Below are 121,896 nucleotides of genomic sequence, written 5' to 3'. Positions count from 1 at the left end.
ACCAATGTTTTTTAAGGAACAATGGCAAACAATTTATTTCAATTATTTTATTATTACGTTATTAAATTACATAAAATTCACATATCATACTGATTATATTTATATAATATTTGATTTGTTTAATATACATATTATTAATTTCCCTCTGCGATGACCTTTTGATAAATAGATGTACAGCAAAACAAACACTTCAGATTATTTTGTGTTGTTGTCTCCGTTAGTGTTCTCTCACAGTGCTTTAGAGTGTGTGTGGGTCTGTGGTGTCGCTTTGCTGCCCCCTTTTGTTAACTGTATGTTAGTACAGGTTTAATATTGAGCGGGTTAATCATATCAGTGGAATGTCCTGGTCCTTAAACCCGACGAACAACGTTGTTTTCTTTAAACATGGCAGGATATTTCATAGTAAATTTTGTAATCATTTCACTGTACCATCTTGTACTTACTATTTATCCTCTTTGTTTCTTTTTTCCTGATAGCTTCCTGTGTACTAGCATTAATTAAACGACAGGGGGCGTTGTTCCTTTGCCTTACAGAGACGGCTGGTTTAATAGCAGGCCTTTCTCAGTCAGATTCATTTTGTTAGGATGGAAGAAGACCTGGAGTCCAGAGCTGTGAACAGGAGCAGCAATAGTCCCACACTGGAGGATTTGGGCCTCTCACACTCTGCTTTGGCTTATGACAACAAGTTTGTGTGCTCTCCTCCTGGAATGCTTATGTTTGGAGAAATAGTAAGTAGATTTTCTTGTACTATTTTTGTGTATTATAATGAGCGTTATCAAAAGTTTGATTAGGCTGTGTAAGAACGGAGATGATATGTGTGGCTACTGTAACAGCTCCATGATGTAGGCAATACAATAATTGGCATTAATCAGTTCAGCCAAAACACACATCAAGTTCATGAATAAAATTGTTCATTAAATATTGCATTGCTGAAATCCAAGTAGCATTTCAACAGATATACATACATTCTGTATGTTCTGTTTACAAACTGTTGTGAAATACTAAGTCTGTATCTCAATAAATAAGCACTTTGCAACAAACTTTACAACAAACACTTTTTAACTCCATACATACCATACCATGAAGAATTTCAACACAAATAAAAACGAGTCACACATGCAGATTCCTCAGAGGAGAGGAAGTGGACAAACCAAAACAGTTTAGTCAACCGACTCTTCCTTTCGCCCTTATTGTTCGTTTTCCTTCCACAATCCATCCTGAATCACATCCAAGCATTCAGGCAGTGTTTAATTTTCACTTAGGCCTATCTGCTGAAAGCAAAACCACTTTTCCTGTGACACCAAGCCTTCAGTGAAAAATTCTTTGTTACTTCTAACAGGAAGGGTTGATGGGAGTGCACAGGGAAATACACAGACTCAATACACTATTGCTTACAGCAGTAAAAACTCCATATGTATGATTTTCATATCATGACCAACCCTATGTTGTGCCGTTATGGCATTGACAATTTTATAGACTCTAAGTTTGTTTTCATTTGTTGTCAGGTTTGTGGACTGCTTGTGTGGACTCTTCTAGGTGGAACTGAGTATTTGCGGGTGCCAGCGCTGGGATGGGTGATGTTTGTGTCAGTGGTTTGCTGGGTGCTGACTGTCAGCCTTCTTTTACTCTACATAACCAGTGCTCACTCAAAGATACCCCATATCCCATGGTCAACTCTGGTGAGTGGAATAAACTAAAAAAAAACAAACTATGATACATGTTACTATAGTCCAGCAAAATCGTCTTATACAAACATATACTAACTTTCTTATAGAATATGAAAGCTTTAAACCCGAATACTTTTCACAGGGACTCTGCTTCAATAGCAGTGCCACTGTTTTGTACATGACAGCTGCAGTGATTAATGCTACATCTGTACCACAAGCCATTAAGGGGCGCTATTACTACATCTGCTGGATTACTTCCACGGTAAGAGGAAGAGAAGTATAATTTCCTCTTGAGAGCTTGATTAGTTTGGATTGAGTTCCATTACCACACTTCCAGACAATGCCACATGTGCTGTAAACACTTAGGAACAATGAGCATATAATAGACATGGATTCTGTGTCCTCAAATCCATAGTAAAACGTGAGACCACTGATCTCCTGGGGAAAATTTACCTGTTCCCACAAATACTGTAATCAGCAAGACAATAGTTTTGTTTAATAGTTGCTTAAACAATTTCCTTCTAATACATACTGTATGACCCATACTGATTTTAAAACAACCTTCTGCTCTTTTCAGGTATTTGCCTTCTTAGTTGTGCTTTGTTATGCAGCAAATTCCTATGTGAGCTACAAATCCTGGAGATCGAAAAGTGATGATGCCTAAACAAAATGACTGGAATCTCATGTTTTACCAAATGATCTTTAACCAGATGGCTTTTTATGGGCTTTTTAATAAACATACACTTACCCAGCAATTTTAAATGGTTTGATGGGTATAAAGAATCTTACAGTATTTTTACCTGTATTGTCTTTAAAATAAGATGTTTCTGTGCTGTGTACATTTGAATTGTTCTTTGAGTATTTTTTTATTATTATTATTATTATTATTTTAATAGTGCACTATTTTTGTACTAATTAGGGGTATTTGCTTATATATTAATTAGAATGTGGGAAAATGATAAATTGATAAAATCATTTTTATGTATATTTGTTGAATAGGTACAATGTGTTTCTGTAAATTCCTGTTTCAAATAATACTGCAGATGTAATAATGTACTGCAATCAATACAGCCTTTAATCCATACAACAATTAATGCATAGAAAGTCTGAGTCTTCTGATCTCTAAATTCTGCTTATTTCTGCTTGAAATATTTTAAACAACTGTTTACCTTTTTTCTAACCATTTGCACATTATTCCTTTATTTTGTTTGTTGATAAGTCAAACAAGTACTCAAAATGGGTACTCAAAATGGGAACATTTTGAGTACTTGTTTGTAAAGGGTTGCAAGTCATGTCAACAGGCTATTTGAAGAAGAAGAAGAAGAAGAAGAAGAAGAAGAAGAAGAAGAAGAAGAAGAAGAAGAAGAAGAAGAAGAAGAAGAAGAAGAAGAAGAAATGCATCAATTCTCCACAGGAAATTTTAATGGCTTTATACTTAATGTATTCATTTGGCAGATATTTTTATCTAAAAACTAGTTAAATGTAAATCAGAACACAATACAGACATTAAACTGAGCATCTGATGATAAGGACCTTTTGCACAAGGGCCCTGCAGTGACCATCTTGAAATCCTGGGATTTGAACTTAATGTTGTCAAGCCGCGACTAGCCAGGATTTTTAGTCCTACTCTTTTTATACATATGGCAAGAGTCTAACACACAAGACTGAGGAGGAATAAAGATATGGTTTGTCAGTGTAAACAGTGTGCATGTCTGGCTGATAAAGTTCTTTTGTTCTGTAGTAATAATGCAATACCTAGTGCGCTTCTGCAAAATTAGAAGGAATCACATTTAAATACGTAACTGTTCTATTAAATACCTATTACATCATTCATTCAGATGGTGGTTCCTTTTCAATTCAATCAGCATGTAGCACACTTCTAAGCAGGTTCTTTGAATCTATAATTAAGTCAGCAATTGTTGGTATCAGCTGTCCTCACTTTGCAAAGTATTTCTGCAAAAACAGTAATGAGTACCAGTACCGTAATCGTGAGTTCCTCATAATATATAATGTAACATAAGAAATAATGTAAGTGAGTAAGGGTGTGAAGTCCACTGGTTGATCTGTAGCCACACCGTGTCTCAGCAGGGTACAGGTAGGCTAATCATGATCATGACATGCACAGAGTAACCACCATTGAAGGGGAAATAATTGCTGATTCAGTGGACCAAAAATCATCAACATCACAAACAACATAACTATATACTACACATATATTTGGAATATTTGAAATTGGAGACAAACACACAGACAGATTTCATCATATAAACAAAAATATTAAACAGGCATAGTTTAAGTGACATTTCAAAAGGTCACCAATGACTTTGAATTTCATTTAGATGACACAGCCAGGCAGTAAAATGAACTGAATACAAACACTAATAAAGCAATGAAAGATGTGGTCATTTAGGATATATCCTGTTGCTGCTTCTTTTTAAATAGATGATACCTAACCCTCTGCCCCGAACTTCATTATACAGTAGGTGCATTATTGCAGTAAACAAACAGTTAAAAGGGCTGTGGTTTTAAAATGTTAACAACATTATATACTAGTACAGGGCTGTGGAATAGCTTTGCGCATCCTCGGGTTCTAGAAAATGATTCAAGCTTAAATAACTATTGGCCAAGTCTAAGAACAGTGACACAGTGTGTTTAATTATTACATTTTCTGCATCCCACGCACAAACACATGGAGAAAATAAATCACTGTCGGTCCTGAAAGCACACTGACTGATAGTAATGTGGTAAGAACTGTATTATTTAGATGACTTAATGAAGATACAGGTTCTTGTACTTGTCATCTTTTACAGTTTAGTATTGAGGTTTAGATACTTGACCAGAACTTTACTTTTACTACCCATTTTTTCACACAACTGTGTATTTCCCTGTGCACACCCATCAAGTCATGCCTTCTATATCCAACACACAAACTCACATGGGAGGAAAGAGGGAAAAGTAGTGAATAAAAGGACCAGCTGCAAAAGTTTAAGCCGCTTGAATGTATAGATAGAAAGTAAATACCATTGCTATAGTATTACATTAGCTATGTCCATGCATTTAAGTGACAGTTATGTGGTAAGGAGGAATCCATCTCTTATTGACCTCTCCTGTATTCCTGTCCTGAGAGTATATTTTATTTTTAATCAGCAGTTTCTTCAAATTATAGGCAATAAACTAAAAGATAATTAACTGTCAGTTAAAAGTAATGGTCATGTAATGGAAAAAAGTAAATTTGCCTTGAATTTTTTATGTAGTTTGTACCCAATTCACATCAGTTTTGGTACATACACTCACACTGGTTCATACCTGCAGTATGTTCTATAAGACTTCATTTCAGCAGCGCTCATCACACTGTAAATCTCATCAATAAAGGTGTAGCTGCATGGTGAGTAGATCATCTGGCTTAGCCAATGTCAACCTGTCATCATCATAAACATTCTCGAGGTTCTTGTCAGAACATCCTACATGTAGTTATTAACAAAGCAACACATTCCTAATAACAGCTAATGCTCTACTTTCCGAAGGGATAATAGCACTGGGAAATTAGCTAAATGCATGGTTAGATTCCCTCCACCAGATGTCGGTGCTGTATGCATAAATGCACATTAAGCCCTTATATTCAATAGTGAGGAAATTAAGGAAAACCACATATAAGTGTGTCTAAGATTAAGAGCTCAAACTCAGGTGTTTGTGGAGTCCTAAGTATTGATACCCAATAATTTGCACAACATATAATTAAAAATAACGTCAATCTATAAAAAAAATGAAAATTTGTCATCATTGACAAATTGACATAATTGACAAACAGTTTTTGCTATATAGGATCACTACATCTTTGTTTATTTTCCTATAACAGACCACTCTTTTTTTCCCCATGTTTTATCCTTAGGCTACAGAAATCTTGTTTTAATTACGGATAGTAATGTAAACTGTGTGCATTGCACATATATAGTTTTTTTCTTTAGACTGTTGTTCATAAAACATGTTTGCAGATTGTGGTACAGTTCAGCAACTTTAGGGTGAAAAAATATCCATTAAATTAAGAACAAAATGAAACACATTTCATAAAGTTTCACTAAAGCTGTCCCAGTTTTACCTGGAGCCAAAGGCAGCTATAAATTTCTATAATTTTGGCACTGATTCTGTGCTAAAGCTCTGCTTTTAATGAGGTCTAGTTTGTATATGTTCTACAGAGTGGTATGGACTTTCAGACTACTTGTGGTTTGAGCACTGGAATCCTGCCTCGGGTAAATAAATGTAATCTTCATTGAGAACATTCCATCTACACCACCAACCTTCTTGCTGGATCTGTTACAACACCAAAAATAATTTAAATGCCTTTATTATAATCAATTATGTGACCACACATGATAGTAATGCCTGTGAACTTAGCCTTGGCTTGGTGGAGTATCAATGGAAATGAAGTAGCCACTGTATTATTTGGATATAATGGATATAGTAGGTATATAATAAAGTGGTAAAATAATAACTAAGCCTCTGGTGTATATGAACAAAGACTGCTTGTGTTTAACAATATTTATGTCAAAAAAAAAGACGTGTGGGTAAACTTTCATCAATAACACTGAGCAAATGGAAAAATAAATAGTATACTGGTCAAGTAGTGATCAAGGAAGATTTTCTTTCATTATACACTTTTTCCCTAGATGTTAGACAATTCCTAATTTTACTCCAAAGACAATACTATCCAATTCTTGCTTTGAGACTTTCAAAAAATTGTATGCAAGGTCAGTGTTAAGTCCAGGAACATATATATAAATGTATATTAATAATGTGCCAAATCTAATTGAATAAAAGAGTATAAAATATATAAAGTCCTGACTAATAAAAGCTTTTTAATCATTTGCTGTTGTGTAAGACTGACAATAGGATTTGAGTCAGATAAGCTGGGTTTTCACAGAGACTTAACTGCTGGTGCCTACTGATTCTTGCCATTGAAGTCGAAACGGAGGATTTGATCTCTATTCATTCTGCCTTTTCAACCTTGAAAGCCTCTTTCATGTGCATTTGCTCTGACTGGAGCTCTGATGCAGCGCCGCATCCACTGTTTAAACTTATTAGTATTAGGTGGTTCTTTTGATCCCCAGCATTAAAACATTTTATCTGGACAGCCTAACTGCAGTGTACAATTTTATTTCTTCTCTCCAGACCACCATGTCAAAACACTGAAGCTGAGATATTTCATCTGTGGGCCAGAACCTGCACAGTGTGCAGCACATTCACAACACACAAAGTGGAACCCTAATCCAATCGATGCTCTCTTTAATAGCCATTCTGAATGGTTCAATTCCTGTTTGCTCCCTCAAAACACTTCAGATTTTGTCAATAAAATATCTAAAAGTGTCTGGCTCTCAAGGCGAGTTTAAATCTTGACCTTTTGGGCTGCATTTCCCACAAACTGTTCTAATAAATATATTTCACAAGGTATCAACTGTAAATCAGAAACAGAAATAACATTATGACCAGAGACCAATCTCTAAATAGGAGAAATATTTCATCTACATATGTCAGCTTTTTCATTTAAGAAAGCTCAGATGTGTGCATAAGAGAGAAGTTTCTAATTGAGTGGGGCATTTGTGGGGCATGTGGGGCATTTCCCAAGCCCCACATAACAGGTGTGTAAAATCAGAACTCTTCAAACCCAGTGAATCATTCTTGTTCTTTGAGAAAAATCTAATTACAGTGCTACTGCTAGATTTCAAAGCAATGCATCACATGCTTTAAGGCCCTTTCAAAAAATCGAAGGCCCTTTCATGCTTTCTGTCACTTGGATTGGCCGGGAATGTCAACAAAACAGCTCTGTTGGAAACAAGTTTGATCCAGTAGACTAAATCTGGGCAAACTGGAGGCTTAAAAAGAAATTCAAACATCTGGGTTGTTTCCACATTAACCTATCTAATGCCCTCAGAAGTCCTGGACTCATACAGTACATGTTTCACATGCAAAATGGCAGTTAAAAGCCTCTATGCAGCTTTCCTTTCGTTTATGTTTTAAGTTTGATACCATGGATGGAGCTGCATTTTTACTGTTGACAACACATCAACAAGTCAGTAATGCAAATAAAGTGTTATAAGTCAGAGGAGAAACAATAAGAGTAGAATTTTCTAATCTAGAAAAATTAGGAATTTCCAGTAAGAGCAGATGAGGTCCCATAACATCCATTGTGAATATCAGTTTGGTTTTCACCAAATGTGTTAGCATTGTTTCTAAATTAAACAGCAGATTCAGCATTAAAACTAGATTTGTAAAGTTCGTCGCGACAAACTTTGATGTTGGTTTTGACGGTGCAAGTATTCGCAAAGGCCGGTGCTTTTTGGAGGCAAGTGGACAGAAAGATTGTGAAAGCTACTGGACCACTAGGGTGCAAAAACTTTTGGAGGCAAGCGGACATGAGCACGTGACGTGACCAAAATACCCGTGGGTCAGTTCCCCTCACTGTGCTGAGTGTTTCGATATATGACACGTCCATGTTGTGCAAATTCTTAATTTTCACGTGACGTCACGTGACTGCCCCACATGACATGACCCCACATAAACTTCACCACATGACGTGACCAGAATGCAGTTCCCCTCATTGTGCTGAGTGCTTCTGGCAAAAAGTGGCTACTGAGGGTTTCAACATTTCATGTCAATACTGCAGTCATTATGGGATTCTACTTATTATACTGCATAGAACAGTACATGCAATTCTTAATGTTGAATGCATTGCGTGAGTGAGAGCTTAGAGGACTTTTCAGAATTCCCCATTCAAGTCTATGGGATGTTCGATTGTCAAAACTAAAATTCTGTCGGAACTCCGGAATAAAAATTTTGTCCAGAGTAAGGTCCTAAAGAACCTATCCGAGTTTGGTGTAAATCGCTCGAAAACTTGCCGAGTTATAAACCTCAAAAGTTTATAATGGACGTCTATGGGAAAAAAGGCCACTTTGAGCTTCTGTACCGGGAATGCCGGAATTCCAATCGCTTAGCAAAATAGAAGCAACAAACTTCAGACCAGGGTCTACGACATATCCGAATTTGGTGCATGTGGCTCAAAAGCCCTAGGCCGTATTTTTTAAATAATTTTTTTTATAATAATAATAATAATAATAATAATAATAATAATAATAATAATAATAATAATAATAATAATAATTATACGCTTATATCGGAAATCAGAATGTTGGCTTCTACAAAGCCAACATAATTAGTTCCTGCTACTTCCCTTTCATATAGTAGAAGTATGCAAGTATGATATTGCAATTACACAGCTCTTTATAACAAGATATGAATATAGGAGTAACTGACATTTAAGACACAAAATGGCTAAATATCTTGTTTATTTTTTGCTCCATCAACAAAAATGGTTTACAAAGAATCCACAGCTGTATACAGGTTACGCCAACACAAAGACCTACTGACAGCCTTTAGTAAGTGTAGTAAACATTTCAGTGAAATTAACTATTACAATAAATGGAATTTTATGTAGCAAAGAAACAAGCGGAGTGATAAACAGTGAAATGTGAAACAGTGAACAAACCATGCCACATGGAGAATGCCTGAAAATAACAAGCATAACCCAAAGTCATCAAACTGACACCTTGTGCTACAGGCCAGGAAAAAGCAGGGGAAAGATTTGATAAATAATTTAAGAAACCCTAGCAAAACAGAATATGGTCAGCATGGTGACACAGTAAAAACAACTGCCATCTTACAGCCACAGGGTTCAATACTGACCTAAGGTAAACCACCCTAGGTGTGAATGAGTGTATGAATGATACCTTGCAATGGACCGGCTTAAAATATGAAGTGAGTTCTCCCAGCTTTTGTCAAGTGTTACTGAAATGTTGTGGACTCACCGTGACCCTGATCAAGAGAAAGCAGTTACTGAATGTGATTTAGTGAAATGGGGAAAAAAAACATAATCTGAATTTTATATCATTAACATATTGGGGAAAAAACAAACATGCTATGAAGGATAAATCTAAATGTAGTTCTATTCACATTATATATACATGAGTAAAGGCAGTTTGTTCTCTTCCGTATTAGCTTTACTTGTTTTGAAAGGTGGTTTCCTGTAACCAAAAATAATAAGGAACAGCAGCAGTAACTTAATCCAAGAAATCACATATTTCACTGCAAACCAGCTCTGATGACGACCAACATAATTATAGGCCTAAATAAAGAATTTTGTATTTTAGAATTGTTGTCATATTTTTCACAGCAGAAAAGTGAAGCACAGTTTGTAAAAATAGTCTATGCCTGTGGTCAGCAAACTAAATTCTACATACAGTCATATAAAATTCAATAAACTAATGGAAAACTTGTCTCTTACTGAATCTGAAATGCTAACTTTTTTCATTCCACATGAGAAATGACTACACTTTATCACACATAGCGATAGACAGGCTGCATTTATGTCATTTTTATTATAACAAACATTTACAGTAATTAACAAACCCACTGAAATACTGACAAATAATTGGTCAAACATGCTGATTAGGTCACGTGATGTGGGTTTATGGGTGAGAGACATAGAGGTACATAGTGGTTTTATTATACATTAGGTTTTCAACAAAGGAGTACCTGAAGATAAAATCTGTTTTATGAAAATTAAATGCAAATATCAAAAGCCTAAATAAACTCATTCCTTTTGTTCAAATTTTTTTAAAAATTTTGAAAAGCTCTCAATTATAAAAATGAGAAACTGTTATCTGGGAAGCATTTCGTCAAGGTCTGCCACGACATACGACACCACGGCCCATACAGCTGAACACAGGTTCATCTCTGCTGGGTTCTGTACGGTCATCGTGTCTCCGTCAGTGTGGTGGAACCAGAAGTATTTGCTATCGGCCGTATGGAGGCTGGCACCTATGCAAGACAAACAGGGACCAAAAATGCAATTAAACTAATTGTTTTCAAGTTGCAGTGCTGAGACAGCAAACTAGAGTATGGTTTATAATAATACCAATAGAAAATAATGCACACAAACATCTACATTACGGCTTATATCACTTTATCTCTTTACAGTGACATACGCCATCTCGTCAGACCAAAAGTATTGGAAGAGCATATTATTTTTAGCTTCCATTATTTACATCTGCAGTGTTAAACAACGTGTGTGTGTGTGTGTGTGTGTGTGTGTGTGTGTGTGTGTGTGTGTGTGTGTGTGTGTGTGTGTGTGTGTGTGTGTGTGTGTGTACATTCTTGATATATGGTCGCATTACACAAACATTTTCCCAGGCTTGCACAGAAACTTCTTCTAGTTGTTTGATATGGGGGGCTTCTCCCTTCAGCCTTGTCTTCAGGAGGTGAAATGCATGCATAATTAGGTTAAGGTCTGGTGACTTGGCCAGGTTTTCCACCCTGATGGAGTGTTTTGTTGATTTAGTTGTGTAGTGTGGTTTCGATCATTGTCTTGTTGCATGATGAAGCTCTTCCTAATTAGACTGGCTAACATAATGTTTCCGCAGAACTTGTATATTTTGGATCAAGAGTAGATCCACCTTTTTTATCCACACTTTGGTCTTTCAATCAATTGGTGGAGGTGTTTTTTTTTTTTTACTTTTGCAGCTAATCTCTAAATTTCTTTGTGAATTTCAATCTGGTCTAATTCTTACTACCGATGAGAGGTTTGAATCATGTGGTACGTACTCTATATTTCTATGCTTGAAGTTTTCTTCAAACAGTGGCTTGTGAGACTTTCGCCCCTGACCTATCAAGGTTGTTGGTGGTCACAGACTGTTTTTAGACTGTATTTGGGTTTTTCTTCACAGCTCTCAATGTTTTTGTCAACTGCCTTTGTTTTCCTTGGCAGAGCTGCTTAATATGTTGTTACTATACCAGCAGTTTCTGTCTTTTTCAGGACATTCAAAATTGTTGTATAGGCTCTGACTGATTTTCCCCTTGTCTCTAATTCAATATGGCTTGATTTTCACCTACAGACAGCTCTCTGGTCTTATTGATGTTTTATCCTTTTTTAACAACAAATGCAATATTTACAGGCAAAACACAGAGCTCAAACTAGAGCACATGCTAGAAGAAATGCTTGGCAGTCACATATTCCAATATTCGTGTATTATGTATGTTATTTATTGTATTCCAATATCGCTTGAAAATGGGTTCTCAAAAATGTTTTTTCAAACAAAAGGTCACTTTTTCTAACACACCTATAGGTATCAGGAAATGAGAGCTGAAATTATGATCTGTTGACTTATAGTCATCTTTTGATCTCATGCCCAAATGTCTTTGGTGTATAATAAAAACTATGTAATTGGCTTTGGCTGTTCCAAAACAAACAAACCTGTTACAAACTCACAGAGAGGATTGTATCTGCTCGTTTCAGTACTCTGACTCAGAGTCACTCAGCTGCATGTCATGTGCCTAAAGTTCTCACTTAAAGGATTTGATGACTGAAAGGTCAACGACCGTCCAAATATCCTCTTAATGCTTGTTATGGAACCAAACCTTAAGCATACATTCTCTCTCTCTCTCTCTCTCTCTCTCTCTCTCTCTCTCTCTCTCTCTCTCTCTCACACACTCTCTCTCTCTCTCTCTCTCACACACACACACACACACACACACACACACACACACACACACACACACACACACACACACACACACACACACACACACACACACACACACACACACACACACACATGCACACCATAGGTCCTGATATAAATTGTTTGAGGAACATTTTCCATTCTATACTCAATAGTTTCCATTTGAAAAATGACTGGGAAAATGGAAGAACCGCCATCAAATGCACATGTGTTAATAGTTAAAGAGTTCTCCAGTTTCTGTACTGTTTCCAGATGGGAATCTCTTCATCCAGAACCCTCAGCTATTCTTGAGGAAATGCAGCAAACAGTCATAGGCTTTAAAAACACCACTTAGAAGAGGATGTTGAGCCACTGGTTTTAGCTGTATTCTGCACAGTGTAAAAGTCTTACACACAATCTCTATTTAGTAAGGTGGTGGAATAAAGGGTTGTGTTCATTAGGAAGGGAGATTAAGGACTTGTCATAACATTCAGGTGTTGGTAGAACAAAGCTAACTTCATTGGGCATTGAATAAACTCCAAAACTGCTTATCATGTTATAATGAGAGAGACAAAACAGATACAACAGTCCCTATTCACTACAGAAAGCAGGAGAAGCTTTTTCCCACTGAAGAAACAGCAAGTATACTTGAAATACTGCAAAATATATTCACATATTCACATATATTCACAGAAAATGAGCAAAAAACCATCTCATCTCAGTCACTCTACAGAGCTGTGCATGTTTGGACAGCTGGAGGTTGGTGTGACTCATTTGTTTAAACATTTTGGTTTGAAACCACTGCAGAGAAGTCGCTATACATTTCCTCTTTGACCTTGTATGCGTCACATTTTCCAAAGACACTGACTGATGTCATCTATCCACTATCATTTGAATGACATTTTGTCATTTGCAGAGAAAAAGTTGTGCCTTTTGTAACAGTTCATTAGCCCCCAGCCTTCAGAATACTTGTACTGTACTTCACAGACAGGACTTCAGTCAAGTAGCACAAAGCAAATCCAACAACCAAACACAAGTTAATTTGCAGTCATGGCAACACGACTGATAAGAACAGAAAAAAGGAAACAATTTCCCTTCACATGGGGAATGCTAAATAGAAACACAACAGAGAAACAAAAAGGAAGCAAATATTTATTTTCAAATATCCTATTCAATACTATAAAATATTTTACAAAGCTTTACCCAGGATGTCTCATTTTATTAATAAATAATAAAATGTAATATTAATTTAAAAAATCTGCAGAATACAAATCATATGAAATGGGGTGAAACATCTGTGTTATTTTACTTTTCCAGGAACAATACGGAATCGTTCCCTTTTCAATATCATGTTCACTAAATATACTTCAATTTTAAATCTGATTCCTCAGTGTCACAGTGGAAGAACATCCACACAATCTTTGTAGGATCGCAATTTCAATACCAGATGATGGCACAACAGCCATATGTGACCAGGAGTGAGGTTTCAGGCTTTGCTCCCTGTCAATCACAGTGACAATATCAAATCACAAACATTTATGAGCCTGTACAGTATATGCAGAAGGGGACAGTTTTCTTCCAAGTGGGTTCTTCTGTCTTGTGACATAGCATGAGCAGCAGTTTGAAAAGAACCTCACATGCCATCACCATCCCTCTACATCCTCCCCATTTGGCAGCTCTTGTGTGATAGGGGAGTGCTGACTGGTGAGAGGGAACTGGCAAGTGACCAAATTGGCAAGCAAATGGGGAAAATCCCATTTTCATAGTACATATGCTGAAGGTAATTCGGCTAGAATAGCATGTACATGGTGATATGAGGAAAAGAGTGGAACCACACCACATTAGCAAAGTAGAACCAAATGGCTGGTAACCACTATCCAAATATGTAACAATAAATAAAACCCAGGAAAAGTTCTAATCTAACTTGAAAAGCAAATTTTGTTTTCCATGGGTGCCTCAAATTCCTACGCTAATCTTATTAATAACAGAAATAAAGAACATTGGTGCAGCTCTGAAAAGTGCTTTTATTGTTTCTGTTGGATAAAAAAATACTTGGACTTCTAATAAAGGTTCTTTAATGTGTCAGTCCAACAGTACCCGTGTGAATGCGCTCCCCCATGAACTCAGACTTCCCCCAAGTATTTAAAGGATTTTATGAAAGTAATTTTATGGTTCCTTGCCTAAACTCAATTAATTTCAGTTCTCCCTGAAGTTGAAGCACAATATCTTCTTCAAACAGATAAAATAAAATGCCAAGCATATGTAGACCAAAAAACATGCAAGATTGTCTGTGACATTTAAAAGATCATTACTTGTGCTATCTTGCACAGGAGTATGCAGAAGAAATTCATATTCCTCTTGAATCAGTATTGTTATAGATAAAAATACATGGTTTAGGGAATTGGATTTTGAATTAAGCAGCAAGATTAATTATAAACTTAGAGGCCAAATGCTGATGTTTGACTAACAAAAATGAAAATATTTGAACAGACAGTGTAATACACCAGACAAGCAATAAATTATGTTGAGTAATCTGTTGAGTAATTAAAATTAATTTAATTAATTTTTAAAAACTTTCAAAAACTTTTTAAATTTAGAATATACTAAGACCCAGGTTGAACAATTACATTACATAATTACTGATCATGTTAAAATTGTTCACAAACTGACCTGGAACTCCAGCCTGCATCCACATGTTTATATCAGTTCCTTCTCCATGTTTCTCCAGGGATGTTACATTGATGGGTGCCAGCAGTTTCATGACTTCCGTCATGATCGATCTGGCTTTGTCACTGCCAGTGAACTGCAGTCCAACAGGGGAAAATGTGCCCATATCTGACTCCATCACCAGGTCAAAATTTGAAATGTTTGCCTGTAAAGGAATAAAATTTGTTTAGACTGTAAAATATATGGGAAAGATGACATTTTTGGTTTAGGACAAGTCATTCAATCAAACCTTTATACGGACTTTAATGCACAGTGTGATAATGAGTTATACTCATGAGAGCAGGCTACTCTTTTAGACCAAAGGACAGCAACAGAGAGGCCACATGCTGTCCTCATGAACATTTTCGCAAGATTCAAATATGTGAATTCTTTCAAGTTACTGCTGTGCAATAGGCAGCTCAAACTCTCACACTCCAGCAAGAACTTTTAAATGTCGACCTTCATAATATACCACTGACCGAGCATTGGTTTGCAGGTAATTGGAGACATTTAGACAAACTAGGATTTGATTGGCTTCCCAGGTTTACACATGAAAAATTCATTCTTCAAAAACATCTAAAAAAAGGTGAATGTAGAGAGCTATCACAAGTATAACATTTGCATGCAGTTAAGGATTAAAAAAGGAGGGTGTGGAAAATGACCAAGCAGAAGATGGATCAAAAGAGGCAATCTCACAGCCGTCTGGGTGTCAAAAGAGAGCAAAACTGAAGGGGAATTAAGACATTAAAGGCAAGCAATAACAAAGTGACCATAGATAATTCATTTTAAATGACAGCTGGCAACCTCTGACAACATGGACGACAGCAACTGTTGGTGACTATATGTGTGCATGTCCAGTGACACAACTGAGTTGATTAAAGTTTAACGTTATGCAAATATGGAGCTACATGGGGAAGCAACTACCGATGGGAGTGAAGACAGTAGAGAGCATTTGATTTATTTCAAAGAGCAAACACTGCATCATATGTTATGATGCATATATACAGTACACTGGTAAATTTTATATAAAAACACTTTCCCTCCAGAATTTTTAATTTTAGTGGATACAATTAGTAAAATTAATTGCACCACACACTGATAAATGTTAAACAACCTGCTGTTATGTGTCATGTCTCATAGAAAGCGCTTGCTTGCTTTCAACCGCCCTGGATTGGAAGCTGTCACATGATGGGGAGAGTTAATAAGTGGGTTGGAATTAGTAAGACCAAATCTTAAAAAAAAAAAGAAAAGAAAAAAGGTATGGATCAACAAATGAGTATGAGTATGAGGTATGGATCAACAGATGAGTATGAGCATTATGCACATCATATAAGTAATGCTACAAGTGAAACATGAATACTTTGTGCTGTTGGTAGTATTGCATAGCTCCAACTCCCCCTGCTTCCTCAGCAGACCACAGCACAGCCCTCATTGTCCTCTTAGGACGCAGCCCTATAGACCAAGAAAAAGACAGCATGAGGCAACTACAGTTCATTTTATTCTTCTTTTATGACCAAACAAAGTCAAGTCCAAGAATGCCTCTATATCAGAAAAACAGGCTACAACAGAACAGAAGGTCTCGATCAAAATTAGGCAAAATTTCAGTCTTTAAGAATGATATTGGCCTTATTGTTCAAACAAGGTCTGTTCGCTGGTTACTAATCGTTAAGATTATAATATCTAAAATCATCTTTAAGGATGCTATATGTAGTAAGATATATCTTAAAATGCAGTTTTCTAGTGTAAAGTGTGGACTAAAGTACTAGTCCTAATAGCTCTGGAAAAGTTATCAAAATATAGTTTTTTCTAAAATCTTTCATCTTAGAATAAAATTACACACTGGAATCTTAATTCTTTTTGAATATTCTGAACTGAATCCTTAGAAATGTAGAAGATAATGAAAACATGTTAAGGGCTACATCCAAAACTGTCCTAATATTACATTAAAATCTTAATAATTCTCCATCCAGAAAATAAGCTTACAAAAAGAAGGTAGCATATGTAGATTTAACATTGTAGGTGACTTTCATTAAACCAATTATGCAAAATTTTAGATGGGTAGGTTTTGTATAAGAAGGCTTTCATTTGAATACAATTCCTGTAACACATAAGTACATATTGCTTTGAAGCATGTATAACTTCAAAAATCAGAAATATGATTATAGTATAATTATACATTTTAGTCTATTAAAGCTCTTTGGAAATATTTAGTTTATTTGATTTCTATTTCATTTCTATTCCTCTTTTAGCACTATTATAATTGAATGCAAACTCTGTTGTTGCACTTAAAATAAAATCCATATACAGAGAACATAAACCCTTCTGTAGACTACATGCAACACAGTTCCTCCATCAGTTCATGGTAAAATATTCTATTGCATTTCTTTAATGACTTAAAAAGACTGACATGCAAGCTGGCACTAAGTGTAAATTTACAATTCAATAGAAGTGTGCATAAGATAATGAGATAATAAGATAATATCCTGTCTGGAGTCCCAGGATTGCAGTAGTTTTCTAGCAGATACATACCCAGGTCTTTGATGAGAGACAAGGCTTCCCAAGAAATTGCCACTCCACCTCCATCATCCATAGCCCCCTGTCCTACATCCCAACTGTCCAGATGACCACTTAGCAAAACAACCTGAAGAATAAATAAGCATATAGACATATTACTAAAATCCTTTCTAATAGGAATTACTTTGGAAATTACTTTACATTTCCAGCCTTTAGCAGACGCACTTATCCATTACATTTGTATCTCTTTTTTATACAACTGAAGGCTAAGAGCCTTGCTCAGGGGCCCAGCAGTGGTAGCTTGGTGGTCCTTGGACTGAACTCACAACCTTCCAATTGATAGACCAACTTTTTAAGCACTAGGCTACTTTGTGTTTTAAATGATTATTTACTGAAAAGTGGTTAGCTGATCCACCCACAATCACCTTAAATCACCCTACTGATTAAGTCTGTAGTATACACATGATTTTTTTTAACTCCATAAATAACACCCTGGTTAGTATTGCTAGGCTTTCATTCATGTTTTGGTTAGACCAAAGGTTTTGTCAGCTTTTACTGCTATTGAATGATTCACCACCATTCTTTCACTCCTCGTGTAAAATGACCTTTGAAAAGCTCTGTGCTCTCTACAAACATATTCTATAAAACTCTCTGCATTAGGGCAAAGTATGTAGTAAAATAAAGCACGATTAAGGAAGTGCAGTATTGTCAAAGGTCATCTGAGGGGTCTAAATACTGAAAGGAGAAGATGCTAAAACCACAATACATTGTCTATGCTAGAGTCTCTATACTGGATGTTGTCAAAACAAAGGGACAATGTCTGGTCTTATATTTAATTTGTGTGGTTATGAAAACTAAATACTCTATATTCGCAATGGCACTTTCATATTCAAGAATGATTACTTCAGTCTAAACGTGAACTAAGAAACTGCAGTCATAGATGATTTGAAGTCTAGGGAAAAGGACAGTAGCAGAGTAAAGTAAACAGGACAGCCATACACTAACAATTTCCAGAACGACTGGATATAAAAGTACAGTTGTGAAAAACTGTAGGCTTCCCTTAAGGTACTCGTGCATCAGAGCTTTTAGCAAGAAATAAAACATAAAGGGGCATGCTGTTAAAGAGAATAATCAACAAGAGGGTATTGGGATCTTTTCACATCCCAAAAGGTTTTATTACTCCTACACATCAATTTGTGAACACTAAACATTTTTTATTCATTAAGAACTAGCCCATCATACCTTTCATCCTTTTAGTTACAATAAGTGCTGTTGAACAGTTACAAGACAAGTTAGTCACTTAGTTTCTGTCATGAGAGCTATAATCATTTTCTCTGTCACCCACATCTCCCTCTCAGTTTGTCTCTCTCTAGAAGTTATGACAAAAAGCAGTAAGTCATCAAAACTAAATGCAGAAATTCCTCTACTGATGACTCTCCCATAACAGAACACTTAAAGAACTTAACTTCAACTTACAGTTACAAAACACTGACACTGGGTCTTTAGGAAAATATGGTAAATAAACTCCCCCTCAGATAAAAGTCACCAAATCAATAATTACACACATCTTTTAATCTACTTATCATTCGGTTTAGATTATGTGGCACATATGTCATACAACCCCTTTTGTTAATTGTTCTAGAAACATATTACAACACGTGCATTACTATAAACCCGTGTTTATAATAACAATATTCATTACTCCCTGAATTTTATGCAACTCGATGCATCACTTTCTTGCTGTGTGTCTCAAAGTATAGTTTTCTAAATTATGAGCCTCTAATCCCAAAAATACACTTGTTGTACACCTACGGACAAGTTATTTTTCTGAAGCATTCACCTTATTTTGAGGTAGAGTTTCTAAGAGCAATCACAAATAAAGATTTCTTGATTCCAGTGCCTGTGGGGCATTCTAGTTTCATGATTTTTTTTAATCAAAAATGCAAGACAGTCATTGTAAGGAATATTTTTATTAAAGCAAAACTACTCTGGGGGTTTTAAAGCCAAGAAACAGCAACTGCATAAATCAGACACTTCAGGGACTAACATTACTGAGGCAGATTAATAAGACACAGCAAGCTGAACTGCCTGACAAATGATTTTATTATCAATTATATCAGTTCTGCAACTGTGTCATGCAACTCAGGGGCATGCCTGTAAAGAAGAACACTACTTTAAAGCTCCTAAGCTTGAATAACCTCTAACAAAATTGGAAAATGGAATGTCAACAACTCGCTAATGCTCTCAACTTTTTTTATCAGGGGGAAAACACTTCAAAGTAAACACTGAATATTTTTTCCATTTTTAAAGCCAAACATTGACACATGTAAACCAGAATTCGTCCCAGACGTATATTTGCCAAACATACTGTACATCACTTCACTCGCCAGAAAGACCACCCTGCTTCCACATGCTTTCTAAATGTGTAACTGGAGCATGAAGTTAAACACACTTTGATGTATGAAAGAAAACAAACAAATTTAACTGCAATTCTGGTTTTGTTACAAAAATTCAGAAACCATATTACTTAATTGCACTCAGGGTATAAATGTTAAGGACATCAGACAAAATAAACAAGAACTCAGACAGAATGGAGCATCATTGTGCTGCAGTAAACAAAAACACATTCTGTAGTGAAGACATCTTCATCTCTCCCACATAACCTGCTTGAAATGGTAAGAGAACAGGCAGAAGATTTTTGAATATTTCCCAACATTCATCTGTATGTTATTAATAGTAATTTGCAACACAGAATGAAAATGTTCTTTAATTTCAATTTCTTAATTTCTAGAAAATAATTAAATGCTTAGAATAAATGTCACATAATAAAAACAAATAAGTGTAATAGTAAGTATAGAGTCCCATTGTGTGGTCAATGTCACAAAGGTGCATACAAATGTCAAACCTATCAATAAATTTATTACTGACTCATTTCCCAGAACCAGTGCATTATACTAACTGAATGAAAATTGTATCCCACCACCCACTTCAACATGCAAGTTTTTATAAAAAATGAATGCTATAAGATACATATTAATCCACTACATTGAAATAAACCTTTCATACAAGATGCTTAGATGCACAACTCATAGATAGATGAGAAGTAATACAATGTAAATTAGTTGGATAAGACAATTGTTTATTATGAAATGCAGTGTTGAATGGCTTTATGAATGCACCAAATTAAGCTGAAATAAAATTTTAAACTTATCGTGCTTATCAAGTTATCCACAGTACACAGACAAAAACATCCACCGATTTGTCCATTGTAGTTTACATTTCACACATAACCACTATGTGGGAGGGAATTCTGGTCTGTCAAAAAGCAAATAAACATAAAAAGACCAAAAAAGCTTTTGGTGGAAATATGTAAACATGCAGCAGACAGTCCATTTCCTCACATATTGACTGTGTGTGTTTACAGGAGTCTAAAATTATGGAAAAAGCCATCAAAAATATGCCTGTGGACAGAAACTTTAAAAACATTCTTACATTCTCCCTTTAGTGTGCAAGCTGTCTTAATCTGACTAAAGATAAACCCAACCATCTCGCTTAAAAAATAATCTCTGCTTCTTGCAACCTATTAACCTGCAAATCTAAACATATAAATCTGGATCAGGGGCCCCTGACCCCCTTATTTAAGAGCTGTCCATTGTGTGCTATAACTCCAAACAAAAATCAGAACAGAGACCATCTGGGCCATCTGGATGTATAAAACAGGTCCTTGCAAAAGAGGAATTCTGCTTTTGTTGTGATAGGACATAAGATTATCCACTAGTGGTTCAGTTTCCTTATAAAAAAACAAAACAAAACAAAAAAAAACAGTGTTAAACACTTAAGCAGAACTTTATTAAGTACACCTACACTTTCATGCAATTACACAATCAGCTAATCATGTGGCAGAAGAGCATTACACAAAATCATCCAGATGCAGGCCAGCAGTTTCAGTTAATGTTCACGTCAACCGTCAGGATGGGGGAAAAATGTGAGCTCAGTGAAACGTGGGTTTTGACCATGGCATAATTGTTGGTGCCAGGTGGACTGGTATGACTATTTCCATAACGGCTGATCTCTTAATATTTTGGTCATAATAGTCTTTCATTTCTCTAAGCCAAAAACAGAAAGCTGAGGCCACAGTGGGCACAGACTCACCAACACTGGACAGCTGCAAAACTGTATTTAAAAAAAAAAATGACAGTCTGGTCTGATGACTCTCAATTTATGCTGAAGCACATATATGGAGGCATCAGAATGAGACGTACAGCACATATCCATGGACAGTCAAGGCTGGATACTTCCAGCTTCATAATGCAACATGACACAAAGCAAAAGATGTTTCAAACTGGTTGTATGAATAGGGCAATGAGTTTAAGGTTCTTTAATGTGGTAATATCTGAGCATGAATTAGACTGTTTTAAAAGCAAAGGGACAGAGTATTAGTATAGTGTTCCTAATAAAGTGCTCGGTGAGAGCAAAAGACTGTACCACTTGGGTACCACAAGTTTCTAAATTTATTATGTAGAACAATTATCCCTGTGAAACACTTCTCCAAAATTTGTCAAGTTGTCTAGGTTACCAGGTCTAGCTACAAAAGCAGAGAACAGTGCAAAAAGCCAAGCAGGAGCTAAGAATCATGCTGTTGAGTTAGTCAGTGAGGTGTTGAGTTAGTCAGTGAGGAAATAGCAAGTCTGACGTTTTTGTTTGTTCTTAGGATATCGGTCTTACACAAGTAGTGTCACATTAACAAGGGCAAAGGACTGTAATGAGTCAAGTATTATTGTTAAAATGAAATTCTTCTGCTCCTTACTAATGAGGTAAAGACATCAACATCTAATAAATAAGTGCCTTTAGTTTGGTGTACTGTAGAAACTAATACAATGTGGCTATCCTTTCATAAATCTCCAGCATGTATCAGAAAACACAAGGCGGTTAAAAACATGACACTATATTTCTATTAGATTATCCAAATCATTCAACCTCATTTTATGGGGACAACACTAGAAAAAGAGAGTCTAGAAAAAGAAGAGTATGGAACATGTTGAAAAATATATATGTAGATAAAAGCAAATTATTCACAGCAAAACAGTGATTCATCTATGTTTGATCCAGATGAGCTTGAGCAAAAGGAGATACGTGTCTGGGTACTTGCTTTAATGCATTTTTCAGCTTAACAAGCAGCTATATAGGCCAAGACAAGTCAAGAATCAAGAAGCTTTTATTGTCATATATATATTGTCACTATATATAGCTGAGGCAGTACATAGTGAAATGAGACAAAGTTTCTCCAGGACAGTGGTGCTACATAGAACAAAAACAGAGTGACATAACAGGACTTAAATTAAGTTAGTCCTATCCACATAAAGTGCAACTAGTTAAAACAGTTCAAGACAAAATAAAATGCAAACAATCAATACAAAACAAGGCAATACACAACTCAGCACCGACCAGTGTATATACAGTATATTCTACAGTACATGTGAAAAAATACAGGAATGAACACAGCATAATAGCAACAGCTATTGCTCATAAGAAATACCTGAACAAAGCTTTCCCATTATTTATACTGTAACTTCCCAACATTCAAATCTTTTAAACAGTCTTGCACTTACATACATTGACATCTTAAATCTCTCATTAAATCAGGCACACAAAACAAAATACGAACTTCCACACATACACCAATGTCGGTGCAAATCTAAATGGCTACAAAATGTTGGGTACCAGAAGGCTTGGGATTTTTATTTTAAATGTTCTTGAAGCTACCTTTCTTCCCTAGTGGTCATGAAGATGTTATTCTTGGTGTGACAATGCTTTATTATCGGTCTATGAATTATTTATATATAAGACATAGGCCTGCCTGAAGAAATAAACAGAAATGACATGGCAAACCCCACAAGACAACAGCAGTGCAAGATTGCAGTCAAATTCTCCAAACTCAATAATAACAATGATATCAAAGAGAACTGTCATTCCAGACAAAGAGGCCTAACATTATCATTGTCTTCTCATTAATAAATCAACACATTAATTGGCCAGTAATCTGTCTTCTGACTTTTAGCTTTTGTCCCCAAGACCTGTAATTAATACTGTAATTAATAATCATTTAAATCCAGGTAATATGAGCTTCAGTTAATGTTGACATCAAACATCATAATGAGGAAAATGTTATTATGATAGTTGCCAGATAGGCTGGTTTAACCATTTCAGCAACCGCTGATCTGTTGGGATCTTTGTTCAGAGGTATCTAGAGTTTATACAGAACAATGAAGGGTATCCAGCTGATATTAAAAACTCTTTACAGCCATGGTAAAGCATCTCGGAACGCACAACCCCATGACATGGATAGGCTACAACACTACAACAGCAGAAGACCACATCAGGTTCCACTCCTGTCAGCCAAGATCAAGAATCTGAGAATTCAAGTCTAATCTACTGCCAAAATACAACCACTGCTTCCCTGCTGTAGGGGAAGGCCATCTGTGGGATGTTAATGATAGCTATTTAGACAGGTTCAATGAGAATGATACTAAAAAATGCAAAAGCAGTGTAAATAATATAAAAAATAACATTTTAAACATTTCTTAACATATGTATTCTTTGGCCATAAACTGCAAAAAGGGAAAAGAAAACATTTGGATTCAGCAATATCCAGCAAAACTCGTGTGCTCAGACATGAACCTTCATCGGTCTAAATTCCTGATGATTCAGTCTGTGCGTGTGCGTGTGCGTGTGCGTGCGTGTGCGTGTGTGTGTGTGTGTGTGTGTGTGCGTGCGTGCGTGCGTGTGTGCATGTTGAACTTTCCAGACCATGCCTATGTTTAATCAACTAGCTGTGTCCTCTTCGGCAGGGCTTCACTTCCATCACTGTGGGGGAGGAACACTGTCTGTGGATCTGTAATTACTGCAGACTAGGCCAGCATGTCTGTCACACATCTCCAACTACAACCCAACTGGCTTCACACTGGATAATGTAGGATAGCACAGCACCACCAAGTATAGGGGTCACACTCCATGTCAAATCACCTGAAATGTAGAAGTTCTCTTCCCTAAATTAAGTCAAAACTTAGAGCCACTTAATAAGTTTCCAGAAGTTAAAAAAAAAAACGTCTGCAATGTTTTGAAATAATAAAAACTCTCAGATAGAAAGATACAGCTAAGGTTTTTTTTTTTTATAATTTTTAATAAATTATTTAAATATGTGTTTTATGTTGTATCTTTGATTTGAGAAAAATGACCAGTTATTAGATTAAACTCCTAAGTGGCACAAAAAAAGGGTATTTCTTGACAATGCCGTAAACATCAGTGGCTGGAAGTGGTAGCAAAACTGCTGGTGTCCTCTATATATCTCTTTCTTGTCAATCACAGCAACACTTTCCTCTGGGTGTGTTGCACCACCCTGTTACACAGAATGAGTAGCAGTTCAAAAGGTGTTTTTGGCTAGCTTCACATGCATCATGTCTCAAAGGAAGCCCATGCTAGGTTCCACTTACCACCCAGCAGGTAACATTCATGTGACTGGGGAGACCAGACTATTGGCATAATCTGCTCAAACATCACTTACCTCCTCATACAGCAAAGTCAATGCGTAAAAAATGTAAAATAGACTGAGCTTCAACACATGACTACTGGAAACTAGTCACAGAGAGTAAAGAGCTTCCGCAAGACATATGAATCATTGCTTTTCCCTTAATCTGTGTGACAGCAACCATTAAATTTACAGCATTTAGCAGACACTCATCCAGAGTGACTTACATCGTCTTATTTCAGTTTATACACCTGAGCAATTGAGGGTTTGAGCATTACCCATCCAGCATTCCAGTGAACTTCCTTTGAATAATCAGCAAAATGAAGATTTTTTATTAAGCAGAGGAAGAAAATCAAGAAATGAAATTCAGAATGAAACATTTTGCTATCTTGCCACTATACATTAATTATTTAGGATATATACAATACCAAATAAAAATAATCCTTCCAAACTATAAGTAAAAAATCTACTTGAATAATCAGATGGGAGGGATCATGAAAGAAAAGCTTCTTCAATCATCAAGGCAAACTGACATCAGGTCTGTGACAGAGAGCTGAAGCTTTCCATGCAATAAAAGCACTGCAAACAGCCACCGTGGTTATAAAAAGAACAGCAAACACCACACTGGGGCTCCACAAACAGGCACCTTTCTTATTTACATCCAGGAGTAAAAGGAAGAGGATGCTGTACCGCACGCTCTCGCATACGTATGCACGCACACACACGAAATCTGATGGCAATAAAATTATTCTTAGTGGATTTGCATCTTTGTATACTCATTGAACATTCACAATAGAAACATTCAGGTTTCAGTAAGCTATAGATGTTTTTTGGGGGGTACCAGGGTTCTGACACTTTTGACACCTAATCACAATAAATGGCTAACTCACAATTCCTCATTCAAGACTTTTTTAAATAATAGCTTTGATGGTGGCTGAGACCTTAACCTATAGTATTCAACTGGTTGCTTCTAGTTGCTATATGATTCCATAATCACAGTTCACGCTGTCTGCAGGGTGGAAAAGCAAAACCTTAAATACTGTGACAATATGAATGCAGAGCAAGTCACTGGTTTTGTAAAACATACAGCATTCTGTTTTGTGGAAGACTCGGTAAACTAGATCATCTTGTGCTGACACACCATGACTATGTTATAGTAAAGGTGGTCACACAAATTGTCACTTCCTATAACAGAGTGACCAGTGACAGCTATAATACTGGTTTTGTGAGACCATCTGTTGCTCTGGTCAATTTGTCAGCCTGCTTCTGTCTATTCATTCACTGGAAAGGGACCACAAAAACCTTCGCCCACAGGGCAGGTACTATTGGGGTGGTGGACACACAAAATTGCATGTTATTTTTTGGGGGCTGAAACAATTACATATACAAGTATTTTGGTAGCGTTTTTTCACTTTGATGTCCTTATTTACTCTTTAATTTCTTACATGCTCTCGCTCTCACTCAGTTTCTCCACCTTTTTTCAGATAACCGGCACACATATGTGCAGTGTGCTTATAAAAATGTTGGGATTCACCATTGTGTAAATCTTTAGATTCCTCACTGCATTAGATGGCATATTTCAAGCTGTCTTGCTTCAGGTTTAGTGTCTAATGTGGAATACAATATTAACATACATTTCCACCACAAAGGGATAAAGTTTTAACGATTGTCCTGTTTGATTCTTCTTTGTTTGGTCAATCTGACAAAATCCCAATTTGAATGACCACAAATCTCAGATGTTTGCACTCCTTGTCCTGGGTTTCATATGGTCAGCAGATTTTCAGCCACATTTTTATGAAACCAGGAGACAAATAGCAAAGGTCAAATGAGGTCAAATGTAAGGTCAAATGTACACAAGTTTTGGACAACACTGATGTGCCTCATATGACAAAAACACTCAAAATAACAGGTTGGCAAGTCAGTACATGTCACTCTGGACTACAGTCAGTCCCCAGGATGACATCTGTGAGATGATTTATTGTTATTGAGTTTTCCAAGAATACACATTTAGAGGAAAAAGCCAGTCAGAATAGCAGTCTCATGAGTTCTGTTTTTATGCACACATGTATATTACATTCATGCAGTGACTTCTAGCATTTAATCTCATGACTCAGAGGCAAAAGCAGCAAAACAAGCACAAACCATGTTGTTTTTTCGGCTGCTCCCTGCTTGGGGTCACCACAGAGGATTATCTGGTCCGCGTATTTGATTTGATGCAAGCTTGACATAAAATTTTAATAGTTTAGAAAATTAGACAAACAGTAATGTTTGTTTAAGTGTGTGCAGAAAACAGCTTAATGGCTTTGGATTTAACATAATTTAATCTCACTATTCAACACCTTGTATTCTGACCTGGAAACAACCATCATGCTAGAACCTTTACTAACAAGTTACTGTACTCAGTGGAAGCTAAAGAACAGTGGGAGATAGACTCATGGGGAGTTCTGACATGTTCAATGTCAAAAATGTCTGTGCATAGTGGCCACATTGAAGCTATACTACACAGTTAATTAGTTGTTAGCTGAAGGCATCCTGTTGTGCTCATCCAGGCTCAGACATTTTTCTCTATAATATTAATCACCATAACCACAAAACTGACCTCAGATGAGAAGTCAAATGGCAACTTCTGTCAGCATTCTATAATTGGCTCCTAGAGGATGCTGGTGAGTCATGCAGAAGCACACATCATACACATGTGAGTATGGTCAGTAATAGTTATGGAACACAACCGTGTCTAAGTATGTGTTTGAAGTCTTTAAGGGCTTACTTGCTCTGGGTGCTCACTGCCTGTAATCTCAGCCACTGTGTTGAAGGAGACCACATCTTCCAGGGTCTGTGCCCCCATAGTTAAGTGCACCACAATTTTTATGCCTCGGTTTGCCATCCTGGCCATCATCTGGGCATCTTCCACTGTGATACAGGCTGTGGGGATCTGAGGCACACCAGGCTGGTACCACTGCCATCCGGTATGGGGGCTGTAACAGGTACATACAATAAGTTTAATATTGATTTATAAAGTGATTGTATTTCTTGGAAAGACACTGATGATATCTGACTGAAACAGACCTGTTGATGGAAAACGGTGTGATGGAGCGAATGAGTGAAGCCACTGCTCCCACTTTAGCTGCCTCTGAAGCTCCTGAAGCACGGTATGCCACCGTCTCCCCATAGCTAACAAAGGGCTGATTATACACCACAATCTTCCCCTTAGCGTCATTTGCTCTTCTTTTCAGGTCATCAAAAGACTCCACCACTAACACTTCAGCTTCAATACCTGCCAGAACAAACACGTAAAAGAAATGTATACCACATGTGACACAATAAGTCTTGTTGTGAAGAGGCATGTTTACTTCATTAAAAGTTTCAACACTTTTCAACACGTCTCAAACTACAAACCTCCTTTGGGAGTCCCAACACTACTCCCCAACCCAAGGATTGACAAGGTGTGGTTTCGTGGAAGAACCATCACTGCCCTCTCTTGTCCCCTCACCCAGTGAGGGATCGTCACAGGTTCTAGATGTACATTCTCCAGTCCATCCAAGCTTAATGCATTGTACATGTACTTGATAGCCAAGTCCAGGTTCGAAGACCCACTCACTCTGTTTCCGACTGTATCTGTGAAGACTGCAAGTCGCTCATATGAGCGGTTTTGAGCCTTCCCATAGACTGCCAGGTCTATGATTTTCTGGGCGATGCCAGAATAACGTGATAACTCCTTAGATATTTCTTCCAGTGATTTATTCCTGTAGTCAAGAGGCTTACATGAGTACTGTAATACGCTACCAGTCACAATGAGAAAAGTCAGAAGGCCACTGCTGGTACCCCTTTCTGTCATCTGAGGGCAGGAAAAGGACAGAAATTTAAACATATATATATATATATATATATGTATGTATATACATATATATATATATATATATATATATATATATATATATACGTATATATATATACGTATATATATATATATACGTATATATATATATATATATATATATATATATATATATATATATATATATATATATACATACATATATATATAATATTTCAGATGAAATCCGTTAATAGCTGCATGATGTTTTCTTAAGAGAAACTTGCACATAAATATAATATAAAGGAATCTTTGTTACATAAAACCCAATCTTAAGTATTGAATTGTTTTTATTTACGTTTCATATAAATGAGCTCAGTTCTATTTCACATATATGCGCGTTTCCATAACAACAAACCATCAGGATACAGTTTTATAAGCTAAAGTAAACATATTTATACTAAACAGAGGTGCCAGGAACTCTGGCCATACTTAATGAAGTCAGCTATATATATAAATGTTAGAAAAAAAGAGTGTTTCTTTATGTTCCCTAACAACCGAGCGGTATGTTTAATTCTACGAACCTCGTTAACGTCGAACAGGAAGATCAGCATACAGTTTCACTTCCTCATTGCTACGGCAAGCCGGTGGGGTGTGTGTGTGTGTTTCTGCTGTAGGGGAAGTTTTGTTTTGTGTGGGGTTTTTTGTTTTTAAACCAAGTTATAAAATGTAATTAATAGCAACAGACATTCAGTGGTAGGAAATGGTAACATATGAGATATGTGATAAGTAAAATGGTCAAATCGTGTATGTTGAGATTTTATAATTGGAGAGAATGAGATATTAAAAATTAGGTATACAGCAACCGCTGTGGTTTGGACTATGATAAATTATTATTAAATTTCATGACAAATATTTCTTCCCCTCCCATCTCATAAAGCCATGCAGGTTGGTGAACAGTATATATTTCACAGGAATTTTAACATTTAATTATAGTACTTGATCTGACAGTTAATCAAAACTACTCCTCTGCTTTGGTCATTGCTTTTATTTATTTATTTATTTATTTATTGCCAACCAAAGAACATCCAAAGACAATATCTGGAAGTCTTACATTTTCTTTGCAAGATTGGGTAAATATCTTGGAGGGAAACTCTACAAATTGTAAGCTTGTATGCTGTGATTAAACCTAACTGGTGACAAGTTATTTTGCCCTATGGCTTTATATAGGAAGGCCGATATTCATTAAGAGCGTAGCAAGCATTTTAAAATCGCTAATAACCACAGCCTTAGAAAATGTTTCTTCAATAGATTTTATTACAACACTGATTTTATAACTCCATAGCCATTCCATTATCAGCCATGCTGATGAAACTCCATCTTTTATTCTGTTGTACAAATGTCTTCAAATGCCCTAAAATGTTTCTTAAAATCTTTCAAAACAGTAGGCACTTTAAGGGCATTTAAATGTGAATATACATTTAGCTAGATTGTTGTTTTTTATATAACATTTTACATTTAATATGTTGTATATAAATAGTTATATTCTATAAATTATTATTTATTAACATATACAAATAAATCATTGACTCTAACGGCCACATCCTTAAAGGAAATTAAGCAAACAGGAAACAGAAAAGGTAAAAAGAATTTGAATATGTAATAGTGTCATCATGACAATAATCAGGACAGGCTTTGGACAATTATTAATACTTAACAAGAATCATGAATTTAACACTTGGAAATGTATAAAATATCATCAGTAAACGCAGTATGTGTAAAAATCCAATACATGTCAATGAAGTGCACTTGTGCTTGGAATCTCCATATGTCATGAATGAATCAGCATCCTTTTTTTGGTCATCACTCAATAATTTTGGATAACACATTGATGCTATCCGCTTAATCAATCTAATACAATGGAATTTTTATCATTAAACAATCTTGAGTTTCCACAGATGCATCAATATTTAATGCATTTCATAGGAAGCAATATCAACATTCATGACCAGATCTGACCAAAGCAAACAACCAACTCTTAAACAAATACAGACATCAGACTGGAGAATAATCTGTGGTTAGCTCTGCAGACATATTTTAAGAAGTGAAATGTTTCCAGGCTCGTAAACATATAGCTTTGATGACCATTGAAATGGAAAGTTTTGGACTCATTAATGAACATTTATGCACTTGTTGACTGCTGGTTCTGCCTCAGTTTATCGACTGAAACTAGTGTTTCATAACTATGTAGACAGTATTAAATTTGCTTGATGCAATCAGTTTAATATAAGTTGTTTAGTGCAAATAACTCAAATTTCTTTAAGCTAATCGTGGTAATGCCATTATTTTTACCTTTTTTTAAGTTGCAGTACTGAATTTGTTTAAAGAGGACAATTCAATTGCTTTCTTTATGTGTCATGGATTAATTATAATAATAAAAACATTTTGGGCTTGAAAAACAGAAGGAATAAAGGACAAAATAGTAATGACATTTACAGTGAGGTTACTTTACCTGCCATAATGAGAGCGAGAGAGAGAGAGAGAGAGAGAGAGAGATAAAGACTGTGTGTGTGTGTGTGTGTGTGTGCACGTGCGTGCGTGTGCGTGCATGCGTGTGTGTGTGTGTGTGTGTGTGTGTGTGAGATTTGTTCTTGGCTGGATTTTATAAAATAATTCGAAGCAAATAAGACAATTTCAAAATTGATACTTTGATACTGAATTGACAAAATATACAAATTTGTGTTAACAGCACTTAAACATTTACAAGCCCAGAGGAGAACCGTTTAAAAGAGAGAATGTTTTATAAAAAATCAACACTTTCTGTAGTACCTAAATTAAGAATGAGATACTGACATCAATAGAGAGATGCTGCAATATGATCAGGGTAATCATTATAGTATAAAGGATTAAGTACATTTACAATCCAGAATTCACACCTTTTGTATATTTAAAAAAAGACACACATGTATCTCTAGTCACAAAGTAATCTGTGGCTGAAAACAAATCATGACATAGTATTGTTTTAAATTACAATATTTTCTCCAACAATTTTTAAAAACCACACGAGAAATAAGTCAGTATCCATAATAAAAACATAATATCTGATTGGCTTTATGAAGCAAAATACTGCATCTTTGTTATTAAATAGGTTCCCAATAAAAACCTCCTTGGTCTTTTAAAATTCCAGCTTTTGCTTTTAATGACTGAGGAAATGTTTGTCATATGGTAGTTAATTTTGAGTGTAATCGCTCATTTAGGCATAGTACTCCTTGGTTGGGGCTTTCTGATAAGCTGTACTCTGTAGTTTGCGCTCTTGTAGATCATAGCTGCCCTCATCCTTCTTCCTCATGCGGTACACCAACAAGAGAATGAGGAAGATTGCAAAAAGGAAACCAATCACGCCACCAGCTATAACAGCTACAGACAAAAGGAGAAATTCTGTCAGAACACACAGTTTTGATCACACAGAACAATAGAAAAATCAGCACAGTGAGATTAGGCTGTTAAATGACTGGAATAAATAGTCATTTGTGACTTGCAGACAACTAATGACAATTAGTTCAGCATCAAGCCAAACACTGTTTATGTTAAATAAAAAGCAGAATATAACTCTAAAACTACTTCTGAATAAAATGCTAGACACGGCTGACAATTTTGCATTTCTTCTTAGAAAAAAAGCAAAATGATTCACCACCAATGCAAGACAAGTTCGACATGTCTTGAAATAGGCTTATCTGAGTTCTACAGTGCAAGTGTTTTCTTATAAACATCTATCAATCAATTTAGTCAACTAAGAAGGATGCTGGATAATAACAGCCACCAGGCTTGATTCAGCCACAGAAAAGGCAAAGGAATGACTCATATTTTTATGTATTATAATGTTATCTGACAAAGCTGTCAGCTCTAGCATTTTCTGGTAACACTAAGAAGATTTTTAGTTTGTCTTCTAAATGTTTTCCAATTAAAGTTTAATGACACTTGCACAAAATCATTACATTTTTAAACATAATATAATACATAATTATAAGTTAGTTTAGATTAGAACAGCCCAGTGATAGAATCACCACATGATATGTGAGAATAATTTAGCTAAGCGGAGAAGTAATAATCACATAAAAAATACATCTTAAGAAATATTAAAAAACTTTGTCTATGTTCTAGTTGTCATTACATGATTTCATTTTGCATTGTATGTTTCAGGCTGGTAGCGTTAATTCATGCTTCACCTTAAAACATGCTGTATTTGTGATATGAAAAGACTGCAAGAACATAAACAAAGAAAATGTATAGCCAACTTTTTTAGTTAAAGTAACTGATCATGGAAGAAAAATCAAATCTGAACGTACCTGCCAGCACTTCAGTCCTCTGGAACAGGTTTTCGGATTGCACAACAGTTTCCTTCTCAGACCCCCGTCTCACATCTTGAAAGCTGCTTATGGTGGTGGCTAAGCCATTACCCTGGGATTTCTCCGTCTGACAGGAAAACGTGTGGAGGACCCAGGGATTGACAGAGAAATGAAAAAAGTGTGAGTAAAACGTACCAACAACAGCTCATAACATCAGTAAAAAATGATTTAGTTTGATATGTAGTACAGTAGTCCAGGAAGTGTGTTGATTCACACTGGATTTTAAATGAAACATGTGGTTTGATTATGTGGTTCAAGTGATCTTTACATCAACTGGGTGTACATCAACTGGGTGTACAATTAAACAAGCGACTACAGAGCTATAGAAAAGTAGGTGTTAATAATAATTAAAACTGTTGTTCAAATTTTAACTTTGCTTAAATACCAATATGGTGGACGTATAAAGCTAAAATTAAACAAAATTGCTCATGTAATTCCATATGCACAAACTTTACACAAGTACACTTACATTTACCTTGGCTTAAAATGTTGTCTTACTTTGACATGCAGTATCAAACAATGATAAGCCAAAGTACATAAATCTGTCTTCAAAAATCTAATGGAAAAGCACCTATTTTACCTCTGTGACCTGCTGTCCTGCATCTGTGGAGGCCAGTCGTGTGGCTGGCACATTAAATGAGGTGATCTCCGGACCTAGGCTCGTTGTCTGGATGAAATACTGTGTAGGCTTTATGTTCTGTGTTTTTTCCATTGTCTGCACATCCTCATCATCACTTTCAACAAAACCTGGTGAAAAACAAGGCACATGACCTCCATCACAACTTTTATTGTTGCATATATGAGTACGGTACAATAAAATACTTTTTTTTTTTGGTCCCAAGCTGTCAAGAAGCTGGGGTCAGTCATGATAGGAGCCCCTTGGAGCAGTTCACAAATAAGGATCTTGCACATGGACTAACAAGGGCAGGTTGTTGGTGTTAGGATTCAGAAACATTGTCTTCTGATGGGTAATCCAAAACCAATCCAAAGTAATAAAACACCACTGGCATAAATACCTTTATCATTCATTTTGCACTTCTGTACATTTTCTAATAGTCTGTACAGTAATTTTTAAGTCAGTATTTTACACAGTCAACACATTCTTATGAACAATTCAGAGTGCTCGTGTTAGTCTAAGGTGTAGTTTGACGATGGTGTAAGGTAGGAGGGCTGATATATTAATAATCAGGGATCATGTTTGAAGCAGATGTCTTCTGAAAGATCGTGGTGGTCTTGGCAGACCATCTTTTACCGCAGGTGAAACATCTGTGCTCTTGTTGATTTGCTGCCATGTTCTAGGAGCCAACAGGTTTCCCTTCTGTTTAGAGCAGACTTGCAAAGTCACACCAGTACCTTCAGACTCACTGGTATAGGCTTAATGAGCTTCATCAAAGTAACCACATTCTGAAGCCTGTGTTGGCAATTACCGCCAAAACTGAAATAAATTAACCCTTTGCCTACAATACAATACATATAAATTCACTACATAATGCTTTATATGGTAGACACAAAGATTAGGAAAACACTTACACAGACTTGTATAATCACCTACATAAAAGGGTGAATGCATACAATAAACAGAAATCTCTTCTGTTCCCTCTCCTGGGGCCTTATGGAGTTCTGACTGTTGGCTCTAAATACTTACTATGTATTATAGATTGGTTAGGTCAGATTAGGTTAGGTTCAACTTTATTGTCATTGTACGAGTACAAGTACAGAGTAAATAAAATGCACTTAATATCAGACCAGTAATACAAATAACAGATAAGTTAAATGGAGTACATACATAATCGTATAACATTTACCATTCAAATCTTTTAGAATCTTTGAAATATTGCTCACAAAGATTACTCACACAAAATTCCCATTTATTACTTTTAAAAACTCATAACTAATCATACTGAAGTTTCAGATAATCCAAACAAATTATGATCTTCATTTTCAAGGATATTTAGAGTAACTTGAGTTTGGCCTACCTGATCCTGAGCCAGAGGTGATTTCATCATCACCAGACTGTTCATCCAGGTAGAGGACATTGACTGACATCTGTTGACCTGTCACAAAGACCTGCAGGAGTAAAGGCACACAAAATAATTCAGTTAAAGTTGAATACAAAGTGCCTTCACAGCTGTTATGAAGCTCTGACAGAAAGGTAATAAAACCCTTGTAAATGAAATAAGCAGAGGTGAAAATTTACCAAGCTGGTTCTAGTGTGAGCTTCTATACCTGTTTTCTCTATTGAACTCTAATGTATTTAAATATGCAGTCTGTTTCTGTATGATTTATTTATTTATTTTTTATTGTAATTTTTGTCCATGTGACACTCTTTGTGCTACAGACTAGTCTTTCACAATCATCTCACCTAATATCTTGCTTTTAACAATATAATACCTCAGGATATCTGAGGGCAAAAAAGCCAATCAAACCCTACCGACTAGTGACAAAAGTATATAAATGTGTGTGTGCGCGTGTGTGTGCGTGTGTGTGTGTGTGTGTGTGTGTGTGTGTGTGTGTGTGTGTGTGTGTGTGTGAGTGTGAGTGTGAGTGAGAGTGTGAGTGAGCGTGTGTGAGAGAGAGAGAATCTTGGTAAGTAAAATGAGTTCAGCACAATCTAAACTAAAACTAAAACCACCAAATGACTAATTGCTGCTGTTCACACTATTTGAATGCGCTAGATATTAGACTTAAAGCTTAGGTTTTAGTAGGTGTGAATGAAGAGCAGTCCTATTTGCAGAGAGTCATTTGGAAAGAGGAGGGTAAGAATGTGCTGCTTGGAGTGTGTTGAATAATATGTCTGATTCCAAAACAAACTCCTGTCAGCCATATGAAAGTGAGAGTGGCATTCCTGAGTTCCTGGCTGCAGCACAAGTAAGGTATTGTGTGATAGTCTGAGTCACTTTCTTTTAGCATGTGCCAGCGCTACAGCTGGACAGGAAACTCTAAATCTCACCAGCCACTCACCATCTTCTCTGCTCCAAACAGCCTGGCCAAACAAGGTCAAACACCTCCCCCTTCTCTCTCTTTTCTCTCTCCATTTCTTGCTCTAACTCTTTAGCACACAGATTCACAACTTTTTCACTACCCCAGTATGCGCACACACACACAGACAAAACTTTTAGTCTGCAGCATGTACCACAGCAGCCAAGTCCAACAGCAAATGCAGAATACCCAATCAGACACAGAAGTTGGATTCGTCCAAATACAAAAAGTAAAAGTGGTGCCACCACAAGGTAAATAAAAATAATAGAAATAAAATAAGTCAACTTTGAAATCCGTTATGCAATTTTTAGAAGTTCTTTTTCACCCTGCCAAAGCTGTACCTGCATAACGAATAGTGTTAAATGTATGCATCATGCTAAATGGCAGCGCTAATAAACCAGAGGGCCAGTTTGAAATCATGTGGTGAATCCCGACATCTTTAAAAACAAATCCTTCAACAGCACATCCATGGAACAGGGAGAAAGTGCCATGCTTGATTATAATTCTCTAATAAAAATCTGAAGAATATACAGGACATAATCTCTCACTGGGACCATGACTAGGATGCTAATAAGTAGTATTAAAGATGAGTAAATGCATTTGGTAGTGTCATTATTCCACACAGTTCATAAATTGTTGCTTTAATATCATAAAATACTCTTTGTCCTTGTACTAGTTATAGTCACAGCTTTTACTGTCAGATATAACAGCTCATATCTAAGTCTGATTGGGGAAAAGCATATAATTACTTCTCTGTGGCACAACACACATTGTGTCTGACAAAAACTGAAGTAGAAACAATGCACTGTTTTTTAGCTGCAGGTTGCTACACAGGCTCCTGTAATATGATTATTGCAATTCGGACATTCCCTTCATACATTCCAGACTGCTTGCACTGCTCTTATTATAAAAGGGAACTGATTCTTCTTAAAACTTAAAAGCATTATTGTTTCACGGCCATGGACTAATGCGGTGGATCTTTCCCCAGATTTTTATTATACACATATTATACAATGAAGTGTTAAAGTTTCCAACTGTTACCAAACCAGAGCCAAAGTCCATAAAACTGCTGGAAAAAAGGCACCAATCTGGGAAAGAAACACAAAGCCTAGATTCATGGAAATTCACTATAAAATCAATTCACATTTCACCATTATAAAATCAATTTTTGGTCCGTTCTGAAAGAGAAGGCTGATATTCTCAGAATTACAAAGACTTCAGTCTTGTTCAGTATCTATATTTGAGAGAGAAAAAGAGGGACATGGTTTAAATGTCTGCTGGGCTCACAATCAAAGGCTGAGCTTGTATCCTGGAATTTTAAAATCAATTTCTTTGAAGCATTTTAATCAATCACTCAGAGAAGCTATTTCATACCCTGTCCATAAATGAAATAAATTCGATAATCGCCACAAAAGCACACTACCTAAAGGAGAATATAATGGCAGTTGATTCTTAGTTGTGATCTCAGCCCAATATTCAAGCTGAGTATAAAACATTTGATAAGCAAAGAAAAAATTCTTGCTTAGGTTCTTTATTACTAGGTATGCTGTGTTGAGTCTCCCACCCTGTACACTGGGTTTTTGTAATAAATAAAGCATTTCTGGGTCTGATTTCTATACTCAAGTTTTGATCTTGATAACAAAAAAAAAGTTAGAAATCAAAAGAGAGTGTGATGCCTATGAAAATTGACGTGAAAACTGACTAAGAAACACACACACACATTATGCCTAGTAAATGTGCAATAATTAACTTAGAATCCCATCTGTACTACAGCAGAGCCAAGCCTCTCCTTCCTGTCCATGCAGTAGTTATAATGTATGAAGAACAGGCCAAGCGTGAGAACACAGATGTGCCTATGATATGAAGTTGGCTGAGCTTTTAATATAGAGAATATAAAGAGCCAGACCAGTCACTGATGTTCATCCATGCACACTCACACATATACATGCCTCCATGTGTTTAAGCTGAATGGCGCACACACACACACACACACACACACACACACACACACACACACACACACACACACCAGAAACGACAGCAGTGATAAATACAGCCCATTCAAACCACAGGCATGCAAGGTATTCTTAATATGTCTGCTTACACTCAGGTGCTGTGGTGAGTAGAGAGGTGGGGAAAGGAAAATAAAAGAGACAGGCGAGGCTGTAATAGAAAGGGAAAGGGTTTGTAGGTACAGGCAGCTAGACTAATACTTTATATGGTCATGAGCCATCATTGTTAAATGGAAGACTGGATTTTTCTTAAACAGAAAGGTGAAGTCTCAGACTTGTGGAGCAGGTGAATATACATACATGCACATCTTGACAACAAATAGCAAGACAAATGTATTCCAGATTTATGACACTAATTGACTGAGTGCATGGACTGGCCATGATGGTTCCTAACCCAGCATTTACAAGGATCTGCCTAAACTATTTCATATGTTTTTAAAAGCCTCCCAGATTGCATAGTCCATGTTTCCCCACAGTCATTGTGGCATTTAAAAAAAGCCACCAGAAATAAAAAAGACTCCATCCCTAGAAACAGAAAAACATTTTCAATCTGCTGATCTATGCTAAGTACATCACGTACTAAAGGTCCTACTTCATGTGTGCTATTGTTCTTTTTGTTCGTATCTCGGGCAAGTATAAGGAGCCTGGGTGCCACAAAGGATCATACAAAGCACACCTGGCTATGTCAAAACACTGAGCCCGCTTGAGGTCATCACACACACCTGTGCACAAACATTAATCAAACATCTGAAAAGAAGAACTGCTGGAACAAAAAGGCAGACATTTACACCGAGGCAGCATGACACAATGTCGGTAAAGCACTACAAAATAAATATAACAACCTTGAGAAGAAGTCATTGCGTCAGTGATAATAAGACAGACAACAGTAATACACAACTGTAATTTTAACAGTAATACACAACTGCCTCACTCTATTGTGTGTCATATTATCATGAGGTACAATTTGTCAACTTTGTATTACTATAATGATTTAGTCACCAAATCATCATAAATCATTTACATCACTACATTACAGAGGGTCGACTTTGTTCCTGTTCCTCTGTCGTCAAGGCTGAATTGGTGTAAAGGTGTTTTTTTCTGAAATATCAAGGAACATACAGTACTGCATACTAACATACTATAATAAAATGGCCTGTTGATAGAAGAACTAATAATGATAGTCTGGACATTGATAACACACATAGACCAAATAATAGCATTTGCTATCTTAGGGTAGTATGTCCTGTACTTAAAGAGTACTGTTATACGTGACTTTTAATTATCAAAATTAAATGAGTAATGAGAAATACAGGCAAAGCAATTCAAAATCAAAGAGCTCACATTTACTGTGTACCAGCTAAGTGCCATCTCTTTAGTTGACACAATACAATTTTTCATTACGATGTGAATTTTGGGGGTTAAAAACATTCCAGAGGAACAAGCAACAAACAGGTTAAAAGGTTTTCTTTATCAATGCACAATTTTATGTCATTTGCTGAGCACATAAATGACATGTACTTTGACGAAACAGATGGAGCTTTTGTACATATTCTCAGCTTACTATCAAGCTGGATATCTAGGAACACATGCTACTGGGACAGTGGAAGGATGAACATCTGCACTGTATGAAAAACATCTGGTGTGGTGGTGTCTGTTGTCTGGGGGAAAAGTATGTCCATATAAGGGCTTGGAGGAGGCATGGTGAGTCACATGTCAGCATTCCCCCAACCATATCTACAGCAGTTCCACTACGTAAACATGCTTGCATAATGTTTCCTGTTAAACTTATGGAACTGTAAATCACTACCAGGAAGAAATATAACAAATAGGTCCAAACACGTTAGGCAACACTTTGGCAAGTGTCCACTAGAAATAACAAGCTGCAAAACTTACTTAGGTGTCAAATACCACACATTAAATCTTTACAAATAAGATTACAAAGAAATTACAGGTGTGAATAAACTCTTGTTATAGATTTCTTGCCTGTTTCAAATGTTCATATAATATTGTAAAAATTATTGAGCCTTCACACAAGTTAAAGCCTGGTTATTGAATGTGTCACAATTATCTCAAATATAGGAATATAAACAAAGGCCTTCTTGGGTTGAAGCCACTGCTGAAATTCATTGAGAGCTCAGTAATGCTGTAATTTCATCACCAACATAATGCTAACCACATTCTGCTCAAAAATGAGTAAACCTCACCAGGATACTGCCTCGCTCTTTTTCTCACTCTCTCCATCAAATACAGCACTAATAAAAAGCTTTATGAAATGAACCCACACAGAACATTTACTTCTCAGGTTTTCTTGCTCACCACTGCAAGCATAGACGTCCAGACCCCAAAACATCCCTAACGAACTTTCCATTTTCTCATCTAACCAAGTGGCTAGACGAGCAATAGCCTGGGAGCTAAAGAATCTGCTATGTAACACTCTTTTTACCATAAAAAATCCCTCCATTTCCCAACATTCCCATTTCACAGTACTCTCCATTCTGCTTTGTTGTCACTTTTTTCCAGATGCTTGCTTCAGTGGAATATGTTTAAAGCTAACAAGGCTCATTTCTGTATGAAAGATGCTGCATTAAAGTAGATGGGAGTTTCTTAGAATCCACTCAGTATAAATGTGAACTGAATGACTCTGATAGCACATTAACAATCACAATTTTGTGTGTTGTTCTTGGAAGAATTTCCCAATGTTTCCCAGAAGAAAGTGAGACATCAGAACATGAAATGTAGTGAGGCAAAAAAAAAAAAAAAACTATTTTTCCTACACTGTTCATGTCAAACTGTCTAGAAAACTGTTTGATAAAGGGTATGTGTCTTCAAATGTACTGATAACTGTAGTACCACAGTGCCGTTCAAATTTCAACCAGTCAGAAGGTGATGATTCATTTTCTATAACAGAATAGCTGCTATGTGGCAAATCACAGGTTTATATTAATGCTTTATTCTTTTTAATACTATAGCTTTTCTATAGTAATAATCTACACCTGTATAGCTGAGGCTCCAGGAGACTGTATGTCTGACACAGGAAAGTCTTTAGGATGTGGGACTTTACAATTTCTCAGTAATATAAGATGTTTTTTTCTAAGATGTTAAATGTAAATATAACTGAATAATATACATAATATAGCATTCTTTAAAACTAACTATGTTTTATATTTTTTAAGAGGTTTTAAAAAAAATTGAGGGTTTGAGGTTATAGGACAATAATCAAATTTAGAGTGCAAATTACAACTAAACTACAAAAAAAAAACAATAATAATTTAAGTAAACATTTGCTAAGTAAACATAGAAAAGATCTAGAGAGGTTAAAGTCCTAAGCCAGGGGTAAAATGTGTCACATATCCAAACATGTCAATATGGTTCAAATTCCAAATCAAGCAAACATTATACCAATATTTGTGAAAAGGAGCAAATTTGGTCTTTCCCGCGTATTGATTATGCAATGTTCTGCTGTGGGGTTGAATGATTAATCTGTGTGATGCTGCTGTCCTCAGATGCTCCTGAAAGTTTAGATTCATTAGTTTGTTTGTATTAGGTTTATATAACTAGTTGCTTTAGGTTATAGGTCATACTCATTTGAACAACTTATTTATAATAAAAGAAAGTGGAATGAGAAATAAAAACATAAATAATATCTAAGCAAAAAATAAATAAGCAAAAAAGGAACAAAAATAAACAAATTTATGCTTTCTTACAATTATGCTTTTCTGTTTATTGCACAACTATCAAAAAAATTATGGATAAGACAGAACCAGAAAAAGCTGAAGGGGTGAACCCAAAAATTCTTTATTAATGCCACTCAAAACTGATAAAGGATGCTCAGAGCTAAAGACTAGGTATAGTGATATTTGATAAGTGATGTGATATATGGGGACATATTCTTGTACCTCTGAACTCTAAAGTAGAGCATATTTATTCACCATAAATGATTAGCAAACTGATAATGTCACAGAGGTGACGTAACTTGCTTATGTTCAGGGACAAACAGAAACACATCAAAACGCATACCAATTATTTGACCACGATAAAAGATTTTCTATTTCTGGCTTGATTTATGCTCAGGATAAATCAATAAAATAGTCTTTATATGAAGTTGTCTGATGATAAATCTAGATGCATCTAGGTATTAGCTCCTAAAGATCCATTGGTAAATGAACTAATGTTAAATTAAGACAAAAAAAGTTTAATATACCAGTAATACTTTTTTAATTGATTTTTGTTATCAATTTTGTTTTGAATTCTATACTTCTGTATGACAAGTCATTTCATTTTGTCTACAAGTTTCATAGTGCTGACAGTCAAGGAGATGAAGTTATTGCTGTTTTTCTGATAATGAATCACTATGTGTTCAAGGAAGAAACCTCAAAAATAACTGATTATAAAAACAACAACAATACCAACTAGATTTATAAAGTTTGTTGCAACAAACTTTGATGTTGGCTTAGACGAGGCAAGTATTCGCAAAGGCCGGTGCTTTTTGGAGGCAAGTGGACATAAGGGTCTGTATTACATTTTGAGGCAAGTGGACATAAAACTTGTGAAATCTAGTGGAGGGCTAGGGTGGCAAATCATTTGGAGGTAAGTGGAGGCGAGCATGTGACGTCATCTGAAAACCTGTTCCTCTCATTGTTCTGAGTGTTTTGATATGTCAAATGTCCATGTTGTAAAAAGTTTTTTGAGTTTGCAATAATTGCATATATTAAAACTTTGTTCAGAGTATCAACCTAAAGGAGCTGGCCGAGTTTGGTGTAGATAGTTCTAAAGCTTGCTGAGTTATAAACCTCCAAAGTTTATAATGGGAGTCTATGGGAGAAAAGGCCATTTTGAGACCCGGTACCGGAAGTACCGGTACTCGGATCACTTAGAAAAGTAATAGCAACAAACTTCAGACCAGGATCGATAACATATCCGAATTTGGGTCATGTGGCTCGAAAGCCCTAGGAGGAGTTACTCTTGATACATTTTTGTCTAAGCTTAAATAGGAAAACAGAATGTTGGCTTCTACAAAGCCAACATAATAATAATCGTCCCGATCCTTATTTACACCACTCGGAGTGTGAACAGTGCGGCTGCGTAAATCAGCATCACAGATAAACTCGAGCACTGATGAAGTTTTAGCAGTGCGAACAGTGTGTCCACAGACTTTTAAACATTTCCCCAACTGATTTTTAGAGAAATTAGACAAAAATAGAAGTGCGGACATTATTTTATTCTCAGCAGGAGTTGTGAGTGACGTTAAGTTTTAGAGATAACATCAAACTTACCCCTTTTCCCAGAAGACATAGTGCCGAAAGAACGAGCGACATCCAGCTGTTCCTCATTATTCCTGCTCAGAAGCCTGCTGTGCGTTTTGTAAAGAAATCTCGGGTCGCACTCGTTTTCGGTCGTTTTAAATGTTAATCTCACTGATTTTTAATACTCTTTAGATGTTGAGTGCTGAATGACGTCTTCGAGAATCTCCTCCGGTTTCGTCACTTTCCTTAGTCGATTACTGGGATGCTAGAAGAAGGCCATGTCATAGGAACTAGAGTGAGTGTGTGTGTGTGTTTATGTGTATGCGTCTCGGCAGTGGATGTGGCTCAGCGGGATGAGGCTGAAGTGAACCGGAGGCGGTGTGTGTGTGTGTGCGTGTGCGCGCCTGGGGATGGGTGACGTCAATACAGAGCAAGGGAGCGCGTGCGGAGGCTGAGGCGCGCATTTATTTATTTATTTATTTATTCATGCATGTGTTCATAAGTGAGCCACAGAGTAAGATTTAGTAACATTAATCTGTCTGTAAGTCTTTCCCGAGGACGTTCAGGATAAATGCGCTTGTGTGGAACTGAATGCTAGTATTAAACAAAAATATAAATGTTGTCTGTAAGTATCTATAAGCTTTTATAATTTACTTGTAATTAACCGACTACTCACGAAAATATGCAGAGCTTCGACTGTCCCGATTTCTATTCCAAACCTTATCTAAAAGAGTGACTGCTGAATGAAAACCCTGTTGTATTTGTGCTACATGGCACCTTTAAGGTTTCCCACAGAGAGACATATAGCAAACCTTTATGGAGGTCCATCATGTCGAATGATGCTTCATGACACTGACAGTAATCCGACCCTTTTAACATTATTATAACACAGTTGAAGCCACAATGGTATACTCTAAAACCTTATTGGGTTTGCAGTCCCACACTGATACTATCAACATGTTTTATAGAACTTTACGCACGGAAATAAAACTCGTGGAATGAGTTGTGTCTCCCTCTGCTGGACTACCTGCATCACAATATGTGCAACATAAAAACAATCAGGAGGCAATATACTGTACAGTACTCACCTACTACTTTATTAGGAACCCCTGCACCTTCATGACGTCATCTAATCAGCCAGTCATGTAGCTTTACCACAATGCATAAAATCTTGCAGGTACAGGTCAAGACATTCAGGTAATATTCTCATCAGAGAGAATGGGGAAAAGTCTAATCCTTCTGACTTTAATTGTGGCATGTTTGTCGGTGTCAGATTACTATAAGTATTTCAGATCCTTCTGATCTCATACACATAATTGTCTACAAAACGCGAATCATCCTGTGAGGTGAGGGTCTGCGGTTTGTTTATTAGAGTGTGGCCTTGTGCTGTTGTAGGTCATTTGATGTGCATTCTGAGATGCTATTCTGCTAACCACAGCTGTAAAGAGTAATTATTTCAGTTACTATATCCTTTCTCACATCACTAACAAATCGGACCGTTCTCCTCTGACATTTATTTAACAATTCATTTCCACACACAGGACTGTATTGTTTTTCACAGCCTTCTGTGCAAACTTTAGCAACTGCTGTGCGTGATCAGCAGTTTTTGAAATGTGCATGTTCCTAATAAAGTGGACAGCAAGTTCATATTCACAAGCAGTTAAAACCCCACTGTAGGAACGTATATTGAATCTTTTTATTTTATGTACCCATCAACATTATTTTAAGCATATGGAACCAGTAACATAGATATTTTTGGGCTAACCTAATAATGATCAACACAACTTAAAACCACTAGGAGATAAAGACAATACGTTCATAACATCACATTAATCAGTGACCTACTGGCAAAATTAAACTCAATATGTTAAAATTCCTGGTTACAAATATAGTGAGTAAAAATCAGACTGCTTTCTGTCTTTAGTGCAAAAGACACTTTTATAATAGGAACATGTGTAAATTCTGTGGCTTGTTGCTTTCTTAAGTGAAAACTATTCACTGCAATTAAAAGCACAATATAATCTCAGTTTACAATAGATTTACTGAACACAGAAATACAGAGAGAACACACAGAGAGATGTCACACTATCATCTAACTCCAGGCTTTAGATCTGTCCCTTTTAAGGTGCTGAGTTGGCTTTTCCTCCAAACAGGTGGGATCTGTGCAAGGAAGAAAAGAGATGATCAGAACAGAATCTAAAGCTCTGTTTTACAACATAAAATATATTTAACCCTTTCCTAATATATTGTGAACTAAAAAACTGAACTATAAAAGATTTACTAACATTTGTTACAATTACAGGTAAAGTGTTTTTTTCCCCTGACCTAACCCTAAACTCATTCAGAAAATTCATATAACTTGATATTGATCTACAGAGGTGCTGATTTTATTGTCTGATCATTTTTGTAACAAGTACCACTTCCTGGCATAGATGACATACACAATTATGAAAATAACTGAATTACATAGGCATGTTGATCTGCACAGTAATCCACTAAATCAGATCAACACTGTTAATACAATCAAGTGAGGAAAATTTGAAGTACACCATAGCTAAAGACTGTGTGTTAATAATAATTAAGAGGAATGAATAGCAAGTGGGAAGTCGGTAGAGTGCTGTAAATGATTACTCAAATTTACAGTCGATAATATGGGTGTTTTGTAATTGAGTAATTACTGGAGGAGGAGAGCTGGGCTCCAAATGTCGTCCCAGGAAAGAAAGCAGTCGTCTCCATATGAGTCCACTGCCTAAGAACATGACTCCTGTCACTAACCAGAATGCTCGTGGATCCTACACACACACAAACAAAATGAGTTCATGATCATCCTAAAACCATAACTGTAAAAAATATATGAATTAGGAACATGTGCTTCTAGTTTTACAGTTTTATAAATAAACTAGTTTCACATGGCTGCCATTCCAAGAACATGAAACTGCTACCAAAACGATATACCTCTTCAAATGAAGACATCAGATTCATGCCAAAGGCCACTCCCATCAGACCAAATAAGGAAAGAGAGAAGGTTCCCATGGTGAGCTGGAGATTCAGGCGCATCATCACGTTTCGATGACTAGTGCAAATATAGTACCAGAAACACAATAAGTGACACAATCTTTTCTGAAAAAGTTTCAAGATTGAAAGAAACAGTCACCACCGAGCAGCCATCTGAATTGCTCAGTAGTAGAAAGGAAATAAACACTAACTTGCTCTGGATAAGGATGTCTGCCAAATGCCATAAATGAAATATAAAGGAATGCTCCAGCATCAAGTACTGTTTGTCATTAGTATTTCTATTTCATGGTGGGTGTCAATTATAGATTCCTCTACCTGTCCAAGTTAATGAAGATGACACTCTCAGAGTCGTCGATGAGCCCCTTCAGCTCTCGAGCTTTGTTTCCTAGCTCTTCTGCCTGCATGAAATAGTTTTCCAGGAGTAACTCCATCTCATGCGCATGATCTAGGCCTAAACTGCTCTCCTCACTGCCTCCACACACAAACACCACATGCACACACAAACACACAAAAGCAAATGGAAATGAGCTGAAAATGATTTATGGAAAATATTGATTCAAGGTATTTAATTCAGTCTATTACCATAATTACAAGAACAGACAAGCATTTCACCTACAACACACGGGGATCAGTCCATTTATTGAGACACAGTTCCTCAATCAGCTCATCCTCATCCAGAATTTTAAGCAGGCTATCCTTAAATACTTTAATGTCAGTCTCGAGTTCAGAGAGACTGCAGAAAAATATAATTGGTGTTATATGACTTTGAAAGTAAAAAGATCATTCCATTTGCATTATAAATGTAATATAACCAACCCAATTTGATTTTAAAAAAAAACACCACCACCACACTTTTCTGATATATAAAGTGTAAAATTGCTGGCTTTTTCAATCTCTTACCTCTTACTGTTGAGGAGAAGCATGTGTAGTTTACTGCGGTCTGCAGAGAGAAGCTTGGGATCCACTAATGACTCCAGGCAATCTAAAATCTGGGGCTGAACCTCATTTAGCCTTGCCTGGAGGGTGTTTATCTGCATGTAAACACACAGGCACAAAACAACTTCTTGAACCTTATGCTGACGTTACACAGGTGAAACAATAATATAGTGTCTATAACAAAATGTAATTTCCTTTAGAAATGTTTCACTTGAACAACTTGCTTGCTTGTTAGCACCCAAATGAAGTGTAATGTGAATGTTGCTACAAGTCCAGCATGTACCCTGTGCTGTAGAATGGCCTCCAAGGCTCGAAACTCGAAAGGTAGCGAATAAGTGGCCAGAGCACCATCTCCTGCTATTTGTGGCCCGAGCTCCAAAACCAGCCACTTCTCCAGACCAAGCCCCCGGAAATCCAACACCAAGAGGCACTCTGGAGTTACTACTGCTTTTAGGGACTAAGGACAGATTAGTTAAGTATACAATTCTATATATTCTTTTCCCATAGACCACAATGTAAAGGCAAGAAATGATCATAAAAATATGGTACCAATCAGTTACTTGTAGTCTTGATTCCTAATCTGTAAATTAATCTGTATAGATCCGCATCAATATTGTAAAGCGGGTAGTTTCTTCAGCAAATAATTAACACACAACAGTCTGTGCTATTACATAAAATATTACACATTATATATAAAATGTGACATGGCACGCAGAGAGACCAGGTAAGTGAGAAACAGATAAGGTGAGACTGAGCATGCTTATGACCGAGATTTGTGCCGTAAATGTTAAACTAAATGTCTCCTAAACAAAAAAACTTCACATCAATGACCTAAAGACTCATTTTGTTAAAAGCAGATTCAAGCTTTTAAGTACCTCCATGCGAATGATGATTGTGTTATTTCTTGATGTGATACTTGTGAGATGTTGGAATCTCAGGTCTCTTGCCTGCAACCCAAGTTCCTGATAAAGCTCTGTTTTTTTTTTCTCTGGGAAAAAAAACCCCAAAGAGATATAACATTGTTGCTCATTTCAACAATATACATAATGTTACATATTCTTGGTCATAAGTGAATCATGACACTTACCAAATGAAGTGACATTCCCCTCAGGATCAAATTTCATCTGTTGAGCAAAACACAGCTGAGATAAGATGATGGAGATAAAATTTTACAGAGACGTGTTGCTCTAAAACATGCCCTTTAGGAGTAACATGGTGTGCGCTGGTCCTGTTCTCACTCACTGTAACTGATGTAACTGATACAACAACACAGATAACACAGTTATGTGTTTACTGAAAACAACAAGGATTAGGTCTGCTTACCCTGACCAACCTGCAAAACAATGTTTATAGTCCACAAAATTTTCAATTGTGAAGAAGACTTTTTATATGATTAACTTACGTATAGCATAAAATGTAATCAACACGGCGATCTGCTTTTAACCAGCGGAGCTTTGGTACCTTTACTTTGTACATCTCTTTCACCTCCTAATTTGTATACTTTGATCAAATACCAAAGGCTACACAGCTTCAACTTCCACAGTAATGTTGCCATCAATGTCATTGTGCCATCTCTGAGCCGTACTTACCGAGTGCAACATCTGCTGTCTACACTATGGTGGATTTATTGTTAACATAATTTAAACATCATGAATAAGAAAAGAAGCTCTTGATATTTTGTTTTTAGGGGACAACAGCAAACTCTGGCTGATCCGTTAATCAGAGTTTTGATTCCTTTCGTAAGTTGTGTGATTACTGATTTCTTTTCTTCTATTAGACACAATTGTAACTGCACCAGCAACGACTTCTCATGAAATCTACAGCACCAGCTCCAAAGTATTTCAATATAAATGTATTTAATTTTTCTAGGGTTGAGTTTGTAACATGTTTGTAAACTTACCACTATAAATACAGGGGCTACACTTGTCAAAGCTGTATGTGAAGAGTCTGTAACATTTCCACGACACAGAAGAGCTGATGAGGGAAAAGTGCATCAGTTAAAGTGCATCTGCTTTCACAGACATGTTGTTATTATTATTCTGTAACAGGTCACCAGCCGGTGATCACGTGACAAGGGACGTGGTGACATGTTTTGCGTTTGCAATTAGACTTTTATCAGAATAACTGACAGCATAAGTCACAAAGTCATTTAAAAAGTTTAGTAACTAGAGATGTCCTTGATATGTGTTACAGTCTGAAAGGTTTCTCACACTTACTGCTGTGGCTGAATGTGTGTGTTAGACGTGTTGTGTCTACAGGAGCATGTCTGCATGTCCACACAGCACACAGAGGACGACACAGAGGTGATCTCGAACCCTTCAGTACTCCAGGGGTCCAACATTTCCTAAAGACAATCCGAGGACCTTCACGATATAAAAACCTCACACATGCCTCCATTTTAACCCGACAAGGCCAAGACCCTGTTAATAAATGTGCATTTTCTGTGACAGATTCAGCAGAGATGAGTCTTCCACTCTTATGTAAGTCCAAGTGGCTTTAATAATAAATAAAACCAGTAAGCTAAACTATTAGCTCTGATGCTAAGCTACATATCAACACAGCACTACGAATGAAGGAAACGGCTTTTCATAAACTCCTGTTATCGCCTCACTCCGTCATTTATGAACTTTTGATCATTTTAAATCAGTATTTCCGAAACGTGAGAGTTTTGTAGAGCTAGAAAGCTGCAATGTTTTCAGAAGAAGGTTATGACGAAATACCCAGCATGCACTGGGCAATCACCGGTCTATTCAGCACGTGTTACCAGCGAAACTTTAGTTGCGGAGATTCTCCACTGTTCATCTCTTCCGAGTTTGTTGTGTGCTAGAGTGCGCATGCGCGGATGGGACATGCGCTGTAACGTCACTGTGCCAAACAGATTCGCTTGTTTTAAATACGAAATGTCACAATAAATAATTAACATATTTTATATTCATCCGTTTCACAACACTTCATTGAGAAATTAAACGTTGTATCCGTGTTCTTATTGGATGGAGAGCCAGAGGAATGTTAAAAAACCCTTTCATGGATATTACCATCAACTCTCATGAACATTCAAATTAAACCTTTTTTATTATTATTACTATTATATTAGGAAGATTTAATATGTAAATCACCCTCAGATCACTCGAGAACATCTGTTGTTTTTAATCTCATTAAAATTGACATAAACCCCCCCTAAATAACAACAACAATAGACATAGTTCTGGTGTCAGATTAAAAGTTTTTTGTCAGACTTAAAGTTGTTTTTTTTTTTTTGGAGAGGATTTATTTCTTCCTTGCTCTGTTTCTTTTTAATAAGTAATATTTACATGTCAAAATAATTTATGCATGAAAGGGTTAATTACAGAGTATTTTTTTTGACAGAGCACTCAATGGCAAATTGGAGAAATTATTTTAAAAGATAGTTTAGTTTATACCCATAGACTTGTGAGCCCTACACTTTATAGAATACATGAATATCGGCAGAGTATATAATATATAAAGTCTGTATAATATTGACACCTAAATACATCATGGTGACTAGGAGGTGGGCGGAGTCTCGGTGCACGGAACCTTATTGGCTCAGATTTACCAGAGTGGCCAAATCCTGCACAGTGCACAATGGCGCTCTCAGGTCAGGTTCTGCTAGTATCTGTAAAATAATAAAATAAATATACATATAAATATATAACGGAGCTAGTGATGTTCAAAAGACATAGAACATTATCATAGCACCACCTAGTGCGCTTTTTATTTCTGCTGGGCGCATTGATGGCGCAGCCTCCTGTCACTCAATGAAGATTTAATTACACACTGAGCTCGGAACACTGAACATGAGGAATAACGCCAAAAGCACCGGGGATTAGACGGATCCAGGAGCATCAGTTATCTGAGCATCTTTGTGTGTGTGTGTGAGAGAGACAGAGAGAGAGAAAGAGAGAGTGTGTGTGAGAGAGTGAGTGAGAGTGTGTGTGTGTGTGTGTGTGTGTGTGAGAGAGAGAGAGAGAGAGAGACAGACAGACAGAGACAGAGAGATATCCTGCATTTGCATTTGCCTTCATCCGATCTTCATTGTTTGATTGATTGATTGATTTGGCGGAAAATGTTCCCTTCGTGTTATTCTAAGCCCAAAAATGGCTCTCAGTTTAAGATGTCATACACGAAGGTGTTTTTTGGGGTATTGGTGGTCTATGTGCTTCATACGTGTTGGGCCTTATATGGCTTCGTGCACACAAAAGCCTGTGACAGCGCTAAAGGTGACGACTGCGTTACATCTTATCTACATGCCAAACCGCGTCTCCAGGTAAGGACACGTTCAGTCCACTGGCAGAAACCTGATGTTTTTCAGCTGCTCATTGTACCGCATTGTAATCTGAACGCTGTTTTGAATGTAAAAGCTGAGCGTGTATTCGACGCTGGATCCTAGTGATGAGTCTGCGTATACACTCCTTCTCAAAGTGGATCAATTTGAAGTCCATTCCAAGCTTGAAAGGCAAGTGATTTCATCTATAAGGGATGTATTCATGCGTCTTGGAGTTCTCTAGTTTGGACGTCTCTAGTTTGGACTTTAAAGTGCATAAAGTGCATTATGAATATATGTGTTAAGGTGCATGTATGAAATCATTTTAAATAAGTCGTCATTCTATTTATTATGTTTTAGAAAAAAAATACAATGTATGTCACGTGTATGTGAGAGGCAAAAATATCACTGAATTTTGAGAGAATCACCAGATAGTCCAGGACTTGATTTTACATGATTGTTTCACTTCTCTTGGAGACAGGAAGGTGAATGTGCTATTGTTTGCATTGAATCCAAAGAATGAGACGCTGCATGCTGTGGTGTTTGTACATAAGAATGGAGTTTTACCATGGAAAGACAGCAAATACGTGCGAATTGTGACTCGCCTGACCTCTCACCTGTTGCCAGTTCCTCCTGTGGCCGTTGCCGGCTCTGCCAAACCGACTCAGAAGGTAATAGTTTAGAATTGTGATGTTACCTTGTGCCTATGGTTCCTTTGATTGAGGTTTAATACGTGAGGAATTTTTCACTATGCAGGTGAAATGGATCAGAAAATTCCTAGTCACTGCAGACACTAAAAAAACACTATTTGGAGTGAAAACTAAAGTTCCTGCTGCCATTATTGTGTGAAGAACATTAAGCAATCTTCTGTTCTTTTTGGACTTCAGGGAACAGAAGTGCAAAAGGTCATGTCCTACTGGAAATCCTGCATCACTCTAAACATGATGACAGAAGACTTCACGTTTAATAATGCAGCCGTGCCCAGCGACATGCGCAGATACATGAAAATGTGAGTCTCACTGTATAGCCAATAAAATAGCACATATACTGCAGGTGAATTACAGGAGATAAGGGTAAGTTATGAAATCTGTTTCTGAATCCAGTGATCTGTGATTATTTAATTGGGTAACAATCCAGGGTGTTTTTCCTTAGAGTTGAAGATGGAAAGAAGGACAAAAAGAAAATATATCTTCCCCTTTTACTTGTGGATGAAATGAGGAGCAGACTAAAGGATTTAATTGTATGTAAAAATTAATGTTTCTTCTATTCAGAATGGTCACAGAAATGTTATGCATTTATTACACTCACTTTATTAGGAACATATGTAGACTTGTTCATTCATACAGTATTTAATCAGCCAACTTTATGGCTGCAACCCAGAAGAAGAAAAAAACGTAGTTGCAGGTCAAGAGCTTTAGCTAATTTTCACATCAGACATTGGAATGAATGAATTCTGTGATCTCTGTCACTTTGACCATGGCTTGGAGATTGGTACCAGAAGTGCTGGTTAGAGTATTTTATAAACTGCTGATCTACAGGTTCTCCTGAAGTTCTGCTCTTGTGGTCCATCCAACTCAAGGTTTGATGTGTTGTGCATTTTCATATGCTTTTCTGCTTACCAAAGCTGTAAAGAGTGCTTATTTGAATTACTGTAAATGTCCTGTCAGCTCTCCTCTGATCTCTCTCATTAGCAAGAGGTTTCCTGCAGACCCCTGTGCAAAGGATATGTTTTGTTTTTTGCATTGTTCATTATACAATCTAGAAACTGTTGTGTGTGGAATTCTCAAACCAGCATCTGGCACCAACAACCATGCTACGGTTAAAGTCACAGAGATCACACTTTTTTTTTTTGATGTGAAACTTAACTGAAGCTCTTGGCCAGTATCTGCATGCTTTTATGGATTGTACGGTTGCAACATTATTGGCTGATTAGATAACTGCATAAATGCGCAGGTGTGCTGGCGTCCTAATAAAGTTAATGGTAAGTTTATGTGCTCCATATTTCTCGTTCTAATTTCTTATACTTTTGTTTTTATGAAGGAGATAAACAGCACAACAAAAGCAGTCCCACTCACTGTGTCCTATGATACAATAACACTTCGCAAATTCAGAATGTGGATCCATATCCAAGCTGTCATATACTCACTCAAACATTTTGGTAAGATATTTAAAATTTTAAGCATTTTTCATCACAGTTGGTATTCATTTACGGTAAATATTAGCCACATTGAGACAATACTATATTTAAATAATGTCATATTGTTTAACTTTTAGGATTTTCTGAGCAAAGACTTGATGAAATAAAAGCCATGTTTGTTGAGACTGGCCTTCATATATTGGTTTTGTCGATCCTGGTGCCGGCATTCCATGTGAGATTATTTGTGTTTTACAACAATACATGACTACATCACAATCATATTTATTTCAAATTCTTATAATTTTTGTAATCCAGTTTGTTTTAATGTTTTGTAGCTCTCGTTTGAAGTATTTGCTATGAAAAATGACGTAAGCTTTTGGAGAGGAAAAAAGACTTTAGCTGGTATCTCCAGGCGATCAGGTGAGATCAGCATTCAATAAATACACTTCTTGAGTGACTTGTGAGCTTTTGTGATGGTAGAAACACCACTGACTACCTTTCGACTCTGAGTACGTACTGGTGTGTTAACATCAATGTGTTTGTCTTTCCTTAAGTGATCTGGAGGTGTTTCAGCACTGTAGTGATATTCCTCCATTTGTTAGAAGAGCAGACCAGCTGGCTCACCCTCATTCCTATAGGATTTTTATCATTAATTGAGGTAAAACGTTTCGTCCGCTATGTGTTAAAAAAAATACAAGAACAAAAAACACTGAATTCTAAACTGTTCTTTCTCATGTCTTCAGCTTTGGAAAGTCAGCGTACTCTTTGCAGTTTGGCCCAGATTTAAGGTAAGTTCTCTGTATATTGTACTGTAATTGCTCAATTTGGATTGATTTGTTAACAGGCTGAGTTCACTTGTATGCTGTTTAGACCTAGTAGAGTTTCTCTTGCAGCTTGGTGATCATTGCAGTGTTGTCCTCTTTAGGATAATGGAGCAGATGACATGGAGCGAGCAACAGAAGAACATGATTCCAGGGTATTGAAATTATTTTATTAACAACTGTGATGAAAACAAACCTTATTAACGATACCCTTATATAAACATGGCCTTATTTCTTCCCCAGGCAATGAAAGTCTTGACCTATTTAATGTATCCTCTGTGCATCAGTGGAGCTGCATACTCCTTCTTATATCTCAGAAATAAAAGGTATAACTTCGTGGTTGATAATGATATTTTTATAGCAGTTCTGTATTTCCTTGTTTTTACATTTCAGTAACCGATTTCACATTTTTATCCTAGTACTTGGTACTTTTGGATCAAGAACAGTCTTGTCAGTGGTAAATCTTCAATGATCATATTTATGTTATTTCCTACTGAGCATTTAAATATCAAATAAGTCATTTGTGTGTGTGTGCTTCTTAACAACAGGGATCTATGCACTTGGATTTCTGTCTATGGTCCCTCAATTATTTGTCAATTACAAGGTTTGTTCTCAAATCAATTAACATTCAATTTAAAACAACTTGCCCCCACATTCACTGAATGTCATGTAATATTTCATTTCATTTCCTTTACAGATGAAATCAGTTGCCCAGCTACCAATGTCAGTGTTACTTTACAAAGTGAGTTGCTCCTTCATTTGAATTCAGAACATGAATCTGAAATGTTTAGCCTTAATCATGCTGCTAAATATTATTGTTATATATTATATTCACAGGGGTTAAACACTTTTATAAGTGATATATTTAGTGGAATTTTAAGCAATCCTGGACCACATCCACTGGCTTGTTTCAGAGACGATGTGATCTTTCTCATCTACCTCTACCAGCGCAGGTATGTAACCTAGTTATAACAAGGATATATAAACACAACATGGAAAATTGACTTTAAAAAGGAATAATTTGATTGTGGGACAATGCTAATGAGGTGTTGGCTAATCATTTAATTTTATATACTTTATAATAATACTTCAGATAGATTTAGTATAATATTTAACAAATGTATCATCTGTTGGTCTGAGAAAATCTGTGAATGAATTCTGCCAACATATGAATTCTGAATAACAGCCAAAAAATGTTTTTCTGCCTCCTTAATATACTTAAAGAATGCATACAGTACCTTTTTGTCACTCTGTTTTTTGTTTGTTTGTTCGTTTTTTTAAGTAAAAACTGTTTCTCACTTTCTAGCATTATTATTCAGTATAAAAACATTTTATTTTTCCCTACATTACTGTTAACAAAACATTAAAGACAACAACATATTGTATAACAGACCACTTTTTAGACAAAAACATAACGAAGACTGTCAAGACTGGAAAACAGAAGCCAGAGCAACAAGTCAAATTCTCTGGAAAAACTGTGGCAGGTTCTGTAAGATGCTCAATAAAATGTATCGGCCAATTTTCTTATAAAACTATAAAAATAATATCCGAATCTACTGATGCATTTTTGTTAAACAGCAAAGTTGTCATCACAAATACTGACTTTATTTTAGTTTAGTGCTCATTATATGAGATTTTTGAAATGTATAAACATCTAATTTCATTATTTTTTAAAAAGCGTCTTTGCCCTATAGCATTTCTTTGCATATGCCTCTTTTATTTACTTTTTATTCTTGCCTAGTCGCTTAGTATGATCAGGTTAGGTAAGGAGCCAGTTTAAGAAACTTCTAAATTAACTTCTAAATTAAGAAATTTCTCCTTTTTACTTTTGCAGGTAACCATATTAAAAATGTAAATAAAGTAAAAACTGTGTAAATCGTTTTCCAGTCCAGCACACATTTATAACTTTTAATGAGTGACTATCATGTTCTACTTTAATACTAGGTCACTGATCATTACTTTGTTGTATCCTCACCAGGATTTACGGTGTGAACAAATCTAGAGTTCGCGATTATGCATCACACAAGAAGAAACCTAAAGGAAAATCACATGAGGACTGAACATGTGCCATAGAGGAGTCCTAGTAAGAGTTCAAGCTTCATGCATGCTATACCAGAGAGCAGCAAGTGTAAATATGAAAGAAGACTGAAGCTTTACTCCAAGGACAAAACAAGACTTTGTTTCAGTCTCTCACAGTTCAGCATGAAGTTGTTCTAAATCTCGGATGTAATTTCAGTACCGCATGACAAGTCTTCTAAACAAGGCTGAAGTTTAGTGTTATTTCATCTCCTTAAACAATTTAATGATGATTAACTTGAAAGATGATCAGCTACAGAATAAAAACATCTACCACTGTAAGGAGTTAATGTTAAATGGCCCTATGTATGCTATAACCTGCAAAAGAAAAGCTATCAACATAATCTAACCAGGTAGGTGTACCTGTGACGAAAACCACACGGTCAAAAAATCACCTATAGCTCAGGATTCCAATCATTTCCACAGCCTACATGTTATTATAAGGCTTTATTAAATGGTCTGCTTTACTGTAGCATGGACATTGTAGTGGTCAGTAGACAAATGCTGCCTTTGTCTGTTGATCAATGCTGTGATTTACACACTGCCACAGTGTGTAACTGCCGAGAGCTTTGTCACTGAGGAATAAAATACAGAATTATATAGTGTTGTACCTTTACCTATGTGAAGCAAGACATACTTTACTAATGTATTTATTGAAAATGTTTTACATAAGAGTTTATATTTATTCCAATCTTGAAGTACAAACTGCAATATTTCTCAAACTTGATATGTATATATAATTTGTTTTAAAACATTGTCATGACTAATAAAAGAAAGTAATTGTCTTATTGTATTTGAACTTGAGTTTTTTCTTTAATGATAATGTTTTTTTTATGGTAATCAAATAGAACAATAAACGCTGAGGACATAATCCTGTTTCAAAGAACTCTGGTGTGGTGAAACTCTCGAAACTGCCAAAAGATATATACAATGCATTGCTCACTCTTAGATGTGCTCGTGGATCACTTGAGCGTATACTGATGGACTTTTGAAGTTCAAACGTTCTTGAAAGATTACGTTGTGTTTGATGTCAGTCTCCATGTGAGTAAATAGAAACGTTCCTATATGTCTAGTGAATATTTTTTTTTCCAGAACGTGGTAGTCATTCCAAACCAGCAAGTGAAACAGTCTGCACTGACGTCTGTATACACAATGCTCTCAGTGTGCACAATAATAACCAGCTACAGTTGTTCTGTAAGAATGCTATTGTGCTGTTGTGCCAACGGGTCAAAATCATGAGGGGTCCCAGCTGGGATAGTTCATGCCATTCAGGAAAATGAGAAGCAACATCTGTTGGGTGGTTCACTGAAAAGAGAAAGCCATTTACTGTCTCATGAGCAACCACATGCAGATGTTGGTGGAGAAGCATGGGGAACTTTTCTGGACTGCTGGTTTTCCTACTAACTTTACATTCAGGTACGGAATAATATTTGCTGAAAACGTATTCAGTTCAATGTTCATTTTTTTATGTTAATAACAAAGGTTTTATGAAAGTAATAAGTACTAACATTTGCATGTAGCCCCAGTATTAAATACTATGCTTCATTCTATTTTTTTGAGAATTTATTCATTGAATAGTTGTTTCATTCAATAATAAAGTACATATATCTGCATTTAAAAAAAAAAGGCTATGCAGGTGCTTATCTTTCCACGCAATAGTGAAATAAATATAGAACACATTGGATTATGAATTGTATTAAATCTTTTGGTTAGGGTCACTTGCTTGTTTTTCTGAAAATATTTCCCAAATGTGCAGTAGTATTTAAGTCCAAATGACAAGCAAAATTTAATTTAATTGCCTTTTTTTTTTTTTTTTTAACATTAGCAAGGTAAAATAGTGATACATGGGGGGGAAGTACATCCCTGTAATATCCTACCCATTTTATGTGTTACAGTAAATTCTCTGAAGTGTTATGTGTGCAGTTCCACGCCATCTAACGAGCACTGCAACAGAAATGCAGAAGAGTGTCGTGCTCCTCATGATACCTGCATGACCACTGTGGACATACTAGGTAAGAGATGAGTTTACCTAATCTAACTACAATTAGGAAAACCTAGACCCAGATTCTAAATTACCAAAGAAACTACAATGCTAAGAAAAAGTCTTTACCCCTTCCTGATTTCTTGTAGAAATTTTGCAATAATTTCTTTCTGATTTTCAAACAAAATATAATATAAGACAAAGGCAACGGAGTAAACAAAAGAACATCCCTGCACAATAAAAACATCAAATCAACAGTCAAAAGGGTGGTGGTGGTATAATGGTGTGGAGTTGTTTCGTTGCTTCAGGGACATGGTTCCATCAAGTCACCATTAATTCTGAAGAGAATATGCAGTTAACAGTTTGTGATTAATCACAATTACATTATGCAACAATACAAGGTCATCTCATCATCTCTTGACCTCTACACAAGTCCAACGCTACAATAGGACCTTTGTTCCAGCGCAAGACCCTATAACATGGCTGAAGTTAAACAGTTCCTCTCCAATGCCGAATGATGAAAGACTTGTCTTCAGTTATCAGAAGTTATAGTTGTTACTGCTAAAGTTGGCACAACCAGGTAAGTTCAGGGGACAATTAAAACATGGGTAGTAGAGGTGTTGCATAATCGTTTCCCTTCATTCAGTGAATTTATTTAGCTGTATATTTTGTTTCCTATTGTTCTAATTGTAAAAGTAACTGAGGAAATCAGGAAGGGGCAAAAATGTTTATTGCACTGTAGACTTTGTACAATGAGTGAGCAGAACATTTACTTCAGCTGATTATGCTCTTCACATGAAGAAGGAACTGTAGTATGATACAAATGCAAAAAAATACTTTGTTTAGGTGAAGTGAAAGCAATTGTGAAGCAGTGTTCCAGTCTGAAGACATGTGCAGGGGCTGCAGGCTCTGCCTCACTCGATGCAAATGGAAACGGCAATGAAGTGACATGCTGTAGCAGTCAACTGTGCAACATCAGCTCTGCTACAACCATTCAGCTGTGCATATGGCTACTGAGCCTACCCCTGTGTCTACTCACACTAATCATGAAACAAGATGGTTAAAAGATACACAACCTCACCTCAATTCAGTTTATGATGTTATCATACTAGAGTACACCCACTAGAAGTACTCAATTAAAAAAAACGTTATCAGAGCACTGGCTTTTAACAATGACATAAGGTTTAATAATTCCGCTCAATAAGAATATTAGCATGTTGTTTACACTCAGGAGTGTGCATTACCAATCAAACCAATTCATTCATAAATTAAAACAAGTACAGGGAAAACAATGACCAGTTCCTAATAACAAGTTTAACATATTCCTAACTTATTTGACTATTGTAAAAACAAAATGTGCTCAAATATGCAAAATAAAATTCAACCAAGTGCTATTTACTACTCACATGTATTCAGGAAGAGATTTAAATATTACAAAGCATTATGAGCTATTATATATGAAAATGATTCGGTTTGTTCTAATGTGTGAATCTTGTAATCTAGAATAATTATTTAAAAATAAATAATCTCCAGCATGAATCAATCTTTATTTATTTAAAATAAATAACAGAATAATACATTTACAGGGTGTTGTACAAAGAGAGAAAGAGATGTACAAAGAGAGAAAGAGTGTACAAAGATTTAAGTTTTGAGTTAAAACAAATGTACTTTTCCAGGTTCCTCATCAAGGCAACATACGGTACTGTATCAAACAGCATAGCTGAAACCAGAGCCTAATTAATGCTAATAGTGTACCCTTTACTGGCATATTGGGTTAGTGCAAAATCAAAGCTTGAGCTATGTTTTATGTGGAAGAAGAAGAAAAAAAAGTAATAAATTACATTTTTATACTACTTTTATTATAAAGTCCTCATCCCATTGTATGCCTCAAGCGGAGGGAAAATTAGTGGAATACTTAAATAAATCAAGTCATTTAATCAATGAGTGTGGTTGTTATGCTAAAGCTTCACCGGAGAGCTCTATGGTGAGTTTAACGTCTGTATCTGTCTGAACAAGCAGCAAGCCGGAGAACTGGCCTACAGTTGTCGGCTTGAACTGCACAGGGAGGTTGATATAATGCTGTGTCCTGTTGAAAAAAAAAGGTAAAGATGTCATTTTCTCAACACCTTGGCACATACAAAGTGAACACAAGGATTTATGGAATAAAAACACTGTCAATAATAATCGTACGTAATTCAAAGAATTTGTGTGTAAATTTTAATTTTGCGGAGTTGAATCCCAAAATTTACGGCCACGACAGTTTACAGATACGAGATTTTGTGTGTTTGTTCAAATACAACTCCAAAATGTATGACTATGAAGGTTTACACACACAACGCTTGTTTTCACAACACCTCTTTTTCACACACGAAAACGGTCTGCGAAACAACTGTAAAAAAATACGTCATCACGTTCACAGGCATTACTATCCAAGGGAAGATGAATCGATTCCACGAAGTGCGCATGCGCCCCGCCCTCTTTTAAACCACTGGCGCCGAAATGGCGGATCAGCAGCCAAGCGCTCACTCATCGTCAGTGTTGTACAAAGTATTAGAAAGCAATACTTGAGTAAAAGTACAAGTATCATACTAGAAAATGACTTTGGTAGAAGTGAAAGTCACCTTTTAGAATACTACTCAAGTAAAAGTCTTATATTTACTGTACTTAAGTATCAAAAGTCATTTTCTGATATTCAATGTACTTAAGTATTTGAAGTAAAAGTAAAATTTCAGTGATTTTCGGTAGGTATAAGATCAGGGACGGTTCTAGGGTTTCATCTTTAGGGGTTTTAGCCCTCAGTGAGAATTTAAAACAAGAAGAGTTTTATATTATATAATATATGACTACATAGTAAGCCAAAAGTTATGGTATTATTAAATGGCAAAAGTGGACACCAAAACTTTATGCATGATGTAAGGATGCCAGTCTTGAATCAAATCAGTTCATGTATGTGTGTATTCTCTACAAACAGTGTGTCCAATGCAGTCATTAATAAACAAATATTCACAAAGACCAAATCAATAAATGTTATTTTTATTTAGTATTGTATGGATTGTTTACATTAATATTTTGTTTGTGCTACAACTCTGGTAATAAGAATAGTGAAACCTCCAGCTCTGACTGCGCGTGCACGCTGCGCGTACCTGTGCTTCTCCGTACAGCGTGCAATGCAATCTAGGAGCAGTGATTCACCAAACCTCTCTTATTGCAGTCACACACATTTCTTCTGATTCTATTTTGTAGTAATGAAGATGCTTAGTGGAAATATAACGGAGTAAAAGTATACATTTTATCTAGGAAATGTAGTGGAGTAAAAGTGAAAGTTGACAAATTTAAATAGCAAAGTAAAGTACAGATACGTGACATTTCTACTTAAGTACAGTAACGAAGTGTTTTTACTACGTTACATTACAACACTGCTCATCGTTTCAGGTAAGTTGGTTTTTCCTTCCAAATTCGGATATGTTTAAGGGTTAGTTATCACTAATAACAGAGAGGAGTAATATTACAGAGATAGGTTAACTATAGTAAGTTAGATTAGCTCTCAGAGTAAGGTTACATTAGGTGCTTAAAGAATACAGCTGTCTAGGAGGTCATCACTGCAGTCTGTAGAGTGATGAGATAGGCCTACATAAAAGAATTAGCAATTTTAAGTGTTAACTTACCAACAGCTGTGTACATGCACTGGAATACACAGGTCATGTAATATGTGTTCACTGCTTAAGTGTTAGTCATATTTTATTGTTTATCAGGTTCCATTAGGTGACATCTTGCACTCAGCCCTGAATCTGGTGTCGATGTTGACCAACACCTTAAGTGTTGGACAACAGAAAATGGCGAACCAGTCCAATATCAGTGGACAGTCAGCACAAGTAAGAAGGTCCAAGTCAAATGGGCAGTCAGTGCAGCAGGAAATGGCTAGGTGTGAGGTGTGTGTCTTTTATGTAGGCCTATCTCATCATGCTACAGACTGCAGTGATGACCTCCTAAACAGCTGTATTCTTTAAGCACCTAATGTAGCCTTACTCCGAGAGCTAATCTTACTTATTATAGTTAACCTATATCTGTAATATTACTCCTCTCTGTTATTAGTGATAACTAACCCTTAAACATGTCCGAATTTGGAAGGAAAAAACAACTTACCCGAGACGATGAGTGAGCGCTTGGCTGCTGATCCGCCATTTCGGCGCCAGTGGTTTAAAAGAGGGCGGGGCGCATGCGCATTTCGTGGAATCGATTCATCTTCCCTTGGATAGTAATGCCTGTGAACGTGATGACGTATTTTTGACAGTTGTTTCGCAGACCGTTTTCGTGTGTGAAAAAGAGGTGTTGTGAAAACAAGCGTTGTGTGTGTAAACTGTCATAGTCGTACATTTTGGAGTTGTATTTGAACAAACACACAAAATCTCGTATCTGTAAACTGTCGTGGCCGTAAATTTTGGGATCCAACTCCGTGAAATTAAAATTTACACACAAATGCTTTGAATTACGTACGATTATTATTGACAATGTTTTTATTCCATAGGATTAAGCAGAAAATGAATTAAAAAGCAAATGATGGAATGACAATTTTACAGAGATGAATTACACGGCAACATGAAGTCGTGTGTGTGTGTGTGTATAAATATGAGAAGATTTAAAAGAGCACCAGATCTTTAAGAATATGGATACCAACATTTATAGTTGCAAATAATCTACTAAAAACCTTTGCTGTGCAATATATTCTAAGATAAAAAATAAATACAAAATTCACAGCAAGCAAAACACACACATATGCATGACTCTCAGAGTATGCATGCATGAAGGACTACATGCACTTAAACATATACCTGCATATACCTTAAGTGTTTAGAGGCCTCACAGCAGGCATGTGCAGCAGGAAGTGACATCATAGGCATTATAATTGTTCAAATTAATGTACACTATTAAATTAATGATTTTATTTTTTAACAATGTACAGAAATGTAAGAAGAGAAATTCTAGATAGAAAAGAGAGATACTAATAACTCACCTCAGAGAATATTTGGAATGCTTGATGTAGAAAGGCTCTGAAGGACTTAAAAATCTTAGCTGTAAGTTAATTAGAGAAGCTCAACATCAGTGCCATGCAACTTTTACAGTAATAATAGTCTCCCAGATATAACTGGGAGGCAACAAACTCCCATGCAATAATGGGGTCAAATAAATTAGTGGGACAGTACTTTTAAATAGATCTTCATATTCATTCAAATTAATGGATTGTGTAAGATATATGCACATGTACAGTTACGCCTTAATATTCCTTGTGTCAAGCACATAATTTGTGCTCTTAAGAGAGTCCAGTTTTTGTTAGAAAGACTCAGGATGCAGTACAAGTCTGTTAATTGTTATGAAATTACTACAGCATTCTGTGAATACTCACCTCATGTGTATTACAAGAGTTGTTTCGGAAGTTGACCTTCAGCGTGCTGACCTCACCCACACATGTGGCAGGGAATGTGTAGAGACTCTGAGGGGCGTACACTCCTTTCCTGGAGGTTTCCATACTTAATGGGAATGATAAAAATACAATGGAGCTAATCATATATACGCAAAAAATTATATATATATTTAAAAAAAAAACTTTATTGAAAACTTCATTGGAAGTTTAAGTCAACAAATATATTGCTATAAAAAGTAATACATACTATTGTTTCTGGATACACACACACAAAAGAGAATTAAAATAGGAGTCATCCCTTTTTCGTCCCCAGAGTGCATGTCTTACCCTGTCTTTGAGCCTGCAGTTTCCATTCTCTTTTTACCCTTAACATTCACGTCTGTCCGCACTAGAGCGCAGTCTTCTTTATGGCTCATCTCTGCACCTGCTCTTATGCCCTGCAACAGAAATATAATTTTGTCTCAGTCAAAAACAGCCATATGAGAAGTAAAGTCAAACATTATTTACAAGTTATTTTCTGAAATCGTGTGCGAGAACCCTCACCGTTCCACAGAGCTGAAACCGGATACGGCTCTTTTGCTGTGGTTTGGTTACTGGGTGACACTCAAGGTCCCAAAACTGTGCATAGTCTCCCCCATCTCGCGGGAGGAACGTAAATGGCACCTAAAAAAACAAAACCAAATTTAAAAGAACCTAACTATAGTAACTGAGTCAATGTTTTAAATTGTTTACAGTATCTTTGTATGAAAAGCAGGCAACATGCTACTAATGTTACAGATATAAATAAGTCCCATTTAATGCCTCACCTCCATCTTTTCTTTGAATCCGAGCATCCCAGACATTCTCTCACATCTGAATGCTGTATATGTGGCCCGATAAACATCTCCACTTCCTTCTACACCCTAAGCATAACACAAAAGGTTTCATTTTTTAAATCTAAACTGAAAAATATTAACAAATTGTGTAAAGTGATTCAAAGGCTCAAAAAACAGAGTAAAAATACCTTGACATACGGAGGTGCAAAAGATGAAAGGTACCACCTAACATCTTCCCCATGGTTCTCCACCTCTACAGAACATTCTGAAAATAAGAAAAACTTCTTCAGATTTCCCCTGCCTGTGTATTTCAGGGATACTATGTTCCTAACTACATAACCAAGAGCTTATAATTCAGTCTCCAGACTGATTTAAAATCTTGGTCCTTATAAGTATGTATTGTTTCAGAGTTTGTGAGTACCATCCATTTCAGCACTAGGTCTTCCAATAAAACCATTTTGCACCTTTGTATTTGTCTAGTTCCAGTCACAGAACTGCTAACCTCTAATACCTCTGACATAAAATTGAATCTAAAACCAATCGAAGTACCTGAAGGTGAGACACCACAAATGTAAAGCTGAATTCAATACAAGTATAGTCTCACAGAACTAAATACATTATGAGCAAAAAAGTATGCAAATTTTGGAACTGGAAGCTGTTAGTCAGATTCTGTTACCTGAAGACTCTGCAGAACAGGTGGAGGGAAAAACCACTGTGCGATTCTTAATTTCCACACTAGTATGAGGGCTGCCACACTGGGCTTTGAGACCAGAGCCTACAGGGGTCTCTGCCTGGGGTGGCAGGGGGCACAGGGAGTGGTCCGAGGATGAGCCAGCAGCAGAAATGTCCATAGCCAGGTCTTGACGAATCTGCACTCTGATAAACTAGAGAGCAGAAATACAGAGTTCATTATGCAGTCTAAAATTTTAGATGGTCTATGTATTTAGTCATGCTTATTTTCTATAAATGTACAATTTAGATATTTTTAGTAATACCTTTTGCTGATTGTCACACTGGACATATATTTGGCCACTCCATGGAAGCATAGAAGATTTGGTAGCCAGTGAGGGGTTTGGACTGATTAGAATTTGCAGGTGGCTCCTGTACACAGAGGAAACATATAATAATGGCTCTGTATAACCATATGTATACATGCATATACAGGTGTGTGTGTGTGTGTGTGTGTGTGTGTGAGAGAGCATGACATACTGGGGCTCAATGATGCCATGTTGAGGGGTGATGGTCAGGCAGTGAGCAGGCCAGGAGAGCTCAAATCTCTGTTTATGACCTGAACGGTTCAGGATCTGCACATGCTTAGTATCAGCTGCACCATCTGTGTCCATTCACAAATTAAGACATTTCATTAATGACTAACTTTAAAATGGGAGGCATGGGTAAAACTGAAATAAACATAACTACATACATGGTATAAGAAGCATTAAATGCAAATGTCTTAATGTGATATGTTTCTATATATGCAGTACATACACCCTAGTTTATCCTGTTGTACAGTACTCAGTAATACAAATGTGTGATAGCTGCAATATTTGCACTCACTGATGGTGGGTGCAGTGAGAACCAGGAGTTCAGGTTGGACACTCCAGGTGTAATCCACAGAAGACTCGGCCCGTTTCAGCATAGGTTCTGATACGCACAGAGATGGCCCTTTTACTGGTAGAACGTCCAGGGAAACATTACTGAAGTGACGCTCTGAAGTCCCCAGACCACTAAAGAAAAATATGATATCACCGCTAATCAAGAAAGGTACATTAACACCACCATACCCAAACCACAACCTACCCTCCTGAACATGGCCGGCTTGTATTGCATTAACAATTCAGGTATCAGTGTGTTAAATCTTTTGTTCATGCTAGATAATTATGACAACGCAGATAACAACTGCAACATTTATTCATTGGCTATTGTTACAAATTGGGTTCTGTCTATGCCACTTCCCTTATAAAGTGTAACTCTTTAAAAATAGTACCTGTCTGAGTCTGTGGCATGATGCTGTGATGCCCTGACAAACTCAATATGTTCACTTTCTCCTGAATCAGAAGCTTCCACTGTACCAAGTAGCGACAGGATAACCTTACTCATGTTCCCATAGAATATTTGAGCCTCATTCGGCCTCTGCGGGAGGTCATAGGCTGGGGAAATAAAGTGCAGGATTCATTGTTTAGATGTCATTTTGCATTGTAAATAAGGATGTTAATGCAACTTGGAAAGTCAGTTGAAAGAAAATAAAAGTATACACAAGATATCTTACCTTCCTGAACCAATTCCTCACCAAGGAAAGGCTCATCAAAGGAGATGCCCTTTAGTAAGCTGTTTTCAGACAATACTTTTTTGCTTATATCAGGCTTGATGCGTAATAGCCTAAAAGAAGTAAACACTGTTCATTGTTCAACTCTTGAGGCTAGACAAAAAAAAGGCTTATAGCTTATACTAGTTTAACAAAATTGTTACTGACTTCCTGAATTGCTGGCGAGAGAACTCATCTCCACAAAAGAGGCAAATGGTGGCAAGGAGAGCGGTGTGTGACTGGCAGAGAGCCTGCTCCCTAGATGATGCTTTCATCACCACTGTAATCACCTGCAATTAAAGCAGTTTTGGAAAAAAAAAAAATTGATTCCTTACTACATATAATAAAACATTCTTCAAGCATGGTGAAAAAACATTTTGATGTGAACCAAGGTGGAACACTGCCCATTTAAATGCTATATATGCACAATATAATTAAAGGATTTCTATATTTTGTTTCTAACATGCCATGTTTCAGGATTTCCCATTTATCAGCCAAGTGTTCAAACAAGAAATTATTTAGAGACTTGTGACAATTTAGGCTTAATTTCAAGCAAATTGTTCATACTGATATAAAACAAAACAAACAATCTGGAACACCAAAATTCTCACTTGAGAAATGAAAAACATCTTTCAGATTCATTTGTTAACAACTCACCAATCACACATGGAAAACCTATATTTTTTGTTTTCACGAAATCTACTCACTTCTTGAGACCTTTCTTTCAGTATAAACTGTGACGGCGACAGGCTGAGAACTGTAGAGTCCATGATTGTGCGCTTCTCCAGGTCACTGTATGGCACAGCTCGAACAAATGCAGATCTGGAGCCTGTGTTCCGTACGCACACACAAAGTTTGCTGACTCTGCCAGTCTGAATGCCGCTCAATGTGGCCACATAACCATCAGAACGCTTCCTTAACTCCTCCAAAATTACATTACTTGTGCCTCCATAACCAGACAGAGGGATCTTAAAAAAAAAAGCAGATAGAGTATATTTCCAGTTACAAAATGCAAGTGTTCACTATAGGAAGAAAATGGTATGCTATTCAAGTTTCTCTGAAAAGAAAGAAATATTGATTTATAGTTGTTAGCCGGATATGGTACACTATATTATAGCAACAGAACAAATTCAGAAAAAAGTGTCTTTAAATGCAGAGACATTTATTTAGCATTTCTGGAAGCAGCCTGAGACGAGAAAAAGATCAGGAAGATTATTCTTGACAAGCTGCAAGAGAAACTGGTGAGGGAACAACAGAAATCCCTAGAAAATTGTGTTGTGGACTCTCCACTTTTAATAAAACATTGCTGTTGTATAAGAAGTAAAATACAGTTCAGGACATACTGTTATTGGAAATATTCTTAGATTAAATAAAATAACCATATTCTTTACAACAAGGTCCATTATACCACTCGGTCTAATTATTTTCCTACAACAGTGTTCCCAATTGTATTTTATTAACAAGTGACTATAGCATGCCTTACATATCTAAAATTTCCAGCTGAATATAAAGTAAAAAGTGTAATGATTGAAGTGAGCAAATGATCGAATGAAATGCTATGTAAAATATCAACAGAGTATACTTACAGTGAATTTGACTCCAGGCTGAGAGGGACGCACAGCAGACTGTTTAATCTCAAGCTTGGCCAGCATGGAAGCAACACGTGTGGGAGCAAAAAGAAGGTGAACTGCCATATCCTCTTTAGGTTTAATTAATATTTCTCTGCTACGAGTCAACCTCTCATCAGGACCAAACGAACTCTGCAACTAAAAATTAGGGAAATAAAATAAAAAATAAAAATACAAATTTTCTACTGAAATTTACCAATATATTTACATAAAACATCCCTAATAAATATTGTTAACTTCTCGTTATATACTTGACATTGTCTGATTACCCTGACAGCAATCAAAACAGCATTTTTCAATAAAGAAATCTATAAGTAGAACATCAGCCCCAAAAATAAAAAGAACTGCTAATGCTAGGTGAAGAGAGGGCTTTCAGGCGATCAGTTAATAATAATAATAATAAAAATAAATAAATAAATAAAAACCTCTACGTATTATGAGCCCTTAACATTGTGTGTGCTGCTTTATAAAATGTTGGCAGGTCTGCAGTACTAACCTGAAAGCAGTCCTGGTCCTGACCTCTGATGAGTAGGCGTAGCTGCTGTGACGTAGTGGGTGAGTTGTTTCTCAGTACCAGCTTCTGCTGCCTGCAACACAAATTTATTTCCAAATTACTACTGACTGAATCTATAGACAACATCCATGTGGGTGAATCTGCATGTTACTGGTGGACTTACACAGCTCTGCCTAGAGTAACTCCTCCCCAGGCCATGAACTGCTTGTTCGAGAGGATTGGTGGAACTGCACCATGGGGCACTAAGACTTGAGCAGATTTCACATTCCCAGAATTCCCCTGGACCACCTCTCCTTTCAGGACAACCTCATACTGTGGTCCACTCGGCAGTACAAGGATCGTCAGCAAACTAAGTAAACAAACATTATATTTGAACATTAAAAATTCCAACTGACAAGCAGTCATGTATTTTGCCACAGGGTTAGAGTAAACAAACAGAGACATACCACTCTTTATGTTTTCTGTTGCTCTGGGCAGTGAAAGTAACAACAACTTCCTGTTCTTCTCCAGTTCGCAGGAGAAGCTCTTCAGGCTTCACCGTAAAACAGTTATCACTATCATTACTCTGTAAATCCAAATCCACATATTCACTACCAACACAAAACAATCTTTGGAAATAATACAGCACAATTCTCAAGTTGTCAATTTTGCTAAATTTAATGCAACACCATCAATTTGATTTCCCTTACAGCAAAGTACCTTCAGTCTAAGTTGGACATCGATGTTGCCTGCATTCTTTAATGGTAATGTCTGGCTGGCTGACTTTCCCCATGGAGTCTGAAGACAAACAGTCTGTAAAGACCAGTTATAAACAAATAAGCAATGCATAATACAAATTAAATTACAAAACAGTTTCATGAAAACCAGTCAGCCCAAAGGCTCTAATGCTCCAGATGTTCAACTATCTGATGTTCCAGAGCAAAAACACTGTAAAGACATTACATGAGAACTGACAAACACACAAGACATTCAATACCATTTAATAAGAGCTGTTAGCATCAGGTGTACAAGACAAAACAAAGCTGGGTCCAGTTTTGATAAACTGCAACTTCTTACTTGTAGATCCTTGGGAGCATGAACTCTGGCTGTCCCAGACCTCGCTCTAAGAGCAACACTTTGGATCACACGACTGGGGCCAGGGTTGTCCACCTCGATATCTACACGAGCACTGAATTCATCTGGTGGGCCTAATTCCCCTGCAACACAAAACAAAGCTGTTTCAACACAACCACTATGGAAAATGTCGGCCCATATTTGCACTCAAATACACACATAAAAACAAATAAAAAAATTAAATAAGTACAAATAATATAAACATGGAGGGAAAAAAGAACCTAACATATCAGTACCTAATTTGGCACTGAATCTCTGAGGTGCATTAAAGTGAACCCACACCATAAAGCTGTCTGGATCCTGTTAAAGAATACAAAAAGGTATTAATACAGTTCAGTAAAGCAGATCTAGAATTCAGTTCAGATTAGATCAATGTTCGCTTCAGGTGTACATGCTTACATCTCCAAAGCTAGAATGCATCACATGGTTTACAACCGAAATGGAGGTCAAATTCCCACCAGAATGGTGAGAGCCATCTGCTGTCATAGCGATGGGACTCTTAGAGAAGCTGAAGCAATGCCAGGCTGAGACATTCTGGAAGTAAAATAAAAGTGTTTTCCAGGCATGTTTCTTTAAACTTTGGTCCATGTTTAAACCTCAAACACTGGTTTTTCTTTATTATTCTTTAGCTCACACTATTATGGGTAATGCAAGACATAGTTCACTAACCGCATTTATAACTAGACGAATGGGTACAGTTGCACGTGTCCGGTTCACCATTTTAAGTGGCAGGGACTTAACACTGCCCCCTGCCAAGTCTCCAAAGTCCAGACAGCCCGTCTTGCCAACATCCACCTATTCACAAAACAACTAATTATCTTCTGTAATTTCATATACAGTTAACTTGTCTGTTCATTTTTTAAAGCCCAAAATAATTCATTAAATGCTCAAATGCTATTCACAACATAAAGTACAGTAATAGCACAAAACAGTTACTTCTATTGCTGGGTTCTCAGCCACTGCAATGAGTACTACTTTCTTGGCAAAGGCCTCCGCTTGTGCCACCGTCTCACTCTCAGCAGAAGCAGGCCAGGAAGACACACTGAGAGTACACTGGTACAGGCCAGCTTTTGGAGCAATCAACAGCACCTTCTGTTCCTCTGTGCTTTTAGGGCCAATGATGGTCTTATTCTTCACAATTAGCCATTGGTAAGGCAGTGAATCCACCTGGTAGAGATATTACAGAATAATAGTACAATATTGCATAATATATAAATAAATTGTAAATCAACTTCCACATATCAGCTGACAGTGTGGAATCAAGTAAATGACCAAGTATGCTAACAGTTAAACAAATAAATTCAAATTGCTCATCCAATGGCAACAGTTAAAACGTCTGAGAATGACATTATGTTTTAGCATTCAACTGATGCAAGTTTCTGAAGTTACACCAATGTGTCCAGTAAGGCGCATAGACCAGTTTGTCCTCAATCTGACAAATGTTTTGTTTCTGTGATTGCCTAGAATTAGTATTTCATCACATCACTAAGCAGACTTTGACTAAACACTTAAATGAGATTCACAATCAGTTTTAAGCACTAAAATAAAGTTAATGTTTGGTTACAAATAAACATTAACCGTTGCCAGGTTGGGCAAGTCATTGATGAAATAAGTAAACAGAGCTCAAACCTTCACTCCATCGATTGACAAATTTACTATATTTATGGCCACTTGTTGCCAACGTTCTGAGGGGTTAAAGATGCTGAGTGTCGTCTGGCAGGCAATGCCCACACAACATGCACCAGGAAACTTCAGTTCATCTGGGACAACCACTTGGGCTGAATCACGGGAAAATCATAAAATGTTACAATGAGAGTTTTACAGAAAAAAAGAGTTACAATGGTATAAATAAATAAATAAATAAAACAAATACATAAGTAAAATAAAACCAACCGAGCGACATACATGCAAAAAAGAAAGACCTTATTAAGACTAGCAACAGCTTTATTATTATTTAGGAACAAATAGTGGTTTCTGACATAGCGATCTGATATGCTAATCTAACTCACAAATCAGTAGTTTGTTGTTTGTGTGTGTCCAGCTGACAAATTATGAGTTAAACAATGAGCGCTACTAACAAAAACCAAAAAGGGACAATACACAGTCTTCTAAACAATAAAAAAAGCACCTACTTCTGAGATCAGCCAAATCTCGTGCAGACCATGCTCCCACAATGGGCTGTCCATAAGGTTTGCTGAGGGGGTATTGATGAAGATGTTGACCAGCAGTCATATAGACAGAAGGTAAGCCTTTTGATCCAGGAACATGTGCATGTGCAATTTGTGGATTAGCACCAGCTATTACTGCTGGCACACCATATGATCCAGCTATGGGTCCTATATGGTAGGATGAAGTCTGCAACGAGCCTTCTGTGCTCATGTACTGTTGTGGAACCTGAGTACTAAAGAGTGACCGAGCAGTTAGGTTTGGTACACCACAATTTAGGTCTGTCAAAGCACCCTGGTAGTCTGGGGCCAGCCCATACCTCAAGGGTTCTGATTTGTAATTGGTAGGGGGAAGACCATACTGTGAGCCATGGAAAGCCTCACTTCCTGCTCCAGGAATGTTGGTGATTTGTTTTGTATTGGGATCCATTGGTCCCCCAGGCTGATTGTTAATGTTGAGGTTGCTGGAATAACCAGAGTCAGCTTGAGCATACAGACTTGGGTGAGACATCGACTGGTGATTTACAGGCCCATACACATGCCTGTAGTCATTGTGGGTACTGCACTCATTTTGGATGCGAGAGCCATGTTCTGACATCTGTTGATTTGAGCCAGGGGTTTCAGCATGAGAAGTTGTTTGCGAACTCAGGCCTCCATTATGGGCCTGAAGAATATGTTTATTTGCATCAACAGGTTCAACTGGTGGGGTGGGACTTGCCCTGACGATGGTGGTACTCAGAGACATGGATCTATCTCTCTGACAAAGAAAAATATTCAGTTACATAATAAAACTGCATGCACAGTAAATTGAAAAACTTTATATAGATTCTAAGGGGGAACATTCCATGTGAACACCAAAAAACTTAAAACAGTACAAATTGTTCAGTAAGGCCATCCTTAAAAATATTTGGTTTGCAGTAGCAGTAAAAAAAAAAAAATAATAATAATAATTTTGGTGATGGTGATTATGTAGATATGACTTTAAACAAATTAGCATATCGTGACGTCACTGACTGGGTCGTCAACCCGTGCCTTCGGGCGCATCGTTGCAAACCTTATTTTGATGTGGGCACAGTTTTTCCAGAACTTCGTGCCAAGTTAAAGCGGTGTCGAGCTGTTTTAATGAATTTTTTAGATGTATTGTGGTGCCCGAATCCGTATGACATTGAACAGTGACCTCAAACATTTTGTTTACTGCAGCCGCGGCGCAAACCGTTGACTCTGACAGTGAATGAGAGTACAAGATGAAGCGAACGCACAGGCCATAGTGTGACATCCGTTAACCAATAGTGTAAACATAGATGACGTCTCGGGTTTTATTTAAAAGAAAGAACATAGCCTTCGTTGGTATGTAGGCCTAGGCAATTTATATATTTACAATACTTACTAAAATATAATTATATTATTTTATTGCTTTAGTGTTAGTTGTTTGAAGAATAAAAAATAAATAAAAATTGGTCGGTCTTAAAGCAAATTTACAACCAGGAAAGTCAGTCGGGCTTAAAACAAAAATAAATAAATAAATAAATAAATAAATAGAGTCAGCCCTAAATTGACAGGGTTGGTCGGGTTACGGCAAACAAGAATATTTTTAAGGATGGCCTAATAATTTAAACTTTGTGTAGCACCTCTTTTATGGGCTTATTAAAAGGCCATTATAAATTATGATTATACTTGATACATTTCATATAAAAGTTTGTGCTCCATTATTGATTTTAACATGCCCAACTGAGCAAAGTTCTCAAACTCCAAAACTGAGCTAAACACCATGACTTAAAACTGACCTGATGATGATTAGGTGTAGGGAGTGTAGTGTTCTCATTAATAGACAGGTAGGTAAGTCTACTCATGGATGGACTAGAACAGTGAGATTGGGGTGACAGCGGGTCAGTTCCTGGACTTCTCTCACACATACCACTACTAGGAGAACGAGAAAGGTCTCTGAAAAATACAAAACACGTTGCGAAATCAGTATATATACACTAATCCTCATAGTACAAATTTTAAACATATGCTATAGCAAATGAATTCTAGATTATGCAACACTACATTAAAAATGACTATGCTTTTCTATTAAAAAGGCTACACTGGTTAAGCTAAGGTAGAACAATTAATGAGCAGAAAAACTTACCCATATCCACTTGGCAGAGACGTCTGGCTTGGGCTTGAATGAGTAAGTGGCGAGGTGGATGGCCTAAAGGTACAATGACTAGGCTCCACAGAAACATGAGGTTCAGGTGAGGCTTTAAAAACAAACATACATACATATACATTATATATGTGCATATAAAAAACATCATAATACTACTTTACACAAAAATGAATTGGGACAAATTTTTCTGACATCTAGAGCAGTGGTCCCCAACCCCCGGACCGGTACCGGTCCGTGGACCAAATGGTACCGGGCCGCCCAAGGAACATTCAATTATTTCCATTTTATTTACTGTGGTGTAGGGTTTGTGCGACTTTCCATGGACGAGAGGTTAACCGGGAGCTGAGAGACGTCACTTAAAGCCGCACGAATACCGCGCATGCGCAAAATATCATATCGGGCCGGGTTTAGGTGACGTCTGGAGCTGAGCGGCTGCAAGCGGCAGTGGCGTTGTAGCTTTGGTGGAGAGAAGGTGTGGATCACTCTTCTCTCTGTTCACCGGTACTTTCTCATGTTTAACAGTGCTTGGTGTACGCGTGTATTGTGTTTGCTCAAATTTAACCCACAGTTTAGCAAAAAATGAGCATGAAACAGACGTCGTTAGGAAGTTAGAAACTCTGCCGGTGTTCTGGATTAAAGTCATGGTGGAATACCATGAGATTGTCACCAGAGCACTTAAATCCCTATTGCCATATCTGACATGCTATTTGTGTGAAGCGGGGTTTTCTGCAGTGACGGCAACCAAAACAAAACAATGGAATAAACTGGACATGAGCAACACACTTCGGGTGTCATTGTCTCCTATTACCCAGATGGAACCGTCTCGTTGCAAAGAAACAAGCTCAGGGTCCTCATTGATTTAGCATTGTAGTGAGTTAAAAGGGCATGTTTAAATTCAATTAAATGAAAATCAGTCATTTTAATTTAATTGTATTGCCGCCACACCCCACCCCCAGCGGGCCACGGTAAAATTATCAAACATTGACCGGTCCGCGGCAAAAAAAAAGGTTGGGGACCACTGATCTAGAGCATGTAAAAAGTAAGCCCTTATTTTTAACATCCAAAAAGCTTATCAAAATAGTTGTAACAATAATAAAATTAAATAATATAGTAAAAAATTGTAAACATATATATAAAATAAATATCAAAAACAAACTTGCCAAAATGTGCATCAGTGGTTGAAAAGGTGTTCTGTCCATCTTTTGCAATAAACTGTGTAGCTCGGGGACTCCCAGGTGATTTTGCTTGTTCTGAGCAAGATGTCTCCCTCTGCCTCATATAGCTTTTAGGTCGAGGTGTATGTGGTGAGCTCCTTAGGGAAGGCAACTCTGAACATTCCCCAGTTTGCCTGCCAGAGTTTTTTGGGTCAGCAATTGAGTCTGATATTGAGTCATTACTTTTTAAGGAGGTTGCCTGCGGTCGCCCTGTGCTCATTCTGACCCTTGACTCTGAGCAAGTCATGTTGTTTCCTGCAGGTGTTGGTATGTGGCAGTCACTTTTGCTTTTTACTGTTTTGCCTTGCACAGGCTTAGGATTTAGTGTTGATGTCAATGACTGTCCTGCACCTGCTGATCTCCTGGCTGGGTGAGCTGTGGCAGTTGGAATGCAAGCAGTCTTGAGTCGCGGAATAGAACTTCTTTTGGCATCAGACCTTTTAACTTCAGACACATCTTCTGCAGATGGTTTAGATGTGTTATTCGGTAAGACCGGACCTTTCTTTACAAGATCTGTCGGAGTTGAATGCTCTTCTGCATGTAGACTCATGTTATTTGGTAAAGGAGGAGTCTGTTTTTGTGTATGCCAGTCCGAGTTAGCAAGACTGTCTGCCAAGCTAAGAATGTCAAGACAGGACTGGGAGCTGGAAGCATCACTATCACTGCTAGACACTTCTGCCTTCTTCAGGTATTTCTCCATGTCAAGAGCACTCAGCTCACCCAGGGATAAGGTTTTCTGAAGGTCATCCTCTTCAGGCAGTTTTGCATGGTCAGGAGTCTGAAGCAGCCCACCCACTCTCCTGCTTTTGGAGTGCCTGTTTTTGGATAACTCCATGATCATTGCTGCAAGCTGGGCAGGGTCTGAGCTAATTGAGGCATCTGCAATAGCTGAAGCAATTGTGCTGATACTAAGTGTTAAACTTCCACTGGAGTTTGATTCAGAATTTTGACTGGTATTCTCCTTATGATCCAATAATAGGACAGGTGAAATCTATAGAAAAATTTTATGCTTTTCTTCAATCTAAAAATTTAAACAAACTAATTTGCTTATTTGGAAAAATACAAACAAACAAAAACATGCTTTACAGTAAAATAAATGTCTTACTTGGACATCTTTTGCCGGTGAAAGACGTTGGTATTGCTCAGCTGGTGTAGGTTCAAGAGTCTTCTCCAAATCCTCTATGAGTTCAAAGCAGCAATCAAGTTAGCATTTTCAGCAAAGCCCTGGTCCTAAACAATACTCTAAGGGCCATGGCAGAAAAATAATCGCATACCTGGATTCAATGTCTGATCTGCATCACTGAGCTGGACTGTTTCACTCTGAACCGAGCTTCCTCTTGAAGAGAAATCAGAGGGCCTGATCAAAGCAAAGGGCTCCCTCTTCTCTGGAGAGTTGATAATATAACCAAATGAAGGCTGAAAGAAAGATAAGAAGTAAAATAACAGATTGCAACACTAACTTGTAGCAGTTTAAATAAGTTGTCCTCTATTCATAGAAGACTGATCAGCACAGAGAATTGTACAGTGTATAACAAATCAGTAACAGCAATCAGTGCCCTATAAACAACAGGTAACTAATCTCAATGCAGCTCTAATGTTTTGTGATTTTCTCACCCTTTTAATGTCTTCTTCACTGCCACCTAAACAACCCAAAGCCTCAGATCTCTGCTGAAAAAATTCCCCCAGGGAAATACGCAAATAACTTTGGTTCCCCTTCTCAAAATCAGTTGAGGCTTGGGAGGCTCTCATCAGAACGTGACTACTATGGGGAAGTTTCCAAGAGGTGTCACCAAGAAGCACGCTTCTACTGACCGCTTCAATCTGTTCCTCCTATTAATGGCAAAAAATCCTTGCATGCATCAGTACTTAATTTGAAATCATAAAACCCACACAAAATCCAAAAAGGAGCGATTCATACCTGCATGAACTGGTGTTCTTTCTCAAACTCCTCTTGATCCTCAATTATCTTTTCCATAGCCTGACCTGAACGACAAGTAAACATTTCAGAACGTGGCAAATGTAAACCATATTTAAAGCATTCATCAACCCACTTACCACCACCAACAAATTCCTCAGACTGCAACTGGCTTGCAAGTTCATCAGGAATGTGTGTCTCCTTTTCAAAAGAGGAGTAGTAGGCTAGATCAGTCACCCATTTTCCATCCTCATTCTGGTACACAACACTATGAGCAGCATTAGCACCTACAAAACAAGAAACAATGCAGGACATTCCAAATGGTTTGACATCAAATAGGTAGTTGTAAAGGCGTGTCACTCACAAACCAGTATAATCATAAACAATCAACATTAGGTGTAATTAATTGTGTAAAAACAGCAGGTGCATTAGCCAGATGCAGCAAGAGAGAGAGAGAGAGAAGTAAAAAATTTAATAGCTACAAAGAAAATGGGCTGCAACATTAATTCTGTTGTAAAGGATCTAACCTTGCTGGAACTCCAGTTTCAAATCGTCAGGACATGATCCTTCATTCCAAATATTATTCTGCTCAGCGTCATTCTGATGGTTTGATAGGTACTTGACATCGAGTGATTCTCCTAAAGGTTCCTCACTGCTGTTTGGGTGTTGGGCAAAACTGATAGAGTTCCTAAAAGGGCCTCCACAAAGACCCAGATCATTAAAGTTGATGGTATTCCCTTGGCCAACTCCCGCTTTGCTCTCTTCAAGAGGGTTTTTGTTAAAAGAGAAGTCAAAAGCATTCCGAGTGCCTTGAAGGACAGAAGCACGTGAAGTTGAGTCCCGTAAGTCATGGACACCACCAGGCCTAAGGTACACAGAGTCAAAGCGTTCTTCCAGAGATAGAGTACCTGGGCCTGAACTATCCATGGCATTCTATTAAAGAGAAAAAGGGGGTTTGGTGTTAATGACCAATATTTGTTCAAAGCTTTGTCTCAAAAAATAAAAACCTCACAACTTCAAATATCTAAACTAAAATTCAAGTAGCATAATGGGGCAGCTGATACAGCGATGATAAAGCAAAGGCACAGAAACTCCTCTTAACTGGTAATCTAAAAAGCAGATAATCTATTCCACAACAAATTATTTACCAACATTTTCTCTTGTATGAAACAATAAGCTGCTGAGCTGAGGGGAAAAATAAATAAAAAAAAATCACCAGTGCACAAAACATGAATGAACTTTAAACTTGTTGGCTACATAGACCTCACCAGAGCCTCTTGCCTATCAGGATTTATACACTGGTTTATCAACTGAATCTTGGTCAGTCCAGAACCTCGAACTGACGACTCAGTTTCAACTGTCCCAACTGGACCCTCACGGTCTCCCATCTGACAATACACAACACAAATACATTGTTAGCAGCAGGGTTACATGCAAATCTGCAGCTAGATTTTCCCTATCCTCAAGACCTTACCCAACTATTTAAAGGAATAATTATTAGCTAAAAAGCTCAATGAGCATTAAATACTAAAGTGTCTAAAAATACATAAAGAATAATTCATACAGAGAAAAATCTGCTACCTGGCTACCAGTTATTTTTAATATGTATTACCTGGCTATGCACATTTGAGACAAATTGGCCTAATCCAGGGAGCTGTAGTAGTTCATCCTCGCCTGTTCCTCCCACAATTCCCAGTCCCCTTAACACATCGTATGTGGTCTGGACACTAGTGGGTGGGGGCATTGTAGATACACCTCCATCATTTCCATCCTCCTCACTGCCACTGCTCCCATCACCCCCTCCACCATCTCCTATAAACAAAAGAGCCAGATAAAGCCAGATGTAAAGTTCTGAGCTTTCAGCATGAGATGTTTATAGATGCAAACAATCCTTGTTCACTGTTGTTTATTAGACTTAAAACAGCTCAAATTTAAAATACTAAATTGAAGTACCTGTTATTGGCAAATCAATCACTTGTCCCTCAGCAGAGCACCGATGTTCAATGCCGGTCATGGAGTTCGCAAATTGTGCACCTGGCTGAGACTCATCATCTGAGCTTCCACCTTCCAGGCCTGGCCTAAAATGAAGCTGATGGCTTTCCCCAACCTGTTTATACATTAACACAAAGAAACTAAAATAATAGCAAAATAAAAATTGATGTTCCTGTCCCATTAAATTTTAACATGATGAGTGGCAGAGACCAACAAAAGCATGAATGGGTGACAAAATCTGAGTTAACCAAATACTTTTGTTCTGAAATTATTTTTATCCCCACAAAAATGATTTGCAACGCTGCTTGTCCAAATAAATAACTGTGCTACATGAAATAGCTTGTACTATGAACATGTATTATCAGGTCTTCAACATACCAGCTGTCTGGAGGTGCTAGGCAACAGGAATCGGGCTCTGCTACGGTTCTGTGAGGCTTCCAGTTCATCTTCTGTGTCTTCATCACTAGCAGGACAGGAGTCCATACCTGTTGCAGCTAGCCGCACATCAGGCATGCAAAAATCCCCCTAAGAAGGAAACCACAACAGATCTATTTAATTAGAAAATACTACAATTATAATATAATTTCTTTACTTATAAAATAATCCTACCTTATCATAGTCATTTAGAAAATTGCATCGGTTTTTGGTTGACATGTCTGGCTCAGTAACAAGCGGTTGAGATGATGCTTTATTGTCAGGTAATTCCTAAAATAGAAGACCTGCATTTTAAACAGACACACATTGCCAGCAAGAAGTGACCTTTCCAAAAAGACTGATCCCCTGTATATGAGGGGATCCCCTGTCCAGTGTATGGTCAAATGTATGTGGACACCTGACAATCACACTCTCATTTGGGCCTTTCTCTAACTGTTGCAATCACACAATTATTTAATTTATTGTCCCTGTGCACGAAACAAGGACCATAAAAATGGATGAAGGTTGGAGTGGAAGAACTCGCATTGCCCAGAGAAACTCAGGTTTTCATACTCACTGAATCATTGAGTCAATGTGCTGCAGTACATAAAGAAAAAGTCAAGAAACATTTAGGTACACGAATAACTTACAGCAGCTGGGATCTCTTGGCCCTCCACTCGACCTCTCTGCATGGCTGGAGGGATTAGCTTTTTGAAATACAGTTGCAATTCATCATCCTGCAGGTTGTCTATATCAAGATCATCATCATCATCTGCAAAAGTATAAACAAGCATCAAACCATTTATAGATTGATTTGAATTCACTGTTAATATATCAATGTGATAACGCTTTATTGTAAGAATCGGACAGATTCCCCCCTTACCTGTAATGTCACTGTTCATGCTATCGAGCAACATGAGCTTCTCATTAGCCAGGAAGCTTGTGACACTCATCCCATCACTCTCCACTGCCTCATTCTCTGGAACCTCTTCTATGGGTACTGGAGCTAACACAGCCTAAAACAATTAAGAATTCATTTGGATGTAGATCTCTGGCTACAACTGAGTGTTTAAATCTTTTTGCAATTATTGTGACCTTACCTGACCAGCAGTGGCTTGTTTAACTCCAATATGAGAAACTGTCAACAGGCCAGTAGAAATATCTGTAACATCAATTTTCATTAAAGAAAATAAAAAATCTCATCTTTAAAATTTTGAAAGGAAGACAAAATCTAAAACTGTTTAGACAAAAATAACAGAAGCACAAGTAGTTTGGGTTTAGGTTCAGCTAAACAATTACATGTTTACATATCATTTTTCAACAAACATTTTGTCCCTTATGCCAATTCTCATACATTTTCATAAAGCAATGCTCTGTCCTGGTGCAGGCGAGCCACTGCATCACAAACAAAAGACAAGTTTGGTACCATCAGGGTAATCAGAGGGCCGGCCTGATGCAGATGGAGCCCCTGCTTCCACTGTAGCTGAGGCTTTAGTCATGGACACGCATTCTGACTCGTCCAAATTAACTTTCACTAATAGGCCAGAAAAACGATTAGCAGCTATGAAGTCTTCTGCATTGTCCCTAAAATGAAAAAATTTTGAGTGGAAATCTTGTTTAATTCATTCGATGCATTATATTAATTATTTATAAAGAAACGAACAAGACATGAATCTGGGTTTGACACTCACAAATCATCTTTGAAGCTGAGAGCAAACATTTCCCTTCCACAACTTGAGCCTTGCGACCCTGCTAGAGAAAGCAGCCCAGGCTCCAAGTAAGAGGCTTGGACATCAGTTAACCTGCAGCAAAAAAAAAAAAAAGATTTTTTAATCAGTCTTAAATGTACTGTCTAATTTTTATTCAGCAACATGTAAATACCAGATAGTGTCTTAAATAAAAGTGGTAAACTGGTCTTCAGTTCTTTAATTGTTAATATTCAGAGTTGCAGTATGACCATGTGTCATGTGATCTGCAGAACACATGGTCATACTTCTACTCTAAATGTTAACAATGAGTTTGCTTAATAAAGAAATGTTGTTTATTATTTGCTGTTTTGCTTATTCATCTCCAGTAACTGATTCGCCCAGGTCAGAGTAACCGTGCATCTGGAACCAGTCACAAGAACACACACTAATTTATAGTTGTTTTTTTGTATAGTCTATGGTACGTATTTACTTGCCGGGTAGTCACCAAGTTTTCATATACTCTTATAAGTGACTTTCTGGTATAACAAAAAATCTTAATTAATAAGGAACGTCATTTCTCCATGAATCAAACTACTGGAATAGTAGGATTCACAATTATGCAACGCAGTGAACATATAAACCAGAGTCTCACACCTGTTGTCTGCTGTAGCTCTACTTTTAGCTACAGTAGAAGCAGCCATAGGCACACCGAGAGTGGAGCCCAGCGTAACATCACCCAGTGTGGCTCGGCCATTGCTGCCTAAAGACATGTTGAAGCTGGGAAATGTCTCATCCTCCAGATTTCGGAAGCTGTCCATGTCTGTGACTCAGCAACACAAGGGTTCATCACATGGGGCATAAACTGCAAACAACATACAACAAAAATGAGTGACAACTCAGTATGTGTTTATATTTTTAGGTTTGGGGGGAAAACCCTAACCTTTAAATATGTATACTAATACAACAAAATCAGATATCTTTAATGTTTCACAAGCAGACAATCAATTACACAAAACACCATAAAGCTTTTTTTATTTTACTTCCACTTATTAGCAATAACATTTAAGCCTTTCAGTTGGAGACAAGCTTTCTTTGTGTATTAACAATAACCACATAAGTCATGAAGGAAAACATTAAGTCAGTAAATACACTTTTCTTATCTCGCAAAATACAAAAACTGGACAGCCTGTGATCATTCAGCTAGCTAAAGTTACTCACAGCTGCCGTTAGCTGAAAACTCGGCCATAAAGAAAGCATTGGGCTGTTTATTATCTCCCTAAAACGGGTGTATAAACCAAGTAGATCATTACTCACCGTGTTCATCTAACTATCTCCATTAGCTTTCCACTGTCGTCTATCTAAAGACCACAGAGCAGCAAACTGCTTCGGAAAATGTCCGAAAATTTGTGTCTCAGACTTCACTTCCAAGGACGGAGACAAAAATTACGGACAATATGCAAAGAATTGCACGAACAGACAGGTTATCGCTAACCGTTTGCGGGACGTGGACAGAAAATGCCTAGAATTTGTATACGCACCTCTTTATAACAAGCCAAAAAAATAAAACAAAGTTCAGCCGTAACCGAAGCAGCCCGCCTCGACGTTTCTTTTTCTGGGCGGGCCTTCAAGAGAAATCTAAAATGTCATTGGAGCAACAGGGTTTCATTCATGCAAACAACGAGCCAATCGCGTGAAGCGTTGACTAGTTTGAAACGTTAGACGTTGTCGTTACTCGTTAGACCAAGAGTCAACATGGCGCGGGTTTACACACGTATCTTGTATCCGTGTACAACTTTATCATTTGGAGAGCACGCATTTACATTTACAGCATTTAGCAGACGCCCTTATCCAGACATTTTCTCATTTTTATACAACTGAGCAATTGAGGGTTAAAAGCCTTGCTCAGGGGCCCAGCAGTGGCAGTAGGAATCAAACTCACAACCTTCCGATTGGTAGCCCAACACCTTAGCCACTAGGCTACCACATCCCTATGCATGAAGCAGGTATTCTCAAAGTTTTAGCTATATGGAGAAATTAGGGTATAATAAAACGAGTGTTTATATACTCAAGATAAAACATATGATCTTAAAACTGTTATTTTCGAGGGTTTTCACCCTTTGGATCATCTTAGAAAGTTTCCAATCACAGATTAGAATACCTAGTGCAGTCAGCAACAGGTGCAATTTATTGCCACACGTTCATCATGACCTAACAGCGCATTGTGAAAAATTATATATTGGTTTGCAATTTATCCCGGAAGTAATCTTTAACAACCTCCATTAACTTCCAACTTTAACTTCCCCATTACTGTATCTAAACAGTACAAAATATGATAGTAAAAATCAAATGCAACAGACTTGACTCATTTATACATTTATTTTACACTGAAAACAGATGAAATCTCTAAAACAGCTTTACATTGCATCATTCATCAAATTTCAATAAGCCTTCATGAACTCCCAAAGTACACAGTGCTTCCTAAACCTCCCTTTAATCAAATCAGTACCATCCTGCAAACAAATGTCATACAAAAAAAAAATCTATTAAGAAGTTAGACCCATTATCAGAGTAATAGCTAGTGTAGTCAGTGTATAGGATGCAATCAGGACTTCAGTGCCACCATTACAGAGGTCTTCCTCGCAGCAATACTTTGTCATTTTGTAGACGGTCTTATTTGCAGGAAAAGTCACAACGGTAGTTTTGTTGCAGTCATCTCTGGCAAGGCAACCCATCATCTTGATGTTCAGAACAGAGGCTAAAAGACAAGAATAATTTATTAGCGAGTTGTTGCAAGTCTTAAATCAGACAACCAAAAGGCTCAGCTACCTGACCCACCTGCTACACCAGTGCCATTAAAACACTGTTCCCCAATACTGCAGTTCACTTTGGTTGTGTGGCACATGTCCCAGAATCCAAGATCACAGTGAAAGCATTCAAGTGTTTGTCCTGATTGGGAAGAAGAAAAAAAAAAAATTGTATAAATTAGTTAGACTGGGCACAGGATCTTACAACTTCTACATTTGAAATGTATTCAGCCATCTGATCAGTAAAGCACTTTTTGGTCAAGAAGCACCTTAAATTTAACTGGTGTATAAATATGCACGTATAAGGTAAATTGCCAGAAACTTGAAGACAGCCCGAACAATGAAAGAAACATGCTCACCTTTAGACCAACACAAGATATAGTCATTAAACATAAACAGCCTTAAAGAAAATTACCTGAGCATGAAACACTAATCATCAACACCACACAGAGACTCAAAAGCACTCCAGACATGTTTAAGCAGAGAAAACCTACACACACAAAAAAAATCTCTAAAGAGGAAGCTCTGCTGCTGGGTTTAAAAAGGGCTGCTAAATAACGCCTATATGGATTGGATGCCACTGTGGTCGTTAAAACCCAATGAATAACCCAATTATCTTATTAGCTGTTCATCAGGGTCATCTGTGTAAGAGTGACGTAATGGAGCACGTGGAGAAAACGAATCATTGTCAATATGAGTTATACATTCAATATGTAATATAGAAAAGCGATCACGGGCATAATAACACAAAAAACAGGGTAATATTTATTATTGTTAATAACATAATTTTAGGGTACATAGTGAGTAGGATATATACGTGAGCCTTGGTTAGTTTCCTGCATGTGTGCTGTGTTTGACTGAGAAACATATTCTCAAACGTGAACAGTTTGTGGTTAAAGCACAAATAGCTCCGTATTTACTACCTAGGTGACCTGCTTAGGTTATTACACAAAGCTTTCTACGCTCTGTGCTATTGCGCTGTCTCTGTGCAGCCATTCAGGACACGGCGTTGAAGGAAAGTGGGCGTGGCTTCTGTTACTTTCTCGGAGCTCCAGCCATAGCTACGGAAGTAACCGAGGGACTTCAGCACCTTTTTATAATCCAGTGAGCGCGAGCTAACGCAGAAATGCAGGTTCCCTCCTGCTCGGCTGTTCTCTTCATGGCTCTTGTGCATGAATCACCGAGGAGTTGTTTGATCCTGCTTGAGATTTGACATTGCACCTATGACTGAACCTTAAAAAAATGGAGCCGGAGGAGTTCGAGGACATAGATTCACCGGGACAGTGGCAAAATCTTTATAATGTAAGTTTATCGAAATGTTAAGATGTGGAGTTTGTTTATCGTGTGAAGTCTGATTCCGACGTCGACGCGATATAATGTCTAGACCGAGCTGGCTGTGTTAGAGTGATCCAGATGTGCGCATGCGCACGATACCGTTACACATCGAAAGATACAGAATTAGGGACATCCAGACTATATGGTTTTATTAAACCGTGAGTAATGTAGCCATTTGTTTGATGATGTGCTTGACCATGTGCTCTACACACACACACACACGCGGGCAAAACGATTTACGTGTTCACTGTCTTTTTGTTTTATTACCTCCACATGTTTGTTGGATGTGAGAATCGCCATGTTCATAAGAAACTATATTAAATGAATGTTGACTAGGACTTACACGTGCAGATCAGACTGCATCACTTGAGCAGGCAGTGCTTCAATAACAGGGCTCGAGCTTCCTGTGAAACGTGTATAGATAGCTGTTTTTCTCAGAACTGACCAGGGCTTTATCAAGAACTGCGTGCTTGAGCCGAGCCAAAGCTCTGCTCTTTCTTTAGACATCAGTCCAATCCCATATAAACCTATTGACTGTATCTAACTCTCCACGAGTTTCTCCATCTTTCAGCACAGTCTTTATGACTGATGTGAACAAAACAAACACACTGGTATCAGTTACATCAACTTGCAGATGTGTTGCTTTACCCACTTCAGTTAACACAACATTAACAATCAGCATGCTTCCACTCAATATACACTTTGCTTAGAGTAGAAACTAGATTGCATACTAATAATCAGGTTATATATTTTCAGGAAATCCGTAACCAGTCTCAAGAATGTTCTTACAAAGTGGCAAAATTCCCAGAAAATCGGAACAGGAACAGATACAGAGACGTCAGCCCATGTAAGTGCCAAAATTTTTACGTAACCTATGTAATTGTTGCTCAATTTCCATCCATAAATGCAGCAAATAAAATGTGTATTCTATTCCAAGAGACAAGTATGTACTGATGATACTAAAATAGATATACCTGCATTGATCACTTTATTAGGAACACCTCTACACCTGCACTTTCATGTAATTATCAGCAACGAATGTGGCATGCATGAATGTGGCAAACTCATGCATCTACAGGCCAAGAGCTTTAGTTAGACAACAAACTACATGCAGAGGAAATATGTGGTCTCAATGACTTGAGATATGACCAATGGTGGGGATTTTTATGCACAACAGGCAGTTTAAACATGAGTACCTCCCCATGAGAGGTACTGTGTGAAATTGCTGTGAAGTATTTGTCCCCTTCCTGTTAAATTATTGAGATCATGATTTTTTTTTTTTAATATTAAACAAAGATAAGTAAATACAGAATGCACTTTTCAAATTATGTTTTCAATTATTAAGGGAAAAAAGCTGTCCAGACATGAGTAGCCCTATGTGAAAAAGTAATTGCTCCTAAACCTAATAACTGGTTGTGCCTCAGTTGGTGGAAACAACTAGCAACTGGCTTTCACCTCACTGTGGAGGAACTCTTCTTCAGCCACACTGGAGGGTTGTGTTGTTGAAGAGAGAGATCAACTGAGAGAGGCTAAGGTGGTTCAAGCTGACAGGAAGTGTAGGGTAACTCGAACAATCTTTTTTATAACTGTGGTGGGTAGAAAAACATTTGATAACAAACCAAACCTTGAGGCAGATGGGCTACAATAACAAAAGATCATGTCAGGTTCCACTTCTGTCAGCCAAAAGTTGGAATCTGAGACTACATTGGGCACAGATTTAGAAAAACTGGTCAGTGAACTATGAAAATGTTTCCTGCAATTTTATTTTTAATGAGTATTTATTTGAGTTACTGTAAATTTTCCCTCAGTTAGCAAGATCACATTTTTCCCTCTGTTCTCTGCACTGCTGCTACTTGATTGCCTGATTAAATAATTGCATAAAAAGAACGGGGTACAGTGGATGATGGATGATGACTGTACAAGACATTATTTTTTATATACCCCTAGAAACATTCTTTGTTGTGTTCTTTTTAGATGATCACAGTCGGGTGAGATTAGAAAATTTAGAAAATGACTACATAAATGCAAGCTTGATAACCATGGAGGAAGCTCAGAGAAACTACATACTGACTCAGGTATGAGAACATTGAGTGTGCTGTAGATTTGAACTAATGTCTCCTAAACACATGGAAGATTTGCTCAACAGAAGCTTGAAAATATACAGTCGCTGTAGTGACTGAGTCCAGCAAAAATGAGTACATCTATCATAGAAAGTAATTACATATGCATCTTTACTAGTAGTAAAAGTAGAACTGCGCTTGCAATTTAGCCCATTCAGTTAATTTTCCAGCAGAAAAGCACAACATACTCTGCAAGTTGCATCACTGATTTAGAAAAAGCTGCTGCAAAATCAACCTTTTTTTTTTGGCCACAATAGACACAAAAAATATTTGTAAAGATGACCGTGGAAGGTATTTTCCACAAGATAAAATACAAATAATACAAGGGCTTCCTTTTTTTTTTTTGCATTCTGTGGTGTTGTGATTTGAACTCTCAGCTTCTTTATTCATAACCCAGGCTGGGATGATAGTCCAGGTCACGATACACATGCACTTTAGCACACCCATTCACACCTAGGGGAAGTTTAAAGAATTGAATCTAATTAGATCAGTATGTCTGAGTCTGTCCATGCTTAATATCTCTGCAAATTATGACATACACATTTAATTCCTTACATGTTATATCAGACACGTATGTTAATAGTTTTTATCCGATATACAGGGACCATTAACTAATACTCGTGGTCACTTTTGGTTAATGATCTGGGAGAAGCAGTCCAAGGCAGTCATCATGCTCAATAGAGTCATAGAGAAAGGCTCAGTAAGTAAATGTTATTTGTGGTTATTTTCTTTTCATGTCCCTTACTTTACCTGTGTCACTACATGGTCTGTATTGGCACAAGCCAAATCATTATTTTCTACTGTTTCTAACAGGAGAAGTGTGCTCAGTACTGGCCCTCGGGTGAAGAGAAACAAATGTATTTCAGTGCTGAGGGGTTTGTGGTGACTTTAGTGTCTGAAGACGTTGAACCCTATTACACAACAAGAGTGCTCGAGCTTCAAAACATCAAAGTAAGATTATATTCATTACTGTCACTCATTTGTCTTGTTTTATTTATGCTTTACTATTAGCACTGGGTCATCCAGCCAGTGGTTCTTTATTTTCTTATTTTTTCCACCATCATGGTGACTATGAAACTAAAACTCATCTTCAAAAATATTTTTAGTCAGAAACCTCATCTTAATTATTTGTGTGGAATACTTTACATTAATAATGTTAATGTTTCATTTTGTGTATGTTCTGTTAAACTTGTTTAGACAGGAGAGAAAAGAGACATCTACCACTTTCATTTCACCACTTGGCCTGACTTTGGTGTGCCAGAGTCCCCTGCATCTTTCCTCAACTTTTTGTTCAAGGTTCGTGAGTCTGGATCACTGGAGCCTGAGAATGGGCCGGTTGTGGTCCACTGCAGTGCTGGGATTGGCCGATCAGGGACATTCTGCTTGGTTGACACCTGCTTGGTCCTGGTAAGATACCGCTTTTTAATCCTGATCCTTCTTAATTTAGGCTACACTGAGTTGTATAATTGACAAGAAAATTCTATTTGGCATGTTGTATATTTGATTGTTTGAAAACATTACACTTAATTTCAGGATACACTTTTTTGCCCTGAATATTTTCAACAGAGGAAAAATCTTTCTTTGTCCCAGACAAGCAGCTATACATTTAAAATGAAGACGTTTTCCTTTTTTTTTTAGATGGATAAGAGAAAAGATGCTTCATCTGTAGATGTACAGAAAGTCTTGTTGGGCATGAGAGAGTATCGCATGGGCCTCATTCAAACCCCAAACCAGCTTCGCTTCTCTTACATGGCCATAATGGAGGGAGCCAAGTATGTCTTGGAGGACTCTATTTTAAAGGTAGTTTAATGTATGTTGTTTGCAAAGCAACAAGTATCCCTTTAATTACAATGTGAAATACTTCTCTTGATATTTTCTGTTGTTCATTGGATGTCCTTTCATCACAAAATGGCTCTTATGAGGAGAACAGTTGATTTGATAAAATTTAACCACTAGTGTAACAAAATGCATTTTCTTATTGCTTTCCTCTACGTGGCAGCAGCAATGGCAAAATATGTCTAAAGATGACATGGAGCAACAGGCTGAGCTGGATCCATCTCTGCAGGACACTGCAAGACAGCCAGATGAACTGACCGGACTGATTTCAAAGCTAATAGGAGAAAAAGATCAAATCGTGTCAGTGACAGAAGCACAGCAAACAGATTTAAAACCAGAAAGGTATGTTACTTGCTCAGGTCATGTCTCAGGTTCAAACTATCCATTGACATTTCGATTTAAGTTCCACACATTGCATACATTTTAACAATATCTTTATCTTTCTTGTGCCTGTCTTTTTTTTTTTTTTCCCCCCGATTTAGTTTGTATACAAAACATAATTAGTGTGATGATAATGAAGATCTTTCATTTGTTCTGTCAAAATATTGTTATTATATTAATGCAAAAATGTTTGCTGGAAAACGTAATTCTTGGCCTTACAGGAATCAACCCTATACCTGGAAATCTACTAATGCTATTTGCTTTGGTGCTATATTAGATTAAAGCAGCACTCTGTTTTTTTTCCCCTTGGTAGCTTGCGAAAGCGACATCGTGAGGAGCGGATAGCCAGCACAGCTCAGAAGGTCCAGCAGATGAAACAAAAACTGAGTGAAGCAGAGAAGAAGAGAGAGAATTGGCATTACTGGAGGCCCATTCTCTATAATGTAGGAGCTGGAGCAGCTCTGGCACTGGGACTATTCATGTGGTGGGCTTTTCTCTCTCAGTGACCTCTCTGTAATCATATACACTTTTTTCACTCAGACTTTTTGGTTCACTGTGAGAGGCTTGATTTCCATTTTTTCTTGTAAACAGAGGCTGTTCATTAGGACATTCTGCCTTATTTCTGATATTTATAATTTTTTCATTTTCATAAAAGGCTTCGAGCTTGGCTCTAAATAATTTTAGTGTTTAGGGGCACTGTAGTCATTGCACTATTATGTAATATATTATCTTTAGAAAGACATTGTTTTACAAAGACAACTCTGAACTTTGGACTCATTTGGGCATTATTCACCAGTATACAAAATTTCTTTTAGCTGGACATGTTTTTGTACGTTGTTATTAAATGGAACATAAAACACACCACCACATTTACCAGATGGATCATGTCTGAACAGTGATGTACATATTAAAGACTTTTGCTGAAGAAAGAACATGTGTTGTTTGAAGGTGGATGCTGAGTAAACACAACAGATTAGAGCCAGTAATCCCAGTGAGAGGATCACATTCAGTAAAATGCTGATATTTTTCCATTATTCATTTACAGTATATGTACACATTTAACTATGTCTTTTGCAATAATGAAATAACATCTTGAACCCTGTATCTTAGTTGAATTAGTTTTTATTTTGGCATGTGTATTTTTCCATTAAATTGGGCTAAAACTAAACTAATCCAATAGCAATATTGTTAACTCGTTAGCTAAAAGGTTACAAAGCTGTAGCCAACCTTCAGGATGTTATTTGTTTGTACTTATTTGTATTTGTAGCCCCACTATTCAGTTTATTTGGCTACAAAATGTTAATGTATATTTATTCCATTCCGGTGCCGAAATATCACTTCTAGTGACAACCAGCAGAGGCTCATTATTTACGGAGCCGGATGTTTCAGCCTGATGTGAAACGGTTTGTTTTGCTGACGCGTCAACCTTTCCGCCATCTTGCAAAGGGCAACATTTCCAAGTGAAGCGTTAAGAGGATAAACTATCATTCTGTGTGTCCATACATGTGTATAGATATACAGTACATTTGTATCTAACTATACGTGTGCCTATATAGATATATAAGCAATTTCTATGTGATTGTGAATAGATTGTTGATAATAATATAATAATAAAAAACTGTCTATTTGGACTCGATTCATTGTATAGATAAATTATTATTTATTATTTTGCCGATTTCTTTCTCTGTGTACTTCTCGTATAACTCGGAATCAGAATCAGACGCGACTCTACTCCAAACCATCTTGAATCGAACAGGCTTTGGCCCTTTCCAATATGGCGGACGCATTGGCGTATCAAAATAGCTAGCAACGCAGTCTACCGTTTTGAAAAGTACAGCGCGTAAGTAAGAGTCCCGCTTATTTTTCCGCCAGGATTTGAACCGTTGCTGATGATGTGGAGGCGTTTACGTTTACGGCTGCACTTTAGTTAGCAGCAAGTAATGATGTATCTAAGAAATCAATCGTTTGAACGGCGATAATGATCTTGGAAAGTAAATTAGAGATGAGCTAAATAGTGAACTTGGCTTTAGCTTTTGTTTGGATTGTGTACACAACAGTACCTAAAACATGTCTCTGACCCCGGAGAAAGCTTCTGAACTAAAACAGATCATTCAGGATCAGCTGATTAAGGTATGTATATGACTTTAATGATCTGCACGTGCTGTGTAAAACATGTAATTATGAATATTAGCATAATGCTAGTTTTGTTAGCTGATACTTGAAGCTTAATCGATTTAGCTCCAGGGCCTCCTGTGTTTGTCACCTTGTGCTCAGATGGACATCCACAGGAAGATCCGTGATGTGGTTGCTGAGGCAGTGCGGTGTGAAGGGGACCGGGGAGAGGAGCAGCCTCTGTCTGAAGAGGACCTGCTAAGGGCACTGCAGCGCAGGGGCATTGTGGAGGACGCCATGAAGCAGCTTAGTTTCACTAATACAGTAAGAGATTGAACAGGTTTCCCTGCTTGTATTTTAGTCTAACCAACGGTGTGTGAAACCCAGCTCCTGTAGGACCAGAGGAGCATAAAGAGACTGGTTCTGTCTTAGAGTTACAGCTTTCGGACCAAGGGTTAAAGGATCTTGTGTTTTAGTGCAGTCTCTCAGTCAGTTTTGTTTGATTTAGTTACAGTGCTGGAAGTCACAGCCCATCACTATCAATGTTAATTACTGGGTTATTTAGTGCTGAGTTGTTTTTTAAACTCTAAACCAATAATATAAAAACAGTTCTGATTATAAATATCAATATTTTTAATATCAATGTCAAAAAATAGAGAAACCCATTAAAATGGTCCCTTGTTCAAAAAGTGAGCCATGATTCATGCATACATACACTATATGGCTAAAGTGACATGACATACGGCTAAGTACGGTGACCCATACTCAGAATTCGCTTGCATTTGACCCATCCAAAGTGCACACACACCGTAAACACACACCCGGAGCGGGAACAAAGAAGCAACACCTGTTCCAGCTGACAGTCGGAACCCCGTGCACTTGATGAGCTCCAGGAAGACATAGTGTGCCAAAGTTAGAGTGGAATAACCTGAGTGGCCTGAGCCCCGACCTCAACCCAACCAAAACCTTTGGGTTGACCTAGAACATTGACTGCACCTCAGGCTTCTTCACTTGACATCAGTCTCCAGCCTCATTAAAGCTCTTGTTGCTGAATGAGAAAACTCACACCTAAGCTCCAATATCTAATTGAAAGCCTTCCCTGAAATGTGGATTTTATTATAAGAGGGGTGCACAACTCCATATGTATGTCATATTAATTTCCTAATCAATAACCCAAACTTTTGGATGTAAAACTACATTAAATCAGATCACATGTTTTCAATTGTTCTCCAGTGTATAAACCAAGATGCCGTTTGCAAAACAGTGATTTTTCTTTCCTGCAATAATTTGAATGTACGTTGAAGGTTGTTATTTTGTTAGATAGGATCAATTTATGACTAAGTCTTAATTTTCTGGAGGTAGCTAGCCTGAATCAGAAATTACTAAGGGATTAATAACACCATCCTATTCAACAGTGAGTATGGAATAATATGGTTTACTAATATTTATTTTTCTTTAGGCACGTTCAGAAACAGAGGCAGAGGATCTGGACAAGTCTCCAGCTCGTGTAACTGTGAAGGGCATTACCCAACTTAAAACAGGTCAGTTGAGAATATACATAAAAGGTGATTATGTAATATGTGTAATGAGGGGGAAAATATAATTTAATAAAAAATACATTTTCATGATTTGTTCTGTTTTTATTCTTGCTAGCCAATATAAGTCCACTGAGGAGATACTTGTACCTGCAGGTTCTGGGGGGTAAGGCCTTCCTTGAGCACCTGCAGGAGCCAGAGCCTTTACCTGGTCAGGTGTGTTCTACCTTCACACTCCACCTTCACTTCCGCAACCAACGCTTTCACTCCAAACCTGTGCCCTGTGCTTGTGAACCAGACTTACAAGAGGGCTTTCTTTTAGAAGTACACAGAGATGGTCCAGGTATATCACCTATACAATACTGTTTAATCAGCAGAAATAACAACTTTAGCCAATGACCTCAACATTAAAGATAACAAAATGCATTGGTCTCCATTTTTCTTGTGGCCTAGGTGATGCCAGTAAAATGGCTAATGCCACCACCATGTTGTCCATTTGTGACCCTGTACACATGGTGTTGATTCGGACAGACACAGCAGGAGACACGACACTCGTCTCTTCATATTTCTTGGACTGGCGATCTGTCCTCTGTGCTCCCAATGGAAAGACATCAGTGTCTGTGGAGCTGCTTGGTGTAGGTAAGAGCTTCTACTTTGGTGGATCTGGAGACAATCCCAGATCACTGGCCATGAGTTAGCAATACACCCTGGATGAAACGCCAGACCATCTCGGGACTCTGTGCACACATAGTGACAGACTTATTTACGCCTAGTGCAGTCATTCTACTGGCATGTTTTCTTAACATTGGGAAGAAACTGCACCCAGAGGAAAAAAGGCCACACATGGAGTGTGATCAGAAATGCAGTACAGACAGTAACTTGAACTTAGGATCTCAAAACAGTGACCCTGATGCTGTGAGGTGCCTTGGTGCCACCTGTTTCTCTTTACTGAACATTAGTAACATCGACATTACTGATATTTTCTTTAGATTAAAGAGCTAATGTAATAATTGAATATCGGTATCCTGTTTGCTTTTACAATGAAACTGACCATTGAAATTACGGTTGATTTCTATTAAATCAATTTCATATTATATGTGTATGTGTGTGTTCTTCCTTCAGGCAGTGAGTGTAAAGTGCCTGTTGGTGTACTTAATCTCAAGCTGGAATTGTATCCTCCCCTAAGTGAGACTCTGAGCCCTGAAGTCATAAGCACACAGGTGAAATATTAACTTTTTTTTTTTTAAATTTATGTTTAGTTCAGAATTTTTTTTCTGTTTTATATATATATATATATTTTTTATATATATTTTATATATATATATATGTATATATAATGTGTATATATATGCGCACACACACATATATATATGTCTGTGTGTATATATATGTATATGTTGTGTGTGTGTGTGTGTGTGTGTGTATGTATATATATATATATATATATATATATATATATATATATATATATATATATATATATATATATATGTGTGTATATGTTTCAAACTGCCTGAGCCTCTATCCCACATCACTGAACTTAAATTGAAGACTTGTTGAAGGTGAAGTATTAATACTTAAACTAGATTTGTAAAGTTTGTCACGAAAACTTTGATGTTGGCTTTGACAAAGCAAGTAATCTCAAAGGCCAGTGTTTTTTGGAGGCGAATGGACATAAGGATCAATGTTACGTTTGGAGGCAAGTGTACAGAAAGCTAGGGGGCCAAAACATTTGGAGGCAAGTGGAGACGAGCATGTGACATCATCCGAATACTCTTGAGGAAGTTCCCCTTATTGTTCTGAGTGTTTTGATATGTCACATGTCCATGTTGTAAAAAGTTTTTTGAGTTTGCATATATTGGGGGCAGGGCTGTGGCACAACCGAAAGGCCAGTCGATACACCAATTTAAAACTTTGTTCAGAGTATCAACCTAAAGGAGCTGGCCGAGTATAAAACTTCAGACCAGGATCTACAACATATCTGAATTTGGTTCATGTGGCTCGAAAGCCCTAGGAGGAGTTACTCTTGATACATTTTTGTCTAAGCTTAAATAGGAAAACAGAATGTTGGATTCTACAAAGCCAACATAATTAGCTTAAAGCTCAGTAGCTGAATTTCACATACTGAGTATCACGTAACATGATTTTGTATTTTATAAAAAAAAAGAAAAACTAGACTGTCACTTATTTGCTGTTCTTAGTGCCAGCAGCTTTTTTTTTTTCACTTTTTTCAGGTCCAGAGGGTTTAGTGAAATAATTGCCTTTAAAGGAACCCAAGTCTTATTGTATGTTTGTGATCTTTTTTATTTCAGCGATCACTGGAGCGGCAAAAGAGTGCAGAGAAAGAGCGTTTATTTCTGGTCTATGCTAAGCAGTGGTGGAGGGAGTTCTTAGAAATACGACCGTCTCACCAATCCAAGCTGGTTAAGATCTTTGCTCAAGTAATTGACTTGATTTGGGTTTTTGTGCACTCCACTATGGAATGAAATTGTTTAGTCTTAGATATTGTTTGTATTCTCTTTTTCCCCTTTTTAATTTAGACAATTTACTGTGTCATGTGTTTGCTTGTAGGATGAGAATGGGGTGAACAGATCCGTGTGTTCATACGTCTGTGTCTTGCGTGCTGGCCGGCTGTTGGAAAGTCCACGGCAGGCGGCTCGCTTTGTGAGTCTGCTGGCTCAGGAGAGGGTGCCGGTGCTGGGGGGAGGAACACGTCCTGAGCAGTGGTGCACTATGATGGCATTCCTCTGTAGGAACAAGGTAACTGAAGCTTCTCCTGAAAGTTGACCAGTGTATGAATTATGCATAAGAATTCAACCTAGAACACTTTGTTTGATTTCTTATGTATTTAGTCTGTTTATATACTAGTGATGACAGCAAATGCATATTGCTTGAGTGGTGTAAAATACGGTTGTTATTGATGCCTTGGCCCCATTTTGGTTCAGCTCTCTGAAGGTATCACACCACCCTGCCACTGGCATTTTCCTACAACAGCATGTCCAATTGTGTTTTATTCCATAATTAATAGATGGATTAACAATACAAGCAGACACTAAATGAGATTCACAACTTGTTTTTTTGTGTGTGTTCAGAGTTAAACTATAAACCATTTGCTGACACCCCAGTTTTTCCCAGGTTTGTACTGAGTACCAGATCACTGAAAGAGACCTCACTGAACAGTGATGGTGCCATATTTTCTCATTCCCACTAATTGATCTCATTAAAAGGTAACTGTTTCTTTGTGCGTTTCCCTGTTACAAGGGTGATAGTGAGGACCATGCCACACTGCTATGTAGCCTGCTGCTGGGCTTTGGCCTGAATGCTTATGTCTGTGTAGGCACCAAAGCGAAAAACAACCCCCACACCTGGGTGATGACCTGTGGTACTGATGGCACTGTCACTTTCTGGGAGAGTCAGACAGCACACAGGTAGCATCTAAAATTTAAAAACCATACATCATTTTTACATAACAGTTACATAACTTAATTACAGTTACAGCATGAGTTATATGTTCACTTAATTTCTACAGGTACCTACATCAGCCAGTAGACCCTGAGGCTCCCCCACTAGTTCTTCAGCCCAAACCCAGCTACCCTTACCGCACGATTGGTTGTGTTTTCAACCACAAGTCTTTCTTGGCGAATTGCCAGCCTTCAGACTCCGTGGAGTTATGTGTGTTTGACTTTCTGGATGCTTCACGCTGGAAGGCTATGAGTGAAGAGGCTATTTGTTCAGTTTGTTCTCAGAGTCCTCCTACTCCTCCTCTGTGTCCTCCATCAGTGCAGGCCAATGATGCCAGCAACCAACTAGAGCTTGAGCTGCGCTACTTGATTACTGAGCACAGGAAGGTAGTACACACTAATTGTTTAAGACATTAATATCTAAAAATGCACTAAATGCTGGTTTACACTAAAAGTCGGTTATCTGAAAGCTGTCGTGCGGACCAGGAAGCATACTGCAGTACCGAACCAGAGGGACACAGCAATCACACGGTTTTAGAAAATCAAGGCCTTAACTTTGTCTTTTTCCTCAGGATATTGGTATGGCTACAGTGTGGGATGATCACCTGTCCTACCTGCTCTCATCTGCTCTGGCAGCCTATGAGCTGGAGCGCTGTACAGGCATGTCATGTGGAAATGAAGAGTTTCAGGATGCTGTTCGAAGAGCTGTACCCGATGGACACACATTTAAAGGCTTTCCTATTCAGTTTTTGCACCGTAATGCACGCAGAGCTTTTGCTACCAGCCTCAGGTACACACACATTTATGATTCCCAATACCTTTCTAACACCTGATGATTTCCTCAGTATAGTAAGCTAGGGCCACAGCAATAATGCAATGTTGAAAAATCCCTGTAGGTTTCTCTTAATTTATTTCTCCTGTACTTTTATGAGCATTATAACTCATTTAGCTTATATAAAACAACAGATGTGCAGCTGATATATCTGTTCTCTGTGTCTGAACAGGTCACTGTTCTGTGAGGAGGTTGTGTCTTGTCGGGGAGATCATGTTCGTCTGGCAGTGCGGGTTCGTGTGTTTCCCTATCTCGAGTCAGCCTGTGCTGTCTGGATCATGTTTGCCTGCAAATACAGATCAGTGCTGTGATCAGAAGTCAACACTCTTTGTGTGTCTGTGTGTGTTTAAATAATAGTAATATGTGGTTTTGTTGGACATTTGGTTGGTCTTCATAGAAAATACTTTTTTATTATTATAGTTATTTGTATTAAAATCTGTGACTTTTGCTATTGGCAATGTGTGTGAGAAAGTGTTTTTGGGGTGGGGGTCAGGGGGTGATTATACAGTGGGTTTAAAACATATTGAGAAACCTTCAGTTTTTGCACAGATTACTATTTTAAAATATATATTAAATTGACTTTTTTGGCCATCAGTCTACAAAAACTCATAATGATGATAAAGTAAATGTTTTCTGAATGATCAAAAACTAAAATATCTCATCTAGAGACATCTTTATACCCTTGGCTCCTGGCACTCCAAATTTGACTCAATCCTTTTTTATATTTAGAGACAACTCCAGACCTTTACTCAGTCCTTGCTTGACTCAAGTACTGCTGTAGCAAATTCAGTTGAACGGGAAAGGCGTGTGTGTGTAAGGTCCCACAATTCGCAGTGCATGTCACACCAGAAACCAAGCCATATGGTGCAAAAAAAAAAAGTCCTTATAGACCTTAGCTTTGAATGATCTTAGAGGCACATCATTTTAAAATGGGAAAAGATGGCAAACCGCATGACCGAATTGCCAGAAGAGAATTGCCATTTCAGAATACTCCATCAGTCAGGCGTTTATGTTAGACTGGCTATATGGAATTCATACCTGAACAAAAACTGTCATGGCAGGCCTTTGAAAAACAATTTTTTTCTGGTTTAAAAAAAGTATAGTTAATGGCAGCAGTTGCCTTTACATTTATGCAAGGTTTTCTTTCTATTAAGCCAGATCTTTTGAAAAGCATGGATTTTATCCAATATGAAGGAATTTTTAAATATTTGATAGTTTTAATTCAAATGTGCACAGCTGCACTCGTCGCATTTTCTATAACTAATAAAAAAATGCTGAAAAGTTTCTTTATATTAGGTTATTTTGGTAACTGTTTTTGTTTTACGATCAACCCAGTAAAGAACCAGTTATCACAGACACAGCTTGGGAAAAGCATCATCTGTGAAGAAATCCAAGACCTGCTATGTCTCAATTCATCTGCTGTTCTAAACAATATTCATGATTATATTTAGTGTCTCCAAAATGTTAAAATGAATATCCCTCAGGTATCCAGATGGTGTAATATTTCTGTTTGATTTGTGCTTAATTTGTCTTCAGTGATTTGCTGTATTATTTTAGTATTTTAATGACTAGAAACGAATGTTTCATTAAGTTGTTATTCTGTTGTATATATATAATGATCTTTGAAATTTTGTTATTTATAGAACAATAGATCATTTGTGCTTACAATTCTGCAGTTATGGGGCAGTATCACGGCTTCCTAGCAAGGTTGGATATGCATAGAAAGGATTTAGACACTTTAATCTATAAACAACTATAACGCCATCTAATTTGTAGTATCTTGTTCTGCACATAAGGGGGAGACAAAGTCTGTACAAATCATCAGATGTTACCGAGGCTACAGTATCTCAGACTTCAGCACTGCCAGAATAGACAGAGAGAAAATAGAGATGCTGTTTCAGATTTTTCTGTTTTAACATTCCTCTGATCTCAGTCGGGTAAAATAGGGAAAATAACCTAACATTTCTTTTGCTCCTCAAATGTTTACCTTTTCAGGTTAAATGTTTTTTTAAAATATTGCTACAGTTTGGCGATTTTTTTTTACCATGAATTAATAGGCTGTAATTAAACAATTTAGTTTTTTTATTTTAATGCATTTGGAATGTGTCAGAAGAGGTGAGTTTAAATCTGTGTTTAAGGTGTCTGTGACTGTGAACTACATACAACCATGTGTGACTGAATACTCTGAAAGGCATGTTTTCTTCCTTGACTAACCATCTTGTTATCCTTCCACAATTTATTCTAATCGCACATCACCATCAACCCGCAGCATGTGTGTGCAAGGACATCCAATTATTTTTGTTTTACCCACTGCTCATTATCAATTCCTTATTCAGCCCTGAGCTGCAAAGTTTGTGTGTGTGTGTGTGTGTGTGTGTGTGTGTGTGTGTGTGTGTGTGTGTGTGTGTGTGTGTGTGTGTGTTGAGAGAGAAAGGAGGGGCTAGTTTGGGTTAATGAATAAATTCCTTTTTGACTGAGGTGTACCTTCACTCTTCATCACGTTTGCAGTCTGAGAGAAAAGTGTTTATTGCGATAGGCAGGTATTTTCTTCACCTCATTTTAATCCTATTTGTTTGCAGGTGAGCACAGGGAAGTTAAACTAAGTAAAATAAAAAAGTCTCCTCTCACACACACAAAAAAAAACTAAATAAAAACTAAATAAAAGAAAACTGGAAAAGTTTGCCCTGAAAATTCAGAGAAACTTTGCTGTGTGTTTTTATGCTCTTGTCTAGATCAGGTTCTTCATGTGACACTGAGTTCTGCTGTTAAGATCCAAGAGCTGATAAAGGTGAGCCAAGTAACTACAGACTGCAGCAAAATCTATCAATCTGCAAATGGAAATGGAAAGAGATTAACAACATTATAACAGAATGTAGTACGAAATGTGAGCTTTCTGTGCCATGAGGAAGCTTGTTGCACAGCCTCTTATTCTTTTGAAATCAAAGTATTTTTTTTAAATGAAAAAAAAAGAAGTAAAAAATGTTATACACGATTTAGAGTGAAACGATGTTGTTGTTGTCGTCATTGAAATTTAAAATTTTTTTAAATTTAATTATTCAAATTTTCAAAAAGAAAATACATTAAAAAAAGCTAATTGAACATACTGTAAATGTTTCCCACCTAAATACAGAAATAAGAAAAAGTTACTCACACACACTCTGAAAACATAACCCTTGGTTGATGTTATGAGATGAGATGAGAAATGTATGCATCTCTTTTTCATCATTAGCTAAAGGAGATCAATTATAGAATGTATATGTGAAAATTATGTTTGGAAATAATGAATACTTTTGTTACAGTGAAATACTCGGAAACACCTGTTATGCTAAAACAATTAACCTCCTGTGACAGAGATCTTTCACTGTCTCGTTAATGCTTTCCAGTGCCAGGCAATCAGTGGCAATTTGCAGAGACAACTGAACAAGTGTATTGTCAGGGTTTTTAATGGATTGAATTTTAGAGATACATTATGCCTTGTAGTGCAAAAATAGTCCTCTTGGACTGAAGCATTTCAAGTGTATAAAACACACTGTATTATGACTGGATAGAGCAATATCTGTGCTTTGTTTATTCTTCTCTTTTTTTTTTTTTTTTGAGAAACACTGGTTTGCTGGAGCTAAATAAATAGACTAACAAGAGGAAAAAGAAGGCTGAAATAAGGTGTCTAGTTTTTATTGGGCTCTGGCAGAAAGAGCTGCATGGTCTGGAGTAGCATGGGTAATAAAGTCATTAATTCAACTGATGAAGTTGGCCTTTAGGTTAAAGAAAAATCATATCTATCTTCCTATAAGATGTAACTGGGGAGACACAGAGAGTGGAAGGGGGGGGTCGACTAATTAGCAGACAAAAAAGAGGGGGAATGTGCGGAGGGAGGGAGAGGATATGGGAAGTGCTAGAGGTGCTTCTACAGAACTCCTAATGAGACATGTTTAGGGTGAGGGAATGACACACTCATCACACACCAAGCCCGAGATGCAGCAAGCTATCTCAGAGCTGCTCCATGCCCGTTAATGATGGGAGAGGGAGGAGGGAGACCAGGTTTAATGTCAGTTAATACAGAGTTTTAATGAGCTGCTTCTGTCATTAAGTCTAAGGAATAGAAAGAGGACCAGACACTTCTGACTGACTCTGTCTTGACTTGATAAGAACGCTGCTTTGTGCTGGACAGACTGCAAAATACCACCAGTTTTGTTTTCTCTCCTACATTAAAAAAAGAGTAAGACATTTCCCCTAGGGAGTTGTCTAGGAGGCTGTGCTGTACCTTTTGAAAGGATATTTTTAGGACAGAGCAATCTTGTCTTAGAGACTGAAGTCAGAGATTTGTAGATTGCAAGCGATTCATCTTACTGTCTTGCTTTCTGCTCTTCACTATCAGGAAGTCCTGTCTTTCACCTGAGTCTGGCTTGTTGTGTCTGTGGACCTTGTTATTTGAATGACAGCTCTACATTCATTTGACAAGCACGTCATGTTGATGGACAGGATCCATCTACTTGGACCTGTCTATCATAAGAACAATACGGAGGCTGTCAACTTGCCGTGCATTTTGAATGTCAATGATCAGAATTCCTGCTTGTAGTAATAACTACATGACAGGTTGAAACTAAGATAATCACATAAAGAAACTAAAATAAAGAAAAAAAACAGAATTATATCTTGCAAAACCCGAAGCATATATATCTGATAACTCAAATTTGGTTCATATTTTTTCCCCATTAGGTCATTATTTCATATATTTAAGCATGCATCCAAGTGTGATTAATTATTTTTAATAAAGATTTTTAAATCCACCAGCAACCACATTATGTCATTAATCATGCATTTGTCATTGGAGTAGGTTAGTTTTCACTAAAGGTTTATTTTATTGCTGTGTTGTCTGAGTGCATGTACAGTGTGTATTGAATGAAACACATTGCTTTATGTCTTCTTCAGTTACACCACTGGTTTTTCATTTCAGCTGCGCTTTAGGCATTGTGTCTATGGCCATTCTGTTCTTCACTCCCCCTTTTCACTCTCAGTCTCTAAACACCAGTAGTATTACTATGCCATGCACAAGGGAGTCCATGACCTTAGCATGACTTCAATTCTGCCCGCATTGTGTTTCTTTGTATAGAAGGAGGGAAGCTGCAGTACTGTGTTCAGCAGGGGCATTAAGTTAAGCTGTAATAGCAATCTGGATTTTTAAATTCACAGCACATACGCAATACCACAGCGACTAATTTATGGCTGCAGAAGAAGGAAAGCAGAGTTAAAATAATTCACATGTATGTAGTTCTCTGGAAAATGAGCTGAACTTTATTCATTTTGCAGTGATGGAGTGTGATTTTTTAAATGATAATTTTAATGCTCAATAATTGAGACACGGTGATAAGAAAACACTAAAAATGTCAAAATCTTTATTTAGCTTTGGACCTTTTCTGGCACCTTTATTTAGTAAGAGTGAACCTCTAATTATATATAAACACATTAAACATATTAAGGGCAAATATGATGAGTCTGCTTTTCTAGTGTTTGATTTGTTTGTTTGTTTGTTTGTTTGCCAAATATATAACTTAAGTAGTTACTAGTATTAATCGATAGTATAAATAGAATTCAAGTCTATCCATCTGACACGGCATATCAGTTGAAGTTATGTAGAATTTTCGAGCTGTGGCCCTTCTTATAGAGAGAGTTCTTTGTGTAAATCTGGCCTGTTTGTAGAGGGTTTGAGAGACACTGTGACCTCATCTGGCAAAGCCTCTTGTACAGAGTCTCTGATTCCCAAACAAATGTGTGTCGGGCGAGTGTTGCCAGAGCCACTGCTCCTCTCCTGCAGTTCCACTGAGAGCCAATGCAGAGAAAGCCTCGGAGCCTGAGAGCACTCAAAACATCGAGAGCTGTGAGTGCCAGTGCTGGTGTCAAGCCAGAACTACTATTCAATGGAACATCAGACTCAGACAGAGAGGAGGGACTCATGTGCGTCAGTGTTACTTTTACTAAAAGGTTAATGTTAGTTTTAGCTTTGTTATTAGACTAAGATGTTGCCAATCACTCACTCTATAAAACCCCGTAACAGCAACATACCATCACTTCCAGTTTCTGAATCCAAAAGGACACTCTTAATTGAGGCCTTTAAGTAACAAAGGACCGTTGGCTCTAAGCAGATCCATTTGGATTAACTCCAGACCCAGTGGGTGAAAGGTTGCTATGCTTTTGACAGCAGAACTTGCTGAAAGACTGGAACAGATGCATAGAGTGTGGCAAGGAAACTAGAACTTCCTGGACCTCCTCCTAAGGCTATTTCTATTCAATGGACCGGAAACTGTACAAAATGAGTAGGCTAGCTTACTTACAACTGGTGAGAAGAAAATGGTTAGCAAATGTTGGTTAAAATATTCTGATAAAAAATAAGAAATGATGTGTTAGTTATGTAGCAACATTTTGTAATTTGATTTATGTTTTTAGAGGTGAGATTTTATGTATTAAAACTTTTCTGTGATGTGCACTCATTTAAAAGTAAAATATATATATTTTTTACAATTTAGTACCAGGTATATTACAGAGAATATCCATAGAATATACATATAATACAGAGAATATACTGAATCAACACTGATTTCCAATTAAATAACTTTATTTAATGCTTGTTTGTAACTCTGTGGCACTTTTAAAACTACTGCAAAAAAAAAAAAGAAATATATAAGTACAATTATGGCCTAAGGACCTCGGGAGAATTCAATTACCAAGTGCGCTGGAGATGGAACCAAGATTGCTCTGTATCTAACAAAAACAATTAAAGCCTATCTGATTGTAGGCTTTAGCTGTGGAGTCAATTTTGGAACGCAAACACAGCTGATGAAGATGTTCTCTCTCTTTTTTTCCACATTTGCAATTCATTTTTTTTATACCATGTCTGCTTTATTTGCACCTTTTTCTTCAGTGTCTCCTTTCTTTGCCTTTCTCTCTTCATGTGACAGTCCTGTTTCCTTGTACTGTCCTTCATCTCCTCTTTGTCTTGTGTGCTGATTTGTATGTGTGTGTATGTGTGTTTGAGAGAGAGAGAGAGAGAGAGAGAGAGAGAGAGAGAGAGAGAGAGAGAGAGAGAGAGGAGAGGTGCACTGTTCACCAGCCTCTTTGCCTCAATAATGAAAATATCACAGTGAAGGCGGAGTGAGGAGGCTGACCTTTATCGGCCTGGCGCATTTTCTCCACGCTTGCTTGCTCTTTTGTAAAATGCCTGGCCACACTCCTCTCCCACGGGCAATCTGACTGAGAGACCGCAGCGGATTGAGTGTTTGTAGATCTATACCCAGTGTAAATAATTTACCGTGTTCAGACGCCACTCAAGAGGAGTAGAGGAAAAATATGCAGCGCAGTGTCTGAAAATGGAGAGCTGCTCTATTTGGATGCGGCGCAATGCACCCAATTACTGTTCGGCTTAGAACCGTTGAGAAAAAAACAATGAAGCAGCCGACTCCTAAATTTTACATGGTGAATCGGACTGGAGTGATAGATCCAGTCAGTAGCAAAACAGCTATTTATTTTTCTTTTTATGTCTGCCTTAAAGGTAATGCAGTTATAGATAAAAATTTTGTATGGAATCAAGGAGAAGCACATTTTATTGATAACATTTTATTAACATGCAGTTTAACTAAACTGCTGCTAAATTGTGCTGGTCCGAAAACATTGACTCAGAATCCGGAGGTGATTCAAGAGACTATGTAGGCAAACAAAGATATTTATTATGGTGCTACCCAGGATTTTTATGAAGTGTTCAGGCATCAGTGAAAAGGAGTATTTTAAATGTAATGGTATTCATGTAAATGTAACATTTAAATATAAATGATATGTAAAATAGTATAAGTATAAATAGTATAAATAATATGTGTATAATTTATATAAAAATTGAGCATTTTTGATCTATTCTGATTCAGTTTTTACCAGACGATAAAGATTGTGAACAGATTCCGATAATGTCAGTGTCTCCTCTTTACTGGAATTAATGCTGGTTTATGCCAACATTGATGCAAATGTTCCCCAAAAGATGTGCAGAAAGCTGGAGTTATAAAACTGTCTGCCTTGACTCCTTGGCCTTTATCAAGACTTAATCAAATTCTGTTGAAAACAAATACATTGGGTTGAGTGACAAATGACTAATATTTTGCCAAAAGCCACCAAAACAGTTTCATTGAGCTTTGGCATAGATTCTATGAGTCTCTGGAAGTGTACTGGAGGTGTGAGAAGGTTCTTCCAAAAGATATTGGTGATTTGATTATGGTTGAGATGTGGAGCATTAAAGGCATTAAAATGTGAACAGAATAACTTTGTAGCAAAACTTTACTCTTTTAGGGACACTTCCTCTAAGCAGGCAAGTGGATTCAAACGTGCTAGCAAAATGATTCTACGGCATTAGAGAGTTACCAGTTTTTCCCTTTTATTTGTTATCTGTCACTACATAGATGTGCTCAGTGTGCATACCCTCTAACCCTAGACCTGTATGCAATCCATGCTGTGCTGTATGCTAGTCTCCAAGGTTTATCTGGGCAGCATGCCAGCACAGAAACAGGATGCTAGTTAGAGTAATGCAGTCATTTGATATTAGCTGAGAAAGTGTGTAAGACTATGAAAAGGAACTGACTGTGCTTTACAAAAGCATTTGCTCAGATGTCATGTGAGAAGAGTTAATGTACCTGTGTTTGGATTTGATCCGCTATTTAGGGTCCATAATATTAATATCAGAATATAGCCGCTGTATTTTCTCAATTTCACATGCGAAATTTCCACTTGTTGTGAACTTGTTAACTTCAGCGTCTCCTGTTGAGTCTTGATTTTAGGAAGGGTAGTTAAACATGGCTTGTGTAACTGCATTTTACAACTTGTTACTCAGTGTTTTCATATTCTGTTCCACATAATAAAGTCTGATGCAAGAAAGATGTGTGAATTAAGTCCTTTGAATTATGTTCTATGTTTTTCTACTCCCTAAAAATAAAATGCCTCTTCACTGACTGCATGTTCACAATTATCTTCAAACCTCTTTGACATTATGTTCTTGTTAACACCAGGGCGACTCTTCTCAGTGTTTGTTTTTGTATTTCGTCCATAGTTTGCATCTCACACATCCTATAGGTATATATTAGTACGGTGTTCTAATTAGTCAGTCAAAATTTTACAAGTGTTCAGTGCATTTAAAATGTATTATATCAACACTCTTTTTTTTAACACAGCTGGAAATTTTAATCCATCTGTGCAGATCTTGTTATTAGCTTTTAAATTTTATTTACTTTTTTGTTTATTCTTTTAGCTCAAAAACTGATTTTCAAACAAATGAAACATTCTCATTACAGTATCAAAGTAAAAATTATATATTTGGGTTTATGTTTGTTACATTATGCCAGCCTTATAAGTAACATAACTTTTCTTTGTAATTTACTCTGCTGTAGTATAATTAATGTGATTCAGTTTTCTGCACTTGAGAAGCAGTAGCAAATGACTTAAACCGAAACTGCAATTAAAATGTTTCCTCAGGATGCAAGTTAAAATCATTTATCAGATAAACGATTTTGAATCTCCCCCCCCCCCCCAATAAAAAAAAATCTGTAAAGGAAATATGTCTGTAAGCAGCAGCCTGTTGGAAGCCCTAATTAAGTGTGATTGCTGGCCAAGGAGAGAAGTGGGACATGAGTAGACTGAGCCGAGGGACAGAAGTGAGACAAGCCCATGATTAATGTGCTGGCTGTGATGCATGGTGATATGAAAGACAGGACTGAGCTACACAATGCTGAGGACTCCTAACTCAAATTTCTGAAAAGTAAAAAAAAAGTAAGCAACAAGAAGACATTGTGATTGGATGTCTCACAGCTCTCGATTGTACAGTATGAATGTCTTCATTAAATGGGGTCACTAATAAAGAAGACAGAAAGAGCTAGTTCTACTGGCAATGCTTATCTTTTATAGTGCATGTAGTTCGGCTTATAATTTGTAACTGACCTCCTTAAAACAGGGTTTGTCTGATGGAATCACGGTCACATTTCTTCAGCATCTCCTTGCTCTGGTAGACACTGAGACCAGAATATGCAGCCTGGGGCTAAATTCTAAGCTAAACATTCGTGTCCTGTCTGGTTAGCTGGCAGCACTGTGCCAAGGATGTCATGGTGATTGGTTGGTATGTAGAATATCCCAGAGAGGAATGCTGGCTAGGCTAATTAAAATGCAGGTGGATGTTGTGAAGCTCACACACCTGCCTCACGCGTATACACACTTCATTGCCAATCAGCTATGCCCCTAAGAAGAAATGGGATTAGGAGACAGATTTGATTTAAGTTAGTGATGACGATTTTTACTGTTATGTTTTTTTTCATAGTTTTAACATAGGTACTATTCTAAGCAGTTCAGGCAGAGATAATCACCTCCATTCTCAAGCCTTTCTTGCTCGGTGTTTTGTTTTTCCCCAATAATTGTTGTAGGTAATGATCTTTTAAAAGCTAATTGTTCTCTTTATCCCTGTCTCTACTCTCTCTCTCTCTCTCTCTCTCTCTCTCTCTCTCTCTCTCTCTCTCTCTCTCTCTCTCTCTCTCTCTCTCTCTCTCTCTCTCTTTTAGATTTACTGGAGTGTATGAAGCTTTGCTTCCTACTCTCGCCTGCCTGTGCTGCTTATTAAAGCCATGCAATGCCATTGTAGGAGCCAAAAAGCACTCACACACTGCTGCTTTCTCATTATCTGCTGAATCAAAGACATCTCAGAAATTCAGCGGCTGACTTTTTGCATAGCATCTTAAACTTGTTAACAAGATGTTGTGGCTTAGCACCACATGCATTAAATCCATAGTTGTAAATTCTCAATAGCCAAGATGTTGTGAACAGATGGATGCCTGTGTGTTTCTTCAAATCTAAAGGACAATTCAATTTGGCCATAAAATAGATAAACTCATTGGACACTTTACTGGACTTACTTCCACATTTCAGTAGATTCCCAGGAGCAAAAGCACTGCTTCTGTTTTGCTCTGCCTTTCTCAACTCTTCACTGATGAGCTCAGGCATTCAAACACTGATATCTAACAAGCTAAAGGAGAGAGAGAGAGAGAGAGAGAGAGAGAGAGAGAGAGAGAGAGAGAGAGAGATACCAAAGACTGTGGTGACCCAAGGGAGTGATAAGCGGGCTGTTTCTAGGTCAGCGCAGAAGGGATGCAGGTTGTAGTGAAGAACCCGCATTATCAACCCAACCTCCAATTAAAGTGTGAGTGCCTGTCATTTCTCTCTCTCTCTCTCTCTCTCTCTCTCTCTCTCTCTCGCTCTCGCTCTCGCTCTCGCTCTCTCTCTCTCGCTTACTTAGCCAAGCATGAGAAATCATCCCCAAAGACTTTGGACAGAGACAAGGAAAAGATTTTCAGGATCGATGGTAAAGAAAAGAAAGGTAGTGAAATTTTTAACATGATGAGATCTCATCAGATTAAAATGCTCCGCTAGCCTTTTTTGAATTCCCGAGAGGACTGAAGTATGCATACGGAATTCATTGAACAACTTCTTGACTAATCTCAAAAGCATAAGGTTTTGGAACAAGCATGGAAGCTTTAGTGCATAATCAAATTAACATTTAAAGTGATGCAGAGTGGTAGACAATGGGTGAATTTTCCTAATGCATCACATTGCTGAGAGATCTGAAGTATACATGAGGAATCTGTCGCATGAGCTTTTGACTAATCTCAAAAGCATACGATTTTGGAAGAAGGAGATGCTTTAGTGCATCAACAAATTTGCATTTATAGTAATGCATAGCTGAAGAATGATGAGTTTTTCAAATGCATAACAGGGTAAATACCATTATGCATGGCATAATATATACAATATAATTTAGCATTGTGCTGCAATGCCTTCATAGTATAGAGTGTAGAATTTAAATTCTGTCTCCAAAGATAAAATGATTTAGGAAATGTTTTGAGACAGGTGTTTTTCAGTCTCTCTAGCAGGTCTGTAAAATGCACTTAGATTTTAGGCTGAGAAATCATTGGTAAAACAGAATCCCTCATCCATCATTTATAATGATTTATAATCATTTATAACACAGGGAGGTGAATTTCAAATTGGGGCAGTGCAAGAGACATCCCTGTGTGTGTATATAAAGCTGTCAATACACACACACACACACACACACACACACACACACACACACACACACACACACACACACACACACACACACCGATCTCAGTGTTTCCCAGTATTTGTTAGTATATATATATATATATATATATATATATATATATATATATATATATATATATATATATATATATATATATTTGTTATGTTTCCCAGTATATGTTCTTGCTCTACATGTCACTCTTTCTTTTTACTGTCAGACATTGACTTCATATTGTATAAGCTGTTCTTTACAGTTTTCTGTTTTGCCATTCATTGTTTCTTTTATTTAATTAACAAAAACAAATGAAAGGAAACATAATTTAATCAACAAACATCAATATGTCTATGGTTATACTACAGCTAAATAGAAATTCCTGTGTATTGTAGATTTAAAAAATCCTGTTCAAGGGGAGCCACATGTTACAGTCTTATTAACTCCCAAACACAGCAGTTTCAGCTGAAATGAGTGACGAACACGTAAGCATTGCGTTCACATGACTTGAGAATATAGCAGTTACTTTATCAATACTGTAAGGCAAGCATGGAGTTTTTCTATTTAAATATTAATGCCACCACCGAATCAAGAGGAATTAACTAGATTCTAATTAAAGTCAAACCAACCCTTTAAAGTCTTGCTCCAGAAAGACCTTGGGTTAGTAAGTAAACAGTTTGTGAAGGTTGTGATACCTGTGAAGTGGGATGAAAGTGAAAGTGGTGATTACGCACTTAAAAAATATCTAATTATCAATGCTGCACTACTCCTGATTATTGTGTTGCACATTCATCTCATTTTTGGCAGTGAGAAAAAGGGCAAAAGACGTTTTTCAAAATGTTTTTCTTTTCCCCCATTTTCTGAACCATTCATTATGATAATCCATGCTTGTGAACACCCATGCCATGTGTGTATTTGGGTGAGTGTGTGTGTGTGTGTGTGTGTGTGTGTGTGTGTGTGTGTGTGTGTGTGTGTGTGTGTGTGTGTGTGTGTGTGTGTGTGTGTGTGTGTTGACATGGACATGTGTTTGTTGGTGGCAGGCCCAGTTGTCTCTGGCTTGTTTCGCTCAGCTGATAATTTCCTCATTTGCTAGCGGGAAAATAGCTAATTAAAACCCTCTTCAGCTAACAGGCTGTCTGGGAGTATGCTAATGCAGTCCTGGGCATGCTGTTATTTCCGCTCCTGTTCCTCATGCTCCCGGCTCTTTCCCTCCCATTAGAAACACGACCTGGGACTCTGGTGCACTGATCCCATTTGTGTTGTGGTTGTGTGCCAAAAAGCAAGCATTTGCATTGTAGAAAATAACTTGTTACACAAAAAAACAAAAAAACAGGGTATCATTTCAGGTGTAATATTACAGGGTTATTATACTGAATAGAAACTGAACAAGCAAACAATAAAAAAAAGAGAATATATATTATATATAACAAATACATTTTACAGTGTTCATTTATTGTATTTATAAAATTTGTAATTTTGTAATATAGGTTTAATCCACAGTAACTTATCTAGAGACTATTCTAGGAATGTTAATTATTCCAGAAGGAAAACATCTCATGGCACCTTGCATGCTCATACACACATTTATACATGCAATTTGGTGTGATCAACCACCTACTATCATGTTTTAAGTGGGAGGAAACAGGAGAACCCACATGAAACCCACAAAGACATTGGAAGAACAGGAGAAATTGAGCCAAGACTGTAACCTCAAGATCAGATCAGGGAATCTGGATCTGAGAACCAGCAGCACTACCTGCTATGCTGCTATGCTGCCCAGCTGAATTTCACTCAGTTGTCAAATCAACAAATGTCCACTTTTTCCACCCACATCATTTGAGAAACACTCACTCAGTTGATTATATCTGGAAAATTAGATTAGACAAAATACCAACTATTATTGATGATTTTGCTTGCATAGTACCCCTAAATCCCAACTTTCACACTTCTTTATTAAGGTCAATACACCATTTAATTAGGGTTATCATTTCATACTACAAGCAATAAATAAATAAAGTAAGAACATTGAGCTTTTATCAGCTTCCTTTAGGTCATTGTCTTTTGATTCATGCATGTAATGTTCTGTACACAAACCTCATGCAGTCAAAGCAACCTTCAGCCCACAGCATGCAGACCTTTATAGAATCAGGTGTTGAGGTTAAGACTTTGTTGTTGTAAAATCATACAGCACAATTTTAAAGGTATTAGATGGTGGAAAAAAATCCCCTATACACACACACTATGGGTGTTATTGCAATCACTGTATGACTGTTTGCAAAATAATGTTTCTTTACCTTTCATAGACCGTGAATGCAGCCTGGCTAGCGGCATGTTGATTTATGAACTGAAAATACAAGCCAGGAGCAGGGTTTTGGAAAAAACACCTTAGAAGTAATAAATGATCTGCGCTTCATAATCTTACATGAAAATGCTGTTGAAGAATTGCAACGTTTAATGTACTACACATTTTTAAAAAACCATGACATGTCATTGCTATAATAAATATAATATCAATATCAGTCACAAGCAAAAATTTCTTTTTCAGACCAGATAAAACATAAATTTAACGAGATTAAACTTTGCATTGTTTTGTATGTTAAATTAATTGATATAAAAATCACTGCTAAAATCTCAGTTGTGAAAAATCCCCCACACACCTGTACATATCATCACTATATAGTAGATGTTCTAGGGATTTTGAAACAATGCACAGGGAAAATTGCTGATTTGATGCAAAACTTTTTAAAATTTGAATAATCCCATGTTCTACAAATGAAAATTTATTGCACTCCTCAGTCAGTATGAAGCTTTTTTAAAGATCTCAAGACATCGAAAAGAAAACAACTGAATTGCCCCCTCGTGTTTCTGTGTGATTAGGGCATTTGATTGTTTCCACAGACACAGTGATTGTCTGTCAGTGCCTCTTTGAATTTGCCAGTTATCACATCATCCAGTTTTACTCAACAATGCTTCTGTGGCACATCATTTGTCAAAAAGTTGCAGACTTTCAGAAGTTAATTAGATTTTTAAAAGCAATATAAAATCCCAGGGAAATAACCTGCCCTTATAGATTTTTCTTTCATCAATGTCAGCCACTAATTGTGGAAGTCTGAATAGCAGAAGGTCAGCTAATTTTAAAAGAACGCATGTTACCTTAGTAAAGAAAATGAATATTGGGTATAAATTATTAGTCTTTTCTTCCTCATAGGCATAAAACATAGAAAATAATTTGAAAGATTAAAACACCTAAATTCTTATTAATGTTTGGAAAGAGAGTAGAAAAAAAACAATATTTTCAATTCAGAATGATAGTATGGTTGCTTATATGAGATAATAAAATATCCTGAATACCATAGTGTAGTAATGTATGATTAAAATTCTATCACTCTTCTATTGAAAACAATTTCTCTTTTAAACCATCAAATAGGTTTTCCTTTTATAAAGCTATAGAAAGCTGAATCTTCACCACAAATGTCTGTAATTAAAAACATAATTGCTATAATAGGCAGAAATATTCATAATTGGTAATTCTGTAAATAGGTACTCAGGAATGGAGTACTGTAATAGCAAATTGCAACCTTGTCTTGTTATTGAAACAGCTAAATTCACATCATGCATTTCAATCATTCAAAACAATATGGAAGCTAATACACAGCACTCACTTTGTGCGCTTTTTCTCCCGCCCCTTGTCCTTCGCCAAGAACAATGTAATTACGTCTGTTCCAGAAATGGGAGCTGACACACAGCACAAGAGGCCAGTAATCAAAGAGAGAGAGTCTCCTCAATACAGACCAATGTTGAACTGTATGCTTAAATCCAGCACCTCTACAGTTTCCTGTTGCCTTGCAATTTGCACCTTGTCCAGACATACATGCATCGTCCTTGCACGTTAACATCCTTAAGCAATATATGCTATTAGTCAGTCTAGATGTTTTATTCATAACGATGAAAATGTACATTTTAAAGAGCTTTATTACAAGATAGTTTTGTATTTATTTTATTTCATATTATGCATACACTATACTGTACATACACTATGACACAGACTTAAGTTTCAGTGGTTATAATTAGATCATTTTATGCAAATAAAAAACCTTATATTCAGCCTAAGTTTTAAAGAATACAAATAGATTTTTTCATTATTATCATTCCTCATTTCTGTGGCTAGAAATAATATACAGACAGACACACACAGTGATGCTGCAAAGTTGCAAATTGATATTCAATTACTTTACGTGTTATCTTAGTCTAAAGGGTTTTTCCTTCTGAACAGAAAGGCTGGAACAAAAGAAAAGCAGCTCAGGGTCAGTAGTGCCTCGAGCAGTGGGGATCCACCTCCTCCACCTGTCACTCAGGAGCCTCTATGTCCAAAGCCCAATTAAATCACTCCTCTCCGTGTGAGCTGACCCAACTGCTATGAATATGTATGAGAGCAAATGCAAATAAAATTCTGTGCCACGCGCATAAGGGATTTGAGGGAAAAGAGAACAAAGGCAAGCCTCAATTGGAGGACAGGAGCATGGATGCCATCACTTTGTTGTAGCATCAAATCTGGCAGGGTGAGAGGAAACAATCACACTAACGCAAGCTTCCACTTAACCATAAATTGTCCTTCTGCATGCTTTCTAAATGTCATGTTTAAATGAGAACAAATAATTTAAATAATTATATTTTATTATTTAATTATTTAATAATAATTATTATTAAATAATTTAAATATAATTTTGCATTGTATAATACAAAGGAAGTGAGGAAGTGTGTAATTCAATATAAATTATTTTTATAAAAAAATCTACTTTAAGTTAAATAGTTACATATTAATACATAGACATTATTTTTTATCTAATTATCTAATATTGCTAACTTGGTAAAGTGCGTGTAAGATAAAGCTTTTTAAACAGCATATGTTTAAAGAGAGCTTTGTCTGAAGGACCAACCTGGTGATATATAAGCCAAGAGAATAATCCCAGATGGAAGAAAATTTGAACATAGCCCCTTTAATAATGACAAAGGATTCATGTACTTGTAGTCCTACCACTGTGAGAGCTGATGTGATGCTGCTGGTGCAGAGAATATTCATCACCCTCTTTTAGAGATATGTGTGCAAAACATTCATGCGTCACAATCAAGAGCCACATGAAATAAGTAGTAACAGCACTGGCTTCATAGATAGTGACATTTAATGCAGGAAAAGTGCCAAGTCGTCACAGCATACAGGGGTGTGCTTGTAAATAATTAATCTTTGCTCTTCATGTCTGCTTGTCAGTACAGACTGGGGGCTTGTATCCTGGCAACGCGCCATGGTTTCCACATGCTGCAGGGAGCCTGAGGCCCTCAGGGGGGAGCCAATCCTTTCCCTGCTTGGAGCTGAAACGGCACAGAAACACACACACACACACACACACACACACACACACACACACACACACACACACACACACACACACACACACACACACACACACACACACACACACAGGGGTAAAAAAACACACATACAGTGGTAAAAAAAAACACACATACAGTACTGAACAACTGAACAGCCTAACAGAACATGCTCAAATGATCAAATTTGACCATAATTTCCAGTTTTCTTCAAATTTTCTTACATGGTCCATCAGCTTATTATTATTTGTTATTTGAATCTTCTGTTATTTGTTTTATTCTATAACCACAAATGCTGCAGCAATAGTGATACTGGATGAATGCATTCTCTTATATTTTTCTTATAATGTTTTTAACTGGAGAAACAATGCTCGATGCAACAACTTACAATCTGATTTTTCTTTAATATTTATTAATTTCTTATCCTTTCTTATCTGGAACATTGTATTATTTTATCTAAAATACTATAATTAATATGTAAGCATTCAATCATACTAATATTCCAGAGATGATAACCTGATTGTTCTTTCATTTTTAGCTATGACAAATTATGCATAATGTCTGAATTACATCTTTTGCTTTCATACATTATACTGTCCCTTTATTTCCCATTACACCTATCTCACACATTCATTTCTCTATTAGAATATGTGCTGTTTTGTTTTTGCTTTAGATACCTTTACATATTGGCATGATGAAATATGATTTGTGTCATATGATTAGTTTATTTACTTTTGTGCAAGGAAGCTCAGTGAATAGATACATTGCCTGTGCATATGTGAGTTAGTGAACCAGTGAGCTCATTTTTATCAGTTGTGAGAAAATTCTAATTGTCCTTTAAGAGTTACCACCTCTTCTGATTATCTGATGAAACCATATAACCTGTTTCTGAAAGGTATCCAGTGCTCAGTGAATAGATACTAAAAATAGATCCTCTATTCCGTTAAAGAAAGATGGCATTCTTCAATGAACCCCCTCTTTGAGTTAGATAAGGGCTTATGTCATTCTCTACTGTGGTTCAGGAGGCACAAAATCCAAACCCTGTGCTCTGGAAGGCAATTAAATATAATTATTTTAGCCTTCACAAATGAGTAATTACAGTATAAAAGAGAGAGAGTTGAGATTAATGCCATAATGAGGCAGGAAATCATGCACATTAGAGATCCACCCAATAACAATGATATTGATTTTTCTTTTAATTCACCAAATATACATTTTTTTCAAGTCATGATGATCACAGAGTCTATGGCAAAACAATATTGTTTGTCATGGATTCTGATTCTGTCACATTTATCTTTCAAATTAAACTTTTAAGGAGGCTTGAATACACGTGTCATTCAGACATAAAACTAAAACTAAAATGGTAAATGTAATAGTTATAGATATAAAGAAATAAAGTAATTAATTCATAAAAAGCTGTTCTCATCATAGGGCTGGAATGTGCTGTTTGGGTCTGGTGAAGTCCTCCCTCTAGGGTCAGCTTCATTAAAATTCTAATGGCTTCTCAGCCAAATGCAAATGACGCTAATGACAAAGCTGGAGGAGAGAGAGAGAGAGAAAGAGAGAGAGAGAGAGAGAGAGAGAGAGAGAGAGAGAGAGAGAGAGAGAGAGAGAGGGGAGAAGGAGGACACTATTAGAGTATGTTTTTTCAACAAACAAAATTCAATATGGGACAGTGTGTGAATAGGGGGTGGAGCTCCTCAGAGAGTGGTTGAGAACCATATGGTACAGTTAAAGTTCTCAAGCTCTAAGCCGTGAGACAGATTCATGCTGATGCTTCTGTAAGGTTGCAGCTGTATTGTTATTTAACTACATAATGACATTTATCTTTCACTTTATATAGTGCTATTCCTAACATCAATTAATAAATGATTACCTAAAAGAAATAATAATGTCTTAAATATTTTATTCTAAGAACCTGCATGTAGTGTTTGAAAGGTACTACAGTTGATCTATTAAGGAAACCATGCCTGGGCTCTTGTCTCACAGCTCGTCAACTCAGCATGGCTTGATTTCTCAGTAGCCATTGTGGAAAAAAATGCCTGGAGATGGCATTTCATTCAGAGAACTGTTTCAGAGGGGAAGCTCTGCACAAAGCAAACGGTTGTTTATTCAAGTTTATTCCCAGAGAAAAAAGAGAAAGTGTGAGAATATGTGTGTGTGTGAGAGCTAGAGAGAGAAAGAGAGTGAGAAAGAGCATTAGAGATTTTTGAATACATCCTCTCTCAGCTTGTGATCCCTAAGTGAAAGCATATCTTGCCTGCCAGCTCTTCACTACTGAACTTTTTGTCATAGAGCTGGAGTCCCCTCATACTTGCAGCTGCGGGTTTGATGTGCTGTTTCCCAGAAAGCAAGCCAAATTCTGTCCCTCTGTTTAAAGACACACACACACACACACACACACACACACACACACACACACACACACACACACACACACACACACACACACACACACACACACACACACACACACACACACACATACACATGTACACACATATCTGCAACAGTGGCTTCAGGAGAAACTCCCATCTAAAGTGAAGTGCTCTGCATTGTGTCCGAGTGTCAATTGGCTGGGATTCTGATACCCATTGTTCAGTGCCGTAGCTGAAGGAACCTAAGCATTAGTTTCATAAACACTAATTTCTGTCATTTGTAGTTACTTTGTGCTTTTCACAAGTAACTATTAATTAATGCAATTAATAATGTATTAATAGCGGGACATGTTATTTTGAAAATACATAGTAAATAAAGATGACGATCAAACAAATAATTTGCTTTGTCTTTGCTATGTCTTCTAGAAATCCTACTTAAAATAAAGGCTTGGGCTTGAAAATGATGCCATTTTTTCAGACTCAGTCTGAAAAAGATTTAGTCTTGCTTTGATTTGGTCTCAATGGAACTTGACTTAGACTTGACCTGACCTGTAGATTTTGCTCCCGCTGCAAAAATGTATGCATCTGTTTATCAGTAGAAAAACAACAAATGTGTTTTTGTTTGGAATTCTGTTTGTATGCCTAGTCCCTATCCATTACAATGTTTTACAAGTGCCATTAGGAAGCACAGGGCAGAACAACCACTTTGATTACATTAATTTAAAATGGCTTCCAGCAAAGTGATGTTGGATAGCTTAGCTTGGCAGCACTGTGACGAATGTCTGCATTTGAAAAATCTTGATGGTGTTTAGAGATTAGAACTGTGCATTTGGATTGACTTTTTCCACAGCACAGGAGATTGACTTTTAACAAGTAAGACTATAAAAGTCAGGATTCTTTGTTCGACCCTGAGCTCAAGGTTTTTTTTTTTTTGTTGTTGTTGTTTTTTACCTCTTGTAAAAACATGGCAGTTGGCCGCTCTAAATTACCAATGGGTTTGGATGAGTGTGTGATTGTGTGTGCAAGGTGCTCTGCAATGGTGTGTTCTCACCTTATGTTCCTAGTGTAGGGAAATCTTGGGGGATGTCAGTAGTATGTACTATTTTTTGTATTTTTATTAAACCAGTCACAGTTAAGTTATTAAGCATCAAATGCCAGTTACATTTTCATTTTAAGGTTGTGACCTTACAAAATGTGAAACATTTCCAAGGGTGAATACTTTTGTAAACCACTGTAATTTAACGCCTTGTCTCGGGAATATGTTTCCTCTTTAACCATTGTTGGAGGTTTCAGATTCAGTGTCCTCTGGTGCATCTGTGCAGGTCAGTGGGTGGTCAGCCTATCTCTCTCAGCTTTGTCTGGACCTTTAGCCTGGCCAGCATGCTTCAGCTGCTCATGACAAACTCATAAATCCAGGGGTGGAAAGCATATGAAGAAGGACATGAAGCGGACATCTCACATGCTGTCTACCTGCTGCTTACGTTTTTACAAACAACCCTGTTCTTCTGTGGAAGCAGAGACAGGTGACACAGAACATACAGAATGAATTATAATGCATTTTGCATTGACATGTACATTTAAATACTGGTATAATTTGATGTTTTTTGATGTCCATATCAACATCATAAGTTCTTTGGTTGAATCCTATATTTTCTTGCCTCGGGCAATAATATTTATCACGCTTAGACACTATATTCATGTTCAGCATTGGACCTGAGGCCAGTTGATCTGCTTTCCCACCAGGTAAGCATGACTAATGTGTATGCTATCTGCACTCATAAGGGCTTGCTGCCAAACTGACCTAGCAACCATTGGAAGAGTATGTGGTTGTCAACATTGAAAGCCTCTCCATCTGTTGGCCCAGCAGAGGGCTTCAGTTGCCCGGTGAGGGCTGAGGAAGTGCAAACCTGCTGAATTTGACCGTGTTTCTCAGCATGATGCCATAGGTGAGCTGTCAGGTCATTGTCTAACATGGACCTGACTTCTCTTGCCTTTGAACATGTCTGACCCATTTAGTCTGTTAGAGGACACCTGTTCAACAGCTGTCAAAGTACAAAAAAGACCAATTGGAGCTTTAGACCTGTAGACCTTATTGACCTTGTGTTCACACATGGAAGTGAACAGTATTCTGAAACATTTGCTGTTGGTTTAACTGGTCATAAATCAGAGTGCAGATTAAATCAATCTTGTCTATATTGTGTCTCAAATTATTTCCTATTGAAAATTTTGACTTGCATCTATTGTTCATGGATTTATTCATTGAAATTTTCATCCTTGTGTTGGTGTTTTGCCTCTGCTATGCATGTGTTTTGCATCATATTTGAGTGACATAGACAGAGAAAACACAGTAAGCTGCCAGAGAAAAATATTTTGAGGCTTTTGATAACATCTAGTTCTCCTCTCTATAATGGCTCATTAACATTTAAAAAGGACTTAATTGTCTTTCAGATTAAAGTTCATGACACAAGGTCAAGCATGTCTCTAATAAATGTATTTAGAATTCTGAAAAGCTATTGATTTAAGTATTAAGCTTGGGTCTTTGATAGCAATTTGAATGACAGCGCAAATGTCAAGAACTGAATGGAGTAATAGAGTTGTCAATGCATAAAATGGTGTCAGAGTCCTGGGAAATCCCTGAACTAAAATATATATATATTCGTCTACCCTCTTAAAAATAATGCTAATTATTGTGTAACTGAGCATTAAAAATATAACTGATTTACATCCTACAATGTTAGAAAATAAAAAAAATGACAGACATACAGTACAGGTCTTAAACTTTAGCTAACAGAATGTGGATGATGTATATAACTATATATTTACTGTTCTATATTTACACAACCTAAATTAATTAAATAATACAAATAAATAATAAATTATCTGTGAATGAATGTATTAATTGTCTGTATCAAATGGAATGAAAATACAATCATTCATCCGCATTAATATTTATACATGGAATATTTTGTTATATTTGGATGCCCCCAAATATCATAAAGAGGATCAACATATGAAAAGGAAAGCAGGCTGAAACAATTTGCTCAATGAGACCATTTTGATCAACATATTTTGATCAACATATTCTGCTCAGGACAAAGGTATCAAGGTTTTAAGGTCCATAAGCCATTTGCAGGTCTTATTGGAAATTTTTCTCTGTTTATTTTATATATTTATGTATAAAAATATTGCTAAGGGCATCTGCCAAATGCTGTAAATGTAAATATGTAAAAGGACCTACAGCATCTAAAAATGCTGGTGAAAATGATCAAAAAATCTTTTTCCCCCATTGCCTCTTAGAGTGATCAAAGTAAAAATAGCTTTTAGGGTAAATGACACTCTACTAATGCATTATGGCATGTGGTTATCTTTTTATTTTCTTTAAAACTGATAGATGATAGGGTGATGGTGCAGAAGTTACTTTTCATCTACTCATGGACACTGCACCAGCTTGTTAATTGAGATGTACCCTGCAGAAGAAATGACGATCCGCTCTCAATGCTCCAACAAGCAACATCTGGCACAGGTCAAAGTAAAAGACAAACCTCTTTCTCACTCTTTTTTTACACTCACCAACACACACACACACAGACACACAGACACACAGACACACACACAC

General features: G+C 37.1%; 10 protein-coding genes across 15 annotated transcripts; 5 read left to right on the top strand and 5 right to left on the bottom strand.

The window, feature by feature from the left end:
* Positions 1 to 559: 559 nt before the first annotated feature.
* On the top strand, positions 560 to 3,484 carry cmtm8b (CKLF-like MARVEL transmembrane domain containing 8b). The gene is made up of 4 exons (XM_027149758.2): positions 560 to 728; positions 1,506 to 1,679; positions 1,810 to 1,929; positions 2,245 to 3,484. Exons 1-4 carry the CDS (start codon positions 585 to 587, stop codon positions 2,329 to 2,331), a joined length of 525 nt encoding a protein of 174 aa, XP_027005559.1. The 5' UTR covers positions 560 to 584; the 3' UTR covers positions 2,332 to 3,484.
* Positions 3,485 to 10,074: 6,590 nt separating this feature from the next.
* On the bottom strand, positions 10,075 to 29,471 carry LOC113644445 (carboxypeptidase Q). Its single transcript, XM_027149296.2, has 8 exons — positions 29,358 to 29,471; positions 28,356 to 28,794; positions 28,026 to 28,233; positions 27,727 to 27,934; positions 17,450 to 17,561; positions 16,281 to 16,372; positions 14,885 to 15,086; positions 10,075 to 10,535 (listed from the first exon to the last, which is right to left on the bottom strand). Exons 1-8 carry the CDS (start codon positions 29,385 to 29,387, stop codon positions 10,375 to 10,377), a joined length of 1,452 nt encoding a protein of 483 aa, XP_027005097.2. The 5' UTR covers positions 29,388 to 29,471; the 3' UTR covers positions 10,075 to 10,374.
* Positions 29,472 to 30,072: 601 nt separating this feature from the next.
* LOC113644593 (syndecan-2-like) lies at positions 30,073 to 43,816 on the bottom strand. The gene is made up of 5 exons (XM_027149576.2): positions 43,444 to 43,816; positions 35,156 to 35,246; positions 33,760 to 33,926; positions 33,120 to 33,246; positions 30,073 to 32,190 (listed from the first exon to the last, which is right to left on the bottom strand). Exons 1-5 carry the CDS (start codon positions 43,498 to 43,500, stop codon positions 32,027 to 32,029), a joined length of 606 nt encoding a protein of 201 aa, XP_027005377.1. The 5' UTR covers positions 43,501 to 43,816; the 3' UTR covers positions 30,073 to 32,026.
* Positions 43,817 to 45,085: 1,269 nt separating this feature from the next.
* On the bottom strand, positions 45,086 to 50,219 carry mrs2 (magnesium transporter MRS2). The gene is made up of 11 exons (XM_027150056.2): positions 49,581 to 50,219; positions 49,265 to 49,338; positions 48,452 to 48,488; positions 48,240 to 48,352; positions 47,648 to 47,821; positions 47,329 to 47,459; positions 47,045 to 47,161; positions 46,744 to 46,896; positions 46,369 to 46,486; positions 46,092 to 46,205; positions 45,086 to 45,573 (listed from the first exon to the last, which is right to left on the bottom strand). The coding sequence occupies exons 1-11, from the start codon at positions 49,759 to 49,761 to the stop codon at positions 45,502 to 45,504; spliced, it is 1,284 nt and encodes a 427-aa protein (XP_027005857.1). The 5' UTR covers positions 49,762 to 50,219; the 3' UTR covers positions 45,086 to 45,501.
* A 1,109-nt stretch (positions 50,220 to 51,328) lies between these two features.
* Positions 51,329 to 57,479, top strand: LOC113644434 (cleft lip and palate transmembrane protein 1-like protein). 2 transcript variants are annotated; one of them, XM_027149277.2, is made up of 17 exons: positions 51,329 to 51,649; positions 51,744 to 51,838; positions 52,128 to 52,317; positions 52,534 to 52,655; positions 52,799 to 52,886; positions 53,687 to 53,804; positions 53,921 to 54,015; positions 54,119 to 54,203; positions 54,338 to 54,441; positions 54,527 to 54,571; positions 54,709 to 54,759; positions 54,848 to 54,930; positions 55,024 to 55,061; positions 55,153 to 55,208; positions 55,302 to 55,346; positions 55,442 to 55,557; positions 56,583 to 57,479. In XM_027149277.2, exons 1-17 carry the CDS (start codon positions 51,449 to 51,451, stop codon positions 56,662 to 56,664), a joined length of 1,614 nt encoding a protein of 537 aa, XP_027005078.1. In that variant the 5' UTR covers positions 51,329 to 51,448; the 3' UTR covers positions 56,665 to 57,479. The 2 variants fall into 2 exon arrangements, with proteins under 2 accessions (XP_027005078.1, XP_047666814.1); XM_047810858.1 differs by lacking the exon at positions 56,583 to 57,479 and having other exon boundaries at positions 55,024 to 55,054; positions 55,442 to 55,550.
* Positions 57,480 to 57,945: 466 nt separating this feature from the next.
* LOC113644435 (prostate stem cell antigen-like) lies at positions 57,946 to 60,210 on the top strand. Its single transcript, XM_027149278.2, has 3 exons — positions 57,946 to 58,096; positions 58,576 to 58,692; positions 59,508 to 60,210. The coding sequence occupies exons 1-3, from the start codon at positions 58,048 to 58,050 to the stop codon at positions 59,723 to 59,725; spliced, it is 384 nt and encodes a 127-aa protein (XP_027005079.2). The 5' UTR covers positions 57,946 to 58,047; the 3' UTR covers positions 59,726 to 60,210.
* cep192 (centrosomal protein 192) lies at positions 60,197 to 83,682 on the bottom strand. 3 transcript variants are annotated; one of them, XM_027149275.2, is made up of 48 exons: positions 83,534 to 83,682; positions 82,650 to 82,857; positions 81,999 to 82,109; positions 81,734 to 81,891; positions 81,408 to 81,469; positions 81,191 to 81,323; positions 80,958 to 81,079; positions 80,503 to 80,598; positions 80,272 to 80,418; positions 79,855 to 80,008; positions 79,514 to 79,713; positions 79,170 to 79,289; positions 78,429 to 78,834; positions 78,042 to 78,188; positions 77,905 to 77,969; positions 77,601 to 77,816; positions 77,261 to 77,402; positions 77,092 to 77,165; positions 75,933 to 76,977; positions 74,752 to 74,863; positions 74,405 to 74,561; positions 72,588 to 73,377; positions 72,085 to 72,233; positions 71,392 to 71,622; positions 71,125 to 71,250; positions 70,855 to 70,989; positions 70,692 to 70,755; positions 70,399 to 70,538; positions 70,042 to 70,134; positions 69,789 to 69,907; positions 69,506 to 69,691; positions 69,325 to 69,415; positions 68,787 to 68,966; positions 67,908 to 68,168; positions 67,369 to 67,490; positions 67,165 to 67,274; positions 66,883 to 67,045; positions 66,453 to 66,622; positions 66,105 to 66,228; positions 65,891 to 65,996; positions 65,572 to 65,779; positions 65,084 to 65,160; positions 64,887 to 64,982; positions 64,624 to 64,743; positions 64,408 to 64,517; positions 64,063 to 64,186; positions 63,673 to 63,731; positions 60,197 to 60,747 (listed from the first exon to the last, which is right to left on the bottom strand). In XM_027149275.2, exons 2-48 carry the CDS (start codon positions 82,811 to 82,813, stop codon positions 60,615 to 60,617), a joined length of 8,118 nt encoding a protein of 2,705 aa, XP_027005076.2. In that variant the 5' UTR covers positions 82,814 to 82,857; positions 83,534 to 83,682; the 3' UTR covers positions 60,197 to 60,614. The 3 variants fall into 3 exon arrangements, with proteins under 3 accessions (XP_027005076.2, XP_027005077.2, XP_027005075.2); XM_027149276.2 differs by having other exon boundaries at positions 80,958 to 81,076; positions 83,310 to 83,617; XM_027149274.2 differs by having other exon boundaries at positions 83,310 to 83,616.
* A 670-nt stretch (positions 83,683 to 84,352) lies between these two features.
* LOC113644515 (sperm acrosome membrane-associated protein 4-like) lies at positions 84,353 to 85,395 on the bottom strand. The gene is made up of 3 exons (XM_027149433.2): positions 85,215 to 85,395; positions 84,831 to 84,941; positions 84,353 to 84,750 (listed from the first exon to the last, which is right to left on the bottom strand). Exons 1-3 carry the CDS (start codon positions 85,270 to 85,272, stop codon positions 84,539 to 84,541), a joined length of 381 nt encoding a protein of 126 aa, XP_027005234.1. The 5' UTR covers positions 85,273 to 85,395; the 3' UTR covers positions 84,353 to 84,538.
* Positions 85,396 to 85,727: 332 nt separating this feature from the next.
* On the top strand, positions 85,728 to 91,573 carry ptpn2a (protein tyrosine phosphatase non-receptor type 2a). 3 transcript variants are annotated; one of them, XM_027149431.2, is made up of 9 exons: positions 85,735 to 86,101; positions 86,891 to 86,981; positions 88,109 to 88,209; positions 88,856 to 88,954; positions 89,068 to 89,205; positions 89,452 to 89,661; positions 89,893 to 90,054; positions 90,254 to 90,432; positions 90,785 to 91,573. In XM_027149431.2, exons 1-9 carry the CDS (start codon positions 86,042 to 86,044, stop codon positions 90,975 to 90,977), a joined length of 1,233 nt encoding a protein of 410 aa, XP_027005232.1. In that variant the 5' UTR covers positions 85,735 to 86,041; the 3' UTR covers positions 90,978 to 91,573. The 3 variants fall into 3 exon arrangements, with proteins under 3 accessions (XP_047666815.1, XP_027005232.1, XP_027005233.1); XM_027149432.2 differs by having other exon boundaries at positions 85,744 to 86,101; positions 90,257 to 90,432; XM_047810859.1 differs by lacking the exon at positions 88,109 to 88,209 and having other exon boundaries at positions 85,728 to 86,101.
* A 586-nt stretch (positions 91,574 to 92,159) lies between these two features.
* On the top strand, positions 92,160 to 98,869 carry cep76 (centrosomal protein 76). The gene is made up of 12 exons (XM_027149430.2): positions 92,160 to 92,601; positions 92,746 to 92,907; positions 94,043 to 94,124; positions 94,237 to 94,461; positions 94,572 to 94,757; positions 95,241 to 95,338; positions 96,431 to 96,559; positions 96,690 to 96,878; positions 97,380 to 97,546; positions 97,648 to 97,966; positions 98,152 to 98,369; positions 98,584 to 98,869. Exons 1-12 carry the CDS (start codon positions 92,539 to 92,541, stop codon positions 98,720 to 98,722), a joined length of 1,977 nt encoding a protein of 658 aa, XP_027005231.2. The 5' UTR covers positions 92,160 to 92,538; the 3' UTR covers positions 98,723 to 98,869.
* The last annotated feature ends 23,027 nt before the right edge of the window (positions 98,870 to 121,896 follow it).

This window comes from Tachysurus fulvidraco, chromosome 3 (assembly GCF_022655615.1).
Source record: "Tachysurus fulvidraco isolate hzauxx_2018 chromosome 3, HZAU_PFXX_2.0, whole genome shotgun sequence".
Classification (NCBI taxonomy): domain Eukaryota; kingdom Metazoa; phylum Chordata; class Actinopteri; order Siluriformes; family Bagridae; genus Tachysurus; species Tachysurus fulvidraco.
Note: the sequence above shows the minus strand (reverse complement) of the source record. Positions and strands in the feature narration are given on the sequence as shown.

Coding starts and splice junctions, on each gene's coding strand:
- cmtm8b (XM_027149758.2), top strand. CDS start 585: ATGGAAGAAGACCTGGAGTCCAGAGCTGTGAACAGGAGCAGCAATAGT. Junction 1,680..1,809: donor ATATCCCATGGTCAACTCTG/GTGAGTGGAATA, acceptor TACTTTTCACAG/GGACTCTGCTTCAATAGCAG. Junction 1,930..2,244: donor TCTGCTGGATTACTTCCACG/GTAAGAGGAAGA, acceptor TGCTCTTTTCAG/GTATTTGCCTTCTTAGTTGT.
- LOC113644445 (XM_027149296.2), bottom strand. CDS start 29,387: ATGCTGATCTTCCTGTTCGACGTTAACGAG. Junction 17,562..27,726: donor GCAGTGAGCACCCAGAGCAA/GTAAGCCCTTAA, acceptor TTTATTCTTCAG/GTTGTTTTGCTAAGTGGTCA. Junction 15,087..16,280: donor AATACTACCAACAGCACAAA/GTATTCATGTTT, acceptor ATTCCTTTACAG/GCAAACATTTCAAATTTTGA.
- LOC113644593 (XM_027149576.2), bottom strand. CDS start 43,500: ATGAGGAACAGCTGGATGTCGCTCGTTCTTTCGGCACTATGTCTTCTG. Junction 35,247..43,443: donor TATGTCTTCTGGGAAAAGGG/GTAAGTTTGATG, acceptor TTACTCCTGCAG/GTCTTTGTGACAGGTCAACA. Junction 33,247..33,759: donor CAGGACAGCAGGTCACAGAG/GTAAAATAGGTG, acceptor TTTTCCTGTCAG/ACGGAGAAATCCCAGGGTAA.
- mrs2 (XM_027150056.2), bottom strand. CDS start 49,761: ATGGAGGCATGTGTGAGGTTTTTATATCGTGAAGGTCCTCGGATTGTC. Junction 49,339..49,580: donor ACACACATTCAGCCACAGCA/GTAAGTGTGAGA, acceptor TTCCCTCATCAG/CTCTTCTGTGTCGTGGAAAT. Junction 46,487..46,743: donor ATCTTCATTAACTTGGACAG/GTAGAGGAATCT, acceptor TATTTGCACTAG/TCATCGAAACGTGATGATGC.
- LOC113644434 (XM_027149277.2), top strand. CDS start 51,449: ATGTTCCCTTCGTGTTATTCTAAGCCCAAAAATGGCTCTCAGTTTAAG. Junction 51,650..51,743: donor ATGCCAAACCGCGTCTCCAG/GTAAGGACACGT, acceptor TGAATGTAAAAG/CTGAGCGTGTATTCGACGCT. Junction 55,062..55,152: donor CAAGAACAGTCTTGTCAGTG/GTAAATCTTCAA, acceptor TCTTAACAACAG/GGATCTATGCACTTGGATTT.
- LOC113644435 (XM_027149278.2), top strand. CDS start 58,048: ATGGGGAACTTTTCTGGACTGCTGGTTTTCCTACTAACTTTACATTCA. Junction 58,097..58,575: donor CCTACTAACTTTACATTCAG/GTACGGAATAAT, acceptor TATGTGTTACAG/TAAATTCTCTGAAGTGTTAT. Junction 58,693..59,507: donor GACCACTGTGGACATACTAG/GTAAGAGATGAG, acceptor TACTTTGTTTAG/GTGAAGTGAAAGCAATTGTG.
- cep192 (XM_027149275.2), bottom strand. CDS start 82,813: ATGGACAGCTTCCGAAATCTGGAGGATGAGACATTTCCCAGCTTCAAC. Junction 78,835..79,169: donor CTGATAGGCAAGAGGCTCTG/GTGAGGTCTATG, acceptor TCTCTTTAATAG/AATGCCATGGATAGTTCAGG. Junction 74,864..75,932: donor AACCACTGATGCACATTTTG/GCAAGTTTGTTT, acceptor TTGTTTTTAAAG/CCTCACCTGAACCTCATGTT.
- LOC113644515 (XM_027149433.2), bottom strand. CDS start 85,272: ATGTCTGGAGTGCTTTTGAGTCTCTGTGTGGTGTTGATGATTAGTGTT. Junction 84,942..85,214: donor GATTAGTGTTTCATGCTCAG/GTAATTTTCTTT, acceptor CTTCCCAATCAG/GACAAACACTTGAATGCTTT. Junction 84,751..84,830: donor TAATGGCACTGGTGTAGCAG/GTGGGTCAGGTA, acceptor CTTGTCTTTTAG/CCTCTGTTCTGAACATCAAG.
- ptpn2a (XM_027149431.2), top strand. CDS start 86,042: ATGGAGCCGGAGGAGTTCGAGGACATAGATTCACCGGGACAGTGGCAA. Junction 86,102..86,890: donor AGTGGCAAAATCTTTATAAT/GTAAGTTTATCG, acceptor ATATATTTTCAG/GAAATCCGTAACCAGTCTCA. Junction 88,210..88,855: donor GAAACTACATACTGACTCAG/GTATGAGAACAT, acceptor TCCGATATACAG/GGACCATTAACTAATACTCG.
- cep76 (XM_027149430.2), top strand. CDS start 92,539: ATGTCTCTGACCCCGGAGAAAGCTTCTGAACTAAAACAGATCATTCAG. Junction 97,547..97,647: donor GAGAGTCAGACAGCACACAG/GTAGCATCTAAA, acceptor TAATTTCTACAG/GTACCTACATCAGCCAGTAG. Junction 98,370..98,583: donor GCTTTTGCTACCAGCCTCAG/GTACACACACAT, acceptor GTGTCTGAACAG/GTCACTGTTCTGTGAGGAGG.